The sequence below is a fragment of the Phacochoerus africanus genome, chromosome 2 (genome assembly GCF_016906955.1).
Source record: "Phacochoerus africanus isolate WHEZ1 chromosome 2, ROS_Pafr_v1, whole genome shotgun sequence".
NCBI lineage: Eukaryota > Metazoa > Chordata > Mammalia > Artiodactyla > Suidae > Phacochoerus > Phacochoerus africanus.
The window spans coordinates 81,534,873-81,656,768 of record NC_062545.1 but is presented as its reverse complement, the minus strand read 5'-3'; the positions used below and the strand labels follow the sequence as shown (position 1 = coordinate 81,656,768).

At 38.3% G+C, this 121,896-nt stretch overlaps 1 protein-coding gene across 1 annotated transcript; it reads left to right on the top strand.

The window, feature by feature from the left end:
• The first annotated feature begins 1,382 nt into the window (after positions 1–1,382).
• Positions 1,383–109,402, top strand: FRK (fyn related Src family tyrosine kinase). Its single transcript, XM_047763024.1, has 8 exons — positions 1,383–2,372; positions 50,925–51,046; positions 87,515–87,678; positions 89,739–89,907; positions 94,356–94,514; positions 105,436–105,617; positions 106,960–107,125; positions 107,515–109,402. Exons 1-8 carry the CDS (start codon positions 2,002–2,004, stop codon positions 107,715–107,717), a joined length of 1,536 nt encoding a protein of 511 aa, XP_047618980.1. The 5' UTR covers positions 1,383–2,001; the 3' UTR covers positions 107,718–109,402.
• Positions 109,403–121,896: the final 12,494 nt, after the last annotated feature.

The following is a 121,896-nucleotide window of genomic DNA, read 5'->3' as shown; positions in this document are numbered from 1 at the left end:
TAAGGAACAGGAATTTTGAGTTTATACTGTGTTAGCAGGTTCAAGGCTCCAGCAACCTTTAGAGAGCTTGTTTTTAAGAGTTTGTTTTTTATTTTTAGGGCCGCACCTGTAGCATATGGAAGTTCTTGGGCTAGGGGTCGAATCAGCTGCAGCTTCTGGTCTATGCCACAGCCACGGCAATGCCAGATCCAAGCTTCATCTGTGACCTACACCGTAGCTCATGGCAACACCTGATTCTTAACCCACTGGGCAAGGCCAGGGATCAAACCTGCACCCTCATGGACACTGTTTTGGGTTCACAACAGGAACTCCTAAGAGAGATTTTTTTTTTTTTTTTTGGTCTTTTTAAGGCCGTACCTGTAGCATATGGAAGTTCCCAAGCTAGGGGTAGAATCGGAACTGTAGCTGCTAGCCTATACCACAGCTATAGCAACATAGGATCTGAGCCTAGTCTTTGACCTACACCACAGCTCATGGCAACGCCTGATCCTTAACCCACTGAGCAAGGCCAGGGATCAAACCTGCGTCCTCAAGGATGCTAGGCAGAATAATCTCCACTGAGCCATGATGGGTACTCCCAGAAAGAAATTTTTTAATAAACGCCGTATACAAAAAGAAGCGACATATCATAAACAAGTTTGCAGGGTTCTCCACTAGCGAAAATGGCCTTGTGTTGACCCATCTAAAGTCTCTGCTTAGGTGTTCCTGGAACCAAGGCACCCACTTGAGAGATAGCTGCCCTGAACTAGGGGGAGTAGAGCAAAACCCTTGGCTTAGTTCCTGTTCTCTGCTTCATTAGTTCCTGCCAACAACATTAGTAAAAATTAGTGTAGACCTGGAGGTCAAAGTTGAACAGAGAGAGCCTTCACAGCAGCTCACACATAGCCCTTCCACTCTCTGCTTGTCACCTAGTATATGTGTGTGTGTGTGTTTTAGAAACAGTACACGATGGATAGAAAATTGAATGTCTCTGTGGGAAAATGCATCGTTTCAGGTTCCCAGCATTTTAGTCAGCTGCTCTTGTATTTTTCCAGACTGTAAATGTACTTTGAGGCTTTTAACATCTATTCATGGTGATGAAAAAAGGTCGGGACTCAATGGTTCTTTCCCAATTGCCCTTTGTCCAGTAACAAATACCCAGCCACTTTAATTTTCCTTCTTATTCCTCTTTGTGGTGGCAAAATGATCCAACTCATCTTTATGGAAGAAAAACATCTCTGCCTTTAGTTTCTCTGCTGGTAGCACAGCAGGATAAAATGCTCCCCGGGGCTAGCGGTACAGTCCAGGAGCATGGATTTTGGCAGCTGCTTTAAGAGTTTGGCTCCCTGGTGAGGGCGCTGGTCTCTTGGTGTGGGAAAAGGGAGAGGTAGAGAGGACTGCCGGCTGGCCGGGAATCCCATTTAGCTCACAAAGAAACCAGGAAGTAAGAAGAAATTATTACAGTCTGTTCATTGCTCAGGATGTTAAAGGCAATAGCCTGGGCAGCTTGGTTACTCATTAGCAAAAGAGAAAGAGCACTGCGGGTCTGGACTGGCCAAACCGCAGACACGGACTTGAAGCTGGAAGACAGCTGCTGGCTAGAGGCAAGAATCCCTGGGGATCCTACCTGGAGTCCATCTCTTTGTCTGGATAACTTTTGCTTGGGACAAGAGACCAGATGACTCTTTTCTCTTCTCAGACTTTGGTCTAAATCAAGCCCTCTGCATTTTACTTTTGTTGTGGGATTTCTAAGCGGACGAGAGGAAAAAGGCACCTTTCCCACCCACCGAGCGGCTGCATGGTTCCCACTTGTTTCACTCTGGGGCAGCAGCTACGACCACAGAAATCCAGCTGGTGACCTCAGAGCAGGTCTGCTGTTGTGAAACAGGGCTTGGCACCCTCTCCAGAGCCTGGTGGATTGGTGCTGATTGCAAACTTTCTCAGTGGAGGAAGAGAAAGTGGATCTGCAAAGAGCAAGGGGAGAGGGAGGAGCCCCTCTCCCCCACTCTCCACTGGGCCGCCATGGGTAACTTTTGCCTGAGGCTCCGGGCATACCTGGAGCCCTATCTGCCCTGCTTGTCCCGGGAGGGAGCAGACAAGCCTTTGGGGATTAGAAATCCAGGGGCTGTCTGCCCCCCTGACCCTCCCCCTCCAGCTCCAAAGCCTGTGACAAGCCAGGGCCACTACTTTGTGGCTCTGTTTGATTACCAGGCTCGGACCGCTGAGGACCTGAGCTTCCGAGCAGGCGATAAGCTCCAGGTCCTGGATACTTCCCACGAGGGCTGGTGGTTGGCCAGGCACTTGGAGAAAAGGGCAGACGGCTCTGGCCAGCTGCTGCAGGGCTATATCCCTTCTAACTATGTGGCCGAGGACAGGAGCCTTCAGGCAGAGCCGTGAGTAGTACACATATTTTATTTCTCAACTCTCCCAGGGCGGGTCATGAATTTTCCTTCTCATGTATCTGCAAAACACTAATTTTCAAAGAGCTGCCTAGAAAGTATGAGGAAATCCCGGCAAGGACCTTCTAATTGAAACATACCTCCCCTGATAGGTGAGAGTGAAACTGGAAGGTAATTGTTGTTGAGATGATTTCTATTACAGTTTGTATACCCGCAGGTCCTGGGTACCTTTCCATCAACAGAAACAAGTGGTGCATTTAATATTCTATCTTTTCTTTAACTGTAAAATAAGTCATGCCTTGCTTCAACACAGAACTGTGTTTCATTTGCAGGTGTAGCTTATATCTTCCTGAAACCACACCTTCAAATCTAAAGTCCAGTTTCAATTTAAACTTTGAAGCATCAACTCCTGTCCTGACAAGCACACACATTTAGAAGATGCTACATGTTCCCAGTGACATCATGGCGAGATATTTTTCTTTGAGTCCTAGACGTGGAGTTATGCTACCCAAATTATGATATCTTTTGTTTTTTGCTGTGATTAGAAACTGGCTGGCTACAGGTATTTAGGAGGTTTTAACAAGAAAAATAATGGTATTATTTCCCCAGAGGAGGAGATAAAGACTTTACCCTTATATTTGAATAAATCTTGTGAATTGTAGTAGAACCAAGGAAGAAAATTTTATGTACTTATGCATTTATCTATCCAGCTGTCCATCCATGCAAGTGTCTGGTGTTATGGTGGAATGGTGAGCGGGGAAGGGCAAGGTTATGCTAGTGGTAGTTGAATATAAAATAAAGTCAAGTCTTGAATGTGGCTGCTTGGGGTCTGACAGATTGAGAAGCAAGCTCAGACTGTTACTTGCTCTAACCTTGTTCTTGCCTGGCTCCAGTGAAACCCAGGACTCATTTTATTTTATAGATTGGATCCTTAGTCCAGGAACCTCTGAGGATTCACTCATTTTTCTAATGTGTTTCTTCTTTTGATGTGAGCTGTAGCATCCTTTACTGACCCAGGGAATTAAATGATGGGAAGAGCCATGGTGCATTGTTGCCGCTTTCCAAACTTAAATTCAAATACAGCTTGGGGGACTTTGGAAATTCTTTCCAGCACCAAGTGCCTGTAAATGTTAAGAAGCATCCTATTTTACACCTAGATAGAAATGAATTGAAATATAGACTTTCGGAGTTCCTGTCATGGTTCAGTGGTTAACAAACCTGACTAGCATTGATGAGGATGCGGGTTTGATCCCTGGCCTCGCTCAGTGGGTTAAGGATCTGTCGTTGCTGTGAGCTGTGATGTAGGTTGCAGACTAGGCTCAGATCCCAGCTGCAGCTCCAATTTGACCCCTAGCATGGGAACCTCCGTGTGCCTCAGGTGCAGCCCTAAAAAAAAAAAAAAAAGACAAAGACAAAAAAAAAAAAAGACTTTTGACAGCTGGAATTGATCAGTTCTCAAATGAGAAAAATCACCTGTATGAACATTTGTTTTTGTGATAATCTATAGGAAATGTCTATATTTATTCACTGAATACTTAGTTATGTGCATTTTATGATATGATTTTCTCTACTACATGATTGCCATGTAAGGCATGGTGTTATTTGTGTTTTATATTCAGTATTACACATGTAAACTATTACATAAATACTATTAATACTAGTACCTTCAAATCAGTCTACTAGTTTGAAATATATCCAATTGATTTAATTGCTGCAGTCCTGGTCTCTGGGGTTTTCTAGACCCCTGGATGCCTTGATTATCTGGCTACATGACCTCCTATGTTGCAAATGTGTTTTTTTCAGCTATATTCATACTTGACAGAACAGCAAATGCTGAAGAAAGCAGGTGAATTGAAACAAAGCAAGCAATTCGAAAGGGGTAATGTTTTGGGTAAAAGAATCCAGCACAGTGTACTTAACTTATTTAGATTCTTTTTTTCCTAACCAACACAAGGCAACTAGATATTGTGGCTATTTTTTAATTCTCAGGGGCTGTCTGGAGCCAAGAATACTCTTTTCCTTTCTGTATTTAACTCCTGACCTTTCCTCTTGGCATTGGTTTTCAGCAGTGTTCCCATGTGGCACCACCATCCTGTATGGCTGTAGTGGGCTTTTCTTGGGATCTTCACATCCACTGGGCTATAAACTTGATGCTCAGGTGCTGCTACTCCCCCTGGTTAGCATGAGGTTCTTGTTTCTTTTTAACTGAGCACCGTGGCCTTCACCTGTGAACCTAGGTTGCTAGTGAGTGTTCTTACCACTAAATGGTTGGTGCAGGTGACTAGAATTTCACCCCATATTAAGTAGAAGCGATATTAACAGTCTCCTGAGTGAAGGTGTCCAAGTGGCCCACACAGTGCCTTAATACCTATGCAAAAAAACTTCTTTCAATATCTTTCTAATGTGTTTTCAAACTTAAAATTCATTTTTTTTCCTTTTCAAAACTGTAAAAGTTAATGTTTATTTTACAATGAGCTGGTATATAGTATTAAGTAAAGATTATTGTTGATATTCACATGTGTGAGATGAGAGGCAATGGGAAACCAAAGTTGAGTCATCTAATTTATTATTTGCCTAGTTTAATGGATTGCATTTTAGTATTCATCTTTTCGTGTTTTTAGTGTTTACTTGCATTAATAAGAAGACAGTGAAAATACTTTTGGAGTTTTTGGTGACAGGGAAAATCAGTTTCAGTGTTTTGTTTCTCCTTTTTAATACTAGGAGGTAAAGATGTTAAAAAAGACTAGATGGTTATTAAAAGATAAACCAATTTTATAGTTGATTATTAAATTCTACTTAGACATGCTTTACCTTTTCTGAATATTTTGCAGTGGGTGATGTAATATACTGATTCTTAATTATTTGCCTCTAGGAAAAATCATTATTTTATGTTATCTTATTTGAATTCCTCGATCCTTTCATAGAGATGTTTTTCTTCTACATCTTCAACATAGAAATCCTCAAAAACCTTACTCTTAGGATCTGATTATTCAGAAGCCTCTGTACATTTTTTTAATTCACAGTGTTTTTAGAGATATAAAGCTGACTCAGAAAATAATGGTATGGAAATTACATATGAATCTGGGAGTCACTGGAACTTTAAATTCCATTGCATTTATTATGAAAAAATTCAGGTAATGCAATACATTGATGAAAAGCAAAATGATCATCAGTTGTATAATTTACACAATGCATCTCTCATCAACAAAGAGTTTAAAAGTTCTTTGCCTGGGGAGTTCCCGTCGTGGCGCAGTGGTTAATGAATCCGACTAGGAACCATGAGGTTGAGGGTTCGGTCCCTGCCCTTGCTCAGTGGGTTAACGATCCGGCATTGCCGTGAGCTGTGGTGTAGGTTGCAGACACGGCTCGGATCCCGCGTTGCTGTGGCTCTGGCGTTGGCCGGTGGCTACAGCTCTGATTGGACCCCTAGCCTGGGAACCTCCATATGCCATGGGAGCGGCCCAAGAAATAGCAAAAAGACAAAAAAAAAAAAAGTTATTTGCCTGGGAGTTCCTATTGTGGCTTAGTGGTAATGAACCTGACTAGTATCCATGAGGACTTAGGTTCGATCTCTGGCCTTGATCAGTGTGTTAAGGATCCAGCATTTCCGTGAGCTCTGGTGGGCAGGTTGCAGACACAGTTTGGATCTGGCTTTACCATGGATGTGACGTAGGCTGGCAGCTAGAGCTCTGATTTGACCCCTAGCCTGGGAACTTCCATATACCCTGGGTGACGCCCTTTAAAAAAAAAAAAAAAAGATAAAAGTTGTTTGTCTAATTGTTTAAGTGTGCTTTAGGTGGTTCCATGGCTTTTATGCTAAATTGGAGTAGGCTCAGAAGTACTTTGTGGAAAGATTTTCCTACTCCTGTATTCACCATTTTATGTGCTGTGCTGAAAAAGAGCCCATGAATAAATATTTGTAGCTTGTAATTTTATCAGTAGTTTATGCTTATGGCATAAAAGAATTTTATAAAATTTAAAGATAATGGAGTTTCTATTTATTTAGGGAGTATTTTCCTAATTATGCTTCTCTTTAATGTGTAAGTCTACTATTCTATCAAGATTTTATCTAATTTAAGGTCATTGTCTGGTTTGAAGAATGTAGCATGGAGAAATAAAGTGATATATACTCAGAGAATTCCCTTACACTACCATCTAAAAATAGAACTGCAGCTTTACTATTCGGTGATCTGAATACTGCTGACTTTAATAATTATCCAATATAATTTACACATAGTGTTCCTAGTTATTTTCAATGTAGATGTGAGTACATTTCTTTCTACGCTGGGATATGAAGCCAGCTTTTGAATCTCAAGTCAGGTAAAGATAATGGAACCACGTGGTTAAAATTACTATTAACAAATAAAGAAAAAAGCATCAGAATATTCACAGCCCAGTCTCACATATCTGCTTTGAATAGTTTAAATCACTAGAAAATCACCTACGGGTAAGCTGTCCCATAAGTGTTTTTTTTGTTTTGTTTTGTTTGTTTTTTGGCCTGCAGCAAGCAGTAGCTTAATTTGGGATGTCAGTTCCCAGACCAGGGATTGAACCTGGGCTGTAGCAGTGAAAAGTGCTGAGTCGTAACAGCTAGGCCACCAGGGAACTCCATGCCATAAATATTGTTAATCTAGATCATTTATTTCTTTTCCTTTGTTTTCAGGGAAGACTAAATACATATACGTATAAATTGAAAATAATTCATTTTCAATTTCTTCCCTTTAAGACAAGGTGTACTTAGATCCACAGTTTTAAAAACTAAGTAAAAAAGGCACTTATGTATATAACTAAGTGCATTATAAGAATACATATCACTGCATATCAAATTAAATTGTTTGGATAAACCCAAGATAAGAATTTTAAGACAAATAATATAAATCAACAGAAGCGCATTTATATGCCATGAGATTAGTTAGAATATTCTATGATTAAATGACTGCATTACTTATAGAATTATGACATAATTTTTTCTTGATATAAAATAATATGACAAATACGTAGCTAAAATAATTTATAAAAAATTACATCTCAGATGCAATGTCATATGATTAAGTGATTACATATATTTATTTATTTATTTATTTGCTTTTTAGGCCTGCACTGGTGGCATATGGAGGTTCCCAGGCTGGGGGTCGAATCAGAGCTACAGCTGCCAGCCTACACCACAGCCATAGCAATGCAGGATCCAAGCCACGTCTGCGACCTACACCACAGCTCACGGCAATGCCAGATCCTTAACCCACTGAGCAAGGCCTGAAACCTCACGGTTCCTAGTCAGATTCGTTTCTGATGCACCACAACAGGAACTCCTTTTTTTTTTTTTTCATATAATGCATTTTTATATAGTCACCATTTGTAAGAAAATGATAATTAACTGCTAAATTTAATACATTTTATAAGAATAATGATAAAGTCACAGAAGTGAGGAAAAATGGAACCAACTGAACTTCATTAAAATCACAAAGTATAAGTGTAATTAATTGTGGTTTAAAATAGTTGATTAATAGCAGTAAAACTTGACTACATGCATCTCAAAATACCTTTGAGAAGAAATGAAGTACCATAGTATGGAGTCAGTAAAATGAGCTAGGAGTTAGGTCATTCTTGATTTTTTCTAGGAAAATTGATAAAATTGATAATACTTGGGAAGTTTCAATTGCAATATGCCATTCAGAGCCACTCTTTCTTAGTAAAAGTATTGATTTTTTTTTTTCTTTTCAAGTTTCAATAAATTACCACTGATAGAAAAAAATTTATGTGACTGAAACAACTCTATTATGCTTCAGTCCTAAAGATCGGAACCTAAATTCCAACTTGGCTGAATTCTCTCTTTGTGGGAGAAAAAAAAAAAGTGAGAGAGATAAAGAAAGGTCTATTGGTTTGTTTCTCCAACTTGGTTTGTTTTGGTCTAGGTAGATTTATTTACATGTTTGTTTTCTCTCTGTAGACACATCCTGCTGTTACTTTTTAAAGGATTTCACCAAACTGATGTCAGAATAGACACAATATTCTCTGTAGTAACGCAGGACTGACTTTTATTAAGCAACTACTGTATTCTATGCACTAGGTCTCCAGGCTCCCCAAAGACGAACAAATAAGACTTTGCCTCAATGAACTGTCTGGTTATAAGCTCTGAAAACTCCATGTTTTCCAGTTGCCAATACCACAGTGAGAATCTGTGAGGTAAATAAAAACCAGAGAAATTTTTGGGCTCTTCTGGTGGATATTGAACTAGGTCCCCACATTAGTGGTAGATAGTTTTGATTGAGATGTAATGCTGGTCACCCTTTTTGATCCGTCCTGTGTTGTGCTTAAAAATACAGGCTTTGAACCCCAAAGATCTGAATTTGAATCTAGCTCTGTCATGACTTAGCTGTGTGATCTTGAACAATTTATATTAACTAGGAATAAAAATGACCCCTATCTCCTAGGATTGATATGAGACATAAATGAGATTATTTGTGCAGAAATCATGCACCATAGAGAATCTGATACATAGTAAGACCTTAAGAAATATTATTGGCTATTTAGGCTGGACAGCTCTTCTTTTATCTCTGCCTAAATGGATCATGCTTTGGAGTTGGCATATGCACACTGAGGTATAGGAAATAATTGGCCAACGGGGACCTACTGTATAGCACAAAGAACTCTACCCAATATTCTGTGATCATCTATGTGGAAAGAAAATCTGAAAGAGAATTGATGTGTATACATGTATAACTGAATCACGTTGTTGTACAGCAGAAATAATCACAACCTTGTAAATCAACTTCATTAAATTATACTTCAACAAAACTTAAAAAAGGGATCATACTTTGCAACCCCCCACTGCAACCTCAGCTCACAATATTCTTCCCTTGTAACAATTGTCTCACACGCTGAGCATCTTTCTGACTTTCTTTTGCCCCCTCTTCACCTGCAGTCTTGGGCTTCAGGGGAGTAGGCTCTTCACCTGCTCACAAACCTCTCTCCTGCTTTTCCTGACCAACTCTCGTTCATCCTTCAGGTCTGACTTTGTTGGTTCCTCTCTCTCTGAAGTCTTTCTTGACATTCTCAACTACATTTGGTCCTCCTGCTCAGAGCTTGCAGCATCATTTGTCATCATTGCTTGTTTATATTCCGGATGTGGGAGGTGGGAAGAGGGGCTATTTCCTTGGGGTCCCAGAGCCTAGGGTGGTGCCTGTGTATAATAAGCACTCATAAATGTCAGTTGGATAAATGGATAATTAAATGATGATTGTTTAATTGACACATTTCAGGTCAGTTTGTTTATTTATTTATTTATTTATTTATTTATTCCTGTCTTTTTAGGGCTGTACCCATGGCATATGGAAGTTCCCAGAGTAGGGGTCAAATTAGGGCTGTCACTGCTGACTTATGCCACAGCCACACCACATACGAGCTGCATCTGTGACCTACACCACAGCTGACAGCATCGCTGGATCCTTAACCCACTGAGCAAGGCCAGGAATCGAACCTGCATCCTCATGGATACTAGTCAGGTTCGTTACCACTGAGACACAAAGGGAACTCCTCTCAGGTCTTTTAGAGAAGAGCTGTCAGAGCCACCGCTTTTCTTCAACTTTTCCTCTCTGAGTTGCTTTTCTACCTACGAGGAAAATCTACTGAGTGTCCTCAAATGTATGGGCTGTTTTGCATTCTTGTCTCAATAAGTTGTTATGCTATTGTGACTATGGGTTAGACTCATAGTCACAATAGAATAATTTCCAGGAATTAGTGGCTCTCATTCACCCCAAGGGGAAAAATACTTAGAGGTCACAGACGATTTGAATATTCTTTGTACTGTACAATGAATATCAAGCCAGGAGCTGATTGTGAATCTCATTGAAGTGATACCTGAAAATCACATATATACATATTAAACTACCCTATGATTATATTTAAAGTAAAGGAAATCACTGGCCTGAGTTTTTCAATGGATAGAAAACCAAAATCCAATTTACAAAATTAATACTGTGGGGCCAACGTTGTTATGCTGAACAGACATAATTTCAAATTAGCATGTATGTGAAATATTTTTCAGTGTGTGCTAGAAGTTTGACTCTTTCTGAATATTAGTAGATTTTCACTCTTACATTTTAAAACATTACCAAACCAAATAATGACATCTTCTTACTAGTTTTCTTACTAATTAGCTGCTATTTTTTCTGCAGCATTCTTTGACTCCCATTTTTAGTGGAGGCTCTCAGCTCTTCTTAGCACTGGAAGGACTGGGCCAGTTTCTCTGGGAAAGGTTGTTTTGCAGATTAATAGCAGCTCGAGTAATATTTCAGACCTCCTTGTGGTTATTTTCCCGAAGCCTGCAACTTCAGCAGTTAATTTATGTGAATGATTCTTTCAAGATTCAACTAACAGAAGAATTTTGCTAAAATGCATAGACGCAAATTTAAAACATGTGAACTGTATTTCCCAACTTCTTGCTTATTTGGCTAATTTTGGAGGCTATCATTGACTATCCCTTGTGTCATATCTTTTTGTCATGTCACTTTTTTCTACAAAGTTTTTCAGTTAGATTTTTTCCTATATAAAAATTGAATTAATTTGAGTGTGAAATTCTGTAATTTTTTTCCTTCATGTTTTATTTCTTCTTATGGCCATACCTGTGACATATGGAAGTTCTTGGGCCCTGGGTCGGTCAAACTGGAGCTGCAGCTGTGACTACACCACAGCCATGGCAACACCGGATCCAAGCTGCACCCGTGGCAATGCTGGCTCCTTAACCCACTGAGTGAGGCCAGGAATTGAACCCACATCTTCACAGAGACAACATCAGGTCCTTAACCCGCTAAGCCACAATGGTAACTCCTTTTTTAGTTATATAGCATGTTTTATACTTCCTTTAATTTCAGACTCAATTTCTCAATTAGACTTTTTTTCCGTTAATTTTGTGCCTTAAGGGTAATATGAGAATGCAATTCAAGAAATGTTATTACTGATAATTTTTAAGCCTTATATTAGGTTTCCGATTTGAAAGGCATTTAGAAGCCTATTTCAAAATAAATGTTTCCATTAACACAAATGCTGCATATCACATTGGCAGCATGATTTAGATGATTCAGAAGAATCTTATCTAGTTCCAACGAAAGGCCAGTATTTCAATAGATTTAAAGTCAGTCTAGTGCTATTCCAATATTACACACATCTCTTAGTCATTTCTGAAAATGAATCAATTATGACATACCAAGATTCCCATTACAGGAGGGCCATGACTCTGCAAGTCCTGGAATTGTTCTGCTTGCAAAGTCACGACCACGGAGTCATCTCTAGAGGGTGCCTGTGTCATTTCCGTGAAGTAAGACTCTGGACACTTTCTCCAAAATCTTTTCATCATTTCTACTCATTGGAGAAGATAGTCTGTGGGATTCAATAAACTTTTTGTATATATTCACTACATTAAAAGTACTGTTTTTTGAACAGTGGGAGACACCAAAATGAATAAGACAGTGCTTTTTCTCTAGAGAATTTTACAGTTTCTGGAGGTAAGACTAGTAGACCCAGAGTGTGCCTATTAGACAAAGGCTATGAGGAACACAACTGCAGTAAGTTATTACTCATTTCAGAGAAGAACACACACCATGGACTACAGTGGGCCATCTCAGTAAGAGCATGCTGGAAAGGATGCATTATAGGATTAGGGGCAGTGACTTTGGGGGAGAATTTCAGGAAGCAAGGCTTTGCTCTGGATTGATTGTAGGGAGTAAGGGTAATTGGATGATTGTGTATCTTAATCAATTTTGTTGATAAGGACAGAAGGGCAGTTACAGCAGTCACTTATGTTCACCAGGATAGGAAGATGTTTGGTCATTTTTGTGGTTGGACAATGTCCCTGTTTTTGTGAGTATTCAGACATGATTAAGAGTGACCTGTCTGGAGTTCCTGTTTTGACACAGCAGAAACAAATTTGACTAGTATCCATGAGGATGTGGGTTCGATGCCTGGCCTCGCTCAGTGGATTAAGGATCTGCCATTACCGTGAACTGTGGTATAGGTTGCAGACATGGCTTGCATCTGTTGCTGTGCCTATGGTGTAGCCCAGCAGCTGCAGCTCCAATTCATACTGTAGCCTGGAAACCTCCATAGCTGCAGGATTGGCCCTAAAAAGCAAAAAACAAACAAGTAAACAAACAAAAAGACAGTGACCTGATCTTGTTTTTGTCTTGATCCATCATGGTCACAGAGTGGCCTTGTCTGATGTTGGTGTTTGATGAGGTGTTTTATGTTCAACAGGAGAACACCCAGGTCTAGTCATAAGTACCAGGCCAACTCCTGGATGCCAGGGACTGCTTTTCTCTTTGTCAGCCAGCACGAGACAGATGTTGATGAATGTCATAGAGTAGCACAACTGCCTGCCATATAGCATGCCCTTAAACATAACAGTTTAATTGATGAGTGAAGAAACAAACACATGGGTGAATGTGTGTAGAGAGAGAAGAGCTCAGGCTGGGTTTGGGGAAAATCACAGCTTGCTGTCAGGATTCAGCATGCATAACGCCCTTCCAAGGTTTTTCTAACCTTCCTAGAAAGAATTCATAACTTGTTTTCCCAGTGATTTTGTATATTGTAGTAGAGCAATGGTTAACAGAAACTGATGTTTGCTGAGAGCTTACTGCTCTGCTACTTGTCACACAAATGATTGCACTTGCATTATCTTATCTATTACAACCTGCTGAGGTAGATAATTTTATTATCTCTACTTACAGATGAGGAGACTGAAGCTGTAAGAGTTGAAACTGCTCAAAGCTACACAGCTAATAAATGGTGGAACTGAGACTTACTTGCTTCCAGCCTGCCTCTGGAACTTGTACTTTTATCATATAATGGCTAGTTGTAAAACTTTTACCTTTCATATCAGACTGGGAAGTTTTTGAGGGCAAGAGATTTTTGTTTCCTGTATCAGGCCTGGAAAACCTAAATAAGACAGTGATTCTGCTCCGGAGAATTTATCATCTCAGGAGGTGAGACATCTATTTCCTTCTGAAATAAATTCTCTGCAGTATAAGCACTGTCTTATTCAGTTTTACTCAATGCTTATTGATGGGACAATTAAGTACAAGTTGACTGTAAGAGAAGGGAAGTAAGAGTGTATTCAGGGAGTGGGATGTTGCATAGTGTAGTGGAGGCATTTACGGAGAGAGCAATGAGAAATCTGGAAAAAGAGATTGGGATGAGGTTTTGGAAAAGATGTGCAAGGTTATAGAGGGTGGGTTTTGGAAATAGATGGGAAGGAGAACTTTGAGGAGAAGTGATAATGTGGGAATGGAATGGAGAGAGAAAGGATAGGCAGGGTAGGGAAGTGATACCAAATGTCCCTGGCAGGAGGTTATCAGGGTTTAATTTCTCTTTGCAGTACTATTAAAAAAAGTAAGAGTAGGTATATGAGCGACCTCATGAATGAAAAGACAAGAGGACTTAGGGGAAGGGAAATAACATTTTAAAGTACCTTCAATGTGCCAAACACACAAAACTACATACACGAGCTAATTTAATCTTTGTAACAGCCCCACAAGGCAAGTTTTCTTTCTTTGTCGTTGTCATTGTTCTTCTTTTTTTGGTCACACTCACAGCATGTGGAATTTCCTGGGCCTGGGATCAAACCCATGCTACTGCAATGACAATGCAAGATCCTTAACCACTAGGCCACCAGAGAACTCCAAAGCAAATTTTCTTATCACTGTTTTTAGGCTGAGAAAGTTAAAACTCAAATTTAAATAAATCCAAGGGAATTCGTATCTGATAAATTGTTGAGGCAAAACTACAAATTAGATGTAGGAGAAGAGAGAGAGAAGATTAAAAAAATATGTTATTTGGGACCATGTGAAATATTAGGAGAAATATACATTTCATAAAGTACTTTTTATTGGAGGGTGTGGTTGAAGCAGAAAGGAAGACGATGCATTTACTTTTAGGCATGTTGAATGTGAAGTACTGATAGGCCATCCTAACAGAAATGTCCAGAAGTATGGAAATATAAAAATCTGGGAAGAAAGACAAATCTGTTTTGTAAGGATGGATTTTTGGAGGCATTCCACTGAGGTGTTACAGATATTACAGGAATATAAGAACTGCAGGGCACTGTAGACTTTATAAGGATTATGAGAACCATAGTGTGAGAGTGTAAGAAACAGGAGAAGGGGCCAAAGATCACCTCCTTTTTTCCCTCTATTTTTTAAAGTTTTATTGAAGTATAGTTGATTTACAATACTGTGATAATTTCTGCTTGTTCAATACAGTGATTCAGTTACACATATACATCCATCCCAAAGATCAGCTGTTTAGGAATGCCTGTAGTTTAGGTGAGTAGGTGCGGTGAGTAGATTGTACTAATGGCCCTGTTGTTCACATTTCCTTGCAGTTGGCTGAGTAACTTGCTCTGGCCAAGGGGATGATTGTAAAAGTGACAAAAATAGACAGTGAGAAGGCCTTGCGTGCTGGGGCTTGCTTTCTCATTGCTCTTGGAGTTCTGTAACTACTATGAAAAAGCTCAAGTTTCAGACCTCTTGGAGGATGGAAGACCATGTGAAGAGAGGCCCTATTTGTCCCAGCTGACTTACCAGCCCAGCGGAGACTCCTGATCAAGCTCAGCTAAAATCAGAGGAGCCCATCCCACATTGCTCACCTTTAGATTCCTAAGTTAACCAAACACAGTCAGCTATTCCATTTATCAATAGGTTCTATATCTGTGCAGTCAGTCAAATGTGATAGAAAATATTTGAAAAAATTCAGAAAGTTCCAAAAAGCAAACCTCTAATTTGACCCATGTTGGCAACAGTTTTCATAGCATTTACGTTAGGTATCATAAGTAATCTAGAGATGATTTAAATTAAAGGATGCGTGTAGGTTATATGCAAATAACACACAATTTAATGTAGGAAACTTGAGCATCTACAGATATTTGTGTCTTGAACCAATCCTCCTCAGATACAGGGAAGATGGTAGTTGTTACAAAGCAAAACCTAACTAACACAAAGAAGAAGAGACCTTGAAGGAAACAATGAAGAATATATAAAGTAGAAGAAAACAAAGAACATTTTTTTTTACATTTTTGGTTTTTTTTTTATTAATGTATAGTTGATTTACAATATTGTGCCAATATCTGATGTACGGCAAAGTGACCCAGTCATACATATATGTACATTCTTTTTCTCATATCATCCCCCATCATGTTCTATTGCAAGAGGTTGGACACAGTTCCCTGTGCTATTCAGTAGAACCTCACTGCCCACTCTTTCTAAATGTAATAGTTTGCATCTCAAAGAGAGTCTTATTCAAAATAAGAAGATAAAATGTCAAGAGGGTCAAATGCTAAAGAAAAGTCAAAGTCATGAGGAAATGAGTTTTGCTGGAAGATTACTTGTGACACTAAAAAAAGCAGTTTTGTGATGTAATTATGGATGATGTTATGCAGTAATGATAGAGAGTTATAATGAGAAGCCTCATGCTCTGTCTAGGACTCTGCACTGGGATGTTTAGGCTGGGTTGAGCCACAGAAGAAGAACTGTGTGATAGGGTTCTACACATGGGGTTTGGGTCCATCCTGAGAATCAGAGTGGAGGAAAAGCACAATCAAAAGAGGTCACGGAACTTAGTTGCCTCCATCTCTGAGCAGAGCATTTAGGATCCTAAGGACTGTGTCTGTTGGATGGGAGTTACCAAAAGTTTCACCTTCTCTAAGGAATCAAGGCTGGTGATTTTTCAACATTCTCTGGTAGGTTTAGATACATGGATTTGGAGTGAGAGTAAGTCAAGAGCTTCAACTTTATCGCAGTTTGACCTTCCCAAAATTGTTGGAAAAATTAAAGAGTTTTTCTCTTGGGTGCTATACTCCCAATTTTGGGGTCATGTGGAAAGACTGAGTTTAGTTCAAGGTCTTAAAGTAGAGGCAGCAAATACATATAACTTTTAAAGAAGTTAGTCTGTGAAGGACAAGAGAGGTATAGGACCATGGAGATGGGCCCTAACTTACAATGGTTTGACTTTATGATTTTTCAACTTCATGCTTGTATGAAAGTGATATGCATTCAGTAGAAACTGTACTTCAAGTTTCGAATTTTAGTCTTTTCCTGGGCTGGCGATATGCTGTCCTAGCCTGGCTTGTGATGCTGGACTGTGGCAGGGAGCTGCAGCTCCCAATCAACGATGCCATCATGAGGTTATAAACCATCTGTTTTTCATTCGCAATACAATATTCAAAAATTACATGAGATGTTCAACACTTTATTATAAAATAGTCTTATTAGATGATTTCACCCAACTGTAAGCTAATGTAAATGGTATGAGCACAGAAAAGAAAGGCTAGGCTAAGCTGTGGTGTTCAGTAGGATGTATGTATTAAATGCAGTTTTATAGTTATAGGATACTCCTCAATTTAACTTCAGGCTATTATAATACAATGAATACAATGATGTTTCAGATAAAAACAATACAAAAGTGACTCAATATCTTGTATCTGTGTTATGCAGTAGTTTGTGGGAAAACAGGCATATACTGATTTTGATGCCGAATCACTTCAATCTTCTGTACTACCTCTTATCAAAAGCCTTACTTAAAAAAGCAGTATTTTAGAGAAATGGAAAATCATGCTATTGATTTAGTAAATCCTGTTAAAATGGTAGAAAACAAAATAGTTACCTGGTAATTAATGAGTATCAAACGATCCCCACAGATGATTTTTTCCTTATGATAATTTTGGTGCCTAATGAAACCCTTGATATCTTTTAAAGCATAATTGTCCATCTTCCAAAAAAATTCATATTATTAAATATTCTAATTTACCAATGGCTTTTAAAAAACTTTATTTTTTAAAAAACATGTTTGGTAAATACAGGGGACTATGTGCAACTTTAAGGTTAGATTTAAAACATGATGATTAATGAGCATCCATTTAACCAGCTAGCTTATGACCTAGACTGTTACTAGTAATGATCCTATGAGTTCTTCCCCTCCCCCATCTCCATAGTAAAACCTTTTCCTGAAAGATACTGATAGCAATTCAATATGCAATAGAAAAAGACTGGAATCAATCCAAATGTCCATTAATAGGAGGGGGATAAATTGTGGTTTATTTATTCAATGATATATTATGCAATAATGAAAATGATGAATTGAGTGGCATGCAATAGCATGGGTATATTTTGGAAGTATAATGTTGAATAGAAAGAAAATTTCAAGAGATTGTACAGAAAATATAATTCAATTTTATGAAGTCTACAAATAAAACCAAATAATATACTGTTTGGCCATGTGTGTTAGTAAACTATAGAATAAAATAAGGGAATGATAAACAGGTATTTGATTTACTTAGCTGAGTATTGTGGATTCTATGCTTCTGTTGAACCTTTAAAGAACTGATTAGAAGAATGATTTTCATGATTCATCATGAACAGTAAAGGTTACAAATATGCTGGCCAAAAGCTATTGTGATTAATCATATATAGTTCATGACTCTATCTTCTTCACAAAACTATTTTCACTGAATTATCCTCGCATAAATCCTCCTCACATAAATGAGACGTACAAACATAGCTTTCACAATTACCATTGTCATTATTCGCTGTGACTTTTGAGATACCTCTTCCCCAAATTCCAATGACTTGTAGACCATGGCCTCTTAAAGGTTCCAGAGATGGGCTTGAGACAGTCCATGAACCCTCCGAAATTGTATATAAAATTTGTATGATGTATATTTGTGCATTTTTTAGGTGAGAGGTTACAGGTTTTATGATATTCTAAAAAGAGTCATCTTTAAAAAGTGTAAACATGTTGTAAAATTAGCACAGGCAAAGTTTGTTTTTCTTGAAAACTTAATGTACTTCCTTATAGCAGATAATAAATTCTTAATTTATTACGTATCACATTTTCATTCTTAGCTACCAGGAAGCTCAAAGTCCAGTTAAATGCTTTTCCATAATAACCATATTTGACCTTAAGTCTGGCTTATTTTCTTCTTTCTGTCTCTTTCTTCTTTTTGAATTCCCTTTTTTATTTCTATCCTATAGAACATGTGTTGGGTTCTGCAGGGATCTGTTGTTACAACCTACTTTAATATGTAAATAACAATCAGTCTAGACACGCTTTATGTTTCAGGATCTTAAATGATAAAGAAAAATAAATTTATATTTTAATCTATATACTAATTAAAGAGTACTTTGAAAAACTATCTTTCTGAATATGGTTGAGGACCTAATTCTAAGCCAAATTAACGGGTTATTTATTAAACAGAATGCGATTAATGACTATTGGCCAAAAACCTACATTTCCTCTCCATTAGCTCACTCCCACTTTACTTTCCTGGCTCTCACACTGGTTGGTGCTGTCTCCCCTGCCTCTTACTTGTTTGTTTCATTTCTTCTCAGTTTCAACCAGGGGCACACATTTTTGTCTGCTGGAGATTTTGACACAACCTCCCTGCCCTTTCTCCTTGTTTTCTGAATTGCAATTCGTGTGCATTTGTGCATGTATGTAGGAGTCATTCTGGTTATCTCTTGAACTGCAGGGCAGAAAAGTGCCCTCTCTAGGGGTCTTCAGCCTTTTGTGAGAACCCCATGCAACAGAGGAGAAACACACAAGGAGTGGGGGGGAGAAAAATAGAGAAAAGGAGAAAAAAGGATACCATGGTTTAAAATGTGGCTAAAAAAAGGGCAGATGGGAGTTCCCGTGTGGCACAGTGGTTAACAAATCTGACTAGGAACCGTGAGGTTGCGGGTTTGATCCCTGCCCTTGCTCAGTGGGTTAATGATCTGGTGTTGCTGTGAGCTGTGGCGTAGGTCGCAGACGTGGCTCGGATCCCGCATTTCTGTGGCTCTGACGTAGGCTGGCAGCTACAGCTCCGATTCGACCCCTAGCCTGGGAACCTCCCATATGCCACGGGAGTGGCCCAAAAATGGCAAAAAGACAAAAAAAAAAAAGGGCAGATGAATTTTTAGTAAACATCAAAAAAGAGAGTAAGGAACAAGCAGAAGATACCATAATTAAAAATAAAATAAATCTGATGGAGTCCCATTGTGACTCAGCGGGTTAAGAATAGTGTCCATGAGGATGTGGGTCCCATCCCTGGCCTTGCTCAGTGGGTTAAGGATCTGGCGCAAGCTGCAGGGTAGGCCGCAGATGCAGCTCGGATCTGGTGTTGCTGCGGCTGTGGTGTAGGCCTGCAGCTGCAGCTCTGATTTGACCACTAGCCTGGGAACTTCCATATGCTGTAGGTGTGGCCATAAAAAGAAAAGAAAAGAAAAAAAAAAACCCATGGATATTTAAGGAAAGCAAATTAAGTGAATGTGTGAAAAATTAGAGAAATAGCAAGAGGGATTGGTGAGCAGATAGTAGCATGGCTTGATTTGTATTTGAGGGAAGACTAGGTAAGGATACTGTGCTGAGAATGGAAATAAGTGAGACAAATGCGGGTATGTAGAGAAGTTCATGATTATAAGCTTATATTATTTTAAACTGTATTTTAAAAACTATCCCTGGAGTTTTTGCATTTGTGTTACATAACATTTATACTAAGGAGACTTTAAACAGATGCAACTTTCCTAACTCAGGCTTTCTGTTGGGTCCATGGTGAAGAAAATTAAATGCTCATTGTTGTCCTTGAAAGTTAAATCCTTTTCTTCTCTCATTCTACCATCCTTCTCTCATCCAAACGATATGTTACATGTTAGTGTTGATGATCGTCTTTCACGATGTCAGGGGAAAAGAACCCACAAAGATTCATATACTCATCGTTATAGAGAATGAGACCAAGCAAATGATTTCAGGGACCTGTGAATGACTTGACCTCCTGCCTGTACTGTGGACAAACAGGGTTGAAGCAATTTGATAGTGATATAAGAAGCCTTTTACATCACTGATGAAAAACTGGCTGTACAGGAAAGGTAGTAAAACAAAAGACTTCTGTAGGAGTGAGAGGAAGCTGATAGCTTTGCTTGCTCCCATTGATTCAGAAGGTCTCACAGAGAATGTGCTGACGTTTTCAGGTGTGTCTGACATTCTCCATTAGGGCAAACATGAAGGATTAATTATTTGCTGACTTAATAGTCAAAGAAATACTGTGTTCATAATAGTAAAAGCAACTTTTGTTCTGATGACATGTTCACAGGTAGACTATGGAATCTTTGAATAATTAAAAGAATTTATAATTGGGAGTTCCCGTCGTGGCGCAGTGGTTAACGAATCCGACTAGGAACCATGAGGTTGCGGGTTCATTCCCTACCCTTGCTCAGTAGGTTAACGATCCAGCGTTGCCGTGAGCTGTGGTGTAGGTCGCAGACGCGGCTCGGATCCTGCGTTGCTGTGGCTCTGGCGTAGGCCAGCAGCTACAGCTCCGATTTGACCCCTAGCCTGGGAACCTCCATATGCCGAGGGAGCGGCCCAAGAAATAGCAAAAAAAAAAAAAAAAAAAAGACAAAGAAGAATTTATAACTGAACATTTATCCCAGCAAGTTTACATAAGTTTCTGCTCAGTTTCAATGATGGTTTTTCCTAGGACAGAACTCACTTCGCTCACCTTATCTGTACATTTACATTTGCAGTTAAGAAAACTGATATTTATCTTGTAAAGCCATGTCATTTATTTAATGGACAAAATACTATTTTTTCCTTTTCAAAGGGACATTTTCAGTTGATTTGACTTTGAACTTAATAGAAGCCAGTTTTCAAATGCAAAGGAAGAACATCTCTCAGGAATCTTTGTTCAGCAGTTCTGAGAAGATAAAATATTTCAAAAAGCATTTTAACATTCTAATTGCATTATTGCAGCTTAAAGAGATAATTGAACACAATAAATTAGTTTTGTACAGGGGATATTGTGAGAAAAATGATCCCAACTTGTTTTTCAAACTTCTTTTTTTATCCATTCGATGTATTTAAGCAAATTTTGGTTGCTATAATTTTGTGCCACTATAAAGAAGCAGGAGTATAAAGAATAGATGGTTTCGTTTGAGCCAGTCGAAGAAAGTTAAGCATGTTTGCAGAGGGCAACCCAAGTAGTTGGCACGGTTTGCTGCATTCCTGGAGCTTACCTTATCTGGTGGATTTCATCCCTGCTGAAAGAGGGGAGCAAATTGTCCTTATTATCTGAGGATTTGTCATGGGGAGAGGCTTTGTCCAAGTAAAGAAGGAAACTTTGTCTTTTCTTCTTAAATTGCTGATCTATTTTTAGAAATCAAGTATTTGGTCAAACTTATTAAAAAGAGCAGACAGGGAAGTTCCCTTCGTGGCTTCGTAGTTAATGAACTAGACTAGGATCCATGAGACCTTCCATATGTCGCAGGTGCAGCCCTAAAAAGGAAAAAAAAAAAAAAAAAAAAAGGCAGACAGCTCTCCTACTGCATGTCCCTGAGTGGACAATTGAAGTGAAATCAATTTTAATGGAACTTGGAGGGAATAGTCATTGAGAAAGATATCCAAGTGAAGAGAAAGGAAATAGAATGAAGACAAGGGGGAGGAGATGAAGGAGAGGAATAAGGAAGGGGAAGGCAATACTTAAATTTCTAACTACAAAGGAAAATAAATGTCAATCACGGTGAATGTTCTTCTCTACTGTAAATAGAAACCATAGAAACAGAGGTTCACCTGCTCACTGTTTATTCATGAGAAGTTGTTGCAACACAAAAACTCAGTTCCTGTGAGTTTAGCCACCAATATTGCAAAAAAAAAATCAGTACAGTGGAGTAATAAGGAAAAACTTTAGTAAAAACTCTGCTAAGAGGTCACTGATTTGGAAAGCTTGATTTTAAGGAGTAGCTACATAAATTGTATGAAAATATTCCTTGCTTCTACCTTTGGTGATTTAGTCATTTGTTACATTTAATTCAAATTTATTAACTATCATGCACAATATTTTGCTACTCAAATATGTTAGCAGATTAGAACTTTGAAACGGAAGTTTTGCTCAATGTTATTAGGTAGAAGGTTTCTGGAAGTATGTTTCTGATGCATGGATAGGAGTGAATAATGGCTGTGTGCCTATTGGAAAAGAATAAGCAAGTTGAGAACGTGCCTGAATCTTAAGCAGCCTGTTCAACTGAAATTGAATCTATAGATATTGACTTATAAAAATTCTTGACTTCTCAAGCTTGACACTATAATTTAAACCCTAATTAGTAAAGAATTAAGTTATTTTTCAGAATAAATTTTCTCTTGGAAAGCCATGTAGCAGTAAGCAAATAAAATCAACATTTTTGACTCCGAAAAATAATTTGTAACTCCTCTTTACCTCTGACTATTGCACATTAACCTCCTCTCTTACACAGCAAATCTGAAAAGTTGACTTTACTCTGGGTCTGTTTCTCTGTCTCTCAACTCCCCCCACCCCCATACACCTAAACACACAGTTAATTTTTTTTTTTTTTACTGTGGACATTTTCAAGTATTTACAAACTGTAGAAAACAGTACTCCATGTCTCATCATTCAGCTTCAACACATATCCTTATACTCCTTCTTCCCACCCATACCCACACCCTACCACTGGGTTATTTTGAAGCAAATCCTAGACATCATGTAATTCTATCCCTAAGTTCTTTGGTAGGTATCTCTAAAATACATGAAATACTCTTCACAAACAAATAAACATAATTACAATATAATGATCACCCCTAAAATATTAAAATAACCCTCATATCACCAAACATGTCATAATTCCCATAGTTTTAGAAACCTTTTTTAAACTTTGTTTGAGCTGAATTTTTGTGGTTTTTCTTTGTGGTTTGTGAATCCAAATAATGTCCATACATTACAATTGGTCGATTGTAATCTCTCTCTTAATCTCTTTTAACATGGATCCCTCCTCTGTGTTTATTCCTTGAAATGTATTTCCTTTGCCTGTAGAGTTTCCCACAAAAGGATTTTGCTGACTGATTCTCCCTTGAACTGACTGCAGTTGGAATTTTACCACTCCAGGAAGCTGCTCTTGCTAAAGGTCATCAAGGAAATGCCACTTTGCAAAATCCATTGGTCAGGTCTTTGTCTTTACCTTAGTTATCTTACAAAACTATTTAACGCCCTTGGTAACTCCACCATCCTTTTTTTTTTTTTTTTTTGCATTTTAGGGCTGCACCCGTAGCATATGGAGGTGCCCAGGCTAGGGGTGTAATCAGAGCTACACTGCCGACCTACACCACAGCCACAGCAACACCAGATCTGAGCCGCTTCTACGAACTACACCACAGCTCATGGCAATACCGGAGCCTTAACCCACTAAACGTGGCCAGGGATTGAACCCTCACCCTCATGGTTCCTAGTTGGATTTGTTTCTGTTGTGCCAGGGTGGCAACTCCAGCTCCACCATTCTTAATATACCTCTTTTCATTGATCTCCAGGACACCCACTCACCTGTTTCCTCCTGCATCACATACTGAGACATTTGTGTTGGCTCCATCTCATCTCACTCTCTGCTGAGTATCAGAGTGCCCTGTCCCCATCCTCTAAGCTTGATCCTCTTTTCTGTCTGGCCTCATTTTTTTGGTCGTCGAGTTCAACTTGGGACATGTATATTCAATGATCTCTTTGACATCACTCCATCCCCATGGAAGTTTCCAAATGCCAGGCATTTCTAATACTTCCAAAACTGAGCCCCAACATTCCTCCTCTGAACCTCTTCTACGGTTTTGCCCGGCTCTGTCAGTAGCAACTACACCTCCACCAGCTCAGGCCAAATAGCTGGGAATCTCCTTGTCTGCCATTTTCCTTTCATAACTTGTAGTCAATCAGCACATCATTCGGTCTCCACCTTCAATAGTCTCAAATCAGTATCTCACCAACTCCTGTCATCATCTGGTAAAACCCACCTTGATCTTTCTTTTGTTTGTTTTTTTCTTTTTTGGCTGCCTCCCTCGCAGCATTTGGAGTTCCCAGGATGAGATCCTGAGTGTCTGAACCACAGCTGTAGCAACATGGATCCTCCAACTTACTGGGCTGGGCTGGAAATTGAACCTGCCTTCCTGGCGCTGCAGAGACACTGCCAATCCCATTGCACCACAGCAAGAACTCCTCAAGTTGATTTTTTTAATCTGATTTACTGGGATTAGCATCCTAACTGGCCTTTCTGATTTAACCATTGCCTTAAATATAATCTGAGCTCAATCCAACAGGCAGAGTGACTCTGTTAAAGTGCCAGGAAATTAAAATGACAACTATGCTTGCAATTCTCCAGCAGCTTCCCATCTCACTTAAAGTTAACTCCCAGTCTCCCTCCAGTGACACCCCCCAGCCCCATCTTCACCATTACATCACTGACTTCATTCCTTACTTCTCCCTCTCCCTTTGGCTTCTACTTCTGCCACAGGACTTGTCTTGAGGGTGGGAGTGGGGTGGGGAAGGGTGGGTCTAGCCAAAAATGATTTTGTAAAACTTTTTTTAGAGTCTGGAATTTTGAATTGTTCGACTCCTTAAACCTGTAAGACATAGGGAGAAATGAAGAATTTTGCAGGTGGTCTCACAGATGCAATACCTTACTCTACTCTGAACCTTTGATATATGAGTGTGGCGAAATTACTCCTAAATTATCTATTTTGATACTAATGGAGAAGAAGTTTTTTGTGGTCCATGAAAATGTACATTCATTCTAAGATTATTGGAGCACATAATCAGTTTTAGGTCTGTTGATAGTTGGGAAAGACTATTATTTTCGCTGAGATTTTGGAATTGAAGATAGCTTTTTAATTAGCTTGTGCTGATGTTTTCTCTGTGTCTGGCATTTCAAACTGATTCTTATCAATAAGGGGCAGCCTATGTTCCATTGTACAGGTTTAAGAGCATAGTCTTTCTTGCTCCCAACACTGAGGGCAAGAAGGGAAAATCTAGGAGTTGAACAAATTGGTTTCTTGTATGTATAGCATCAATAAAAAGCTGTGTTATTAATTAACAGGTATCTAGATTTCAGTCCTAGGCATTTCAAAATCCTTGACATTGCATTTGCTTTTCTCTTACTTATATCTTTACAGAAGGATTTTTCTTAATGAATTCAGTGCAGTGTAGGCACATCTAAAAATAGCTCTAAACAGGAGTTCCCATCCTGGTGCAGCAGAAACGAATCCGACTAGGAACCATGAGGTTGCAGGTTTGATCTCTGGCCTTGCTCAGTGGGTTAAGGATCCGGCATTGCTGTGAGCTGTGGTGTAGGTCCCAGAGGTGGCTTGGATCCTGCATTGCTGTGGCTGTGGCTTAGGCTTAGGCTGGCAGCTAGACCCCTAGCCTCGGAACATCCATATGCTGGAAGTGTGGTTCTAAAAAGAAAAAAGACACACACACACACACACAAAAGAAGAAGGTACCTGAGCCTCTGATGACCTCTCAGCCCAGAGCTGCCACATCAGCTGGGAGTTTCATAAGAGAGAGAAATAAACTTCTGTCTTAAAAAAAAAAAAGCTCTAAACATAAAAATAATATGAGTCAATTCTGTGTTGTCATCATGTAAAATTACCCTCTGCTTCTCAAATATGTTCCGCCTTCCCCTAAGAAATTAAACACAGGCATGAAATATAAATGAAGATGTGTTTGCTGTGATGCTCCTTGACATTTTAGGGGTAATTAACAGGACTTCGAATATTAACCAACATTAATTAACAATGTAAAGTGCCTTAAACGTGAAATGTAATAACAATGCTGAGTAGATTAGCCACATTCATCAATACACCTCATGCTTAAAGATTTGTTTTTGAATGCTGCATTATTAAACAAGTTGATTGTGCCTACCTCATGAACCGGGGGTTTCTGCTGTATTCACTGTAGATATTACTCTGTTGAGTCTCTTGTGGTGCTGAGAACAGGCTCCAGGGTCTGAGTAGGCAGGGTGACAGGATGATGGAGGTGTGGTTCTGGGAAAAGCAAGAGGGGGATGGGAGCGGGGAGCAGAAAGGAGAGAGAATAGTCCTTCGGGTATCCCACAAAATGCAGTTTCTTGTGGCATGGAAATCCTGGCCACTCTATGATATTGCTGACTTACTTCCCATGAATCCAAGAACTCAGCCAAAAGCATGCCCCTGGTGGTGCTATTTGTGGATTCTCTTCACTCATAATATCTATACCATTCATTTTCATACAAGCAACTTGTGGCCAGAATGGCTTTTTGCCTTAGCAGCCCATCCTCTCATGACAGTGTTGCATGGTTCCTACCTTGGACACTTTTTATAAATACTACCACGATGATTTTCAGGTTTCCTTCCTTGTAGATAGTGGCTGGCTCCTTCTGTAAGCCCTGATCCTACCTCTGAATGGTTCTTTTTTTTTTTTTGTCTTTTTTGTCCTTTTAGGGCCGCACCAGCGACATATGGAGGTTCCCAGGCTAGGGGCCTAATTGGAGCTGTTTGCTGCTGGCCTACACAACAGCCACAGCAATGCGGGATCTGAGCCGCATCTGCGAGCTACACCATAGCTCAAGGCAATGCTGGATCCTTAACCCACTGAGCGAGGCCAGGGATCAAACCCACAACCTCATGGTTCCTAGTCAGATTCATTTCTGCTGCACCACAATGGGAACTCCTGAATGGTTCTTTTTGACCATTGTCTCTTACTACCCTGCCTCATTCCTGTACATTAGCATTTCTTAAAAAAACCCTCAAAGTTCTTAATTCATTTTGGTTTTATTCTAATGTTTTTTATCTTAATCTTTTGAATCATTTTTAAAATCCATTAACTTTTTTTTGTTTATTGAATCTGTTGTCGACCTATATAACACTGGATTAAAAATCTTTTCTTTTCCCTTTCAATTTCAGATAGTTCTCGTTTTATGTTACTTTCATTTATCCTATTTTATATATATGAACATACTTTAATTTTTTAGTGGGAATGTATTATACCTTTATTCAACATTCAAATGATCTCTGTGAGTGAATAGAGCAGAATGCTTTTATTTATTTTTTTAGAGTGCAGTTGATTTATAGTGTTGTATCAATTTCTGCTGTACAGCGCAGTGACCCAGTCATACAAGTATATACATTCTTTTTCTCATGTATCTTCCATCATGTTCTATTCCTAGAGATTGGACATAGTTCCCTGTGCCGTACAGTAGGGCCCCACTGCTTATCCATTTTAAATGTAATAGTTTGCATCTACCAACCCCAAGCTTCCTGTTCATCCCACTCCTTCTACCTCCCCATTGGCAACCACAAGTCTGCTCTCCATGTCCATGATCTGTTTCTGTTTTGTAGATAGGATCATTTGTGCATATTTTAGATACCACGTATAAGTGATATATGGTATTTGCCTTTTTCTTTCTCACTTCGTTCAGTTAGTATGAGAATCTCTAATTGCATCCATGTTGCTGCAAATGGCATTATTTTGTCCTTTTTTATTCCATTGTATTTATGTACCATATCTCCTGAATTCATTCATCTCTCGGTGGACATTTAGGTTGCTTGTTATAATTGTCAATTACAATGACTTTTTCTTTTTTGTCCTTTTAGGGCCACACCCACAGCTCATGTAAGTTCCCAGGCTAGGGATTGAATAGGAGGTGCAGCAACAGGCCTATGCCACAGCCACAGCAAGGCCAGATCCAAGCCACATCTGTGACCTATGTCACAGCTTGCAGCAATGCTGGATCTTTTTCCCAGTGAGCGAGGCCAGGGATCCAACCTGCATCCTCATGGATACTAGGTGGGTTATTAACCTGCTGAACCACAACAGGAACTCCTACAATGACCAGATTTTTTATTTTGATGTTTTTAAAAAACTCCAAATGCCAATTTTTCTAAATTAATATTTTTTTCTAGATTAAAAAATTAAATGGATAAGTACCTATCTAATATTTTACTTTTATTATTTCTGTATCTTTCTACCTTTGTGCCCCAAATAATAAAACATGCACATAAATTTGATCTTTTAAACCAGTCTTAAATTCTATGACTTGATGGCCCATTTAGGCTGCTGGATATCCGTTATTCATTATATAACATTCATTTGCTTATATGGTATTTATTGTTATAAGTATTCTTCTTGATCATCCTATTTGACACTTCAAAAATTATGGCTCCTTGTCTTTTCTATAGCGGGTCTTTATTTGGGACTTTTTGTTTTGCTCTACTACTATGATGTACGCTTGTGGGAGCACATGCATAAAGCAAATGGCCATATCCAAGACTTTTTGAGATTTATTATGAACTCCTCATCATCGCTTCCCTACTCCATACCCTTATTCCTTGCCCTATTTCGACATATATTTCTCTGTTTCTCAAGGTCCCAAGTCATGACATCGTTTACTTACAGGCTGCATGTCTTTCCTTCTGATAAATCATTCCTGAGGATTATCTCTATAAAAATTCATGTTTTGTCTTCTCAAAACCTTTTCTTCTCTAACTTGAATCCCTAAGAACTTGGCTCCTTGACAGACAGCTTATCCACATTCCTGACACTTTTTCATCAGTGAAAACAAATCTATCTATCTATCTATCTATCTATCTATCTATCTATCTATCTATCATCTATTATGTTCTTATATTAGCTGATGTTTGAACTACTTTAGCCCCTATAATTGTCCCTATTATGCTGTGGGAATGTGGAATTTACTTAAACAACAACAACAATAACAACATTAAATTTCTGGGCACTGTAACTCAAGAATTACTCTAGGTGCATCTCTTCAGTCACTTAGCATTTCCTTACTAATCGGTATGTTTTTTTTTTTCATCATCTAACTGACTTCAAACAATTTACTGTAAACCTAGGTACAGGACTTTGTGCCCTGTGGCTTGGTTCTCTGTCATCTTTCTAGAAGTGACTGTTTATCTTCTCTTTGTTCTTTTTTTCACTTTATCAATATATGCTATTTTCCTTGCTATTCAAATTTGGTTCATTGAGAATTGTAGCAACTAAAATACAGCTAATAATTTGGATACTTTTAAGTACAGGATACAATTGATATTTTGGCATCTAGTGCCACAGTAACTTGTTACTGCTACAACCATTAATGCTTGCAGCATAGATAAAATAAACTTGAGCTTCTTCTTTCTAGTGCTATTATTTCTTAAACAAGAAAGCATATTAAATTATAAGCAAGTGGGATAACTGAGTTTTAAGAGAGTGTGCAATTTGTAAGTGTCAGTTTTTTAAATAAAGATTTTATTTTGAGATAATGGTAGGTTTACATGGAGTTAATAGAGATAATATAGGGAGATTCAGTGTATCTTTTACCCCATCTTTCAAAACTACACTGCAGAGTAACAATTTCAGAACCAAGATTTTTGCTTTTCAGGACCACACCAATGGCATATGGAAGTTCCCAGGCTAGGGGTCGAATTGGATCTACAGCCTACACATAGCCACAGCAATGCGGGATCCACACTGCAACTGTGACCTATACCACAGCTCATGGCAGCGCTGGATCCTTAACCCAATGAGCGAGGCCAGGGATCGAACCTGCCTCCTCATGGATACTAGTCAGGTTTGTTACCACTGAGTCACAAAGGAAACTACCCAGAACCAAGATATTGATATGAATGTAGCTTTAGATGCAAGCAATCCCATCACCAACTTCTTACTCTTTACCAAGAATCCCTCTTCTCACTCTTCCAATCAGCCACTGCCCTGCTTCTCACCACCCTAGCTCTGATCCCTCCAACCCTTGGCCCTGACCCTTGAAAAGTACTAACTGCCATTTCTTCAGTTTTATTTCAAGAATGTTACACAAATGCAATTATGCCTTTGGAGACTGGATTTATTTTCTCACTTAGTATAGTTCCCTGGCAGTTCATGCAGGTTGTTATAGGAATTGAAAGTTTGCTTCTTTTCATTGTTGCATAGGATCCCATGATGTATGTGCACACAGTTTGTTTAACCATTCACACACTGAAGGGTATTTGAGTTATTTCCATTTTTTGGCTCTAATAAGTAAAGCTTCCATAAACATTCTTATTCAGGTTTTTGTGTGAATATCAGTTTCATTCCTCTAAGATGAATGCCCAAGAGTATAACTGCTAAGTATATAGTAGTTGCGTTGCAGTTTTATAAAAATCTGCCAAACTGTTATCCAGAGTGGCCACAGCATTTATATTCCCACCAGCAATGTATGAGTGATCCAGCTGCTCTACATCCTCACCAACATTTAGTATTGTCATTCTGGTTTATTTTAGCCATTCTGATAAATGGTAATGGTATCTTTTAATCTGCATTTCCCTGGTGGCTAACATTGAACATCTTTTTATGTGTTTATTTACCTTTGGCATATCCACTTCTGTGATGTGTCTCTTTACGTCTTTTGTTCATTTCCTAAAAGGACTTTGTTCCCTTCTGTTGAGTTTTAAGAATTCTTTCTATATTCTAGACACTAATCCCTTGCCAGGTATGTGGTTGGCATTATTATTCATGTTTTCTTTCAGTCTGTCAGTTGTCTTTTTGTCTCCTTAATGATGTCTTTCACAGAGCAAAAGTTTTTAATTTTGCTGAGGTTCATTTTGGCATGGTTTCCTATTACGTATCATACTTTTGAGGAAAATTTAAGATCTCTTTGCCTAGCCCTAGATTTAGAAGATTTTCCCTTTGATTTTACATTAGTGCCTTTTAAAGAGACTTACTTGCTTCACTCTCCTGAACTGAAATCAGTAGTCTTGATTCCAGGGTCAAAATCTATTTAAATGAATACATGGGTGAATTAGCCAGAGTCTATATAGCTGGAGTCTTTCAAAAATATTGTTGGTGGCCCTAGCATTATGAAGAAACACATAAATGTCTCTACTGTAGTACTGTCATGAAGGAGGAAGAGCATGGAAAATTAGACCCCTGCTCTCTATGCCTTGTCGAGTTACTGGTAGATTATTCAAATGACGGGCATCTACTGGGAAAGGTCAAGAAGACAGCTGAGGTCAGAGGTCAGGCAGCAGTTGGAACATATTCATTTCTAGAGAGTAAATGGCAGACTTTGGAGTCAAGCATAAACCTAGAACTTTTAGCCTGTTCTCCTAAGTGTGTTTACCACCCTGGATTACAGAATCAATGCTACATGACTCACAGTATTAACAAAGGATTATAACACATGGAAGATTAGTAATAGGTAAGAACATTGCTGAGAAATTGACTGTCAGAGAAAGATGCAGTTGCATACCTTGGGTGTCTAATAGGCTTGGTCTTTTAAAAGATCAAAATTATAAAGGTATGGCTTCAAGCTTTACTATTTCTAGAAAGGGTTTGAGTACTTTGAGAATATGTTCATGATTCAGGCATAAGTTCACCATGACTTCATTAGAAGTGGTAGTTTCCTTTGGGAACTGAAATTCAAAATGATTTTTTGTTGTTAAATACATATAGCATAAAGTTCACATACAGATGTTAAGACAGTTGAAGGTCATTTTTCAAATAAATGCAAACATGAGTTTTTGTTTACTTCCTGGTCTTGATGTTTCCTCAAAAAAAGCAAACCATGAGTTTTTGTTTACTTCCTGGTCTTGATATTTCCTCAAACAAACAAACAAACAAAACTAGCTAACCAGAAGCATATCTTTGCATAACACATTGAAGATAAGAATATTTACTTTCCTGACGTCAGGCTTTGAGCACCAGTTAGTCCTCTCAAAATTGTGAGTATGTCTATACTGTTATAATCAAAGAAACTGTGGCTGTCTTTGTGGTAATGTTTGACAGATGTTATGGGGCTGTACTAAACCCAATTTCTCCTTTTCATGGAAGCTGGAATTTTTACTATCTTTTGAGTTCATGAAAGCCTTCTCTCAGGTCTTTTTTCAAAAGCTAAATATCTTACCAGGGAAACAGTTGTTTTTTTTTTTTTTTTTTCCTGCCATATCTTCAGCATGTGAAATTTCCTGGGCCAGGAATTGAACCTGTGCCACAGGAGTGGTTTGAGCCTCTGCAGTGACAATGCTGGATCCTTAACCTACTGCGCCACAAGGGAACTCTGGGAAGCAGACATTAATATCCACAAGTGACTCACATTTCTATCTCCCACCCCTTACCTGAGAATAGTATCCTGAGGAAGTAGAAGCCAGGACAGTTATATTTACACAGGGCATCTAAGAAGGCAGGTGCTTTACTTTATTTATTTTAATAAGGTAAATAAATGCAATTTATTAAAGAGAGATTTCTGAACAGGACCAACTTTCTAAGTGAATCTTTTCCACAAACGTCAACCTAGTTATTTTCAAGTTATTTCCTGTCTTGTCAGCATTTGATATTCTCAGTCTTTTTATTTTAGCCCTTCTACTGGATATAAATATCTCACTGTACTTTAAATTTGCGTTTCCTTAATGACCCATGATTTTAAGTACCTCTTCCTGTGGGGCTGGCCAGTCTTATGTCTCCTTTTGTGGAGTTTGCTCATATCTTTTGCCCACTTTTAAACCCAATACCTGGACCTACTTGGGGTTAATTTTTATTGACTGTATTTTTTTCTTGAGTGTGGATCACATTTTCCTGTTTCTTTGCAATAATGCTAATTTTTGGCTGAATAAAGGACATTTTTGTAGCTACTCTAGATTCTGTCAGATTCTTCTGAGTATTATTGGCTTTATTTTCTTTTTTTCTTTTTAATGGCCTCACCCACAGCATATGGAAATCCCTAGGTGGTGATTAAATCTGAGCCACAAATGTGACCTACGCCACAGCTGTGGCAATGGCAGATCCTTTAACTCACTGTGCCTGGCCTGTATGGAAACTACACCTCTGTAGTGACCCAAGCCACTGCATTTGGATGCTTAACCAACAGCCACGGTGTGAACTCCGACTTTCTCTTTTAGCAGACAGTTAAACTGACCAGGCTCTAGCTCAAACTTTGCTTCCCGCAAGTTGTATAATTGCTTGTATCTCTTCCTATTCTTATTTTACCATTGAGTGTGATAATAGGTTAGGTTATATTGGTCTTGTTTTTCTCCATTAACATGTTCAATTACATTGACTTTATATATATCAGATTTCTTCCTGGTATAAATCCCACTTGATTGTGATATACATATATTTTATTCCAGGATTTAATTTACTAGTATATTTTGCATCTGGGCTTATGAGGGATATTTATCTGTAGTTTTCTTTTCTTGAAATGTCCTTGATTTTGATATCAGGGTAATTCTGGCCTCATAAAATAAATGGGAAGATATTCTTCTTATATTTTCTGACAGAGTTTGTCTGTAAGATTTCTTACTTAAATTTTGGTAGAATTCACCCATAAAGACCTGGGGGCATGGAGTTTTCTTTTGGGAAGGTTTTAAATTACAATTTCTTTAATGACTGTAAAGGTTATTAAGATTTTATAATTCTCCTTGTTGTTTGGGTAAGATGTATTTATCAAGGGACATGTCTGTTTCATCCAAGTTGTCAAATTTATTGGCGTGTAGTTTTTAACAATACTCCTTTATTGTTATTTTAATGTTTGTGAGAATCTATGATGGTCTTTCTTTAATTGCAGATATTTATAATTAGTTTTTGATTTTTTTCTTGAACAATATGGCTAGAGGCTTATACCTTTTATTAATCTTTGTAAAAAAATAAATTTTTGTCTTGTGGGTTTTTTTCCTATGTTTTGTTCTTTCCACTGTTGTTTTTATTATTTCTTTCCTTTTATATCTTTAAAGTTTAATTTGTTCTTCCTTTTTTCTACTATTTTAAAGGGAATATTTGGTATAGTTTTGAAAAATCACTAGAAAGATATGTAGATATATGCTTAGAAAATTCATATTAAACAGATTTTGCAATCTCATTTTTGTTATCAGTGATTTTTTCCAAGTGAGATGACTATTGCTGTAAGTTTAATTCCAGTTAATTATTTACAATGGGCATGAAGGTTATTGGTAGCATAGAGAAATCATAAAGCAGAAAATTCCTATTTTTCATTTATCAACTAAACTCCTAAATATAGCACTTTAATTTGAAGGTAGAAATATAGTTATATATTTCAGGCAAGTATACTGCATAGGCCTTTTTTTTTTAAATGGTCTCTGCCTTGTCAGCCATTATATGTAAATTTTGTCTGTACCATTGACAGTATTGGCCATATGTGTCAATTATGAAACATTTCCTCACAATATCTTTCTTTTAAAATGTATTTCTCCAATTATCTGACATCAGAGTAATGCATGATATGGTTAGGTATCATATATTTTTTTGACTTTTTTCCTTGTTTGTACTGGTCTACATGTGTGTTTTTCCAATAGTAATGTAATCTTATAAGCAAGTGTAGTCTCAGAATAGGCCTCAATAAACATTTATTTGTTTTAATGTTTTCCCTTTTAGATATTTCTCAGCATTTAAAACATGTTAAAAATCTCTTTTCATTTCTAAAGAACAAGAACAATCTGATTTCAAAAGTTAGTTGATCATAAAATGTCACTTTAAAAAACTAACATAAAACCATTGAAATTTTCGTAGCTCCTTTTTTTTTTTACTCCAACCTTCCAACCAAATTTTGGACACTGTTTGTATTCAGATCAGTTAGATATATACAGCATACCTCATTTCATTTTGCTTTGAAGATATCACATTTTTCACAGATTGGAGGTTTGTGGAAACCCTGTGTCAACCAAGTCTATCAGTACTATTTTTCCAAAAGCATTTGCTCATTTTGTGTCTCTGTCACATTCTGGTCATTCATGCCCTATTTCGTACTTTATTATTATTATTTCATTTGATATGGTGATCTGGGATCAGTGACCTTTGATGTTAGTATTATAATTGTTTTTGGGGCTCCATGAACCACATATAAAAGCAGAGAATTTAATTGATAAGTGTTGTGTGTATTCTGACTGCTCCACCAGACAGCTGCTGTTCCCCCGTCTCTCTCCGTCCCTTCTGGCAGGTCTCACTCTTCCTTCAGACACGACAATATTGAAGTTAGGCCAGTTAATAACCCTGCAATAACCTCTACATGTTTAAGTAAAAGGAAGAGTCACAGGTCTCTTGCTTTAAATCAAAAGCTAGAAATGATTAAGCTTAGTAAGGGAGGCAAGTTGAAAGCCAAGGGAGACTGAAAGCTAGGCCTCTTCTGCCAAACAGCCAAGTCATGAATACAAAGAAAAAATTCCTGAAGGAAATTAGAAGTGCTGCTTCAGTGAACACATGAATGATAAGAAAGTGAAACAGGGGAGTTCCCATTGTGGCTCAGCAGGTTAAGAGCCCGACTAGTATCCATGAGGATGCAGGTCCGATCCCTGGCCTTTCTTAGTGGGTTAAGGATCTGGCATTGTCATGAGTTGTTGTGTAGGTCGCAGACATGGCTCGGATCCCATGTAGCTGTGGCTGTGGCGTAGGCCAGCAGCTACAGCTCTAATTTTACCCCTAGTCTGGGAACCTCCATATGCTGCAGGTGTGGCCCTAAAAAGCGAAAAAAAAAAAAATGTGAAACAGCCTTATTGCTCATGTGGAGAAAGTTTTTGTGGTCTGAATGGAAGGTCAAATAAGCCACAACCTTCCCTTGAACCTTCCCTTGAAGCCTAATCCAGAGCCAGGATTGAACCTGTTCAATTCCATCAAAGTTGAGAGAGGTAAGGAAGTAGGAGAAGAAAAGTTGGAAGCTGGCAGAGGTTGGATAGTGAGGCTTAAGGAAAGAAGCCATCTCCATAGCATAAAAGTGCAAGGTGAAGCAGCAAGTACAGATGTAGAAGCTGCAGCAGGTTATCCAGAAGGTCTAGCTGACATCACTAATGAAGGTGGTGACACTAAACAACAGATTTTCAATGTAGATGAAATAAAACGGGGATACTGAAGCACCTGTTCTGACTCCCCCAGATTTGTCATGAGAACAAGTGCCCTGATGTAGGTGATGACACTGTGAATTGAAAAGTGAAATCCAAATGTTATCCTTATCACGATCGGTATTACTGTCCCCTTATTTATGGGACTATGATCATCTGATTGGCTAGGAGGATATTCATGACTGGTAAAATCTGACTTGTTTTGCTCTCTGTTCCAAAACTTCAGATGATTTTTTCTATATTAAAGTCCTGTTTTTAGCAGTTATTTAGTCAGCTTTCACTTTTAACTGACTCACATCTCCAAATAATCCTTTGTTCATTCATTCATTTATTTCATTATTGAGCGTCTATTTATTTCCAGGTGCTATGCTCGGCTCTGAGCATTGCAGTGATGATCAGAAAGATAGGGCTTGGTTCTCTTGGCAGTTACAAGGATAGTGGGGAAGTAGGAATGAAATAATATATACATATATATTTTTGTCTTTTTGCCATTTCTTGGGCTGCTCCCACGGCATATGAGGGTTTCCAGGCTAGGGGTCCAATCGGAGCCATAGCCGCCGGCCTACGCCAGAGCCACAGCAACGTGGGATCTGAGCCGCATCTGCAACCTACACCACAGCTCACAGCAACGCCGGATCCTTAACCCACTGAGCAAGGCCAGGGATCAAACCTGCAACCTCATGGTTCCTAGTCAGATTCATTAACCACTGAGCCACGACGGGAGCTCCATGAAATAATATTTTTAAAAAAGACAAGGAAAGGGATTGTGATATGATGTCACTTATATCTGGAATCTAATAAATGGCATAAATGAAATTTTTCACAGAAAAGAAAATCATGGACTTGGAGAACAGACTTGTGGTTGCCAAGGGGGAGGGGGAGGGATTGGGATGGACTGTGAGTCTGAAGTTAACAGATGCAAACTATTGCCTTTGGAATGGATAAGCAATGAGATCCTGCTGTATAGCACTGGGGACTATGTCTAGTCACTTATGATGGAGCATGATGGAGGATAATGTGAGAAAAAGAATATATATATGTATATATATATATATATATATATATATATATATATATATATATAGGTGTATATGACTGGGTCTCTTTGCTGTATTGTAGAAAACTGACGGAACACTGTAAACTAGTTATAATGGAAAAAATAAAAATCATTTAAAAAAAAGACAAGGAAAGGGATTGTGAAGGAAAGGAATGTGATACTTCAACTGACTTGGTCTGGAGGTAAGTTTTCCTAGCCGGAGACATCTGAGTTGCAGTCCAAAGGATGAGTTGGACTTAAGTGAAAGGAAGTGTCTTATATAGTAAATCTACCATCACTCAGCCATGCAAAGACCTGATCCTCATGCCTACTGAGGGTCCTAGTCCTGAAGCTCTGGACTATTTCTATCTTGTGCTCTCATTTCAACAGCAGGTCTTTTCAAATCTATACTATTTAAAATCTCTTTCCTGGGTTACAACTGACAGACCAGAGTTTACCATACTTTGTATTTCACTGAGTCCTTCAGTTAATCCCAGGCTAAGAGGTTAGCATAGTGTTTAGTAGCTGGAAGTCTTTGTATCACCAAAGTGATGAAACAAAACCTGCTTTAATTGCACTTGGTTAATCAGTCAGGTGGCGCCCCAGGCAGGGCATGTTTTAGTTTCTTAGAACACAAGCTTGCATACAAAGAGCTTCCATGCTCTTTACAAGCAACATTTATTTACATTGTGTATTGTTAGTTTATCCCCTTATGAGGACATTTTGAGAGAGCAAATATTTTAACCTAGTTCAAGAAATTCCTTGTTTTAATAAAATTGTGTTCTTTAAGGCATAAATGTAACTGGAAAGAAACTCGGCCCCTTCATCCTTATGCTTGGGTATGTCCTTCTCCTTGACAGCAAGAATATGCATAACTGTGTTGCCACCCTCTGCTGTGGACTGTGGTGTGCCCAGCTTGAGGATTTGATGTGCTGAAAAAAATTCTGTTCAAGTTTTGGCTGTTGATACTGCGGAGAATCAAGACCTAGAGTGGATAGCCTTTATTAGACAGAATTATGTCTGCTGGTGTATACAGAAGGAATCCCAGAACTGAATTGCCTTGCATACAAAAGCTGGGGTATTTTATTGTAAAAGTATGTAAAAAGCAGGGTGCCCTGGACCTGTGGGGTGTTGGGAAATTCTCTCTTCAAGGAAAGGGATATTGACTTTCTAAGAACAGAGATTTCTGATATGTGTTTGATATTCATTTCCTATTCTAGATTGTCCTCAGATCTTTATTCGTTGCAAATTTGCACAAAATTTGGACTGACTTTATAACTTGTTGGATGGGTTGAAAATAAGAGAGCAAGGTCCCCCATGGAGCAGAGTGGACCCAAGAGAACAAGGGTTTGGGGTCAATGACAGAGAGAGAGAGAGGGGCTCTCTGCCCTCAGAAAACAGGGCTGTACCTTTCAGACTGAGGTACCCAGTTCCCTGTCTCCAAAGTCTGTGCTGCACTAGGGGAACTGCAGCATCCCCAGCCCCACCTCCAGTCTGGGGCCATTTGCCTTGACACACCCTTTGGCTTTCTTAGGCAAAGTGGGGTTGGAAACAGGCCCTGGAGGAAGTTAAGTGGCCCAGGTGTGTTTGCACCAGGGTGGGTGGCTGGTGAGCGACACTTTTCCTTCTCTAAGACAGTCTTTCCTCATAACTATTCCCAGGGGTGAGACTTTAATATATTCATGCAACTACCTTTCCTCCAACTCTAAACAAAAACAAGCTGAAAACCAATTTTCAGGTTCAGAGCAATCTACCAGGACTAGCAGAGCCTTCCTTTTTGTTTCCTGACAAATAGCTTGTTGACACTGAAAACAAAAGGTGTATTTTCTGGCAGTGCTTCTGGCTTTCATTTCAATAGGAATCAGCTGCTTCGTGGACGTGTCCAACATCTACTATTTCAAAGTCCAGTGCGTGGCGTTTATGTGGGTTATAAACTTCAGTGATTCATGCTGGTGTTATTATTGGTAATTATTAATGATAGCCATCTTTAGTGGGTAGCTGGGTACCCAGGGTCAAATTATTAGAAGATTAAAAAAATAAGAGAATGTGTGTGCCTATTGTGACTTTTAGCGAACTCTCTGTTGCACTCCTTATATGCCTGGGAACACCTGCTTCATTTAAACTTCTAAAAAGGCAGTGAAATTAGTGCACGTTTGTGATGGTAGCTGCAGACCCACACTCATACATCCACACCCACACATGTGTGTGTCTCTGTCACTCTTATAGATTAAGATTAGACAGTAGAGATTTTATTCTTCATGTTATGTTTGCCAAATGTGAAAGACAGTTTCACCTAAACCTTTTGATTTTTATATGGATTTAAGAGATACCTATGGAGAAACCCTATCTTATTTATCCCATTAGAATCATAAATATTATTTCTATTTTACATATAGTTATTTTTCATAGAATATTACACTTCCTGTTAAATGGATTGCTCATTTTTCTTTGGCTAAAGAATCATTGCCCCCAAGGAGACCCTTGGAGGATACTCCTAGCTTTCTGTGTTTTGCATTTCCTTAAATGTCAGTGATAGAAATGAGTGAAATTGATGGACATTGTTTATTCCTTAATAATAATAATAATAATAAACTGCTGATAGATCTGGGCCAAACTGCAGTTGAAAAATCTGGATGTTGGCCTCCATCCTAGAGCGGGTTATGAATCTCACTTAAGGGATTACTCTGCTCAAAAATTCTACCCATTTCCTCCACAGCTCTAATTTATTCTGATTACTTTGACTTTAGGAACATTTAGGAAAATCCTCTGGGATTCCACCTGCCACTTCCTGCTGCTTGTTAACAGTCATTTTTAAAAATGCACTTTCCCAGAGTTCCCATTGTGGTGCAGCGGAAACGAATCCAGCTAAGAACCATGAGGTTGTGGGTTCTATCCCTGGCCTTGCTCAGTGGGTTAGGAATCTGACACTGCTGGGAGCTGTGGTGTAAGTCAAAGATGAGGCTCGGATCCCAAGTTGCTGTGGCTGTGGCAAAGGCCGGCAGCAGTAGCTCGGATTGGACACCTAGCTTCCATATGCCACAGGTGTGGCCATAAAAAGCAAAATAAATAAATAAATAAAGATAAAATGCACTTTTCCTCCTTACTTTGCTTCTTTACTCTTTCTCCTTTGTACTTATCACCTTCAAACTCATTGAACTCAGTGACTTACTCATTTGTTTGCTGTCTGTGTTTCCCCATTATTATGTGAGCTTCACAAAGGCAGAGTTTTTGTTTCTTTCCTTCACTGCTGTAATTCTACCAACCAGACCTGTGCCTGGCACAGAGTAGGTGCTTGAATGAATCATTTCATTCAACGTCATTGCTGAATGAAAAATGAATGATCGAATGTATTTTATGGTGGTAGGCTGTGGTTACAGCTTTGTCACCAGTTCTTGTGTGAACCTGGAACAAAAACACTTAGCCTTACTGAAGAAGATGAGTATTTTCTGTCACAGGCATCATTGAGAATTTAATGAAACAATGGATTCTCTTCCCAGAAAAATGTATGTACTCATTAAAACACACTTACAGTAAGTTTCAGAGATTTACCCACAGATCACATAAAAATTTCTTTCCAGCTCTAAAATTCCGATCAGCTCTCCTGTGTTCCTCCCAGAGAAGAATTCTTCCTTGCCCCCACTCTCTCCTTACTTTTATCTCTTAAATTTGTTCATTAAACAGTTTTTAAAGAGCAAGTCAAATTTTTATGTCTTTTTTACTGATGTACCCAGAACTTAATATTCTCTAATGTGTTAAATTTTAAATGGAAGCTCCTAATATACTTTTTTTTCTTTTCTTTTCTTTTTTTTTTTTTTTTTTTTGTCCTTTTAGGTTTTCACCCATAGCATATGGAGGTTCCCAGGCTAGGGGTCTAATAGGAGCTATAGCTGCCGGCCTACACCACAGCCACAGCAACGCCAGATCTGAGCCGTGTCTTCCACCTATACCACAGCTCACGGCAATGCCGGATCCTTAACCCACTGAGTGAGGCCAGGGATTGAACCCACATCCTCATGGTCCCTAGTCAGATTCGTTTCCTGCTGCGCCACCATGGGAACTCCTAATGCATTTTTTAAATTTTGCTGAAAACCTGCTTCTTCTATGGAGTTAGTGGTTTCCCACATGGAATTACCTGTAAACATTGAAGAGCTTGTTTTTGTTTTTTTTTTTTTTCCTTCTTTCTTTAATGGCCCCTCTTCACTCACTGTTGCTCACCAAACCAGTCTGCTCTAAGACACCTTGTTGGTCCTTCCCCTGTGCCTGTACCTTTGTCTTTCATTTCTTTGGATTTCTCATATTTTCCAAATCCTTATTGAAAATGTCTTTTCTTTAAGAAGGCGTCCATCATTGACGCACTGTTAGCTGTTCATATCTCTGATGGTACATCCTTGAGATTAAATACTCTTTCTGTTTTATCGCTTTCTTTTGGATTTATTCCTCAGTTAATATGGTCTCTTATTCCTCCCTTGATACTCTAAGATACTCAAAAGGAAAAGAAGTAGACCCTCTTTTTCCTCTTTTGGTTTTTCATCTGTTATTAGGAAATAAATATTACTGATATTTTCAAGCACATAGAAAATTATATTAGTATTACCCTGTAGGGTCATAAGAAGGTTAAGGTACTTTTAAGATGTTTACTATCTTTTATTTGGGATAAAGGATTTAATGAAGGGAAGTGATGACGTGGTGCATCACCTAGTGTTAAAATGCTAAGTACCACAGCTGAAACTTAGACACGAGCCTCTGGTTTCATTGGTATCCATTCTAATAGTGGATACAATGCTGTTATCAGTCATAAAATACTTATCACCACTGGTATTAGCAGAAAAGAAGACAGATACTCCTCCTTTTTCCTTTTTTTTGCATGAGAAAGCTGTATCTAACCAATGCAGACTGGACTACCAAAGCATGGTATTATTAACCCATCTAGAGCAGGTGCATATAGGGACTCCCAGTTGATTAGACTAAATGTTTGGTCTTGTTTATTTCATGAAGATAATTCCCAAAGAACAAGTTATTTTGTAGATTTTAAAATAATACTCAGTGGTTTAAATAAAGTGGGAGGGAAATATCATTCACAACACCGAGAATAAAATTCTTTAAAATTAAGTGAATTAAAAAGCTCCTTGGGAGTTCCCATTATATATGTATACAGTGTTTCTTATCTTAAAAAGTGAAATCAGTTTTAGCTTCTATTTCCTTTTACACAAGTGGGGATTGTTGTGAAGCAAAATCACTGCCTTGAGATTGAACCCCTAGTGGAACTTTGTTGTATTTTTCGTAAACTTTTTATCAAGAGTTGCATACTTCTGATGATTCTGATGACTAGACTCAGGGAAGTGGATTCAGGTTACAGTCAGATTCTTTCACAAACACACAGCACTTCACCTTCCTCATGGGGAAAGTACCAATTAGTTCACCTTCCTTCCTTTTCTTGAGAAAATTCCTTCAAAAGTCCCCTTTAATGATGACTACAAAGGTGAACAACAAAAGAGCTTTATCGAGTGACCCAAGCAAGGAGCTTCCTGGTATCTCTGTGACTGCAAGTCCTACCTCAGATACTGGATGTGACAGTGACACTTTATCACACATGCTTTTTGTGTGCACAGCCCTGATTGGCTTGTGTTTTGAAGGACAGACAAGTCAGCCTCATTTTTGATTTCTACGTTCCTGTGGAAGCATTCTATTTGGCGGAAGATAGTGGTCAGATTGGAATCTGTTGTCTGAGGCCAATTAACATTCAAATCTATGCTGCAACTGGCCCGGAACACATAAAGGATCCCCACAAGAGCTTTTAAGTCTGAGCTATGCGGCAAGCACAAAGAACAGATTACATGAGAAGGCATGTGTTATCTAAAGTCCAACGTTCAGTATAAACCAAAAGACTATATAAAATGCCCACGGTGACGTACAATGTGTTAACCATTTCATGGACATGAATTGCTTGAACTGCTCCAAAAGGCATGTGTGGTGTTATCAGACTCAGTCTTTGTTCCAGAGAGTACTGCAGCCTCCAGTGAATACAGGGAGCAATCTAAAATTAAAAAGTAAGATGACACAGCACTAGCTTTGGTGTGTGTGCAGAGGGGGTAGTGGCTGAGTACTATGAGAATTCTAGGTAGGCAGGCTTAAATAATGCTACTGCCAATAGCAGTAAGAGGATGTGTGTAGCTAAAACAGAGTTGATGTAGGGAAGATTAGCTTGTAGAAATGGCTAGTGTCCAGAGGGGGACCTGTAATTCCAGATCAATTAGGGTTTTATTCCATAAGCAAAAGGAACCCTTAAAGCTTTTTTATGTGTATGTACTGGTGAGATGTACCAGGCCATATTTTCAGATGACTAATCTAGGGGCAGTGGTGTGAGCAAGGGGGAGAGAGACTTAGACGATGCTTATACAACTTGCAGCAGCACTGCCTGGCTCCATGTAGGTGATCAGGAAGCAGAAGCTATTAAGGCTAAAGAGAATAAATAGTAAAATATTGCCATAGTCCAAATGGCAATGATACAACGGACAAAGATTATGGTGGGGGAAGTGGAAAAGAAGGAAAGAATAAGAAAATACAGATGTGCTTTATTATTATTATTTTCTTTGTCCTTATCATGCTAGAAGAGTGGGGAAAATTGGCAGGATTCATATACTGCGAGCCAAGGCGGATGCTGAGCCTCAGGAGATTTTATAGAAGGGGAGTGTCCTGATGACCTGGACCACAGGAATTTTGATAGAGGTTCTCCGGGCTGTGTTGCTGAAACATGAATCAATGCAGGTGTCCTACAGATCCTTCAGAGCTCTAGGGGCTATGATGCCAAGCCTTGCATTTAGACACGACAAATGGCTAACTGTGATGTGCTGATGAGTGTTCCCTGAAAACCATAGGTCTTTTCCAAAAGGTTAGTGTCACTGATAATCCAAAACCACACTGGTGAGGACACCAGATGGTTTTATCCATTATGGCCCATGTAACTGTGATGACAATGATAAAATACCTGTCACCTGGCATTAGGCCAGGGGAGTCAACCCGGGGGACTTTCTGCATGGTGACTATGCCAGGTTGACCTGCCCATTTTCCTTTTTGCCATTCCTGGGAGGATGTAAGTGTTTTTCTGGGACCATTTTTAGGAGCTTATTTTTTTAGGGTCTCTTGTCTGTGGTTTAAGACCAGCTGTCTTGGTTTTTGGGGAGACACTGAAAAAAATAAATTATTCATTAAACCATGTTAAATTTTAGTCAGCAGTTACTGAGGATGGGTTTTCTCTTAAAAAAAAAAGGCTCAGGAAATGACCTCCATCTGATTGGGATTATGAGTGTCCTACCTTGTACCTGTCAGTGAGGTAGCAGCAGGGTGGATAGAAGACTCTAATACATAAAATGGGGAAATGTTAATGGAGATGCCACATCTATTAACATGTTGATTTCCCTAAATTTTGATTGTCGTCTATATTATTTAAATGTTGATATTCAGTAGTGCTGCATACACTTTGTTGCTTTTAAAATTTTTTTATATATTTTCTCTTTTTACAGACACACCTACAGCATATGGAAGTTTCCAGGTTAGGGGTCACATCAGAGCTGCAGCTGCTGGCCAACACCACAGCCATTGGAACTTTGGATCTGAGTGGAATCTGTGACTTATGCCGCAGCTTGAGGCAACATCAGATCCTTCACCCACTGAGCAAGCCCAGGGATTGAACCTGCATCCACATGTACACTGTGTTGGGTGTTTTTAACCCACTGAGCCACAATGGGAACTCCATTTTTTTTTTTTTTTTTTGGTAAAGAACATCCAGTTAATCACAGGGCAGCATTTGTTTGCCTTTTGGAATGAGTAAAAAAATGGCCTACTGCCACCTGGTGGCAGCATGACCTAGTCCAGACTGGCGGGCACGACAGCCAGCAGTCACCTGGGGAGAAACCTTCAAAATAAACACAATCAGAGAAGTGAGATCATGCTCCCACATTCATTCTTCTTCTATCATTACCTTAAATCTACCATGTCTAAAACCATGCTGCTCCCTCAAAGCAGTTCTCTTAAAATAGGTGCTACTTACTGAATGTGTGTGTGGCCAGGGATCAAGCACTTTACATACTTATTTTTCTTAATCTCCAAACAAGCCTACGGGTAATGATTATGAGTTCCACTTACACATGAGGAAATCCAGGCATAACTTTACCAATGAGATGATGCAGCTCTTACTTCTTACTATACTCTGTCTTCTGACGTGCTGCCAAGCACAGTCTCCTTCAGTCTGCAGACTTGAAACTCTGGTGTTATGTTTGCTCTTCCATCTGTTTCACTGCTTATCCATAATCACCAGTCCCATGTTCCTTTGAGATTTTCCTTGTATCTATCAACTCCTTTTTTTTTTTGGAATTGCATGTTTAGTTTAATAAGGCAATTAAAACATATGAAAAATTACACAAATGCAAATACTTTAGAGCATAATTTATCAAAATAGAATCTTTGTTATATGGATAATTTATTATGTATGATTTATTTTTCATTTGCAGAAATGTGTATCTATTTTTTTTCTTTTTCTTTTTTTTTTTTAGGGCTGCACCCATGGCATATGGAGGTTCCCAGGCTAGGGGTCAAATTGGAACTAAGCTGTCGGCGTGCACCACAGCCACAGCAATGCCAGATCTGAGCCTCATCTGTAACCTACACCACAGCTCACAGCAACGCCGGATCCTTAACCCACTGAACGAGGCCAGGGATTGAACCTGTGTCCTCACGGATACTAGTCAGATTCGTTTCCGCTGAGCCACGATGGGAACTCTGTAGCTATCTATTCTAACTGCTGGAGTTTCTAGTCCACATCTTTGTAACAGAATTTTGGAACATATACCTTATTGATTTCTTTTAATTTTTTCATTTAAATAAATTGTCCAGTGATCCAAAGCTACATCTTATTGTCAACATCCAAATTAGAGAGAAGAATGTAGGCTGAGAAGGGAAAGTCCTTTGTCATCATTTTTGTCATCTCTCCCTAATCTCCAGAGAAGTAAGCACATATAGTTTTTGGTTTGTTGTTTTTTAAGATATAAATAAAACTAATATTCCTGGTATTCTGCACTTTACCCTTTTTCATCCAGCAATATGTCTTGTAGACCTTTCTATGTCTATGCAGAATTTATACACAGGGGACACTCAAATGTTTGCAAACTCTTAGACTTCATTTGTATGCTCCTTTCATCTAAAACAGACATCGTACCTTTTGATCCATTTTCATCTAACTGAAGCATTTCTTTCTCCAAGGTTATAACTTATTATGGTATCCTCTCCTTTTTGGTTTTTCTTAAGATCTCTTTTATGGCAGCTATGGCATAGCAAGAATATTTTCATTATCAATAAAATGTACGTGTGTGTGTGTGTTAGTGTCATTTTATTAGATATTTTTTCACAAGTGCCAAACTAACTTATTCTCAGATGTCTTCTATAAATTTCTACCTTCTTTACTATTTCTATACCTCAGTAACTCAAACTGTGGTGTGCCTCAGATTTACCTGGGGACTTACTGAAACCCAAATTGTTCAGTTCCACGCCCAGGGTTTCTGATGCGGTAGATAAGGCATGAAGCCTGAAAATTTCTACTATGGTTCTCATGTGATGCTGATACTCCTGGTCCAGGGAACACACTCTGAGGATCACTGACCCATAAGACTCTCCCCTGATGCTTTCTGCCTCCTAAGACACCCTAATCCCTCCCCAGTGCTCACTTTACAGCACTTTAAGCTTAGGGAGAGCATTGAAAATGGCTGTTGACAACCAGCCCTGGGGCGTGTGTGCCCTTCCAAAACAGGGTCGACAGGAACTCTAAAAGGCAGAACAGAGGAGAGGTTTGCCCGCCACTCAAACCACAAATTAAGGAAGAATTTTCACGGTGCAGAGGGTGGAATGAACTATCAGTTGCCCATTAGTCTGTACAGCAGCATCTGCTCTGGTGAACATAGTCTATAGCAGATGCATCATCTGTGAGTATGAAAGATGGCATCATAAATGCCACTATATCCAGAAAACAATTTTTTATTGATTTTCTTCATTTGTTGATGATAGCTCAGCTAGGTAAAATTCCAGGCATTAAGGGAGCTGATGCATCCAGTCCAATAGTTACATGTATTTTATTGTTACTATAGATTCAATATTGGTGAGATTAGCCTGGTGAAGTGATTGTACCAATATATTACGCAAGAATCCAAAATTGGTGAGACGAAATAAATTTAAAAAAATTCACCAAGGAGTTCTTCTCTGCAAATGCAGTGAAATTACTATATCTTTATCATTTGATTTTTAAAAATGGCTTGCTTATACATATATCAGATGAAAAAATTACAAAATTAATGGACAATTGTTTAAAATACAAATATATGTATGTGAAACATATAATAAAGTATTTATTCTTTAGAATAATGAGATATAAGAGATATAAATATACTTCTAAGAATTTAATTTGCTAGATAAATTGTAATTTTTGTAAAGGTTTAATATTTACATTTGGACCAAACATTTTAATTTTGTTGCATAATTAATGCACTGGAAATCAGGAACATCCATGGGTTGATCAGTATATTTGATCTGTGCTGCTTCTTTGCTTGAAATATTTATGCAAAGGAATTTTGCCATTGCTGGAAATGGAGTCTAAAAAAATTGCCTGAGCAGTTTGACAATTAGTTTTCACTAAGCATGCATGCATTCATAAAAATGTATAATATTTTCTATGTTTGCTTAAACTATATAAATGACATTATACTAGCATGTATCATTCTTTGACTTCCTTTTGCCCTCAATGATTTGTTTTAGCTGCCATATAGTATTCCATTTTTTATCTATAATTATGTTTGTTTATCTATTTCCCTATGATGGACATTTAGGTTGTTTATAGTTTTTCAATACTAGAATTTTTTCAGTGAATGAGCTTGTGATATATATCCTTAAGCAATGTAGTATATGATCTAGAAATGAAATCGAGTCATATACCAATATTCAGTTTTACCAGATATTGACAAATGCTCTTTGAAATAATTGTACCCAATTACAGTACTATCAGTATTGCATAAATGTTCTTGTTTCACATTTGTCCCAGTGCCTGAACGTGAGGGTTTTAAATTTTGTCTAGCTTGAAAAGTGTAAAATTGCATTTCATTGTTTTTATATTTATTATTCTTAGTATTCCTAATCACTGGCAATAGATCGAGGCTGTAATTCTTTCCTTATTTTTATTAATTATTAGGTTTTTGTTTCTGTGATCTGTCCAGTTATACACTATGTCAATCATTATACTGTGTTGTCTTTTTTAAAATTGATTATAGGTCTCTATAATCTGAATACTAGTTTTATTCTTGGTTATATGTTCTGCGAGTACTTCCCCCAGGTCTGTGGCTTTTGGTTTAATTTTTTTTTCTTGATAATTTTTGTGTTGCAAATTTTTAATTGTGGTATAATAAATATTATCAGTCTTCCTCTTTAAGGCTTGTCTTTTTCTTTTTGTCTTGTTGAAGAATGAAAGATTTTCCTAATCCAATATCATCAGACATTTTTAAAGTTTGCCTTTTACAGTAAATCTCTAATCAATGTAAAATTATTATTGTGCATGCTATAAGTAGCATCCATTAACTTTTTTTCATATGGATTATGAATGGTACCAGAATCATTTATTGTCTGACCCATCCTTTCATCACTAATTTGTGTATTGGGTCTGTTTGAGTTTTTTATTATGTGCCATTCTTATATTTACTTATTTCTGCAGGAGGAGAAAACACACATTTCTGTCTTTCTGTGATTGTATTACATGGTCACCTTGGAATGTTTCCAAGCCTTCCATAATTTCGGTTGGATAAACAATGGTCTATGGGCATCAATTTGGCCCTGATATTGAATCAGTGTGGCAGTCACTAGTGCACTTTTTATATTTTCTTTTCAATTTCTTTTCAATATCTCTTTTCAATTTCTTCCCCATCTTCCTTCCAACTGTGTCACCCTTACTGAATTCATACTCCCCAATTCCTACCCCCTGTCAAACTAATTGGAACCAATTAAAAAACTTTTTTTAAATTTTTTTTATTTTTTTGGAGCCAATGTTGGATGGCCTTTCCTAGCCTGCAGTTCTTCACCTGGCCTATATATCTTCTCTCAAACCTACATTTCTTCTCTTTGAGTATTTACATCTTATTTTCTTTCTTTCTCTCTTTCTTTCCTCCCTCCCTCCCTTCTTTCTTTCTTTCTTTCTTTCTTTCTTTCTTTCTTTCTTTCTTTCTTTCTTTCTTTCTTTCTTTCTTTCTTTCTTTCTTTCTTTCTTTCTTTCTTCTTTCTTCTTTCTTCTTCTCTTTGTTCTTTCTCTCTCTCTCTCTTCTCTCTCTCTCTCATCTCTCTCCCTCTCTCTCTCCCTCTCCCTCTCCTCTCTCTCTCTCTCTCTCTCTCCTCTCTCTCTCTCTGTCTCTCTCTCTCGGCTGCATCTGAGGCATGTGGAGGTTCCCAGGCTAGGGGTCTAATCGGTGCTGTAGCTGTTGGCCTACACCACAGCCACAGCAAAGCCAGATCCCAGCCACGTCTGTGACCTACACCACAGCTCACGGCAATGCTGGATCCTCAACCCACTGAGCCAGGCCAGGGATCGAACCCACAACCTCATGGTTCCTAGTTGGATTCATTTCTGCTGCACTACAAGGGAACTCCCGAGTATTTACATTCTTAAAGTTGATATCTGAAAGAGAAATGTTTTACCTAAAACCTTTAAGGGTGAAGATCAACCTTATGACCCTCTGGTGAAAGGTCTTTTTAGTGAAAATCTGGCTGCCTCAGTTTCCTCTGATTATCACATTAGTGTCTGATATTTGTTCCAGACTGGCTTTGATATTAAAATCCATACTTCTTTGTTGGAGTTGGCCATATTCATGTTAACTGACTTGTAGAGTTCTGGAATGTTAAGGATAATGTGTGAAGATAGGAAGTGGAGGGAACACTAAGAAGATACATCCCGGGCAGAAGCATCCTTTTTTCACATAATCTCTCCAGTGATGAAAATTTCCTTCTAAACATACACAATCATCTGGGAGTGGGGAGGGGACTGGATAGGGATAGAGGTGGGGAAAGATGGGAATTGAGGCCCAGAGAACTGCATTTGTAGTCACGTTCACACTGTTTTTTTTCTTTCCTTTTTTACAGCCACACCTGCAGCGTATGGAAGTTCCCAGGCTAGGGGTTGAATTGGAGCTGCAGCTGCTGGCCTACACCACTGCCACAGCAATGCGGGATCCTTAACCCACATCTGTGACTGATGCCACAGCTCATGGCAGCACTGGATCCTTAACCCACTGAGCGAGGCCAGGGATCGAACCCGCATCCTCTGGATCCTAGTCAGATCCTTAACCCATGGAGCCACAATCAGAATTCCCTGTAGTCATTCACAATTTGATGTGAAATATATGAATCCCTGGATTGGAATATTTGCTCCCTAACACTTAGAAGGTGCTAGGGAGGCAGCAGACAGTCTGATGGCAAGTAGTTTTAAAGCATGGAACACAGAAGACTCACCCTGTGGTGCTATGCCCAGCCCGGAAGCCTTGGATTTGACAAAAGGAGAACACAGGATTTCCCAGAGAGAATGCGGGAGTGAGAAGGGATGTGGCAGCGGGCATCAGCCAAATTCCTATTTTGCAATATATTTAAGACTCCTGGAGTGTTGCAGACATCCAGAAAAATCCTAGCAAGTATCAAAAACTACCATTCATACCTGTTATCCTGTCACTAAGGACTATCAAACTTTTCCGGTCCTGGAATCCTTTCTGGCCAAACTTCTTTCTCCTTAAAAAAAAAAAAAAAAAAAAAAAAAAAAAACGTTGACTTGTTAATTAAAGTTTGTATCTCTCTCTTTACAGGTGGTTCTTTGGAGCAATCAAGAGAGCAGATGCAGAAAAACAACTATTATATCCAGAAAATCAAGAGGGTGCTTTTCTAATCAGAGAAAGTGAAAGTCAGAAAGGCGATTTCTCCCTTTCAGGTATGGGCATTGTTTGGTGTGATTTAAGTATGAATTTGAGAGTCTGTAGTCATGAACCTACTGGGGGAACATGGACATACGAATTTTAAATTTGCCTTTTTTGTTATCCTCACAATAGTACCAAAATTAAGTCTACTGAGCTGCCCAAGAGTAATATAAAATTAGCAAAAAACTTCATTCTATGGCTAGAAATATCTATAAATAGTTTCAAACACATGCACTCTAGATATGAAATGAAAAATATATGGATCTGCCCGTGTTTTCTCACCTTTGCATTGTCTAGGAGTCTGTCCTTCTAGGGAAGTGAAAAGCAAGAAGCAAAATCTAAGCTGCTGTCAAAATCGATCTTGCTATAATACTTTTTTAAAAATTTAATTTGTCTTCACCTGGTAAATAGAAAATGAATTGAAATGCTGAATGCAAATGTGCTTAATTAATCCATGAGATGTAACATTTGGTCAAGTGTAGTTTTCTAGCTGAGGGTCAGGTACATACTTATGATACCCTACGAAAGAAGGACAGGGGACCTGAGAATTACCTTTGAGAGTCACAGGTGGTTCTATGCATGACTCTGCTTTGGAGAATCTGTTTCTTGGTGCATGCTGCAATGTTGCAGAATACCCTTTCTTAGACTCCAGTCCTGTCCATCTCTCATGTGAGACCTTCTCCTTGGTCTTGCTCTGGTCTTTATATTGTCCAGGCTCATCACTGGTGTTATTGTCCCCTTTAAAGCATGTGCCCTGTTTCTCCAACCAGATGTAAACTTCTCAGGGGAAGAGTTTTGCCTCCTTTATCCCTGGAATAAACATTGATTACACATCATGCCCTGTGCCTCATTGCATCTGCCTGGCTCAATGGCATCATGTCAAAGCGTGGTCCTGAGCCCACATGTACCAGAAACTTTGGCCTGGCCTGAACTCAGACTGAATTTGGTACCATTTTCCTTCCTCATACTTAGTGGTCCCAAATATTAGGGAAGATGGATTGGAGCTGGAAAGAATTAAGGGCAGTGGTGTTGAGGCAGGTTTTCAGAGGGTTTATCTTTCAGCTCCTAGTTATTCTGGCACTAAGTCAACACAGTATTCAAGAACCATTTGGCTTCAACTCCATTCCTACCCAGTTAGAAAATGCCGTTCCATTTATCATTCTTGAAATGTGCTCAAGATGATGAGCCCTGACCTTTCTTATTTATACTCAGGGTGATAATCAAAATACTTAATGACTGATAGAGGATGGGCATCAGCTGCTCTGAACTGATGACCCCCCCAGGCTGTGACTTCACACGGGTGCATATGCAGGTGACATGTGTGAATATTTTTTTATGCATAATAACTTTTTTCTGATAGGAAGGTAATCAACATTTTTATATAAACAGAAAAGCTCAAAGAAGAATGACTTGGGAAGTCACTTTTTGAAGACACACTTTTAATATTGAAATACCTTTCCTGGCAAGTTTGTTCTATGCTTAACCTATTACATATATTTATTTAAACAAACACACATAGAAAAGAAAGTTGACATCATCTTATAAATTAAATATATGTATTACTATATATGTGTGTATATATACACACACATATAAATGTATTCACATGCATACACACATACACGTGTGTGTGTGTGTGTATATATATCTCGGCTCTATTTTTTTTTTTTTTTTTTGCCTTTTAGGGCCATACCTGCAGCATATGGAGGTTCCTAGGCTAGGGGTCAAATCGGAGCTGTAGCTGCGGGCCTACATGACAGCCACAGCAACGCAGGATCTGAACTACGTCTCCAACCTACACCACAGCTCACAGCAATGATGTATCCTTAACCCACTAAATAAGGCCAGGGATCGAACCCACAACCTCATGGTTCCTAGTTGGATTCGTTTCTGCTGCACCATGATGGGAACTCCCCTCTGGACTCCACTTTTCTTATTCTGTCTTTTAGTATCCTGTGAACGTCTTTGCATGTCCTTTAATGTACTTCTACATCATTATTTTAGAAGACACATAACTCTCCATTGTATGGGTGTATCATTATTAACCTATTTCATATTTTGTACATTTTCACTCTTTTTAGCAAATTTTCTGTTATAAAATATAATGTGGTAGATATCCTTATAGATAAATATTTGAAGATTTTCCTAAGAATATTACATGCAGAGGAAGAGAAGTGAAGCTTTTGGATATTGATATGCTTAATGATAAGAAGGCACGTACGAGAACTCTTTGTTTAAATGCACCCACATTTGTTTATTTGCCTTCACCGATATTTATACATAACATTAGGTACTCACTAGTTAGTCAAATGCTAGATTAAATGTTTTAGATACTAGCATTAACAATACAGAAGAATAATTCCAGGAGGAAAACAAGCTAAAAGTAGAATTACCCGAGTCATATCTTTGAATAATTCCCAGGCTACAGTAACTATTCTGAACACTTTCTAAGTAGAACATTATGCAACAAAACAGCTTTACAGGCTTAGAAGAGAATTACAAGGATATTCGCTGTTATGAGCTGAGAATACTCTAGAGCTTTTTTATGGATTTAGGAAGCTTTGTAGGTGCTACTTGGAGACCCACATGTCGCTATAGATTCTTTTTCAATGAACCCAACGCATTTAGAGTCTTTCAAACAAATTATCGGATGGCTGTGTGTTCACTGGAGGACCAGGTAAATGCAGACTGTTACGTTCTCCTGAGAAGAAAAATTTCTTATTTACCAGAAGGATGGATGTGTAGGAGAAAAATGGAAAGAAAAGGGTCTTCAATATTTCTCCATTCAAACAAACAAACGAACAACCCAGTTGCTGACTGTTGACTACCACTAAGGAGCTTCAGGTATACCACTAATGGATTTATTTCTTAGTACGGTTGTTCTCTAATCAGCCTGAATTGATGGTCTTCAGTTTTGCTGACTGTTGCTCTGCCAAAGGGAGGCGAGTGATCTCTCTTCTCTCTCTCTCTCTGCCACATGAGTTTCCTGAGAAGTGTTGTCTCTATTCCTCAGGCAGCAATGGCTTGCAGTCGTCAGGGAAGCATTCCTGAGGAAGCGTGATTTATTGATGCCAGGGTGGGCTCAGCAAAGCAGCAGCCTGTGGTTGGGGTGGATGCTAATTGGCTTGTTGTGATCCTTGCAGGGCTGTCAGCTCTTGTGAGGTCTGAGTAGATCTGGAGAGAGAGTTAGGGCCATGACACCTCTCATAACGGCAAGACACTAATTAGCTGTGAATTACAGCAGTGCTTTTGGATATTACATGCTATATGTGGTAGCCAGAGGATCTGTCTTCATTAGATGCGTGACAGGTAGTTTTTGTGGCCCTACGCTTATTTGTCATGGGTAGAGACTTGTTTTTCTGATGAAAAACATAAAATTCTGATGGGATGTCAACTGGTTTGGCTATTTCTGGATTTCGATCAATGACTTTAAAGAAAATTTTTGTTGTTGCCATTGATATTAATTTCATGTTTAGTGTCCCATAAACATTTATATTATTGCTTAAAGTGTACCTTAAGGAAAATACACCTTGAGGGCTAAAAGTGAGTTTCAGGGGAGTTTTTTCAGAAGAGATTCTGCATTGAACATTGTGATTTTACTTTAGGCAGCTCTATATATAACAATCTCCAGAGTCGTAGAGGGAATTCCAGATTCATCCTCAGCAAAACATTTTGAAGAGCAAATGATCAGGAGTTCCTGTTGTGGCTCAGTGGGTTAAGGCCCCGACACTGTCTTTGTGAGGATGTGGGTTTGATCCCTGGCCTTGCTCAGTGGGTTAAGGATTTGGTGTTGCCACAAGCTGTGGCATAGGTCACAGATCTGGCTTGGTTCCAGCATTGCTGTGGCTGTGGCATTGGCCCTCAGCTACAGCTCTGATTCAACCCCTAGCCTGTGAACTTCCATATGCTGCAAAAAAGAAAAAAAAAAAAAAGAGCAAATGATAAAAGACTGAAGATAGTTGAAAAATGACTACACTGAGGACATGAGGCGAAAAAGCCCATCATTGTAGTCAGGGTGATTCATCTCATAGCTGACACCACTTATTTATGCAGCTGTTTATTTCTTGAACAAACATTTGAGTGCCTACTCTGTGCCAGGCTCTGCTAGGTCAAGGGCAGCAAGGTGAGCAAGGCACAGTCCTGGCCCAGTCTCCCGGGGAGACTGTCTTGTTGTGAGACCAGAGCCGGCAGGGGCCGAGTCACCAGAGTGGGGGTCGAGTCACTGGGGCGGGGGTATCAGGAAGGTTTCATGGAGGAGGCAGGACTTGTGTTGAGTTTGTGTCACAATGTAGCCATGTGGGAACAATAATTCCTGCAAGGCAAGGGCACAGAGTTGTGAGTGTGTCTGGTGTTTTGTGAAGTGTAGGTGTGTGTGTATGTGTGTGTGGGTCGGGTTCAGGGATAGAGGTGAAGAGGATTGACCCACAATGAGCCTGGGAAGGGAAGTTGGAGCTAGACTGTTCGGTGCCTTGTATCCCATGCTGGGGAATTTGGACTGTATCCTATAGGTCCATTAAAAAAGGGAGTTTGAGGCAGAAAATGACCTTTTCTGACCTTTGATGGCAGTGTGGAGAACGGATAAGAGATGTATAGATGCCAGTCTGAGGAGGAGTGACAGGGACAGATACAGAGGCGTTACGTGCTGCAGCCTGAAATTACAGGTGAGAGACAGCAGAGTTTGTCAGCAGTTCTGTGGAGTGGGGCTCACGGGGATAGCACTCACCTGCCTGTGCTAGGGCTCTGCTGGTTCTAGAAGCAACAGGACCCCCTGCTTCACTCCTTTCTTCTTTTTCTTTCCTTCCTTTTTCCTTCCTTCCTTTTGCTCCATGGCACATGGAGTTCCCAGGCCAGGGCCTGCAACCCAAGACACAGCTATGGCAACAAGGAGTCCCCAACCCACTGTGCGGGGCTAGGGACTCGAACCAACATCCCAGTGTTTCCAAGAGGATGCTGATCCTGTTGTGCCACAGTAGGAATTCTTCTCTCCCTTTCTTATGGGGCAAATGTGGGAGTGGCCTTAGGATTTGGGGTAGCAGTCTTTGCTTTGGTAGCAGTCTGCTGCTCTTCTCAGTAGCAGACTAAGCAGCCTGAGTCTGGCTACCAACTGTTTGCAGGGTGGTTTGGAGAGCCCAGCACCTCAGGGTTGGGCACGCACCTGCGCCCCCCCCGCCCCTGCCACCCCTAAACTGCAGCTCCTCTTTAGGGGAAGAGGAAACTAGAGGAAACCAAAAGTGAGTTCAGCTGCAGCCCTTCTTGGTAGGCATAGGGGGCAATGGTGAACCAAACCCAGGGGGCCCCTTGCCAGGTAGTCTAGAAAGAGCTCCCGGGATTCTTTACTAGTGAGGTCTGTTTTTCTCTGCAGTGGAAGCCTCAACCAGCACAGAGGTTTGGCAAATAGACATAAGGGCAGGGAGGTGAGAAATATTTAGAAGATAGAACCAACAGGGATTTGTGGCTGCTCAGAAGTGGGATAAAATAAGGGAAGATGCAGCATCTAGGATGGCTCGGATCTCTGACTTGAGTGATTTGGTTTATCAATGCCTGTCGCCAAGGTCCTGTTGGCGACAGGCATTGCTAAGGAAGAGATACTTCCAGGGACAGAGGGGAAGGGACCAAAGTAAATAAGCTCAGAGGTGTTTGAAGCACTTGCAGGAGGACATACAAGTGGCCATTATCTCTTTTTTGACATGTGTGCTAATTTTGAACTCTTGCTATCGAAAGTGAGGTCTGATTGCTTGCCAATCTAAAGCCAAGAAAGAGGCAATGTTGGTGGGAAGGAAAGTTTGCTTTATTTTGGAGGTCAGCAACTGGGGCGGGGGAGGAAGGGTGGGTTAGGGTGAGGAGTGAACAACCAGTGGGCAAGAACTTTAAAAGAGTGTTTCAGGGGGTGTGTAGGTAGAAGGAGGGGGCTACATGCAGAAACAGTGCAGTCAGCTCTGTCAGTCCTCTTGAAAGTCGTTATCAGTGGCCTGATCAGCATCACTTTGATTGTTTTAAGTACAGTTAATTTTCAATTTCAGGGTCAGTTTATTCCCATTTTTTTGAGGCCATTTCTCAGAATTGGGGTGGCTTATGTCATGGCTACAGTCTGGTTGCCATGTAGTTAACTTCTTCCACCTGGAGGGGGTTTCAAGTCTCCACAAGACAGCTCTTAGGATACTACTCAGAATGTTACCTATAGCCATTGAGGAGGAACTAAAGACCCTTGACTTTGCTCAATGACTCAACTATTATTATTTGGTCTTGTTGGATTGTTTTCCTTTGCTTCTGCATTTTCCCACTTCTCTGGGGAAACATTCTTTGACAAAAGTTTTTCTATAGACAAAAGTCAGGTGGAGGACATGGGTGAGGGAAGAACCATAGGGTCCTGCTTTGTTTCACTCACTATGGTACATTTCCAATATGGTGAACACAAATGAATATGGGAGCATGGAATATGCAAGATTTTCAAAACAGTACTTTGTGATGGCTATGAAGTCCTTTCTTGAGAATATACGATAGGTCTCAGTAGCAACATAATTTAATTTTGAAATAAATATACTAAAACTTTTAGAACCAAAGAAATGTTTTATCCTTCAGAGGAATAGATTGCTGCTGTTCAAAGGATTGTACAAATGGTAGAACCATCTTAATAGAACAGATATCACTTTATGCTAAGGCCTTAGCGGGGGCAATTATGTATTTATTAAGGCCAACTTTGATACTTGGAAGTGGCTAGAATTATCTGAAGCAACTTTTTGAATAATATGGATGATTAACCTGAGTGATACCATGAGGCTTATAACTTGGTAAATATTTCTGCATGCCTTATAAATTAATTCCAAAGGCAATTCAATGAGTAATGAGAACAAGAGCAGCTTTGTTAAGGAAGATGTGTACACTTTCATATTGACCTTGTGTGTATCTTTCATGTTGAACTTTCATAATCAAAGAATCGTTTATATTTAGGAGTAACACTTTAGTAGGTACAAATGTGCTTTGCAAGCTAGGTTATACACTCCTTGAGAAGAAGAATCCTACTTGTATTCCTTATATTTCTTATTTCTTCTCTATATCCATAGTTTCAAGAACTATTTGTAAAGACTATAGATTGCCAAACACTCATATCTTTACCCTGTTTGCCTACCAGGAGCAAAGCTAAGTGAGGCCATGGTTTCTTTCTTAAACCTCTAATGTCTGGACCATGTAAGATCACAAATAATCCTATTTTCTGTGTTTCAGACTTGTTTTAGAAAGACAGTTTGTCACCTTGTCAGGTTAGTTGTTTCTGGTAATAAGACTTATGTAGAGATGTCAAAATTGGGTGTCTTACATTTGGGGGGGGGATGTCCAAGGCATGCAGAAGTTCACAGGCCAGGGATCAACACAGGCTAGGGATCAAATTTACATCACAGCAGAAATCAGAGCCACAGCAGTGACAGTGCCAGATTCTTAACCCACTGAGCTACTGGAGAACTCCAGGAGGAGACAAAATTGAACTTGGAGTGTGGCTCTTTATCCCTCTGCCTGGCACAGGGTTCAGACCCAACTCACTTTATACCAACTGCTGAGAGTTTTTAAGACATGCTGATTCATTCCGATCTGATGCTGACCAATGGCAAAAAGCTGTGTGTTTCATTATCAGTCCCCTGGGCCTCCATTTATTCTCCATTTAAAATTAATGTGAACATAGTGGCCACAAGAGTGTGTCAGGAATTCCATTACTACTAACCATGAACATAAATACAATTATACATACCAAGGAAGGGTAAGTATTAAAGGGTTGGAAGAAACTGCTCCATGAATTTATTATGCAATGAAACATCTATGGATTCTGGGAGCATTTTGATATTGGTTAAAGCTGTTTTGCTTTTTAAAAAGTGCCCATGCTGCAGAAAGAAATTTTTATGTTAATAACTCCAGTATCTCATATAAAATGTATTAAATTTTAAACATGTTGGTGCCATCTTAGAAAATGCCTTTTAATTAAAGTCATAATTTAGTCGTGTTTAACTTAATTGCAAATATCATTGCCTATAATAGCAAGTGGCTTTTTTGGGTGAGTTATAGTATATGCTGGCTTTTTTATAATGTTACTATTGATAGATTATATTTCAGATGTTTTAAATACTCTATAAAGTTAAATTAATATAGTGTCTATAGCTGTGTTTGTGTCTATATACACGCATGCATACAAAGATGCGCAGGTAAAGAACTTGTTACTCTAGGGCACTGGGTCATGGAGAAATCTTCTATCTTGTCCGCCCATGACTAGCATTTCTTGAAGTTGCAGTGTTGTTTAGGGGGCTTGCATTCTTTTTTTTTTTCTTCTTTTTCCTTTTTTTGCTCGTCCATGAACACCACATATTGACTCAGCTAACTTTTCTCTTCTGGTTTGGCTTACTTTATTTTGTTTATGAAAAAAATCTTTTTTTTTTTGGAATCAGTTAGTCTGAGCTATTTGGAAGAAAGTGTAACAAATTAAGGATGCATGTTATTGGCCTTTGAATATACCTTTATAATAATCGATTCCAGATATTGAATAAATAAGAGGAAAGTTGATAATTTATGTGGCGGTTGATGAAACTGCTACCTTTTTGCAATTCATGACATATTCCATTCCGTTATTTGCTTTTCATTTTCTTAGCTGTGGAATTAAATTGATCCTTTATTTACATTTTGTTCCCTGTGGTCCTCCTAGATGAAGATGGTGGCAGGCAAACAATCATTTGAGTTAGCATCCTCCTACATTCCATTTAAGAATGTACTTAAGAGTTTGTGGCTCAGTGGTTAACAAATCTGACTAGTATCCATGGGAATGTGGGTTTGATCCCTGGCCTCGCTCAGTGGGTTAAGGATCTGGCGTTGCTGTGAGCTGTGGTGTAGGTTGCAGATTTGGCTCCGATCCCAAGTTGCTGTGGCTGTGGTATAGGCCGGTAGCTGGAGCTCTGATTCGACCCCTAGACTGGGAACCTCCACATGCCGTGGGTGCAGCCCTAAAAAGAGAAAAAGATCAAACAAACAAACAAAACAAACTAAGAGATACAGAAACAGAGTAGCCCTGTCAACAGAATCTATCAATTAATGAATGATTTGTTAGACTCTAGGTAAGTATCCTCCCAACTTCAGTGTGAATGTAGGTGAATTGACACATGGGTGGCTGGTGTAGACTTTGACTTTGGCATCAGGTCGGGGCTGGTCATAAAGAAGGTGGGAGGTGGCTTTGACTCCTGCTCAGATGGATACCAGGAAACCAGGCAGCCACTGCCCTCCTGTGTAGAACCAACTTAGTGATTTGGGTCTTCCTTGGGCATCCGCGTATGATCCCCTTCTTTTCTACATCCAAGTGAGACAGCAGCTTCCAGCAGAGTAAATGTTATGAGGGTGGAAGTTGACAGGTGATGATGGTGTGTCGCAAACTAGGTGAACTTAACAGGATAGAAAGAAGGAGATAAGAACTTTGTTTTCTTGCAATTGTGTTTTTTCCTACCTTCCTCTGATTAAACCAACTCAGCATTACTATCTTAGTTACTTTGGGCTGCTGTAATGAAATACCACAGGCTGGGTGGCTTAAACAACATTTATTTCTCATGATTCTGGAGTCTGGGAAGTCCAAGATCAAGGTGCCAGCCGACTTGATATCTGGAGAGGGTTCTCTTCCCCACGTGCCTCCTTGATGTGTCCTCATGTGATAGAGAGAGCTCTGGTCTCTTCCTCTTCTTATAGTGGGTTGGGTACCATTCCTATCATGAGGACTTCACCCTTGTGACCTCATCAAAGCCTAAGTACCTCCCAAAGGCCCACCTCTTAATAGCATCCCATGGTGGTTTCTGGCTTCATCATAGGAATGTGAGGGAGAATACAGACGTTCAGTCCATAACAATGACTGAGGACTTAATTCTGTTTCCTACTGTCAGCGGGCATGCTAGGTGAGTAGGAGAAGGTCCACCTTTCCTCTGGCAAAGCCACAGGGGCTGAGCACTCGCCAGACTTTGGCAGTATGTTTAGAGGCTTGGTGCATTAGCAGCCCTGCCGTGCATGTGCTAAAAAAGAGATATGTACCCTCATTGAAGTGCATGGAAAGGCCAGGTACATGTGATTTTTTTTCTTGAACATCAAATTTCCTTTCATTCAAGGATGAGTATAATAAAAGAAAAAAGTCATGAGACTCTGGATGCTCAATAACAAAATTTTCCAACTTATGGTCTAGAACATGAAATCTTCGATAAGGCAGAAGCATTCCATAGAACCAAGGGTTCAGGAGTTCAATGCATTTGAAAAAGACTTCATATTACATCCTTTCTGCTCTGACTTAGCAAAAACATAATGATATCTCAGAAGTCCTAGAGCAAAGAAACTTAGCTTTTCAACTCAGAGTTTTCTAAATTACTTGAATCATTTCTTTTTCTATAAAGTGGTTTGGGAAAATAATAGTATAATAGATGATAAACAATAATTTGAAGATGAAAACTCATGCTTTTGAGAGAGTCAGTAAAAGGCACAGAAGAAAAAAGTTGAACACATTTGATTTGAAGTGTTATAGAACAAAACACAAATTCCAAGAAAACAAATATAAGCAGCAGCATGAAAAGGCAATATATGGGAGATAGAAAAATTGTCACTCTAGGGATGTAAAGAGTAGACTTGGAAGCTCGCTGGAGAGAGAAGAAAAATAGGTGAAAGTATGTGAGGGCAGATAATGCACCATCAGGAGACATTTGTTTGAAATTTATTAGAATAATTAAATGCAAGCAACAGTTAAATATGTTGTAGAAGAACACTTCCCTCAGCTAAAAAAAAAAAAAATCTTTCCTTGTAGATTAAAAGGACTTCTATTTGTTCCAAGTAAAATGAATGAAATACAATATTAACTAGGATAAAGGAAAAATTCTGTGAATATCCAGGAAAAAAAGTAAATGCAAAAGAATGAAAACTGAATGGTCTCAGAATTCGCCACACCATTAAAAAGCAAACTCAGTATAAACATATAGTCTTTTTTTGTTTCCCCTCTCTTTACTGATAAAGTTGAAAAGATAACTACCTTCACCTAATTCAACTGTCAACACTTTACATTTCCTTTCTCTCTCCATCACCACATATCTATATATGTCTCATATACATAATTTATATGTAAATGCAGATATGATGTCACTTCACTGTTAAAAACTTTAGTATTACTATATATGTCCCAGGAATAAGGACCCTACATTATTACAATACCGTTATTTATACCAGATTTCACACTAATGCAATAATGTTATTTATCATAGAGTGCTCACTCAAATCTCTCCAAATGTCCATGGTAATTCTTTATTTATTTGCTTTTTGATACAATAAAGTATTATGCATTGCATTTGGTTTTTGTATATAAAAAAGCAATTTTCCAAAATACTGGGAGGAATATTTTGAATTATTTTTTGATCTTTCATTTATTAACTGATTCATTCATTCACCCATTCATCACAGAACTTTCATTTGTGTTTGCTATATGGTACAATTCTGTAAACACTGAACAGCTCACACTATAACAATTATTTGATTATTATGCATATAAAGCCCTTATTATGTGCAAAGTGCTTTAAGAATCCAGAAGAGAGAACAATGATTTTCTGAAAGGGACAAATAAAGGAAGGCATTAGAGGGAAATGGGATAACAGTCAATATTATCCCAAATAGTGAGTAAAAGTAAATGGAAAATAGTGTGCATAATACTTATAGTTTTCTGTTCAAATAATTTTCATTCTTAAGAATCTTCTTACTTTGAAAAAAATCAGGTGATACTCCTTGGATTAAAAATGAATAATTTTCTGTGATGCATTTTTGAACCCTTTAAAAAATAAGGTGGAGATCTGTAAATTGTTCATTCATTGCCACTAATATGCTTGAATAACTTACAAGGTTCTATTCTTGATTGCATATGTTATAAATGTCATCATGATAAATTCAATATGGGTTATATTTTTGGATAACTTGACATTGCCAGATCCGAGATTTAAACAAAATTCTGTCTGGATCTTGGGCTCTGATAATATAAAACTCTATGATCTCAAACTGGGAAGAGGGGTAAGGAGGAAGAGCTGATCCGTGAAAGACAGAAGAAGGCAGAGATAGGAAGAACATTGGAGGCATTGTGAAGTTTTGGATTGAATGGGAAACTAAGACATCTTGGCTCTGGAACTGAAAGTCAGAGACCCGCATCCCTTCCAAATCCTCCTCCTTTGCAGGAGCCTTGAGCAATTTAGTCCAGTTTATACTTCATAGAAATAGTATCCAAAGAAATATTTATATTTTAATGTTACCTGATCCTTAAAATATCTAAGCAATTTCTTTTTGTTACTCTAAGTGGCAAAAATGTGATACAAAAAAAAAATACTGTAAAATTAAGCCTCACCAGAATATTTCACATGGTGTTTATATAAACGGGGGGCATTGTTTATAATGTTGAATGCTATACGTGTACCTTATTTTAAAACCAAAACATCATGCTGTCTTCTGGTTTCTGCTCTCCACTCTACAACTGCAGCCATTGAGGGCTTTCAGTCAAACATGCGGTCCCTCTAGTGGCAAGTCAAGAAATAGCATGCCATTATGGAAACCATGGGGGGGGGGGTTGTTTTATTTAGCTTTTTGTTTTCACGACCCATTAATTTATAGGAAGGGGAAAAATATCTGATTTTAGTTGAAAAAAGTTTATAATTTTAAAATATCTCTAGCAACTTGTGCTATAAAGAAAAACACACTGGCAGTAATTTTACTTTGTTAATGTCAAAAATTGATCAAGGTTTACATTTTCTTAGTGAGACAAATATCTGGTTTCTTTATGGTTACATAAGATGTGTTCATGATGTAAAAGGTGAATGAAATAAATACAATCAAATTTAATAAATGAGTAGCTCTAACTTTAAACCATGAATTTAAAATGATATGTGCATGTTAGCTACTTTATAACTATTTGTCAGCATTGCATCAATCATGAAGTCATTTCTAATGCATTTTAGAAATGTGATTTGCATTAAGTTATTAGACACTTTGGCACAGGAACTAGAATCTAACAAAGTATTCTGTTGTCTTAAAAGCCTGGGTGTGGCAGGGACTAAATTTATTTTCGTATTTGTTTCATTGGGGACTTTCCTTAAATCCTTTCTCTGCACAGCTATCTCCTTGTCACCTGCAGATGCTTTTAACATGTTTTGCCAGAAGTAAAATGTGGAGGAAGCAAAAACATAAAAGAAGAGAAAAAGCAAAAATTATATTCCTATTTTCGTATAATTTTAGTAAGCATTATTTTCTGTATATCTCTTATGTGTACAATCCTGAACAAAATGAGGCTACTTATTCATTCATTCATCAAATTCTTATTTAATGCCTACCATGTGCAGTTAGTATTCAGAAGGGTGGGTTACAGTGGTAAACAAGACTTCCTGCCCTCATGAACTATACATTCTTGTTGGCAGAGGAGGGAAGATGCCAACTAAATAGAAAAGACACACTCAAATAGGAAAGATATCTACTTATTCACTGTATTAGTCTGGTTTTCACAAGAGTAAGCAAATAGTTGAAATCAAGGAAAACACTTTGATTTTCTGTATAGAATAATGATAGGTTAGAGTAGAAATGAGGATTGCTGTCTTGCATTGGAAATGTGAGAGAAATCTGGAGGCAGAAGTTTATGCTAATTATGTTTGGAAGATGAGGTCATCAGTGCTTCAGCTGGATTCTCCCATTTATAATATTAAACTCTGGGAATTCCTGTCGTGACTCAGTGGTAATGAACCTAACTAGTATTCCTGAGGACGTGGATTTGATCCTGGCCTCGCTCAGTGGGTTAAGGATCTGGCATTGCTGTGGCTATGGTGTAGGATGGCAGCTGCAGCTCTGACTGGACCCCTAGCAGAACTCTGCAGCCTGGTTGCTTGGGTCTGGCTTCTTCCTCTTAGTAGCAGTGTGGCTTTGGACTCATCACTTAGCCTCTTCTTGCCTCAGTTTCCTCTGTTGCAAAATGGAGATTAAAAATAGTGTCTACCTCCTGGTGGTATTGTTTGCATTCAATGATTTAATAAATGAAAAGGGGCTTAGAACCCTGCCTGGCACAAAGTAAGCAATGTAAATATTTGCTCTTGTCACTAGCATTCAAACCTGAGCAGTAGTGAGCCTTTGGAGAGCTCGTCCCATGATCCTAGCTTGGTGTCACAGCATAATGACGGGGCTCTGGGTCTATGATAAATTTCTGTGTGGGATGGAAGAAAAAAGACACTGGTTTTGTTCTTTTCTCTTCGAGCTTGGTGGCATAGCTTCAGCATTTTGCTGTGTTTGTGTTGGTAATTTAGGTCACAGAAAATGAGGTTTAGGTACATTAATAGACCTGCTATTGGGACAGGAGGGGTGCCTAGCCCACAGGGCAGAATTCTAGGTGTCAAGCATGTAACTCTGTGTCTAACCCACCATGTTCCCCAGGAGGTGCCTGTGTCACAATGATGAGGCTCCAGAATGTTCAGGTTCCCTCTAAATGTTTAAGTTTGTATCTTAGTTTTTTCCTTTGGAAAGCCAGAGTCGTAATTTTTCTCTACTTCATTTGAATGTTATGATAACTATATTTATTTCCTTGCTAGAAGAGTAGAACTAGAGCATCTGAACTGGAAAGGACTTTCTAAAAATTTAGTTTATAACTGAAGGAATTGAAGATTAGTCAAGGTCAGTTGCTCATCCAAGGTAACACAACTAGACGTAAGCTAGCACCAAAACTGGATCTTTTGACATCTTTTAAATCTCTTTCACAAGTCACATGGCTTCCTTTAAAATGTCTGTTATTAATCAGTTTTTGCCTCTAAATCTCAGTGATTTACTCATGTGACATGTTGCTTGGTTGGGCTCAACTTGACTCTACCTGAGGCAGTAATCCTGGGTTCATCTCTGTGTGTCTTTCATTCTGGGACTCAGACCAGAGGGGCAGCCACTGTCCCAGGTATGGTACTCTCCTAGTGGGGAGCAAAAGACTGTGAGGGGCATCGGGGGAAAGGGAGCACTTACTCTTCAGACTTTTTAAGGCTTCTGCTAGGATGTGCTGTTGTGTTTGTACTCATCCAAAGCAAGTCACATAGCCGCATCCTAAGTCAGTGGGGTGGGGAAGGATGATCCACCTACTGGAGGCCGTGGCAAAGGCCGAGAGAGAATGATTCACTGACCTCATGTCTCACATGAGTAAATGCTATTGAAGGGCTCAAAATCCAGGAGGAGAGAAATGGTGTAAATATATGGAGCAATGTGGTGGACTGATTTCAACAGCCCAAGTCCACGTACAGTGAGATGTGAAGGACCAAGTAAGTTGCTCACTTGCGTAGGTCCCAAGGCTTACGGAGGAGGAGAGCCTGAGCTGGGCCTTAATAGGGGAATGTGTCTATAACATGTCAATAGAATGAGGTTCTAGTTGGAGTAGATGGTTTGTGCAGGTGCCCAGAAACAGGAAACATCACGGTGCATTCTGGGAACGATGGATAAGCATTTGAACCTTGAGGGTTGGGCGCAGCAGAGAATTCTGTTAAGGTCCATGAACGTTAGGCAGTGGGGTGCATGTGAAGAGCTTTAAAAAGGAGAATGACATTTTCAGATGTGTGTTTTAGAGGATAGCTCTGGTGACTGTGGAAGATGGACAGTGATGCTGTGGACAGGGAAACAGAGCTGATAGGGTGGCACAGGTCAGAAGCATTATTAGGGAAAGAGCAGATGGAGAGAGAAGCCTGACAACTAGTATGGCTAAGAAAAGCAGAATCATGGTGTTAGATGGAGGAAGGTTCAAATTATGTTTCCCTTGAAAGGTGTCCATTGCAGAAATAGACCTTCTCTGCAGCATTATCCTCATCTCAGTGAGCCTACTTGCTCCCAGAGCTGTGAGCACTATCTTGTGAGAGTTGCCTAAAAATACTTGCTGTTTGGCAATAGAAGGAGACAGTTGGTGGAGGGATTAAGAGTGTGGTATGAGATTCGGAGTCTCATTGCCTGGCTTTGAATCATAGATTGAATCTTCACCTGCTTCGTATCCAAGGGAAAATTCCTTAATCTCTCTCTCTACTTTAGTTTCTCCTCTTTAAGATGATGAAAATAATATCTCTATGGCTTAGGTTTGGTATTATAATTAAGTAAAATGCTACACTAAAAAAGCACTTAGTGCAGTGCTTGCTTATGTTGAGGCACACAGAGCACAACTTTTTGCACAGAAAGTTGGAGGTATGGGCACATCTTGCATTGGAACATGAGCTTTGAACTGTTTTATTGGGGGGTAGTGATGACTCATGCTGAATAGCCACAGCTGTTCACCTGGTTCACCCCTGAACTAGTAAGAGTCATTAAGAAGATGGTTAGCCAGCCTTCAAAGTGCAGCCTGTGACTAGGGGATTACTTGTCTTTATGTGCTTACCTGAACATGCCCTAAACTATGTGTGCCATAAGCTAAGACAAACAAAACCAACTCTAAACAGACTTGGGTAAACTTCATCTAATACTTGTCTGGAAGAAACAACAGAAACATATCTTATATCAAGGGTTCTCCTTCAATAGGAAGATATTTCTCATGGCTTTCATGTTCACTCTGTTTAACATGTCTGCTAATTACTGAAATGGGGATGCAGAGGGGGAGAGGAATTCAATTCTCCTTTGTCACGGGAAGAGAGTTTGGGGAGACTTTGACAGGGAAGGGAGAGATGGCATTTGAAAAGATCTAAAACATTATGCTGAGATATTAGTAAATTACTATGTGAAAAAAAAACCCAAAAAACAAAACAGGAAGCAGGAAATAAGTGTTTAAAGGTGTCTACTGTTTCTACTGTCAATCACAGGAGACCCTGGATGACAAGGCTGGGACTCCATCCCTGCAAACAACTAGAGTTGGTTTTGAAACTCCAGACTTATCAGGAAAAGAGGCATTTAGACTAAGGCATCTTTAACATTTCTTGTCATCAACTGTATATGTATATACATAGTCTTTCTGTTGATAGAAGAGTAGAATCAGCATAAACCGCCTAGTCTAATAGTCCTCTTTATGAGAAACCTTTTTATAATATGAACCACCTCAGGGGGAGCATCAAACCTCCCATGAACAGAAAGCTCAGAGAACCAGCTTATTGTCTTCCAGGATAAGGCAGTTCATTTCATTTCATTTCTTTTTTTTTAATAATTATTTTTATTTTTTCCATTATAGCTGATTTACAGTGTACTGTCAATTTTCTGCTGCACAGCAAGGTGACCCAGTCACACATGCATGTACACATTCTTTTTTCTCACATTATCATGCTCCATCACATGTGATCAGACATAGTTCCCAGTGCTATACAGCAGGATCTCTTTGGTAATCCATTCCAAAGGCTGTAGTTTGCATCTATTAACCCCAAATTCCCACTCCCTCCTACTCCCTCCCCTCTTGGCAACCACAAGTCTGTTCTCCATGTCCACAATTTTCTTTTCTGTGGAAAAGTTCATTTGTGCCTTATATTAGATTCCAGACATAAGTGAGATCATATGGTATTTGTCTTTCTCTTTCTGACTTACTTCACTTAGTATGAGAGTCTCTAGTTCCATTCATGTTGCTGCAAATGGCATTATTTTGTTCTTTTTTATAGCTGAGTAATATTCCGTTGTGTATATATACCATATCTTCTTAATCCAATCATCTGTCGATAGGCTTTTAGGGCATTTCCATGTCTTGGCTATTGTGAATAGTGCTGCAATGAACATGTGGGTGCATGTGTCTTTTTCAAGGAAAGTTTTGTCTGGGTATATGCCCAAGAGTGGGATTGCTGGGTCATATGGTAGTTCTATGTATAGTTTTCAAAGGTACCTCCATACTGTTCTCCGTAGTGGTTGTACCAGCTTGCATTCCCACCAACAGTGCAGGAGGGTTCCCTTTTATCCACACCCCCTCCAGCATTTGTTATTTGTGGACTTATTAATGATGGCCATTCTGACTGGTGTGAGGTGGTACCTCATAGTGGTTTTGATTTACATTTCTCTAATAATCAGGGATGTGGAGCATTTTTTCATGTGCTTGTTGGCCATCTGTATATCTTCCTTGGAGAAATGTCTATTCAGGTCGTTTGCCCATTTTTCAATTGGGTTGTTGGCTTTTTTGCTGTTGAGTTTTATAAGTTGTTTGTATATTTTAGAGATGAAGCCCTTGTCAGTTGCATCATTTGAAACTATTTTCTCCCATTCTGTAAGTTGTCTTTTTGGTTTTTTTTTTTTAATGGTTTCCTTTGCTGTGCAAAAGCTTGTTAGTTTGATTAGGTCCCACTGGCTTATTTTTGCTTTTATTTCTGATGCTTTGGGAGTCTGACCTGAGAAAACATTTGTAAGACTGATATCAGAGAATGTGTTGTCTACGTTCTCTTCCGGGAGTTTGATGGTGTCTTGTCTTACATTTAAGTCTTTAAGCCATTTTGAGTTTATTTTTGTGCATGGTGTGAGGGTGTGTTCCAGTTTCATTGATTTACATGTAGCTGTCCAGTTTTCCCAGTACTCGTGCTGAAAAGACTGTCTTTTTCCCTATTTTATGCCCTTGCCTCCTTTTTTGAAGATTAATTGACCATAGGTGTCTGGGTTTATTTCTGGTTCTCTATTCTGTTCCATTTGTCTGTATGTCTGTTTTGGTACCAGTACCACACTGTCTTGATGACTGTGGCTCTGTAATATTGCCTGAAATATGGGAGAGTTATGCCTCCTACTTGTTTTTTTTTGTTCCTCAGGTTTGCTTTGGCAATTCTGGCTCTTTTGTGGTTCCATATAAATTTTTGGATTGTTTGTTCTAGTTCTGTGAAAAATGTTATGGGTAATTTGACAGGGATTGCATTGAATCTGTAGATTGCTTTGGAGGTATGACCATTTTTACAATACTAATTTTTCCAACCCAGGGGCATAGAATATCTTTCCATTTCTTTTAATCCTCTTTAATTTCCTTGATTAATATTTTATACTTCTCAGCATATAAGCCTTTCACCTCCTTGGTGAGGTGTATTCCCAGGTATTTGATTTTTTGGGATGCAATTTTAAAAGGTATTGTATTTTTGTACTCCTTTTCTAATATTTCATTGTTAGTATACAGAAATGCAGCTGATTTCTGTTAATCTTGTATTCTGCTACCTTGCTGAATTTGTTGACCAGTTTATAGGGTTTTCTATATATAGTATCATGTCATCTGTGCACAGTGACACTTTTGCCCCTTCTCTTCCTATTTGGATGCCTTTTATTTCTTTTGTTTGTCTGATTGCTGTGGCTAGGACTTCCAATACCACACTGAATAAAAGTGGTGAGCATAGACATCCTTGTCTTGTTCCAGATTTTAGTGGGAAGGCTTTCAGCTTTTCTCCGTTGAGTATTATATTTGCTGTGGGTTTTTCATAAATGGCTTTGATTATGTTAAGATATGTTCCCTCTATACCCATTTTGTTAAGAGTTTTTATCATGAATGGATATTCGAAAGGCAGTTCATTTCATTAGAAAGTCTTTCTTGTGTTTAGGAGGTGAGCCATTTTATTTGAATATTCATTGTTTCATTTGTGAATGTGTTTATTTTCTTCTGTGAAGGTTTTTACACTGCTGAAGCCCTATAAAAGAAAGCCAAGCATAAAAGAGACAAATCTATGAAAAGGAACCAAGAAATGGATCTTGCTGAGCCTCTAATGGAGATCATTATCACAGTTTAAAAATCGGTTCAGCCAGGGGTTCTTCGACAGGGAGGGAAGGGAACCACATCATGCTTCTTGCTGGGTTATGTACGACAAGATGCATTATGATTGTAAGTGCTAAGTTCAAAGAGAAATGAGTTCGTGGGGATCTGTATATAAAGAATATCAAGTATCATAATAGACAGTGTCTTGAGCGATATGTGTGGACATTGTCTTAAGTGGTTAATTCTTATATTTTCTCTGTAAAAAAGTGGGAAGCATTATATATATGCTTTTAATTTCACTAGACCTTTATTACAGTTGGTTGGGAAAAACAGAGTCAGTCAAATACTCACAGATCTGCCAGTCTAACACAGCTATTATCATGTTGGCAAATATAATCATCTTAGCCCTAATGCAATTACGGTTTTTACAAGGAAACTCGGCTGGGTTCCTTCAGCAGGAAAGGGCTCCATGACATGTGAATGACTGGATGTGTTCTCATGTCTGCAATTATACTATTCTCTTAATTTTGTATTTCACCTATTTCTCTAAATGCCTTGTATATTTTTTCTTGTTACTACATAATTTTTATGATGATGTTTTTAATTCTCAATTTTCAGATTTGCTGCAATTTAACAGTCATCAAATGCTGTAAAAAGGCTGCAGTGAACATCCTTATCCATCTCCCTTTTCCTATTTCAGATAATGAAGTGTTTAGTTTCCCATACAATTGCTTTTATTGAACTTCATGTTGGAAACAGGCCCACATTCATGGACATAATAAGAACCAGCCCTTTGCAATATCTTGGTGCATTTCCTGTTAAGAATGTGGCCAAAAAAAAAAAAAAAAAAGGAGTGCCCTTCGTGGCTCAGCAGTGAACGAACCTGACTAGCATCCATGAGGATGTGGGTTTGATCCCTGGCCTCGCTCGGTGGATTAAGGATCCAGCATTGCCATGAGTTGCGGTGTAGGTCGCAGATGCCACTCAAATACAGAGTTGCTTTGGCTGTGGAGTAGGCCAACAGATGTAGCTCTGATTCAACCTCAAGCCTGGGAAACTCCATATGCTGTGAGTGTGGCGCTAAAATAGCAAAAAAGAAATGTGGCCAGTGAGATCCTGCTGTATAGCACAAGGAACTATATCTAGTCCCTAGTGATGGAATCTGATAGGGGATAATGTGAGAAAAAGAATATATGTATGTATGATTGGGTCACTTTGCTGCACAGCAGAAATTGACAGAACATTATAAATCAACTATAATAAAAAAACTTACCAAAAATGAAGAATGTGGCCAGTGATATTGCTGATTACATTTTCTGTTTTTCTTTATGAGGACCTATACGAGAAATTTCTCTCCTGTTTCTTTACCAGGAATAGTTGTGTGGGTGGTTTTTTTTTTTTTTTTTGTAACAATGTATTAATCTTTTCTTCAGGGAATCAGGTAACTAAATGAGTTTGCTTCATGGTTATGAGCTGCCAAAAAAGGCAGAGCCAAATCTCTGGCTCTCATCTTGCAAACATGGAATGGGATATAAAGAACACCTTATATAAGATACAGCAGCCTTGTTCCTACAGTCATCATCTTTCCCTTTCTTTTTTATCCTATTCCCTTCATCCACTTATCTTAAATATTATTTTATTTTGATGATTTATGCAAGCCTTTGGATCCTTCTGTAACAAAACAGAGCTATCACTAAATAAAGCTTGTAAATACTTGGAACTTTTCCTTAGGGTAAGTTGTGAAATGAAGAAGCACTGGCTTTCATGTCACATTAAAACTTAATCCAATGAAAGATTTTCTATAGGAAATCAAGATAATAGAATCCACAGATGTAAGCTCCTGGTGATTTATTGCAGGTATAATACTGAATGAGAAGTTACAGTCCTGAGAGGAATAAAGAGTCAAGTTGGATCTCAGGGACTTTCTCTTCAATATCAGATGCAGCAAACCCTCTTTCTTTCTTTCTTTTTTTAATTTATTTTTTTCTTCCTTTTATGGTTGCACCTGTGGCATGTGGAAGTTCCTGGGCTAGGAGTCGAATAGGAGCTGCAGCTGAGTCCTACACCACAGCCACAGCAGTGCCAGATCCGAGCCACATCTGTGACCTGTGCCAAAGCTGGAACCTTAACCCACTGAGTGAGGCCAGGGATCGAACCTACATCCTCACGGACACTATGTTGGGTTCTTAACCCACTGAGCCACAATAGGAACTCCGCAAATGCTATTTTCATGTCAAACTGTGGTGGATGCTTTTCAATTAAATTATCTGACAAAGCATTGAATGTTACAATTGTGTATTAATTTAAAGTGATGCTAATTTTCATGAAATATCATGAATAAACAGCTAAACTGACATTTTATCATGAAAATTGAAGAGCGATAAATAGGGGATTGGCCTGTTTTTATAAGGATCTTGAGGATAAGACCAACAGTTTTCTCAAAACTGTTCTAAGTATTTTAATGGATATATAGTTCAAGCTCATGATCTCCATGCTATATAATATAACAGAGATGGTTGATATTTTGCATGTCAAGATTATTGATTATCTTGTCTTTGACAATAAAATTACTTCTGCTGCTCTCTCTCCTGGACCAGTAAAAATCCTTAAAGATCTCAGAATATGAGAGCTCGCAGATGTATCCTCCAATAGTTTTTTAGTAAGTTTTTGAGTCACCTAATGTAGACATTCTCTTAGTCTTTTCTTAATCCAGCAGTTTAATAGTCACACTCACTGGCTGATGTCCATAGCCCACCGAATATGCCTGGCAGGAAGGCAGGTGTCCGTAGGGACCCACTAGTTGAGTCTTATGTATGAAATGAGTCAATTCTATTTGCTCTTTTTGGTTTTAGTGGATTTTTATTTTTTTTAACCAGAAAAGGGGAGAACAATTCTTCTACATGACACCACTTTAATATTTTGAGACAGGTGTACTTTCTCCTTTCAAAACTACTCATACTGGAATCCTCTTGCTGCAGGGTAACATGGATGTGTGTTTGGGATTCTATTTTAATGAGGGATACAGTATAATAACTTAATTCAATGTTATTTACTTACTGGTGTAGAACTGTCTCATCATGATTTCTGAAGCAATGGTATAGGGGGCATTCTCATGCTTATCTTTATAACAGTTTTGAAAAATACAAACCAAGCTTCTATAGAGAAACCAAATAAACAGTTGTTTATATGTGTAGGAGTTCTCTCACACAGAATTAATATCAATTTCTTCACGTAATATGTGTGGTAGCCACTATATTAGGTAGCCGTGATTGTGCAAAGAGTGGAAAATGTTCATTTGGAAGTGGCTCTCTTTTGTTGACAATGCTATTTGTTACAATACTGATATTCTAATACAGTACTCACACATTGCACGTTTAGAAATATCTATCATCCTTTGTGAATAATGTGTGAATAATGACACTCAAACTATCCCTATGGGAGTATATAGATAAGACCATCATTCTCATTTTCTAGATAAGGAAACTGAAATGAAATTCCTTGCCGAAGGTCAGAGAACAAATCACTGGCAGAATAAGATTAGCGCAGTGAGTTCTTGATTTTCAATCCTTTGCTCAATCATCTCAGTCATATTGTTTTACTCAGTATGGGAATAGATTATTATCAGTCAGTGGGAATAAGGCTGTGCCTGGATGATCCCAGAAGACCAGCTAAAAAATGAAAATCTGCTCAATCAACCATTTGTTTATCTATAAAATGCCACAGTCCTCATCAGACTGATATTTTTCACTGAGCCTAATAGGTTGTCTACATGTTTTGTAGACCCAGCCTCTAACTGAATGTTCATATTGGTTCTAAAATTAACTTCTGGAGGTTCTGTCTTTTAAAAATCTAATTTTGGAGTAACTTGGATTTCATAGTTATTTAATGTGCCCTGAAGAGTGAGCCATGTAGTAAACTGGAAAGAGGGGGAACTCTTTGAAAGTGCTTTTCAGTGAAAGCTCACTCCTTTGGGCAGTGAAAGACAAACCGTTTTCTATCATGAGAGACTATAAAATAAGATCTCACCATTAGGAGGAAGCTGGGCTTCTGTGTCTGCCACCAGCTACTCCTAAATGCATTTGGGCCAGGCATCTAGGATAGAAATCATCAGACTCCATCTACATGGCATGGATACCTATGGAATCGGTTACCCTGGATATGAAGGTGGCCACAAAATCAGGTGACCAGTGCTGTGGTCCTTATAGAAGGTCAGGGGCAGAGATGGTTGAATTCTTTCAATGTTCAACAAACCTTTATTGGACTCTCCATACATGCTTACCTACATCTCTGCAATATATCCTAATTCTTGGACATGTTCTAGGAGACGAATTAGTTGACAGGTAAAACATTTTCCTCTAGGTCAAACAACATAAACAAGAGTCAAGACATAAACTCAGGATGCCTGGCCTTTTAGTAGTTCAATTCATTCAGTCATGATGCCACTGAGTTTGTTGATGGATGATTCCATTGTATTTTACAGTTAGCTTTATATGTTTTGTAGTTGAATTACTAAAATGCTTAACTAATCTCATCCCCTAGTAGTTCCCATTAAGGATGGCACAAGCATAATCATTCACTTAATAGTCTGTAAAATTTGGATAGGTTTAGTTCAATGATAAAGATCGCAGTGAACCAAAAAAGGAATAGAAAATTCACTTCCCCTTAGTTCTGAGACTTCCTGAATTCAGCCTTTAGGAGGAATAACAATTTGCAAATGTGTGGACTCACTACCAACAAATTAAAATCACTTAAAAAAAACCAGATATATATTTTGGATTAGATTAGTCAGGAATACAGTATTAAAAGTGCCTTCATCCTGCCAACAATATATTGAATTTCCTTTTTGTGATCTAATTTTAAAATTACATATATCTGTCAGTCTTGGCCAGACTGGAAACTCCAATGAACTACATATAAATATCTATGAGGCCAGTCAGAGGTGGAGTAGTTATTGCTGTGTTATTTTGCAAAAATCAAGAAATTAGAAGTTCCCATCATGGCTCAGTGGTAGTGAACCTGGCTAGTATCCATGAGGACATGGGTTTAATCCCTGGCCTCCCTCAGTGGCTTAAAGATCTGATGTTGCTGTGAGTTGTGATGTAGGTTGCAGACACGGCTTGGATCCTACATGGCTGTGGCTGTGGTGTAGGCTGGCAGCTACAGCTTGGATTCGACTCCTAGCCTGGGAACTTCCATATGCCTTGAGTGTGATCCTGAAAAGACATAAATAAATAAATAAATACATAAATAAATATAAAAAAATGCCTTGAGTGCGATCCTGAAGACATAAATAAATAAATACATAAATAAATATAAAAAAATGCTTTGAGTGCGATCCTGAAAAGACATACATACATATATACATAAATAAATAAATAAATAAATAAATAAATAAAAATAAAAAAATAAAATTCCAGTGTTCCTACTGTGGCACAACAGGATCTGCTGCATCTCTGCAGTGCCAGGATGCAGTTTCTATCTCAGGTTTTGTCCCTGGCCTGGCACAGAGGGTTAAGGGATCCAGCATTGCCACAGATGGGGTGTAGGTCACAACTGTGGCTCAGATCTGATCCCTGGCCTGGCAATGACCAAAAAAGTAAAAGATAATAATAATAAAAAATAAAAATAAAATTCTAGGGAAGTCTTGACTTGAAAGTATTTGTTTAATTACCTATTTAATATTGCAACAGACATTTCAGAAACTTATATTTCACTTCAAATCCAAGAGTTAGTGACAGCATTCATACATCGAGCAGATGTTTATTTTAGCTTTTACTCATGTGTCCAGCACTGAATAGGTATTCATTAGAGGAAGCAGGGTCCCTGCCCTTCACACAGCCTCCTCTGTGAGATAAATACCATCACAATTAAACTGGGTGATGTGAGAGAAAGGAACTGGGGAGGAGGACTTACAGTAGGGTGACTGGGGAAGGCTGGTTCTGAGGATTTAAACTGAGACCTGAAGAGGGGTTGGCTACTTGAAAATTCGTAGAAAAAACATTCAAGTGGTGTTCAAGGCTCCGAGATGAGAATTGCTTAAATTCTGTGAGAGACCTGCAAAAAGAAATGAGAATGCAAAGAGAGAAAGCAAAAGACATTAGAAATGTTTGAGCATTATGGTGAAAATATTTGGAATTTTGGAGTTATTTTTAAATTTTCTTGTCTTTTTGTCCTTTCTAGGGCCGCTCCCGCGGCATATGGAGGTTCCCAGGCTAGGGGTTGAATCGGAGCTACAGCTGCCAGACTATGCCATAGTCACAGCAACGCGGGTTCCGAACAGCTCAGGGCAACACCGGGTCCTTAACCCACTGAGCAAGACCAGGGATTGAACCCGCAACCTCATGGTTCCTAGTTGGATTCGTTAACCACTGCGCCATGATGGGAACTCTGGAATTTTGGAGATTTTTAAAAGCCTGCTCTTTTATTTTAATGATGAGGAAACGAGCCCAGTGGCATTGCCATGTTTTGGTCACATACTAGTTAAATTGTAACCTGGGTCTCCTATCTCCCTGTCTATTGAACAAAATTATTTTTATTGTGCCTGACAGCTCTAGATGTATTGAAAGTATTGGTTTTTACAGTTGAGAGTTTAAACCTTTATGTACAGATAGTTGGCAAACATTTATTTAGGCTTTCTTTCAAATCAATAGCAGTTGCCAGAGCCATAGAAAATAGTGGGATTTGCATCCCTTATTAAGAAAATCACAATGAGTATTTTAACCCTGTCATCTATTGACTTTAGCATCTAGCTTAGAAATTTTCAGGTCTTTTGTGGTTCATTAAAAAGAAATTCTCAGGTTTAATTTTCATGTAGTTCACCTCAGCTTGGAACCAGATATGGTCCATCTTGATTAAAAAAGGAAAATTTTTTTATTGCTTCCCATCTTTTCCAATTATAGACCTATTGGCTTGTTGGATATCTCAGCAAGTTATAAATTGCAGTTATAATTTATACTTAGCTACCTTTCTACTTCTAATATTTTTATTACTTTGTGGAGAAATGAATTGGGTTAAATGAATTGTTTACAGCAAAATGAATTGTTTACAGCTCTCTTTGATTTTTTTGTTAGCCTTTTAATCCATATATAAGAATCTGTTATGAGCTTAGCTCTATAGCCTAATAAAACCCCTCTATTTGGTGATGATTATATGAGGCAATTGATAAGAGTTATAGTCAGTGGGCATGGTAACTTGGCAGAAGGGAGAGTACTAGGATGTGTTCCAGAAACTCAAAACATTGTAATTTTAAAAACTTATATGACTTTTGAAGGAGCTAAATCTATTTCCTCTCTGCATTTTAGTATAAAGAACTGAAGGTGAAATATTTTTCTGTATGCAGATAATATGTTTTTTCAGCTTTATTGAAGTATAATTGACAAATAAAATGAAAAGATATTTAAAATGTACAACATGATGATCTGAAATATATACATTGTGAAAGGATTTCCTCTCCCCACATCAAGTTAACATATGTATCACCTCACATCTTTACATCCTTTTTTGGTGAGAACACTTAAGCTTTACTCTCTTAGTAAATGTTATTGATAGAATACAGTGTTAGCAACTATGGTAACCATTTATACACTAGATGCTCAGACCTTATTCATCTTCTAGCTGAAATTTTGAAACCCTTTTACCAGTTTCTCCCTATTCCCATTCCCCTTGCCCCACCCCAGCCCCTGGCAACCATTTTTCTACTGTTTCTGTGGGTTCAATTAAAAAAAGATTCAAAAATAAGTGATACTACTATACAATATTTGTCTTCCTCTGTCTGTCTTATCTGGCTTAGTGCAGCGTCTTCCAGGTTCATCCATGTTGTTGCCAATGATAGGATTTCCTTCTTTTTAAGGGCTGAATAATATTTTTTTCTCTTTTTCTGTTTCTCTCTCTCCATATATCCATATGTATATATCTATATATACATTTTGTTTTCTTTGGTTATGTACCCAGAAGTGGGATTGCTGTAGAAGTAGTTCTATTTTGAGGAACCTCCATACTGTTTTCCACAGCAGCTGCACCAGTTACACTCTCACCAGGAGTATATCAGGGGTTCCTTTTCTTCTCTTTGTTGCCAGCATTTGTTATTTCTTGTCTTTTTTGGTAAGAGCCATCCTATCAAGTGTGTGGTAATATCTCATTGTGGTTTTGATTTGCATTTTCCTCGTGATTAACAATGTTGAGCACCTTTTCATGTACTTGTTGGCCCTTTATAGGTCTTTTTGGAAAAAAAAATCTATTCAATTCGTCTGCCAATTTTTTAATTGGGTTACTTGCTTCCCTGCTGTTGAGTTGTATGAATTATTTGCATATTTTTGATGTTAACCCCTTACCAGTTATGTTGTTTTCAAATATTTTCTCCAATTATATATGCTGCCTTTGACTTTTGTTGCTAGTTTCCTTTGCTGCAGAAGTGTTTTAATTTGGTGTAGTCCCACCTGTTTATTTTTTGTTTTGCTGCCTTTGCTTTTGGTATCAAATCAAAAAAATCATTGCCAAGACAGTTTTCCTGCTATGTTTTCTTCTAGTTTTATGGTTTCAGGTTTTACATTCAAGTCTTTTAATTCATTTTGAGCTAATTTTTATGAGTGGTATATGATAGTGGTCTGGTTTCATTGTTTTGCATGTGGCTGTCTAGTTTTCTTAACACCATTTATTGAAGAGGCTATCCTTTTCCCATTTATTTTTTTGGCTTCTTTGTCATAAGTTAATTAACCGTATATGTATGCATTTATTTCTGGGCTCTCAATTTTGCTCTATTGATCTTTGTGTGTTTTTCTGCAAGTACCATACAGTTTTGATTGCTATAGCTTTGCAACATAGTTGAAACCAGGAAGTGTGATGCCTCAAGCTTTGTTATTCTTTCTCAAAATTGCTTTGAGATTTGGGGTCTCTTTTGGCTCCATATGGATTTTAGAATTATTTGTTTTATTTTTTTTTGTTTGTTTTTTTTGTTTTGTTTTGTTTTTGTAATTTTATTTTTATTTTTTTTACAGAATAAAATACATATATTTAAACACAATTAGATTCACACAGGTTACTATATCATGGATCTTAAGAAACAGATTAAGTGACTCCCTCCTTAGAAGTGGAATGTAAAATATGCTGAGACAAATAGGAAATTTATTCTATATTTTATCCCATTTTGTGTGGCTTTCATCTTTACTATTTAGTATTATCTATTACATTTCAATTTTTCTTTAAAATTAGCATTATATTAAAATTGTGTATATTATGCAACTGAAATTTATAAGGAAGAAAGCCTTATATACCATTAACTATTTTATACAGTATAATAAAAAGAATAACTTGACTGGTAAGAATAACAAAAATAATACACCCTCTGAAAATAAGTAAAATATAAAATGCATAAATTGGTTAAAAAACAGTGTAACTATATAAATATGTCCTCACAATTTGTTACATCTTGTTGATTCTTCAGTATAGGCATTATACCATTCTAGGTGATGTGATAAACAAGACATTATAGACCTTACATTGTACCATGGAGAGAAATGGTTATTAGTAATACAATTGTAGAACTGTATTATTTAATTGTACAGTTGTGTTATTTAATTATAATTATCATAAATACTTTGATGGAGAGGAAATCAGAATCAGATGTAAGAAGTCTTCAGCATTCCAAGAATGATGTCAAATGACCCCCTTCATGGTGGATTATGCACTTATTTACTATGAGTGCATATATTTCTTCTCCAGAGATTCCTTATTTGTGTATCAATTGCAGATTTTTGGCTTGTGGTTATTTTGAAGTTTTGATAGAAGAGTCTATATGTATATGAGATTGTTTTAAGTTGTTATTCTCTTAATTGCAAGTTCATCTCCAGTCCTGCATTTGTACCCACCTCTTCTCATGATTTCTGATTTTGATGGTATAATTGTGCATGGATGATTTTGTATCTTTACTGTATATATACCTTTACTGGTGAGCCTTGTCATTTGCGGAATTTTTGTTCCCTGTTGCTCTCTTTTCTTTTCTGCCTAGAGAAGTTCCTTTAGTATTTGTTGTAAGGCTGGTTTAGTGTTGCTGAATTCTGTCAGCTTTTGCTTATCTGTGAGGGTTTTGATTTCCCCTTCAAATCTGAATGAGAGCCTTGCTGGGTAAAGTAAGCTTGGTTGGAGGTTTTCCCTTTTCATCACGTGAAGTATCTCATGCCACTCCCTTCTGGCCTGCAGAGTTTCTGCTGAAAAATCTGCTGATAACCTTATTGGGGTTCCCTTGTATGTTACTTGATTCTTTTCCCTAGCTAGCTTTCAAGATTTTCTCTTTGTCTTTAATTTTGGTCAGTTTGATTAATATGTGCCTAGGTGTATTCCTCCTTGGGTTTATTTTATATGGTACTCGTTGTGCTTCTTGGATTTGAGTGAGTGGTTCCTTTGCCATGTTAGGGAAGTTTTTGGCTATTATCTCTTGGAATATTTTTTCTGTCCCCTTCTCTCTCTTCTCCTTCTGGCACCCCTGTAATATGGATGTTGGTGGCATTTAACGTTGTCCCAGAGTTCTCTGAGACTCTCTTCATTTGTTTTCAATCTTTTTTCTCTTTTCTGTTCTGCATCCATAATTTCCACTCATCTGTCCTCCACCTCACTTATTCATTCTTCTGCCTCCTGTATTCTGCTGTTAGCTGCTTGTGGTGAATTTTTTATTTCAGTTATTGTATTTTGCATCTCTTCTTGTTTAAGTTTTATATCTTGTATCTGTTTGCTCAGTGTTTCCTGTAAGTTATCCATCTTTGCCTCCAGTTTATTTCCAATGTCTTGCATCATCTTCAGCATCAACAGTCTAAAGTCTTTTTCCTGGAGGCTGAGAATCTCCTCATTGCTTAGCTGATTTTCTGGGGTTTTGTCTTTCTCCCTCATCTGAGTTATAGTCCTCTGTCTTTTCATTTTTATAGTTCTTTTTTGTGTGGTGACCTTTATACAGATCATAGAGTTGTAGGCTCTCTTACTTCTGGTGTCTGCCCCCCTTGTGGCTGAAGTCTGTATGAGGGCTTGCTGTAGGCTTCCTGATGGGAGGGGCTGATGCCTGCCCACTGGTAGTTGGAGCTGATTCTAATTCCTGTGGTGGGTGGGGCTTAGTCTCTGGATGGGATTAGAGGCAGCTGTGTGCCTGAGGGGTGTTTAGGCAGCCTGTTCACTTTTGGGCAGGGCTGTGATCCCACCTGGATTGTTGTTTGCCCTGGGGCTTCTCAGCACTGACTGATGGGTGGGGCCAGATTTTCCAAAAATGGCCACCTCCAGAAAGGCAGCTGCTGAATATTCCCAAGAGCTTTGCCTTCAGAGTCCCTCCCTCACAACAAGCCACATTCACCCCTGTTTTCCCAGGATGTCCTCCAAGAACTGCAGTCAGGTTTGACCCAGATTCCTATGGAGACTTTGTTTTGCCCTGGGACCCAGAGCACGTGAAAGTCTGTGTGCACCTTTTAAGAATGGGGTCTCTGTTTCTCCCAGTCTGTGGAGCTTCTGTGCACAAGCCCTACTGGCCTTCAATGCCAGATGCTCCAGGGGCTCTTTCTTCCAGTGCCAGATCCCTGCATGTGAGGGTTTGATATAGGGCTCAGAACTCTCACTCGTGTAGGTGAGTCTCTGTGAACCAGTTAGTTTTCAGTCTGTGGAGCTTCCCACCTGGGAGGTAAGGGGTTGTTTATATTGTAAAATCACCCCTCCCACCTCTTGATGTGGCCTTCTCTTTTTCTTCTGGAGTAGGGTATCTTTTTTAAGGTTTTTGGTCCATTTGGGTGGAGATTGCTCAGTCTTTAGTTGTGAATTTTGTTGTTTTTAGGAGAGAATTTGAGCTCCAGTCCTTCTATTCCACCATCTTAATCCTTTTCCAATTATTTGTTTTATTTCTATAAAAAAATGTCATTGGACTTTTGACAGCATTTCTTTGAATCCATATCTGATCATTTCTGGGTATTATGGACATTTTAATAATATTAATTCTTCTAATCCTTTAACATGGAATATCTTTCCATTTATGTGTCTTTTTCAATTTTCTTCAGAGATTTACAGTTTTTAGTGCACAGGTCTTTCACCTCCTTTGTTAAATTTATTCCTAAGTATTTTGTTCTTCTTGATGCTATTGTAAATGGTACTGCTTTTCTTTTTGTCTTTTTAGGGTTGCTCCTGTGGCATATGGAGGTTCTCATTCTACCAGTTGAATGGGTGCTATAGCCACTGGCCTATGCCGCAGCCACAGCAACATGAGAGCTGAGCCACATCTGTGACCCACACCACAGCTCATGGCAATGCTGGATCCTTAATCCACTGAATGATAACAGGGATCAAACCTGCAAACTCATGGATAATAGATTTGTTTCCACTGAGCCACGATGGGAACTCTGTGGTACTGCTTTCTTAATTTCTCTTTTTGATAGTTTGTTGTTGGTGAACAGAAATACAGCTGATTTTTTTTGTATTAATTTTGTATCCTGCAACTTTATTGGATTTATTTACTAGTTCTTTTTTTTAATGGCTTCTTTAGGGTTTTCTATATATAATATCAACAAATGATGGACTTTATTGTCATGAACTAGAGGTGTCTTATTAGATAACTGGATCTACAATCTGAAAACTCTGGTTATAAGGAGTTTTATATTCACAAGTTTCCAAGTTTGAACACGGGCAGTACCACCTGCTTGCTTTTATGAATTATCAAATGAGCCTGCTAATACCTACCTCATATAACTATTTTATGAGGATAAAAAGATATAATGTAATATAGTGATTAGCATAGTACTTAATAAATGTGAATACAATAGAATGTTAAATGTAATATTTGACTAAAGCCATGAAGATACAACAGAAGTAAAATTCCATACTCAGTGTTTACCCAAACTTGGGTGGAACCCCAATCTTAGTGAGAAGGAGGTTTAGGAAGGCCCCTTTGAGAATTTGTTCTCTGCTGTCTGTGGTTGGGAGGGTAGAACTGTGGTGTCTGATTCAGGCTAAGAAGGCTAAAAGAGCCTGTAGCAGTAGGACATCAAATTCATACAAGGAATGTGTGAATATTATCTCAGAACTGTAAGTGGAGCCCTTCTGTTGACAAAAGTGCTGAAGGGTCATAGACAAATGATCTAGAAGATTTGTGGGTTCTGCTCAAGACAGGTTCTTCCAGAATTTGGGTGGAGTCCTGTAGAGGAGAGAGAACTGCCAAAGAAACAGAAGCTGAGAAACAGCTAGGTGTAGGCAGCCTAGGATGCACCTGTACCTTCACCTTAGGAAGTACAGTGAGTGGTCCTACAGAGAGAGGAAAGCTCCAAAGGGCCTGCACAAGAGAAGCAACTTGATGTTGGCCAAGCTGAGATTTTAAAGCTAACTTTGGTGCTGGTCCCACCAAGATATTCCCCATCCTTTATTCCCCTCCTGTCTTTGCTGTTGTCCTGATACTCAGAATCTACCTGGCCTGAGGAAAGGGAAGAAGCAAGTCTAGGCAGAGGAGCAGAGGAACAGTGGAAGCCAGCCACAGCCACTTTTCCCACTGTTTCCTTCAGCCTGAAGCAGGCCTGAGCTGTGGAAGGCGAGATCTGACATTAACTCAAGGAGTAGAGTATTTGGATTAATATCTTGGATTGGGAATTCAAAATTTGAGTTCAGACTGTTTGTGATATTAAATAGGACTGTCTCTTGCCTAAAAGTGAGCAGAAAAGCTTTGCTGGAACTTTCCTCTAGGAGCATGCTATCCTTACTGAATGCTATTTAAAGAGCACTGGGAGGAAAACAAAAGTGTTATTACATTATTAGTCTGGTTTATTGGTTATATTATTGCTCTTGCTGCTATAATAGAAATTCTATCTTCCAATTCAGTACTGCACACTCAAGTCTCCATTTTTTTTGTTAGTCCTCTGTATTTTTCTGGCTTATCACAAGTAACCCTATACCCGAAGTCAACCCACCTATGTAAGAGGACATTTTGTAACCAGGTTTCTTGCAACACTCAACAGAGAATAATTTTGCCTAAGGTTAATGTTATATGAATACTTTAGGAGAAATTTCAATATTCAGTGTGAGAATTGGTAGCATTTACCCTAATAACTTTACAGACTGATATAATTTGGCACGTGCTATAATGTAGCACCTTGGGGACTTGATCTTCTATTTGTCCATGAACTGGAGCAAATAAACATGTTTTCACATCCTCTTTTTTTTTTTTTTTTTTGGCTTTTTAGGGCTGCACCCACAGCATATGTAGGTACCCAGGCTAGGGGTTGAATTAGAGGTGTAGCCGCTGGCGTACACCACAGCCATAGCAACATGGGATTCGAGCCTTGTCTGCAACCTACACCACAGATCATGGCAACACTAGATCCTTAACCCACTGAGCAAGGCCAGATATTGAACCTGCATCCTCATGGATGCTAGTCAGATTCGTTTCCACTGAGCCATTATGGAACTTCCCTCACATCCTTTTAAAGTGATGTATGACACATAATAAAAGTACACAATTCATAAGAGTTTAGTTTGATGATCATTCACAAAGTGAATACCAGTCAAGACATAGAATATTACCAACATACCATTCTGACTCCTAGCGTCAATAGTTTTGCTTGTTTTGAAGTAACGGAGCTATATTTTTGTGCTCTGAGGTTCACTCATTTTATATGCATATTTATAGTTTGTTTTTTACAAATCTGTATAGTATTTCACTGGACAAATATACAGTAATTTATTAGTCCATTTTACAATTGCTGGACACTTGGGTCATTTTTAGGTTTAGGCTTTTACAAATAATGCCACTGAAAGCATTCTTATACATGTGTTTTCGTGAATATATTATGCATTTTGTTGATTATATACTTTAGAGTGGAATTACTATATTATAGCATGACTGTGTTCAACTTTAGTAGGTCATAACTGTTTTCAAAGTGACTGTAAAAATTGTACTTCTGTCAACTGTGTTAGAGTTCCAGTTACTCTCTTTCCTTAACATTTGATAGTGTCTGTCTTTTGTTTGTTTTGTTTCATTTTAGCTTGCCATTGGCATGCCCTCAGTCAGTATCCACGCTTGGATTCAGATGTTTTCTACTCAACTGTCTTTCTTTTCATGAGAGCGTAGTTACACTTTGATTACTGAAGCCTAGGATATTTCTATATTTAGCAAGGAATTCAGAATATCTATATTTGGGTACATGCTGCTCAGTACTTTTCAATGACTTTACTAAGCTAAATTATGGGTTATGAGGAGCTTCTGCTGTGGTGCAATGGGATGGGCAGTGTCTTGGGAGTGCTGGGATGCGGGTTTGATCCCTGGCTCTGTATAGTGGATTAAGGATCTGGCATTGCTGCAGCTGCAGTTTAGTTTGCGGCTGCAGCTCAGATCTAATCCCTGGCTTGGGAGCTCCATATGCCCTTGGGTGGCCAAAAAAAAAAAAGGAAAAGACTGGGTTATTCAGTGCATTAGTCAGTATTTTGAACACAGGTGCAAAAAACCTTATTCGAACTAGTTTAAGCAAAAAAGGTAATTAGGGAGCTCCTGTTGTGGTGTAGCAGAAACGAATCTGACTAGTATCCATGAAGATCCATGTTCCATCCCTGGCCTCACTCAGTGGATTGGGGATTCTGCATTGCCATGAGCTGTGGTATAGGCCAGCAGCTTCAGCTCCATTTCGACCCCTAGCCTGGGAACTTCCATATACTGCGGGTGTGGCTCTAAAAAAAAAAAAAAAAAGTAAGTAATTCATTTTTATAGCTAAAAAGCCAGGCTTGGCTGGGTCCAGGGGCTAAGCTTCACTTTCCATGTTAAGTCTCTGCTTTTCACCAAGCTGCCTCTTTTTTGGCAAGTTCTATCTTTGCCTGCGGTCAAGGATTTTGCTAGTAGCTCCAAACTCCCACCAATTAAACAAAAACCAAACCAAAAAACCGAAACAATAATGACAACAACAACAACAGACCCTTGCTGTCTTTCTGGAGCTCTCTAAGGCAAGTCTTAGAATTGAGCCTTCTTGGCTTTGATTGTGCCTTCTTCAACTCAGAGCTGGCACCAGGTTACTCTTGACCACATACTCTTAGGGGACCAGTGATTATCTGAGGAAAATTGGGGTGCCATCACCAGAAGGGACAACAATGTCACGTAAAAGCAACAAAATATCCATCACATATCAGATAACTTGAAAAGGGTATACAGTCTGTTTATTCTTCTAGATGCTACAGGACTTGCACTTGGATTAAGTAATACTGCTGGGAAGTTGCATACCTGGACAGCATGGTTTGGGGCTCTGTAAAATTGCTTTTATTGCACTGTGGTCAACCTGCATCAAGAGACAATATAATGAACCACCCTGTAGAAGTACTTATATTATTTCTAGGATAGTACTGAGAACACTGTTTATTTTATTTCAGTGTCTGTGTTATAGAATTTCATGGGAGGAAGATTCTCCTTAGTCTCCATACCAGAAAGAACTGTTTCTAAACATCTTTTGAACATCTATGTTTCTATGTTTCTAAACATCTATGTTTCTAAACATCCTACGAACACTATGATTTCTGAAACTGTTTCCTCTTTACATGCTAGAGTTATGGAGGCAATTTTATAGCTTGTTTTAAACAAATATACTTAATCTCAAGGCATAGGTTTTTGTTTGTTTTCTTTTTAGGACCAACTTCACTCTTTTATTTTTGTCTTATATTTCCTTTAAATTATGATTTCCCTGTTCTTTTCCATTTTTATTCTGCTACATGTCTTTTGTGAGTGAAATCTTTTCTGAAATAAGGTCGAGAAATAAATAGAATTTGTTAAAATTTTATCCCATGTACTGAAGCTGTCATCACAAAATAATGTAATGTGCCTTGCTTTGGCAAGAACTTTATTAACAGAACTTATTTTGGGTTCCAGTTTTACACGAAGGGATTGTGAAACACTACAGAATCCGAAGACTGGATGAAGGGGGTTTTTTTCTCACCCGAAGAAGAACCTTTTCAACATTGAATGAGTTCGTGAGTCACTACAGCAGGACAAGTGATGGCCTGTGTGTTAAGCTAGGAAAACCATGCTTAAAGGTGAAATAATTTCAAGCTGTGTTCCTTTATTTTTGTAGTTTACTTTTTTTCCCCTCAGATATCAGAGTTATTTGTCATGTGGCATGTCAGTTCAGAAAAAAAGGTGATTGAATACCTAAGGTGTGGACAGGCAAACTATAGCCCATGAGCCAATACTGCCTCATGCTTATTTTTTAAAATAAGTTTTGTTGAAATGGAGACGTGCTTATTCATTTACAAATTGTCTTTGCCTTTTTTGCTTTAATAACAGAAACAGAGGCTGTATGGCCCACAAAACCTAAAACATTTACTACCTCATTTTTTTTTTAAGATTTTCTCTCTCTCTCTCTCTCTTTTTTTTTTTTTAATGGCAGATGGCACATGGAAGTTCCCAGGCCAGGGATGGAACCCTTGCCTCTGCAGCAACACGAGCCACTACCGTTGGATTCTTAACCCACTGCACCGCAGTAAGAACTCCTACTAATTCATTCTTTTCAGAAGTTTGCCAAGTCCCTATCTCAAGCAATCACTGAAAGCAGAAAATGTTTATTCTTTGCTCTAAGAAACTAATCTGATATCCTGCTATTGGAGTGTTTCATGAAATGGCTGGTGGCGGCAGAGAAGTGCCAGAATATGATCTATGTTCAAGAATATGAACATGAAATGACCAGCCTCCTTATCTGGTTGAATTGTCTGCATATAGATATTCAATGTTCTAACACTTTGTTTGGCCTGGCCTGTTTGATGGAAGTGATAATGTTTATAGAATTTATCTATATCTGACATTAAATTCGGTTGTTTACATATTTTACCTAAATATGTTTAAGGTTAGGTATTGGTCACATACTTTAGAGGGGCAAGCCTTCAGCTCTTCATCAGAGTTTAGGTCTCCTGTACCTTGGTGGTATAGCCAACCTTGTGGTTTATACATGGATGATTGGTGAAAGCTTCCTGGTGATGCCTGATTAGAATTATATGGACAAGTAGAAGCTGAAGGATTTTGTCCAAAATGTAGGGAATTTGAGTTAAATCCTGCCAAGTTGAATACACAATTTTTGTATTAAGGATGTCCATCTTAGCTGGTACAGGAGTGACTTTACAAGAGGATCTAAGCTTAAGCTAAGAAAAAGCTCACATGTTTTAAAAAATTCTTAGTTTAACAAATATTGTGGAATGTTATGGGGAAAAGAGTTTATAAAGCATAGGTGACCTTCTGTGCACTCAAGATGCTGATGGCAACTTGGGACAATAAGCTACATTTTTCATGGCAGATGGCAAACTAGACTATGAACTCTAGGAAAGCAGAGGCTTTGCCTGCTTTGTTTACAGAATAGAACCCAGTTGATGCTTGAAAAATATTTATATATTAAATGAGTAAATGAATGGACAAATAAGTAAATGAAAATTTGAATTTATGAGAAATTTTGTGATACATACGGTAAATGCTGAAGGCCAAAAAGTTGGGGAAATAATTGTGGATGGGATGGACCTTCCACTTGGCCTTGAAACTTGATTTAGGAAGGCAAAGAGAAAGAGAGAACATCCACTGGTTGGGTGGGAGGGAGGTATTTGAGTGTGAGACAGAGGGACAGTAAGGTGGCTGACTTAGCACTATTTGGGCGGACATCAACTGAAGAGGTAATAATACAGATACTACCACAATTGCCTTCCATCTTGAAGTAATTGGAATAATATTTACAACATTCTTTTTTTGTCTTTTTTTTTTTTTTTTGGCTGCACCACCCACGGCATATGGAGGTTCCTAAACTGGGGGTTGAATTGGAGCTGGAGCCGCCAGCCTATGCCACAGCCACAGCAACACGGGATCTGAGTTGCATCTGTGGCCTACACCACAGCTCACAGCAATGCCAGATCCTTAACCCACTGAGCAAGGCCAGGGATTGAACCAGCGTCCTCATGGATGCTAGTCAGATTCGTTTCTGCTGAACCACGACAGAACTCCCAACATTTTGTTTTAAAAATGGTCTCTTTTAAAAAGTATTTAGATTTTCAACCATCCCCCTCCCCAAATCGTTATATCACTTTTTTCTTACCAGCATTTTAATTATTCTGTGAAACAGATACAAGTCCCAGCTACCATTGATCTGTCATATAAAACTGCGGATCAGTGGGAGATCGACCGCAACTCCATACAACTTCTGAAGCGATTAGGATCTGGTCAGTTCGGAGAAGTGTGGGAAGGCCTATGGAACAATACCACTCCAGTAGCAGTAAAAACATTAAAACCAGGTACGAAAATGAGAATGGCAATGGTTAAATGGCATAGGTTGATTTTTATTTTTTTTTCTTTGTTTCTTTTACGGCCGCACCTTGGCATATGGAAGTTCCCAGGCTAGGGATTGAATCAGAGCTACAGCTGTTGGTCTACACCACAGCCACAGCAACGCAGGATCAGCGCTGTGTCTGTGATTACGCCACAGCTCATGGCAATGCTGGATCCTTAACCCACTGAGCGGGGCCAGGAATCGAACCTGCATCCTCATGGATACTAGTCAGGTCCTTAACCTGCTGAGCCACAGTGGGAACTAGATGTTGCTTCTCTAGAGTTAGGATTCATCCCTCCAGTGTACCTCTTTCCTTTCATCTCCAGCCTTAGGTAAAAATTACTAACTTTACTGAAAATACTTTAAAAAATCTGTGGAACCTTGGAGCTGTTCAGGGAATGACTATTTTATTAAACACTAATTGTGTGTGGTTTAAAGGTAAAATGGTTTCTGGAGAAGACTTCATCTTTGAAAATGGTGGGGCTATTTTTTTCTTCCATTTAATTTTCCCTGTAGTGGAAATGAAAACTATGCTAAAATCTTTATTTATTCAGCCAGGCCTTATGCCTTCCATTTTAAAGGTGGGGTAAGAGAATTTAGAAAGATTAAGTAGCTTTCTTAAGATTTACTAGTCGTATGATCTTGAACAAAGTTTTAAACAACTCCAAACTTCAGTTTTACCCCTTGCAAAGTCGAGAAGGGTTATTATGAAGATTAAATTATTTTATTAATGAAAATGCTTGGCATAATGTCTGATTCATAGTAAGTAACTAATAAAAATGAAAATAAATATTGTTATTATTATTATATTACTGTTATAAAGTCAGTAAATGGCAAAGTTAGAATTCGAACTCACATTGCATCACGCCCCAAGGAGGTGACATTATGAAAAAGTGCATTACTGCAGTAGCCTCATATCTATTTCTAATACATAGTAGCCAGAGGCTAGAATATTGTTCTCTGGAGGACCTCCATTGTTTACGTAGTCCTGTATTCACAGAGGTTTAGAAAGCCTCGTGGTGGCAGAACTTGAGCATCTGGTGCTACTTGTTAGCAGTCTCACGTAGTACCATGGTTCCCAAACCATGGACCAAGGCACATTGGGGCATCACAATAAATTCACAGAGGTGAGGCTTATATTTAAAAGTTTTGAGGTAAATATCTTGAATATTGTACAGACTGCCATACAGTAAGATGATTTTCAGTTTTATCATTTGACCACGTTACATTCCTTTTGCTGACATCATGTCTTTGTGAAGCTGGGTTTCTGTTGGTTGTTTTGATCAACACAGGGTCCACACAAAAATCAGTGTGGAACAGGTGATGTGGGTGGCAGTGTCCTGCTTCCAAGACTTGAAATATTGTGCGGTGCCCAGTAATTACATTTATCGCAGTAGTAAGTAATTGCAGTTAAGAGTGAATTACAAAATATCTTTTCTTTCACTTTACTTGTATTACTTTCTAAAATGGATGTTCTTCATTAGGACACAACGACTTCATTTGCTTGGATTTAACCAGGTAATCAATGGAAAGGTTAGGTATTCATTTCAGCCTGGGGCATTGTGGAAAAAGTTCCTGGGACAGTGGGGTGCCCTGAGCCGAGAAGTTGGGGACCTTCTGGTGTTAAATGCATAAAGTTTAGTATAAGATAAACCCTAGTCCAAATTTGGTTATGCCCTCTGTGACTTTGGACAAGTTATTAAACTTTTTGAATCTCCTCATCTGGAAGAAAGAATTATACTAGTTGCGACTTCATGGTATTTTATGAGGACAGATCGAGTCAATGTATGTAAAACATAGGCACTGGGTTCTTAATAAATGTTAGTTTCAATGGGGCTGCAGACAGGTGAGCACTGAAGTGAAGCTTTGCTCCTGTGGGAGTCCAATCTCCACGTGAAACAACGAGAAGCCCTTTTAAGTGTCCAGATGCCACACAAATCCTCCAGATGATGATGTTCTAGTCCAGCACCTGAGATTTTCACTGTTATTGCATATATATGATTTCAAATCCTAATCTTGTTGACAACTGAGACTAAATTTTATTGTCCAATCTCTTTTTTTTTTTTTTCCAAAAAAGGAACTGCTAGCTATCCATCCTAACATTGTTCTCTAAGGAGGGCCTCTTGGAGGTCAAAAGAGAACCAAAAATCAAATTTCTCATATTAAAAAAAAAAGCACCACAATAGTTTTCTCTGCAACAGGAATAATTATTATTGATTTACAGTGTAATAGCAGCAAACAGCTTTGGTGATTGCTTAAATGTCTTCACTTCACTGGGGCCATTAATCAATCTTCTCAGCTATTTATTGCTTAGCAGGCTACCACGCAATAAAGACGAGCTTGAAATCAACTCCCACAGTAGCTTTGACAGGCAAAAATTAATATTTAATGTTGCATTACTGGCTGAGTGGAGATTGGGTCTCTTTTGCTGTGCATCTTGTCAGCTATCACTGGTGTGGCCATGGAATGCTCTGAGCAGGCTTCTCTTGCAGAGGCTCCTGGTATACTGTGGTTTCAACTCTAGTGGATGGTCCAATTTGGAAATGATTTTTTTTTTCTTTTTAAGGATGCACAGCTGCCTATGGAAGCTCTCAAGTTAGGGGTAGAATTGGAGCTGCAACCAAGGCCTACACCACAACTAAAGCAACATCAGATCTGAGCCACATCTGTGACCTCTGCTGCAGCTTGCCGAAGTGCCTGAATTTTAACCCACTGAGTGAGGCCAAGGCTTGAACCCATATCCTCATGGAGACTATGTTGTGTTCTTAACCTGCTGAGTCACAGCAGGAGCTTTTGGCAATGATTTGAGTGTCCTACATTCCATGAATCTGATGGATACCCAAAGCATCGACGTAGAAACATACTGTAGATAAATTGAATGGAGATTGCAGTTGCTGCTTTCACTGGAAACTCCATGAATCAGATAATTTTGGGGTGGGGGAGGATCCCACTATGTCCATAATTGACCACAGGCCAAACCAGTTGTAACAACCACAATTTTTTTTTTTTTAATCATGGTAGTGGTGACTCTTTTATTCTTAGCTCCATTTTGTTGCTATGGTTCAATCGTTCATTGAGTTGGAGAGCGCTCAGCAAAAAGGGATGGAGAAAAGCACAGACCATTTCCCCCCATTCTCCCTCTTGAAGTCCTTGCCTCTTCCCCTCAGCCTGTGAAGAAGTACTTACAGTTGATCTGTTTGGTTTTCTTAAGAGTACACACATTGATAATAATACAAATATGAACAATGCTCATTGAACACATATGTATGAGACAATGCTCTTATCCTGGTAATGATTTTTGATGTCAGTAGGATTAATAGACACATTTCAGAGATGAAGAAACTGGAGTTCAGAGATGCTTGGTAACTTGTTCAAGATCACACGGTGAGCTAGGATTTGATTGAGCCTGGGTAGTGAACTCTCAAAAGACATACCAAAGGATGGATTGCCTAAATGCTTTACCTGAAATGATCTGCAGGTCACATGTAATTCTTCCTAACTGTGTATTAATAAACAAGGCAGAGTGTTAGCTTAGAACGTCAAACCTTATCCTGCCTGGAGTTCAAATATAAGCTGTAAAGTCTTCAAAAGGAGAGGATGAGGAATACAACAGACTCTTTGAGCATCAGTGGAAATGATATTTGCACTATCCATGGTGAATATTGAGATGGGAAATGGCAGTATTTCTTCAATTACAGCAAGGCTCTGAGACATCATATCCTAAAAGAAATAAAGGATTTTAAAATGACTAATGAAATGGAAACTCTTTTGGTCAAGCTATTAAAATTCTGACTGTGGAGATATTAATACAGGAGAAAATGTTGAATATCAGCTTTAAGTGGTTAAAAAAAACACCAAGTTTTGGGGGTGACCCTTGAATATTTTCTACTTGGCCTACACTGTATGTCCCTGTGGAATTAAAAACATAAATATGGTAGCATGTCATTGATTTTTAGGATTGTTTTCCAGCTCTTCCCACAGTAGGTACCAAAGGTAACTATTAGTCTTCCCTGGATCCTGGACAGAAAAGCTCAGGCTACAGTAATTAAATATTCAGCGTCTTCCAGTGTTCTGTTAATAGGATGTCTTCTCTTTGTGTTTCTAAGATGCCTGCCTTGTTTTATCAGTTAGGCTGTTAATCTCTCCTTTTTCCTTCATTTTTCATATGGACCTGAATCAACCTTTTTTCACCTACAGGTCATAATACATAAGCTGCACAGCCCTGATGTCCCAACACATCAGTTATTAGGTTGCCCTGTTGAACTGATTCTCTTCTTGGATAAAGATTTGTGACACTGATGCTATTACTTTACTGAGAGGCAGGAAGCAATCTTGGTGATTCCCACCAGGCTGCTGTTGAGGATAGGAATGCCTCAATAACATAAAGTGATTTCCTTCTCTTCTTGTTTTTAGGTTCAATGGATCCAAATGACTTCCTGAGGGAGGCACAGATAATGAAGAATCTAAGGCATCCCAAGCTTATCCAGCTCTACGCTGTTTGCACTTTAGAAGATCCAATTTATATTATTACAGAGTTGATGCGACATGGAAGTCTGCAAGAATATCTCCAAAGTAAGCTAAAGACTTAATAAACAGAAAAATAGGAGGAATTAAGTTTAGCTAGTCCTATAAATGTCAATTTAGCAAGCCTTCTATAAGCCAAAGGATATTTACTATGTGTATATCTGGGACAATGAATGCCTTAACATTGAATTGCTCAACTATTCTTTAATAGGATATATACTATGTACTCAAAGGGAGGAAAAATATTTATGTGGTGAAAGAACAAATTGTTCACCAGAGACATATCAGAGTACTTAAATGTAATGTGGAAAATAGAAGAATAGATGTTCAGCATGATACTTTGTTTCCTGCAGTAACTAGTTGAACGTGGACCAATATTTCTATGGCTCTGAATTAGGGGTCATGGAATACTTTCAGGGGAAAAGAGGGAAAGGTACCTTCCTTTTTCTCTTTGCCAGCACATTATGCCTGGTGGTGTTTGAAATACTGCCAACTGCTAGGCAACAATAGAATATTCAAGCTAAAAGGCAGAAATATACTATTACTTTAACTTTATATCTGCTTCCTACAGTCTGAGAAGACTTAAGGGCATAGTGGAATTTTGATGTTTATTGCAAATGAATAATTTAATAAGCAAAAATCTAATAAGCATTAAAAAGAGATGTTCAAAAGAAATGGAGATCAAGTACTGAGAGAATAATTCATGCTTAAAAAGAGTCTTTTTCTATACTTTCTCAAAATATCAGGGTGGGGCTGATAGAGTACATAGAGGTAAAGGGAGATGAGAATAATGAAACAAAGTTATGGGGAAGATAGGAGTATTCGCTCATTTCAGGGTGACTTGTGAAGCTGGAGAACTAGGTTGCAAAATTGGATAAGAACAGAGAACATAAGGCCTGCTAAGTGCTGTTAAAAACAAACAAAAAAACTAGCTCCCTTGCATAAAGATATCAAATTTAACAGTATCAGATTGTGTTACCCACCATAGAGGTTAACCTCAGCTGTTGACCCCTTTTGCTTTATTCTCAGGAACAATAGCATAGGAGCCATTTCAGGACTTCTCTAACAAAAATGCTTTGTCCAATTATAAATATTCATGCAGTTAAATCTAATGGTCAATTTTCAACCCTGAGACCTATTAGCAGAATTTAATTCAATGGACATTTTCTCCATCTGGAGACACTACCTTCATTTGGCTTCTGGGACACTTCATCCAATGGCCTTTTCTCTTTTTTCTCTTATCTCCCAGACCTCAAAATCTTGGAATTTTCCAAGACTCTTTTGCACGGTCACTAGGTTCTTTATCTCAACCAGTCTTGTGGTTTACTAACATTTATGTATTAACAACTGCCCAAATTATATCCCTCCATTACTTTAGAATTGTGTATCCAGTTGCCTTCTTAACTTTTCCACACGAACACTGTATCAGCCTGGACAACCTGAGTGTGATGCAGTAACAAGCCCCTCTAAATCTCAGAGGCTTAACACACGTGTTTATTCTTGTTCATACTTCACGTGAAAAATAGATTGGCTATTTGCCCAGGTCTTTTTAATCACCTTGGCAGGAACAGGGGATATAATTAATCTCATTTGGCTCTTAAAGCTTCTGACCAGGAGTGACAGGGGTAACTTCCATGCCCTTTTCATTTGGCTAAATCAAGTCAAAGGGAGCAGGGGTGTATAGCCCTCAAAGGGAGGAAAACCAGAAATGTTTATGAGCAATCTCATTTCTACTACATATGCCTATTAGACATCTCAAAATAATATAGCCAAGGGAGTTTCTGTCATGGCTCAGTGGTTAACGAATCCAACTAGGAACCATGAGGTTGCAGGTTCGATCCCTGGCCTTGCTCAGTGGGTTAAGCATCCTGAGTTGCTATGAGCTGTGGTGTAGGTTGCAGATGCGGCTCGGATCCTGTGTTGCTGTGGCTGTAGTGTAGGCTGGTGGCCACAGCTCCGATTCGACCCCTAGCCTGGGAACCTCCATATGCCACGGGAGCTGCCCTAGAAAAGGCAAAAAGACAAATAATAATAATAATAATAATAATAATAATAATAATAATAATGTAGCCAAAAACTGACCTCTTATCCCCTCCTCAGGAACCTGCTACTCTTGAGGTCTTTCCTTCTCTGACACTGTCAGTACACAGGCCTGATATCTCTGCTTCTCACAGCCTCTATCCGATCAGCCAGCAAATCCCATTAGCTTACTTTCCAAATAAATTCAGGATTTTACTACCTCTCAACATGCACACTCCTGTCCCAGCCAACTCCCATCAGCTCTCTCCTGAATTCTGCAGTAGCCTTCTAATTGGTGTCCCTCTTTTGTTCTTGACCCCTTCTTCTCCTCTCAACACAGTGGCTGGAGAGACTGTGTTAAAATGGAAATCAGATAAATCTCCAAACCTTCACTGACTCTTGGTTCTCTCTGTATAACCTGCTCTGACCACACCTCTCGCAGCTGTCCCCTGGTTCACTCCATTAGCTACTCTGCCCTTCTTTGCTGCCCTTCACATCTTCCAGATGTGCTCTGCTGCATGCAGGCTCCTTGCACTTGCTGCTTCCTCAACCTGAAATTTTTTTCCCCATTATTTATCCACACAGCTCACTTTGTTTCTTCCTGAAGTCTTTACTCAGACATGCCCATTATGGCCAGTACTTCATGGGTCACCCTCTAAATTCTAATATTTAATCTCCCTTTATCAACTCTTTGTGTTCTTTATTCCTGCTTTTTGTTTTCTCTTCCTGGCTGATAATCATTGGACAATGCATGGCTTACTTATATAGCTTATTTTTAGTATCTTCTAAAACACAACTCAGAGAGGATGGAGATTGTCTTTGTTTTAGTGCTAGAACAGTGTCAGGCACATAGGAGGTATGCTAATTATACACTGACTAACTGAATGAATAAATTAATGGATAGATTAAGTTGGGGCTATCCTGAACTTAAAACAGTTGGGACTTGGGGTTGAGCTTGTATTGGGACTCTTGGTATCAGCTTGAAAAGATCCACTTATTACATTGCAAACTCCTTTGACATGGAGGATTTCTGTTGCTTTTTGATGTGTTTTGCTCTGAGTTGAGCACAAATTCTGTCATCTTCTGGGTTGAGCCATCAGGGTCAAGTTTACAAAGGCCTTCAGTTTGCCAGGATAAATTAGGAGCCAACAGGAGTAATGAAGATCTGCTCATTACAGACAATCCTTTCCCAATCAAGGGGGTTTAGATTTAACAAAGTGATGTTAAGATGAGTCTGCTATTCTTAAACAGCCCATCACGATAAATATTGTTAAGCTGAAATGCTCTTGAGTAATGAAACATAATTGAAAATATTTCCTTGATGCAGATGTAAATTGTCATAGGTCTGTGAAACTTTATATCAGTTTTGACATCTGGGTGTTGTATTAGAAGTGTACGCTGAAGTCAACATATGCAGTTCCTAGGCCACCGCACTCTTTCAGGGCAGGAACATGTGTTATTACTCAATTTCCTTCACTACTGTTCCTGTCAATGAAAACCTCTTTATATACACTGTAATAGGATTAGCTGTTGTATTTGATAGTTGAACTAATGCACATTTTTTTTTTAAATAGAACCATCTTTGCAGTTTCTAAGCTTGGCTGAATTTTTTTTTCTTTTTTTGTAATAAATTTCTCCAAAATGGGAGAGGCTCATCAAAGAACTTGAGCACTGAGAGTAATTGAGACCTGATGTTTCTTGCTGGAATTTAAAAGAGGATAAATATCTGCATTTAAAAAAATTTAGTTGCGTTTGCTTTCTTTCAAATAAGACTTATAGAGCATCTAGTATATGTCAGTATATTTTCTTTTTTATAAATCAAGTCCTAGTATGTTGTTTATCATTCTCATGGTCAGTTCACTTTTGTGGATTAAAATAGACAGGAATGTTTTCACTGAGATACCCTTTATTTATCACAACTGCATGACTATTTGCTGTTGTGTGAATGCAAGTCTCTTCAGAGACCCTGAATTTTGGGTGCTCAGGAGCATAAGGTAAATTTTAGGGAGATAGTACTGAATAAGTTCATGAGGGCATGAGATTTCAGCCTCAAATATATCTTTGATTTGAATCTCCACTCTACAGATTATTACCTGTTCCTCTGAGCAGTGGAAACTCCTAGCAAACAGGGCAAATAATAGTACCTACTTCATGTAGCTATTCTGAGTATTAAAAGAGGTAAGTTACTGGAAATCAACCCTATGGGATAGTGATATGAGAGGAACATATATATTTAATTTTTTTTCTTAAATAAACCCCAGTGTATTGGAGTTCCCTTGTGGCTCAGTGGGTTAAGGATTCAGCAAAGTCACTGCTGCAGCTCAGGTTGCTGCTGTGACACGGGTTCGGTCCCTGGTGGATTTCCACATGCTGCAGGTGTGGCCAAAAATTAAAAACAAACAACACTATATAGCACTTACTATGTGCCAGGACTTTTTCTAGGTCCTATACAAATATTAATTTAGTTCATTCTTCTAAAGCCTCATGAATTAAGCATTATTGTTATCATCCCCATTTTGCCATTGAAGAAACTAAGGTGTGGAGAAACGAAGTGACTTCTTCAAGGTAGTTGGGCCAGAATTCAAACCTAGGAAATCTATGGTTCATACTTTTAACTGTATAGAGAGCACTGCTATTATTTTCCTAATATCAATCTATTATCTATTGCTGCTCAACAATTTACCCCCAAAGAGCAAACATGTATTATTTCACAGTTTCTACAGTCAGGAATCCAGGTGCAGCTGAGCTGGGTCTCCTGGCTCAGAGTTTCCTACAAGGCTGCAGCCATGGTGTCAGCAGGCTGCAGTCATGGGAAGACTCTAGGGGAGGTCGATCTAGTTTCCAGCTCTCTCATGCCATTGCTGGCAAGAGTTGGCTCCTCTAGGACTGGTGGGTTGAGGATGTCTGTTCCTTTTTGGTTGTTGGCTGGAAGTGGTCCTGTGTTCCTTGTTACATAGATTTCACCATGGGGCCATGGTGAAACAACATGGTGGCTGGCCTCATCAGAGGGAGCAAGGAGAGAGCCAGAGCGTGGAGAGTTCCAGCAAGATGAAGCCACAGTCTATTCTAACTTATCTGGGAATCTACACCATCAGTCATGCCATATTCCGTTTGCCAAAAGTGAGTCATTAGGTCCAGACAGAACTAGAAAGGGGAATATCACAATGGCATGGATACCAGAGGCAGGTTTCATTGGGAGACTTTTTAGAAGCTGCTTAACACAGCCTAGGTCTAGTCACCAGTTTAACTTTTTAACATTTCTTTTCTTATTGAGTGAATTTGATGTCAAAAGGCCTAGCTATTTTGGCCATCACAGCAGCATCACTTTGCTTACATTTTATCTTATATTTTACTTATACACTTATATTTTATCTTACTGCTTGTATATTATTCTTGAATGAATAATTAATGTTAGTGGCTATACCATACAATTCAAAAATCTCAATGACATAACACAAACATATGCATTTTTGATATGCATCAGACTGCCCTTCTAGTGGCTTTTTATAAAGCAGTGACATGGGAATTTAGACTCTTTCCATCATGTGGCTCTTCCGCTTCAAAATTCATCCCCTCTGGCTACAAAGATGTGGGAGTTTTTAAGGATTAGGTCTGTAAGTAATGCACATCTTCTCTGCAACACATTGCAGTATGCAGAACCAGTGATGTGGCCCCTCTTAAGTGTTAGGGAAGATGGAGAATAAAGTCTCTGTGTATGCCTGGAAAGAAAAGGACAAACGGATCAGGGAGCAGTTAGACTCATCTCATATGCTGTCTGTCTGTCTGTCTGTCTGTCTATCTATCTATCTATCTATCTATCTATCTATCTATCTATCTATCTATCTATCTATCTATTAGAGGTATAGTCGACTTACATTGTTATATTAGTTTCAGGTATGCAACATAGTGTTTCAGTATTTTTATAGATTACACACATTACAGAGCTATTAAATATGACTATATTCCCTGTATTGTATGCTACATCCCTGTGACATTTATTTTGTAACTGGTTGTTTCTTTTAATTTCTTCAACTTTAATTTCCCCTCTTTCCTTACCCGTCTTCCCTGTGGCAACCACTAGTTTGTTCTCTGTATCTGAGTCTGTTTCTGCTTTTTATATTTGTTCATTTGTTTTGTTTTTTTAGATTCTGTATTTAAATGAAAACATACAGTATTTGTCTCTGATTTTTTTTTTTAACTCAGCCTGATACCCTCCAGGTTCATCCATGTTGTCAAGAATCGCAAGATTTTATTGGATTTTAATGGCAGAGTGATATTTCAGTGTGTGTGTGAGTGTGCGTATAACCTTTTTTTTTTTTTTTTTTGCTTTTTAGGGCCACACTTGTGGCATATGGAGGTTCCCAGGATAGGAGTACAATCAGAGCAACAGCCGCTGGCCTATACCACAGCCATAGCAATGCAGAATCTGAACCGCATCTGCGACCTACAACACAGCTCATGGCAACACTGGATCCTTAACCCACTAAGCAAGGCCAGGGATCGAACCTGCAACCTCATGGTTCCTAGTCGGATTCGTTTCTGCTGTGCCATGACAGGAACTCTCCTATAACCTCTTTTTTATCCATTGATTTGTTGATGGAAATTTAGGTTGCTTCTTTCTTTCCATGTCTTGATTATTATAAATAATGCTCCTATGAACTTTGAGGTGCATACATCTTTTGAGGTAGTATTTTTATTTTCTTCAGGTAAATATACAGAAGTAGAATTGCTGGATCATATGGCAGTTTTAGTTTTAATTTCTTGAAGAACTTGTGTACTTTTTTCCAGAGTGGCTGCACCAATTTAAATTCCCACCAGCAAATCACTAGGGGTTGCCTTTTGTCCATATCCTCACCAACACTTGTTATTTCTTGTCCTTTTGATGATAGCCACTCTAACAAGTATGAGGTAATGTCTCAAGGTTCTGATTTGCATTTTCCTGATTATTAGTGATGTGAACATTTTTTCATGTGCCTGTTGGCTGTCTGTTTGTTTTATTTGGAAAAATGCTTATTCACATCTTCTGCCCTTTTTTTGGATCAGATTTTTTTATATTGAGTTTTATGAGTTTTTTATATATTTTTAGATATTAACCCCTTTTCTGACATGTCATTTGCTAATATCCTCTTCCATTTCAGTAGGCATTCTTTCCATTTTGATGCTTTTATTCACTGTGAAAAAGCTTTTTAATTTGATTTGGTCCCATTTATTTATTTTTGCTTTTGCTGCCCTTGCCTGAAGAGACAGATGCCAAAAATATTGCAGAGATTAGTTGGCAGAAAGGTTTCTGCCTATGTTTTCTTCTAGGAGTTTTATGGTTTCAGGTATTCCATTTAAGTCTTTAATCCATTTTGAGTTTATTTTTGTATGCGGCATGAGAAAAGGGTTTTGTTTCATTCTTTTACACATAGCTGTTCAGGTTTTCCAAGACTGCTTATTGAAGAGTTTTTCACCCATTACATATTCTAGCCTCCTTTGTTGTAGATTATTGGCCATGTGAGTGCAAATTTATTTATGGGCCCTCTATTCTGTTCCATTGATCTATGTGTCTGTTTTTATGCAAGTACCATAATGCTTTGATTACTATAGCTTTTTAGTGTAGTTTGAAGTCAGAGAGTGTGATACCTCCAGCTTTGTTCTTCTTTCTTGAGGTCACTTTGTCTGCTCAGAGTCTTCTGTGCTTCCATATAAAAATTAAGATTATTTGTTCTATTTCTGTGAAATATTCTGTGAGTGTTTTGATGGAGATTGCATTGAATCTATAGATTACTTTGGGTAGTATGGATATTTTAACAGTATTAATTATTCCAATCCATGAACACAGAACATCTTTCCATTCGTTTGTATCATATTCCATTTCTTTAATTAATGCCTTATAGTTTTCAAAGTATAGATCTTTCATCTCCTTTGTTAAGTTTATGCTTAGATATTTATTCTTTTTATTTGCTTGTAAATGGGAATTTTTTCTTGTTTTCTCTTTCTTCATTATTATGAATAGAAATTATTATGTAGAGAAATGAAACAGATTTCCATATATTAATTTTGTTTTTTTCTCAATAAATTTATTACATTTATACTTGTACAATGATCATCACAATCCAATTTTATAGGATTTCCACTCCAGAACCCCAGCACATCCCCCCACCCCCAAACTGTCTCCTTTTGAAAGCATGTGTTTTTCAAAGCCTGTGAGTCAGTATCTGTTCTGCAAAGAAATTTATTGTGTCTTTTTTTCAGATTCCACTTGTCAGTGAAAACATTTGATGTTGGTGTCTCATTGTCTGTCTGACTTCACTTGGCATGATAATTTCTAGGTCCACTGATGTTGCTAAAAAATGCCAGTATTTTGCTCCTTTTGATGGCTGAGTAATATTCCATTGTGTACAGATACCACATCTTCTTGATCCACTCCTCTGTCGATGGACATTTAGGTTGTTTCCATGTCTTGGCTATTGCAAATAGTGCTACAATAAACATTGGAGTACATGTCTTTTTGTATCTTACAATTTTACTGAGTTAATTTATTAGTTATAACAGCATTTTTGTGAAGTCTTTAGGACTTTATGTATGTAGTTTCATGTCATCTGTAAAAAGTTAAAGTTTTACTTCTTCTCTTCCAATATGAATGCCTTTTATTTTTTTTCTTGTCTGCTTGCTGTGGCTAGGACTTGCAATACTATGTTAAATAGAAGTGGTGAGAGTGGGCATCCTTGCCTTGTTCTGAATCTTGGAGGAAAAGCTTACAGCATTTCACTATTATGATGTTAGCTGCAAGTTTGTCATAAATGGCCTTTATTACACACATCCTATTTAAATATGTTACTTGCATTAAAAATACCCCCACTCATACATACACTCTCACACACTCTGTGCTTAGGTCTTTCCCATTTGAAAATATCCCTTGGCTCTATTTATTTCATATTTCTAATTATAAAAGATAACATATATGTAGAAAGGACACATATAATTTAAGTCCTTTCTACACATATATTTAACACGCAATTATAAAGTGAGCAAGTAAACAACTGTGCAGCCACTGCACAAATCAAGAATGAGAACATAGCCAGATCCCAGAAACTCCTCTAGTATATTGTCAGTGACACTACCTCACTATCATGAACTTCATGATAGTTGCTTTCCCTTGACTTCCATTTTTTTTCTCTGCTGGCACCTTATTGTCTTCCTTTCTTGACTTGGGTTTTGGAAATTGACATCTCCTGGTGCTATCTCCAAGACCTCAACTTCAATTCAGCCCTTCAATCAGACTCTCATATTGCCAGCAACGTCATTGATGACTCTGTAATTATTATATTTAAGTCGTTATCTTGCTGGATTTATTTGACAATGGTGGTGACTTTCTCTTCTCAAACCCTTGAATGTTATGATGTTCTCTTGTGGTCCTCTCATTCTTTAGGCTGATTCCTCTCAGTTTTCTTACAGGTTTATTTTTCTATACTCACGCTAAAAGTTTGCATTTCTTATGATTCTATCACTTTCTAGGAATTTCACCTGCTTTTAGTGTTTACCTCCCCCTCATAAACAAGGATTGTTAAATCCTTGTCTCTAGCTCTCCATGTTCTCCCCTGAGCTTCAGAACCAGATGCTTATCTTCTTTTAGACATGTTTTAGACATTTCCACTTGGGTGATCCATATGCATCTCTAGCTTAACAGATCCTGAATTGTTTAATTCTGATCAGGCAGCAGCAATGACAAATAACAATAACAGGAAGCATTTATTGATTTCTTCCTGGGTGCTAGGTACTGTTTTAAGTGCTTTATATGTATTAACTCATTTTAGTTCTCATTTTAAACAATTATCTTTTTAAGGTAATTATAATTATTGCTGTACCTATGGAGAAATTGAGGTACAGCAGTGTTATGCAACTTGCCCAAAGTCAAGAAGTGTAAACCAGAGCCCTGATTCAAATTCTGGCAATCTAACTTAAAACCAATTTTCCTAACTCCTATGCTGTACTTGCCTCTCAAGTCAGAAGTTGTGTCTAAGTTCAGTGCATTTTGGAGGTAACATTTGGCTTATTCAGGCAGGATAATGATAGTTTGGATTTATATGAGACATTTTCAATTCTCCAGAAATTTGAAGACATCTACTAACAGCATGGCAGCTAAAACAGTAGCCAGGGATGGATGACTTCGTTTCACAAAATCACCACAAAGTAACACTCACCTTTCTAGTTATGATCAAACTGACTCTACTATAGAAATCTCTGACACTTAGTTATACAGAATCAGCAGTAGGAAAAACTATATCTATTAAAGGTTTACATGCCTAGAGGGATGAGCAACCTATTCTTAGAATAACAGGCTAAGAAAGGAAAATGTAATACTTGTATCAAGCTTCACAGATACAAATGTAATATACATATTTTACAACAATAACTATAAAAATGAAGAATATTGATCCTTCATTTTTATTAGTGAACTAGTTTTTAAGGACAATATGATGCAAGAATTAGAACTTTTCATTGACTCAGCCATGCAAATTAACATTATTTTTAGGCTCAGAGATTAAAACAAACTATGAAATGTTTGAAAGAAATCCAGAGGCAACCAAGTAACAATTTCCATGAAGAGATGAGTCAGTGATGTGTGGGACTCAAAATGGTAATAGCTGGACTCTTTCAGATATTTACAGCTGTGATTGGATCACCTGGTACTGCTGTTTCTTCCTCCCAATAATGTTTATTTAGGGAAGGGAGGGGCCTCAGCTTTGAAATAGTTGAGCTCCGAAAATTGTTGCCTCATTAACCCTTTGCAGGAAATGAAATGGTTTGTACTGATTAAAATTATTTTCTCAACAGATCAGTGCTATGGCATTTAATCCCACTAACTCATTCATCAAAATTCTTAGAACTCACTTCAATAGTTCATTCAAATGTTCTCCAAAGCAAATATCTTATTTTCTCTCTCTCTCTTTTTTTTTTTTTTTAGATGATGCTGGATCAAAAATCCATCTGACACAGCAGGTAGACATGGCAGCCCAGGTTGCCTCTGGGATGGCCTACCTGGAGTCCCAGAACTACATCCATAGAGATCTGGCTGCTAGAAATGTCCTTGTGGGTGAACATAATATCTACAAAGTGGCAGATTTTGGACTTGCAAGAGTTTTTAAGGTGGATTTGGCTTTTTTCTTTTGTCTTTTGTTTTTTTTAGGGCCACACTTGCGGTATATGGAGGTTCTCAGGCTAGGGGTCTAATCAGATCTATAGCTGCCGGCCTATGCCAGAGCCACAGCAATGCCAGATCTGAGCTGTGTCTGTTACCTACACCACAGCTCATGGCAACGCTGGATCCTTAACCCACTGAATGAGGCCAGGAATCGAACTGGCAACCTCATGGTTCCTAGTCAGATTCGTTTCCGTGCACCATCATGGGAACTACCTGGTTTTGTTTTAATTAGTTGGTCATGGGTCAAAAGGCTAACAGACCAGTAGATGAATAGATTTACTGTTATTTTTTGAAACAATATTTCTCCAAGTTCAGGGGGCCATAAACCATTTCAGGATCCTAAGGCCCTAGAGACAAACTACCTTCCATTTCTCTTTCTTCACCAAAGAGAAAGAAACAGAGAAAATGATGACCCACCAGATGGGGAAGTATGTAATTAAGTTGATGGTTGAATTAATGATATGTTTTTTCAGTCCCAGTAGCCTGTGTTTGTCTGTCTCTATTTATTTCCCTTACAAAAGGCAGCAAACTCTGTACAGAGTTACCCTATCCATCGTTGCTCACTTTATGCCAGGCTAATATGCATGCTGCCAGGATTCTGAAGAATTCTAGAGTCATTCACTTTCAAAATCCTGCCCATCAATTCTCCATTTTATGACATCAGCCCAAAAAACCCTGATATAAGAGCTAGAATATTAGGTGTTTTTCTCTGAATTTAATTTTTTATTTCTACATGGTACCCTAAAAAATAGGAGTATGGGGCATGAAGCACAAGTGAATGATTCCTTTTGATCTTTATGAATTTATCATCTTTTCTTTTTATAAATTAATTAGATCCCTAGTGAGTTGATATGTTAATTTAAATCATTTAGATACTACTTTTTAGTATTTGAAAATGGTTACATGGTAATTCTCCAAGTCAGTGGCTCATCAATACCAGCAGGGAATCAGAAAAACAGGCTTTGCTTTCACTTTTTCATTTGCTAAAGACCAGGTGTAAAGCCAATATCATCACCATATGAATTTTCTCATATGTGGTACAGTTCTCCCTCCCAGGCTACTTTTAGCACGTAGTAGGCTCTCAAATACTAGTTCATTAATGACTTCCTACAGATTTTTCAGCCTTGTGTGCCAGATTTGGAATTTGCTATTGTAGTTACCACCTGAACTAAGCTCATTGGAAATCTTTTCCCTCTAAATTTTAATGTGAAGCAGGTTACGGATGAATCGAAGGTGGCCAAAAAAAATATCACTTTAACTTGGCTTGATTCCTTAATGCATTAACAGGTAGATAATGAAGACATCTATGAATCTAAACACGAAATAAAGCTGCCGGTAAAGTGGACTGCGCCTGAAGCTATTCGTGCTAATAAATTCAGCATTAAGTCCGATGTGTGGTCATTTGGAGTCCTTCTTTATGAAATCATTACTTACGGCAAAATGCCTTATAGTGGTGAGTAATTAATTCTGAAATGAGCCCTTCTGCTGCAGGTCACTTACTTAGGTGTGACTTTAACTGCTTTGCTCAGACTTAGAGGGCAGAGTTATGAGGCTGACCACACCATGTGCCTGTGGGAGCATAACAGATAAAATTTGATGATGATGATTTGCATTAATGAGGTGGTTTATTGCCTCCTCCTCCTTCGCTCTTGAATTGCAGCCTTATAGTCATTACTTGCTGTGGGATTTAGTTTAGTTTCTGCAGCCTGGGAAGGGGATGGTAGACTTCATAGTTTCTTCAGGAATATCAGTTTGCTTTATCCTCCAGGGTATCAGTATTTAGGAATTTAAGACTCCATTCTTCAACTTGTGTTTTTGTTGGTTCCATTCTGTATTTTGCAGGTATGACAGGTGCTCAAGTAATCCAGATGTTGGGGCAAAACTATAGACTTCCTCAACCAGCCAACTGTCCACCGGAATTCTACAACATCATGTTGGAGTGCTGGAATGAAGAGCCTAAGGAACGGCCAACATTTGAGATGCTGTATTGGAAATTTGAGGATTATTTTGATATAGACTCTTCATACTCAGATACAAACAACTGAGCATGATGAACACTAAAGAACATCAGACAATACAGTAGCAATAAAGTCCAGTAATCAGTTCAGAAATGCAACCTTATTAACCAACTGCAAAAATTAGTTTATCTTGACATACTCAAGCAATAGGGTAAATTTGGCCATATATTCTAAAAAAGATTATATGTGCATTTTGTTGACTGTGCAATACTACAAGATAGTCAAAGATGAAATATCATTTCTCCACTGCCTGGCTAAATCAAATGCACTAAACAAAGTTATTTTTCTTTTTAAAAGATACTTACATTTCTATTTATTGTTTGAAATGCCGATCAAGAGGATCAACAGATGATAGTCAATTTTTACTCAGTGACTGTTGTAGCATTTTCCTGTTTACTGATTAAAGTGGTTATTCATTATTCCTCGGATTGCTGAATCCCATCAGGCTGTTATTATGAAGGAATTTGATTGCTTTGCTGCACAGCAGGACCTGTGCTTCGAGATTTTTTTTTTTTCTCTTTTAAAATATCCTGTAACTACAATGATGGCAAAGCCATGTTAAATGACTTGATTGTACTTGGAGTAATTGCACATATTTTTTTTTCTGATGCATAAAAAAATGAAGCAGCTGTTGAGAGAAAGAATTAAAATCTCTCTCATTTTGTAGAAGGAAATGATGGAATTTTTCTATACCTCAGTATGTGTCATCTGAGATTCATCTACATTAGTTTTAATCTCTTAATGCTAAGAATCAGATTGCAAAGCTGATGAGTTATTATCTATGGAAATATGCAAGAAACATCTAAGAGCCCACAAGATCTAAGAAACAAGTATCAAAATAGTTTAGGAAAATAGGGGGAAAGCAGTAGGTTTGCTATGAACTAGGATATCTGAATAATTTAAAAGATGTACCTTTGACATAGAGGCCAGACTTTAAAATTGACTACAAAACAGATCAAACTCTGTTTCAGATCTAGAGAATAGGAATGATGCCTGACATTCATTATGAAGCTGTACTTTTTTTCTGGTAGGACAAGAGAGCTTTTACTTATCCTAAGTTTTCATTAACCTTTGTAAGAATATTGCTGTCTTCTTAAGTAATGGGTATATCAAATTTTGTGTCTCATTAGTGATTAAGGAGTGTTCTTGAAGGGTTTTTCAAAATTAAATATATATTCAAAAATCTTCTAATGTAAAGCAATATGAAATAATTCACAAGAAAATTTTGAGTATACTGAGGATATTTTGAGTATATCCTTCATCTTTCTTTAAAGGAGAAGAAGAACATTTCTCAACAGTTACAGAAACCCCAATTCAAAGTGGATTAAGCACTAAGTAAATCTGCAAACTCTCTAACTGGAAGACAGAAGTTGTTAAACAGGAAACAGGCCCCAAAAGGAGTCACTTGTGTTAAGCCCTATGTCAGCATCCTGAAACTTAATACTTGACCTAATTGTAGTTTCAGCCTCTCCCAGGAATGTAACATTTAGCCAATCAATGTCTAATTACCTGGCCAGCACTAGGGAGGTAACCCACCTCTTCCATCTTAGAAGGGAGATCTTGTCCAAAATAACCAGTTATTTGCTAATAACTTCACTTTCCCATCCCTTTTATCCCCCCCCCCCCCCTTTTAAGTGATTGTACCTACAGCAAGAAGTTACCGGGCTAGGGGTTGAATCAGAGCTGTGGCATCAGGCCTTTGCCACAGTCACAACACTACCAGATCTGAATTGTATTTGTGACCTACACTGCAGCTTGCTTGCAGCAACACTGGCTCCTTAAGCTATGGAGTGAGGCCCGGGATCAAATCTGCATCCTCCCAGAGTCAACGTTGAGTCCTTAACCCACTGAGCCACAATGGGAACTCCCCTCTTTTTTGCTTTTTTAAAAAAACTTTCCTTTTCTACATCATGGCTGAGCTGTTTTCTATTTGTTAAATGGATTGCTGCCCAATTCATGAATTCTTGAATAAAGCCAATTTGATCTTTAAATTTACTCAGTTGAATTTTTGTTATTTAACAAGGTAGGGAAGCCTCCATGCACAATACTATTAGCAATTCAATGATGTTAAAGACCTACATACATCCCTCCCTCCTCTTCCCTCTACTATCTGCATGGTCACAGATAGCCATCAGTAGCAACTGGGGTTCCCTGTTCTCTTCACTCAATAGAAGAAAATGGGAAACCTCTCCGTTTGTAATTTCAGCTTGTATAAATATCATTCTCTTTCTGTACAGGCAAGTTAGGGTTATATGCCGAGCCCTAGACCAATAATAGACTTAATGTGAATGTTATGTGCTGATTGACTTAGAATTAAGTTCTGCCACTGAAGCTGGAAATATGGTTACCTCTTCTAGAGACAAGTTGGAGGCTGGATTATCTGAATAAAATTAGGAAAGATTGGGTCCTGGGTAGATGTCCATTAAGGAGAAAATCTGCTGAGATGAAATAGCTATAGTGTACATATATAATAGGTAGGTATGTGTATATACATGCAAACTTTTCTGAAACTAAAATGTGTCAGGTGGAGCTAACAGTTACAGAGCTCCTCAATTCTTTTATGAACAGCAAATGCTTGTGAGGAAAGACTGACGCTAATCTTTCTAATTGGTTGACTATGTATAGGATGACAAATTATTTATTTAAAGTCATAGAGTCCAATGCAAAGAACAAATTATAAATTACTGGTTATTAAAAATTAAAAGAAAACAGCTCATTTTCTTTGAGTTTATTTCATGGAGTTCAATCCTGCTTAAGCATATATTGGAAAGGATTGAAATATTCCCAGTTCATTGTGAAAATTTCAACTATTATGTAATTTTCTTTTTGAGGCAGCTAATAATAATAAACTTTTTAGGAAGATCTGATTTTGAAATGTAAAAAGACGGTTATCCTTTCTTGTTTTTATACTACCTGAAACCCATTTGACTTACCACATTTGATTTTTGGAGACGTTTATGTTCAAGTTTCTGTCAAAGCAATCTATTACTCTTGTTTTTACCTGATGGATCATAGAGAAAAATAATGGATTCAGTTATGAGAAGCAGTAATAGATTTTTTTTTTAACTGACATAAATTTCTTTCCCTGTATAGGATAAAAGGATCTGGAAAAGATAAGTTGAATTTTCCTACAATGAGCCAGCTCTTGTTAAATTTACCTCCCATAAATTGTAGCAAAGCACTTTCTATGTAATGTTTTATTTATGTAATTCAGTTATTTAGAGGTTGTGGTGAGAGATGTGAGTACATCATTTCATGTGGTATTTCAAATCTCTTTTGACAAAAACCTGAGAATTTTTACAATAGAAAAAAATCCAAAATTCCATTAAGCCTCTCTTAAGGTTAGGAATAAGATAGGTTTACATTGCCTAAGGTCAAAAGCGGCGCACAGTGAAACTTCTAGTAATTTTGAAACCTGAATATTGTGTCATCAAAACCAAAGATAATGTCTAAGTGACCAGTAATCTGCAAACGGAGCTGTGGCAACGGGATGTCTTAAAGAACAAATCTTGGGGGACTGTAAGACTGGGCACATTCACTTACACATTTTGCTCACTAGGTGTCTGCATAGTGATTGCATGGATGACTGAACCATGGGGGGCCCAAACTCTTTGTATTCTCTGGGGCCCAAAGGGAGCTGCTAGTCCTTGAAAGGATGCCAACTGTTCCCCAGCTGGTGTTTCCTGGAGGAAGCAGGGCTCAGCTGGTGATCCATGCCTTTGCCAAGCATATGTTCTGTCTGCAATAATGTTTTTCATGGTGTACTTGAGCATAAGGTTTCTGGTCCAAACAGCCTGGTTGGTAGTATGTATTGTGGTGACTTTTAAAGACTCTTTGCAAAGATATATTATGTGGACAACAATGGTGATAGTTTGGGTGCTTATTCAGATTATATCATTGTGTTCTTCCATTGAGAAATGCTACTTTAAAAAAAACAAGTAAATAAGGTTTGCGTACATGAGTGTTGGATTTGCCAGTGGGTTCATCTGGAAATGTTCAGTTCTTGTATTTTGGCATCACTGCAGAAAAGTTTTGATCTATAATCTTCAACTTGACCCCAAAATTCCATGGAGTAGGATTTAAAAAATGCTGGCAAGTTTGGTGGGGGAATACTTGCAAATCTTTTAAATCCACAACCCCAGCAATATTTTCATTTTCAGAGTCATCCTTTGACTGCCTACACTGCCCCATTAAACTCCTTCAGATTTTCTTTTTTTATATTAAATAACTCACGGTAAAATTCTTAATTTATTACATTTAAAAGTGAACTGGAGAATAAAAATAGTATCCAAATCCTGAATTTCAGAGCTTTTGACAAGTTTAGCTTCAAGCTGCATTCAGATGACACTATCTACATAGGAGTTAGAAGATTAAGTTATAAGAGACACTCAGTTATGTCCATTTACTCTTCTTACCCGGACAGTTAATCTATTAGTCATCTAAAACAACAAACTTTAATATAACATATTTTTCATCCCCTTAGAAAAATAATCAGCTCTTTTGGAAAAGGGTAGCAAATCTCTAATCTGCCTTAAATATCTAGTTATGTGTATTGCTGTGCAGGAGATTCAGATCATATAATCATTTATAACCATGAAATTGTTTGTTAAGGAAAATGTTTAAAATAAACTAAAATTGCTTAGTTCGGAAGAAGCTAAACATTGTATAATAATAACTTTTGGAAATTTTATAGTAGAGGCTTTTGTTGTAGTATTTGTGAAGGATAAAGTTGTTCGATATCAGCCAAATTATGTCTAATTTTTATGGTCCACACAATTTCAAGATAAAAAATATCATAGCTTTAAATCATTCTTCAAAATCTACATTTTTTTTTTTTTGCTTTTTATGGCCACACCTGTGTCATATGGAGTTTCCCAGGCTAGGGGTCCAATCAGAGCTACCGCTGCCAGCCTATGCCACAGCCATAGTAAGCTCAGGTCTGAGCCACATCTGCGACCTACACCACAGCTCACGGCAACTCCAGATCCTTAACCTACTGAGCAAGACCAGGGATCGAACCCACAACCTCATGGTTCCTAGTCAGATTTGTTTCTGCTGCACCATGATGGGAACTCCAAAATCTACATTTAATTATAGATTCAGAAAGTAGAAAATAAAGCAGATTGGCCAGATTAATATATTTTTAAGGTACCATGGTGAGATTTTTGTCTCTAAAAAAATGTATATTTCTATATTGTATCCTTTAATAATGTTTATGTTATATAATTACATGTGAATATATATTACACATAATTTATATGTGCAGCAAAAAGAATAAAAAAGGCCTCTTTTAATTGTGTCACTTACTATAATACTATTACTTTGGTTCAAATGCAACTATTTAACATTTTTTTTTTCTATTTCAGTTTTTTCCTAAAATACTAAGGCAAAGGCTTTTCTTGAAAATATATTATACCCTAAGTGTTCTATCTTCACTCACACTGGGTTTGTTTTTAATATTAGTTATTTCAAACCAATTATTTTTAACTTGCCTTATAAAAGTTGACTTCACTGCTTCAGAGGTCAAATTGGCTGTGAACCCACTACATAAATTTCATGTATTTCATAGCAAGTAAAATGTGTCCTCTGCTGACTGTATTAAAATAATTTACATTTGTATGATGGAGAAAGTAAATCTGTGAGTCCTGGGAATATGGTCTTGCTTCTGTCACATATTCATTGCAGGTTGAATTCTTTGTGTCCTCTTTCTCAGAAGCCCAAGCTAATGGAGAAACTACTAGCTCTTATGTTGTTGATTGTTCCGGCAGTGAGAATAGCAGCCATTTTCACTGTTGGCAATTAAACACTGGGTCTTATGTTGGCAATTACATCCTTGGGCTTACAATTCATGGCTATTATTACATGGCTTCACCCAGACACAAGAGGTTCTGAATGTGCAATCCTACCATGTACCCAGAAATAGGGAACCAGAAATACTTGGGAAATATCACTAACACTATCATACTGCATCACAATGTAGAGTACATTTTAAGTGATGTTGAGTGGTAGAAGATCCTATATACTCATTTATTCATTTCTTTTCCTTATTTTATTCATTTATTAAGCAAATATGTATTGATTGCCTATAAGTAGTGAACACTGGGCTAGATGCTTGGATAAAATTGTGAATAAGAGAGAAATAAATCCTGCTTTCTCTAAGTTTACAATCTCTCAGGGGAGGCAGATTGAGGTATGTGACTCTCAACTCATAAACCTATGAGTACAATTTTACCTTCTCATTTTCAGCCCAAGAATTAACTTATTGTCTGCAAGCTGCTACCCCTGTATCCATTCTCTTCTTGTTCCTTAATAGCAAGGATCTCAGCTATAGGAGCACATCTTTTAGCATCTTGTGAAGTGAGAGTTACCTAAGAGATGTAAGAAAAAGTTGTTTGGTAAGACTTCTAGGTAGATCACATTTCAGTATACAGAGAACTAGAATGGGTCTTTTCGTGGTTTTTGTTTTTTTCGTCTGTTTTTTGTTGTTGTTTTGTTTTACTTTGTTTTCACCCATTTGATCTGTTTTAGGCCTGGAACTCAGTAGCCATCTTAGGTCATGAAGAAATGTGAGAGATGGAAGTCACTTTTCAGTAGGGTCTGGATTTTGATAAGAGGGAAGCTGCCATGCCTGCTTAGGACTGCTGACCTCAGAAATTCTGCTACTGGAAACAAAGAAACTTTATGCAATTTGAGTAACTGCAAATTCTAACCTCTGTCTCTAGAATTGGAACACTCAATTTCTTTACGGCACATTGACTAAGAAATCTTCATTCTACCAGGTACTGGAAAGTAAGTCTCAGTTATTTCTAGGATTTCCCCCCTTAATACTGTCTGCTTATGACATGTTGAATCTTCGGGTTGGGATTGTCTAGTGCTGATGCCAGGTCATCACCTGTCCATGGGGCCATCCACTGACTCATCATCTCTCCCATCTGAAGTGACCTCTTGGTCTCAGCTCTTACTCATCTGTTTCCACATTCTTCTTGGGCCCAAGAGAAGCATTTGTCCCATTGGCCTTGCTGCCCCTATGACCAGGAGCTTCTCTCTCCTGCACCACACCACGTGTCAGGAAGTACTCTGAAGCTCTACTTGGGAATACTGCTCTCAGATTTTCCAAATCATCTGGAAGTCCTCCCATTCTGTTTTTTTTTTGTTTTTTTTTTTTTTTTTGCATTTCAACATGGGGCCTTACAAACCTTACACACATTCCTTTGGCTAATTCCTCCCCTGGCCTTGGATGTTTTTGTGTTTTAGAACAGTATGATGGGGTGGGGTGGACCAGAAGAGAGATGACTATGTTTCAAAAGCCCTAGGTTTTAAAAGACAGGAATTTACTATTGTTTTTCTATTTTCTACTGTAATAAACCTTCTCTTAGATAACAGATGCCTAGTAGTCTGATGGTGGGAGGACCAAAATACGACAGAAAATACCAGGAAAAATTAATATGAAAAAGATCAATTCATATCTCAAATAGTATGCTGACACATGCAAATTCAAAAAAAATCACACAAATAACTAACTATGGTGGTGCTAAGCATCAGGAAGAAGAAATGTGGGGTGCTGTGGGAGTGAACAACTGTTATGGCAGCTGCCCAGCAGCCCCATGGCCTCAGCCCCTATGGCTGTAGTGTACCAGCTCCAACAGCTCTGTGGCTGTGGTATATCAGTTCTTTTACCTGACGAGAAACTAAGCGAGCTCTCGGGGAGTTGGAGAACTCAGGTTTATTATGCCGGTGCACTCAGAGGAGATGGCTCTCTGGAGTCTGAGACCCGAAGAAGGATTTCATAAGGCTTTATGGGCTATCTCTTCTGGGTCTGTGCTTGGTGGACTGGAGTGAGCTCAGGCAAGGTAGTAGATGTGGAAGCAAGCTTACAGAAGCAGGTGTGTGGGGGATGGGTGGTTAGGAGCAGTTGGCTGGACTTTGCTTAGTCATCATGCCTGGGGCCTCTCTACCTTTTTATCAGGGACATTTTCTCCTATGCGACAAGTACCATAATTATGTCCAGGGATTTGGGGGAGTGTTTCCCTAAAAAAATGCACAACTTGAAAGTTGAGAGTTAAGTTTTATTCAGGCGCTAAATTAAGACTTAAGCCTGGGAGACAGCATCTCAGGTAGCCCTGAGAAACTGCTTTGAGGTGGTGATGGAAGAGCTAGGATATATAGGAGTTTTTGTAACAAAGGGATGGTAGCAGGAACAAAAGAGGCCTAGGCTCACTGAAATCATCCCTTTGATATGCACCTCCATTATCAGGACCAGTATCCTGAGTTTTCAAGTCCTGCAGGACACATTGGCTCTCACCCTTTGAGGTGACTGCATTCACAGATGACTGTGACATTCTTTGTTTTATCCTTAACTATCCACTGGGTGGTTGTTATTTCAGATACTTGAGGAAAGGGGGAATATCAGGATATGACAAAGGTGAAGGGAAGGTGCATGCAGCACACACATATTTTACAAAAGTTTGTCACTCATCTCCTAAAGGTTACTACCAGTCACAAGGAGCAGACATCACCATGAAGGATTTTAGTATTTTTCTGGATATGACGAGATGCAAAAATGGGGCACATAAAATCTTCTCTTAAAAATATCTGACTATTTGAAGACCTTTCTTCCAGTTTTCCCAGAGCACAGAGTGCCTCACTCCTGATTTTTACCCTGAGCTCTGCCTAGGGGGTGCTGCAGGTTGGCAGCTGCAGTGGCTAATGATTTAATCCATGTAGAGGCTGATGGCAAGAGTCAAACTTCATTTCACAGGAGAAATGGAGAAACTGATGTTGAACTATGCTCTAAAGATGAGAGGTTTTTCCTTAGGCCAAAGGGGAAGGTTAGCACTGCACGGACACACTCTGCAAAGAAAAAGAACATGGCACAAATGAAGAATCAAAAGAAATCCAGGTTATTGGAGTGTGTGGATTGAGGGGAAAAGACACAAATTTTGGCTGGCCAGGCAAGTCCTGCCCCAGAGTTATGGGGGGCTGTGCAGTCCAGGTTAGTAATCTTAAACTTAATGAACAGACATTGATAGCCTTTAAATTGTAGCATGATGAAATTTGGACTTTTTTTTTGCCTTTTTTTAGGGCTACACCTGAGGCATGTGGAGGTTCCTAGACTAGAGGTTGAATTGGAGCTGCAGTTGCTGGCCTATGCCACAGTCACAGCAATGCAGGATCTGAGCCTAGTCTTCAACCTATACCACAGTTCACAGCAACAGAGGATTCTTAATCCACTGAATGGAGCCAGGATCGGAACCTGCATCCTCATGTGTGCTGGTGAGGTTCGTTAACAATGTACCATGATGGGAACTCCGAATTTGGACTTTTAAAGTACATTATTTTCTCTAATGTATGGAGCCTGGTTATGGGGAGACAAATAGGGAGACAGTTTTGGACTGATTGGTGGGGCAGTGACAGTGGGTCAGATGGATGTATGGCAGGAGATAGAGAAAACAATGAACACATCTGAGATGTTTGAAGGTAGAGCATTTGGTTATGTGGATGAGGAATAGTCAGGTATCAAGGATGACCTCACGTGTCCTCTAGGAACAACTAGATATGAAATAACAGAAGAGAAGGTAAGGGGGTCGATGATCAGAGGCGCTAATTAGTTGATCAGCTGTCATGAAACAGCCAACTTGAAATGTTCACTAAGAAGTTGAACATTTGTATCTGGAGCTCAGAAGCAAAATTTGAAGCCAACTGTAAATTTAGGAGGACCTAGCATAAGAAAATCAGGTGAGGGAAGGAGACCACCAAGGGAGAAAGTGGATAATGAAAAACAAAGATGGTTCAGCATTCATCCCTGGGGAGATGTGGCATTTAAATTCGAGTGGAGGAGAATCTGCTAGAGAAGTGGGTGAAAAAGCAGGAGTGTTATCACAGATGCTAAGAATTAAGGAGAAGACAATTGTACTGAATGTCGATGAGAGGTCAAACACCTTGTAAGTTTTCCATTAGCTTTTAGCAACTAGCTAGGCCTGAGGAAGCTCATTTTCACTGGAGAGGTGGGATCAAAAGTGAGATTGTTGTAAACTGAGCCAGAAGAGATGAGTGGGGACAATGGCTATAGCCCTGACAACTCCCTCTCTCTCCCATATGTGCTTGTGAATATAAGAGAGGGGCTGCAGCTCCCAGTGAATGTGGGATTCAGAGGTGCAGAGGGGGTGTTTCTAAAAATCAGGGAGACTAATTCTTGCTTAAATGATATTATGATGGTTGTTAGAAGTTATTTCAGAGGAATAGAGTCCATAGCGTAGGAATATTTTTCTGATTAAGATAAATCTGAAAGAATAAGTGCTCACTTGATCACTGAATTTGTATGAATTATGTAATATAACATTTAGTTGTTAAACGAAATGTCTTTGCTTTAGAGGAACTAGAGCTTGGAACCTACCAAAAACATAATTTGAACTGATGCATCTCTTATTCCAGGACCATTTAGTTTTAATGAATATTTCATGGTAAAATTTTCTTACCTGTTTCTTCAAGATTGATCTAACTTCTTAATATTCAGTGTGTAGATAGGTGGCTTTTCTTTGGAAATGTAAGTTTTATTTGGATTAGAGAAACAGAGCAAAAAAAAAAAAAGAAAGGAATTCACATAATTCCAAGTAAAATATCTATTCATTTTCCTTGAATATGGGTGTCAGGTCTAATTGTTAAAAATGAAACAATATGGCTCATTGCAGATGAATTATGAAATCCATTTAAGAGCATGTTAAAATAGTGTCAAGGAGGTGATAAGGAGCTGGAGTTTTAATATTTCAGAGAGAAGACATTTGAACCATTCCAAAGAATATAATTATAAGAAAGAATAAAAGGGAAAAAGAAAGGAAAAGAAAACAAAGAAAGGCAAGGTTATTTTTAGAAAATGTATCTCAGTGTCTTTGGAGAAGAAGTTTTTCCTTTATTTTGGTTAATCGGCTTATGAATAATGTAGAAATGTTCTTATTTGGCTCTAAAATATCCTTAGTTCAAAGCCCAAGTTTTAGGATCTGAGTCAGACAGAAGTGATTTTGCAATAAAATCTTTCCTGGGCATTACCTGTATCAATCTATTTTCCTAGAACCGCAGAATTTTAGAGCTGGTAGGGACCTTGAAAATCATATTGTCTCTCAGGAGTTCTCCTCTTCATTTGAAATAAAAACTCAAAAGAAAAAAATAATTAAAAGTAAGGGGTATTGAGAGAGATTTTTCCTTCAAATAAATCTGCTTCATAGACTCTTTAAATCTTTGCAGAATTATCTGCAAATCTTCAGGAAGAGACTTGGCATAAATAAATTTGTCTCAAGTTAATTGTCTCTTCCCTGTATTTTAGAGAAGCTTATGACACCTAATTTGGAGAATAACAAAGATAAAATTCAAGATTTGATTTTGTGGCTGCACATTCAAAACATTTTAAAGCATGCAAGGTGTGCAATGCTGTGTAAATGAGAATGGGTGCCAATCTTAAGAAGTAGCAAAAATCAAAGCAACAAGATAAATTAATTCTATGAGTTCTTGAGTTGACCAGCAGGTGGGGGCCCAGATTGCTGTCAAAGAGCTTATGATTAGAATAGAAAAAGGACCTTAAAAATCATCTAAAATTCTTTTTTTATACCATTTTTTTTATTTTTTCTGAAAAAATAAAAATAAATAAAATGTGCTTTCTTAAAAAAATAAAAACAAACAAAAAATCATCTAAAATTCTCATATAATATTCAGTTCCTGTGGAAAAAATACTGGAAATAAGCTCACTTGATCATAAGGACATATGATCAGACCTGTAATAAAGACATTGATTACAAATTACCAATAGTGCTCCCAGTTTTAGAGAAATGCAAAATTACATAGTTCACTTCTTACCAAACTCTAATTATCAAACTAACTTTGCGTGCTCCTCACCAAAGTAGAGCTAATGGCACATAGCCCTCGTGAATGTTTCTTTTTTGATTTATAGGTTCTAACATTTCAGCTCTTATTTTTATGTGTATTTTTATGATGAACACTGAATATCTCCCCACATGCCCAATTATATTTTAAAAGCACTGAAATACTTTTATATCTTTGCTTGCTTTCTGTGCTTAATCACTCTTTTAACAAAGAAGTCTGAATAGACTTCTGTCAAATTAATTTAAAAAGTTATAGACGTTTGGATTTTTATTAATATAGAAGGTAAAACATTTTAAATACTAACTTATGAAACTAACAACTAATCATAGTTCATTTTTTCAGTCCCAGGAGAGTTAAATTATTACTATGCCAGTGAAAAATTGTGCAGTTTTTTCCCTACTGTCCTTTTAGAACTTACAGCTTACAAAACAGTGAAAATGATATGTTGTTTGTGACATTAACTCTACTTAATTTGGAACCCTAGAATATTATTTTCTTCCATTAAATCTTTAATGCATTTTCAGCATAAAATTTAAATATATTAATATGTCAGATATTGATTTTATGTTAACATTTTAAGGCTATCTAAATCACATTGATACTTTTGGTGGACCTGAAAACCAGTTGATCTCTATTATCTACTCAATATTATGATTTTAAGTTAATTTGTTGACTGAGGAAGAATTATGTCCTTCAGGTTCATTCTATTATGATAATCAGGTTTCTAATACTGTGAAAAAGACTTAGGAAGACATGCTGTATTCCTGAATAAATGGTAAAAGCGCATATTCTTTTTCATTTTTGACATTACTTAAATTCTGGCGGTCTCTTAGGTAGTGAGAAAGTTTTAGCAAAGGAAAGCAGTACTTAATTAATGCTGGAAAATGCCAATGGAAGACTGATTTTATATTTTGTTGGTCTTATGCTTTCTGGCATAAGATGGATGATAAAAAATAGAATGTTAGGATCCCAGTCAGGTTCTGACAGATTGCTGTGCTAAGAGAAAATTTGCCATTGAGCCCATTTCAAAGAATACAGAGCAAGTTTTCAGTAATGCTTTTATAACTACAAAGTTGTTTTAGGAAAAGACAGGGTTCCTTCCAGAAAGGAAAGGGTGGATGCTTTCTGAGGAAACTTTTTCTTTATGGATCCCATAGTGCTTGTCCTATTTTCCTTACGACATGCTTCCTGGCAAAGGGTGGGAAGGAGATAAGAGGGAAGAGGAGAAAAAGCAACTAGGAAGAAGACACCAAAACAGCAAGATGTTGAGCTAGTGGGAGAAAACTAGCTCTTCTCTCTTGAGACTGCGTAGTCAGATTTATAGTATCTATTTCAGTCTTAGCTAGAGATTTACTGACAGATCTTTACCAAATCAAATCATTTAATTCTATAAGCCTTTTATTTTGTTCTTGGTAAAATATTATTGTTAGCATTTATGAATTGCAATGAGGATTTGCAAAGCCATGAATATTTCATGAAGATCTTGAGATATTTGGATCTAAGTATGTCTTCTCAAACATGGCCAACTCTCAAATGCCACTTGGTGGGTTTTGTGTGGAGAACTTAGTTCTAGACTGATAATCCCCCTGTCACATAATTTATTTCTGAGTTGTCTCTCTTCACAAGTTAGTGTGTAGTTAAGGAAAGCAGTCTAATTTAATTTTAGTCTGGGCAGTAAACTCATGCAATGAAGGTTGAGATATTGGGGTGGGGGGGGAAGTGGTGGAGGAGGAACTGCTTTGGACTTCCATTTAGTCATCAATCTAACACTTATTGAGCATCTGCTGTGTGCTAGGTACTGGCTTAGGTTTTGAGAATTAAAAATATAAATCACAGAGGAAGCCTGGTGTGGTTACAAGATAAGACTTTGGAGTTAAGACTTCGAGAAATTGAATTCTAGATTTGGGCTACTAGTCAGTAGCCTGGAGCATGGTACTTAATCTCTTTTACCTGTTTTCTTCTCTGTAAAATGAAGATATTACCTATATCACAGGGTTGTTTTGAAAATGAACTGAGAAAAGCATTTTGAGTGGTATCTGGCACGTAGCTACGTATTCAGTATACATTAGCTGTGAAGGTCAAGTCTCTGTCCTTCAAGACAGTCATCCATGGGGAATTTGGGTAAATAACCAATGGCTACAACACAGTGTGGTAAGTGGTGTCACCCAGACCTGCAGGGGCCATTCAGAAGGCTCAGGAGACACACTGAAATCAGACTGGAGGGTTGATACAAATTGAAAGAGGATGTTAACACCAGGTTTTGAAGGGAAATGCATGCTAAGCTAAGGGCCTATATTCTAGTCTGAAAAAATTTGGTACAACATTTACAGGCTTC

Bases quoted from the DNA above. Each gene is read 5' to 3' on its own strand.
- FRK (XM_047763024.1), top strand. From the start codon at position 2,002: ATGGGTAACTTTTGCCTGAGGCTCCGGGCATACCTGGAGCCCTATCTG. The intron at 51,047-87,514 runs GTATGGGCATTG...TTTGGGTTCCAG, and splicing joins AGGCGATTTCTCCCTTTCAG to TTTTACACGAAGGGATTGTG. The intron at 94,515-105,435 runs GTAAGCTAAAGA...TTTTTTTTTTAG, and splicing joins TCTGCAAGAATATCTCCAAA to ATGATGCTGGATCAAAAATC.